This window comes from Crassostrea angulata, chromosome 8 (genome assembly GCF_025612915.1).
Source record: "Crassostrea angulata isolate pt1a10 chromosome 8, ASM2561291v2, whole genome shotgun sequence".
Lineage (NCBI taxonomy): Eukaryota > Metazoa > Mollusca > Bivalvia > Ostreida > Ostreidae > Magallana > Magallana angulata.
In genome coordinates this window covers 30237706-30381884 of record NC_069118.1, presented here as the reverse complement: position 1 = coordinate 30381884, position 144179 = coordinate 30237706, and the positions used below count along the sequence as shown (strand labels likewise).

The window sequence follows — 144179 nt, the reverse complement described above, 5'->3', positions numbered from 1 at the left end:
CATGTAAGCTGCCGCGTAATATTTCTGTTGCGTGTATATTTCTTGTTTTCCGTTTAATCTGTATCTACGATAGCGTGTGAACTACTTATGAATGTTAGAACTGTGGAAATTACTGTCATCAAATTTTTACCGAATAAATTTACGTGTTACTGATTTCGTTATTTCTACATTTATAAAGATGTTATCAATCCTGCTGAAATAAAACAGTCAAGCATAATAGTAAACGACACGAAAAAAAGTTCTCAACACTAAAATACATGGGTAAAATGCATCAGTCATTGTTTTAGGACTTCCCCTAATTGTTGTTAACCGAATCCGAGATCCACACCTAAAATTTCTATTTTCGATTTATTTAAGACGAAAAATCAAGCTCGGGTCTTTTCACCCCCCCCCTCCAGACACAAACACGCATCAATATTTCAAATGACCTCGCACTGTTACCAAACCTGAATAGTCAGACATCTTACACGTTGTTTTTCATCTCATACAAAAACTCAACTCCTCTCCCGGGCGGAAACTCCCAAAATTCAAAGACAAATTCGGGAATTATTTCGCGTCAGCAATGTTTTGAGACACCTGCAAAGGATGTGTGTTCTAATCTCGCCAGAGCCAAGATTTGTTCTTTCTCTCTATTTCTTTCTCTCCTTTTTGTCTAATTTTCTTACTAAAATGGGAATTATTTCGCGTCAGCAATGTTTTGAGACACCTGCAAAGGCTGTGTGTTCTAATCTCGCCAGAGCCAAGATTTGTTCTTTCTCTCTATTTCTTTCTCTCCTTTTTGTCTAATTTTCCGAAAAATCAAACTTCCTAAGAAAGGTTGTCATCCAGAGATAATCTGATTATAGGCCTACCTAATATATATATATTTATTTATTCCGTTCCCATTCCGGCGATTACGGCATGCCTTTACCCGCAGCTAGTCTTTTCTATCGGAAACGTCACTGTTTCCATATATGGTCATATCAAAATTCGACAAACTTGTAGACTTTACATTTGTCGATTTGTAACATGTCAGCCGTGCTATTTCAGGAAACGGAGATACAAATGCAGAGACTACAGACAGAGAGTGTGTATTATAGTGGCAGGTTACATGTTAACAACAAAAGGCATTTTACAGCTGCAATGGGGCATCTGTAAGAAAAATTAGGTTGAAGGCCTGCGGGGTCAACTCTAAAGTGTTTATGCCTTAGTTTTATAGGTTATACGATCAAAATAACACACATTCATACTCAGGCTCACACACCAACACGATTGCATATTCTGATTTACAAGTTTACAAGTCTAGATTTTTGAAAACTTGTGCATGAAAAAAGACAAAGATGTTATATAGATAAATATATAGTTGTAAGCCTGCTGTTATGTTTATGAAATTCAAAGTATCCCAAACATAATGCCGACCAACTTACATGTAGCAGGGACAAAACGTCTGAGGTGTTCTCTAAGTTAAGAACAATAGAATCGGAAACGGGAATCTAACAATGAATGGGACAATGAACGAATCAGTGAACGAGACAGAAAACGAAGGATGGGGCCACCAACCATTATATCAACCCAGGATGGATATCTTCCTTGAACATTATAGAAATCAAAAATTGCGTTTTCACAAATAATTATGAATAACACAGGCACTTTTCGAATTTAGAATAAACGATTACAACCAATCATATTTGTCTTTACATTTTGCTTAGGCTATAGACGAGTATGTGTTTGACATGTGATCATGCTAAGTATTATCCTATCACAAATCATTTCAATTGTCCTTTTATACATTCATAATTATGACAGCTAAGAGGAGGAGACCTGTTTGTTTTGTTTACAGCAGTAGGTTTAATGTTTTAAACGATCAGAGAGCATGTAAGGAACATGGCTCAATCAAAATATAACTTAATCTAAGATAGACTTGTAATTGAATTTTTGTAAATGACAAGATGTAATATGTTACTGTCTTGTAAAAGTAAAGCAAAGTTAAAGATAAGTACAGTAATAGAGATATAACCGATGTAAATATTTCCTTTGTAATAATACACCTCACTTGTCATGTTCAGCGAAACCCGATCCAATGTTGTCCGTTACTCGGGAACTTCAGAAACAAACCATTTAATTTGATGACGATGGTAAACTTCTGTACACAGGGAATGGTTAAATCAAATAAATTGCTGGAAAAAAAACCCAGGAGACATATGTATAGCTTACTCATCTACTACATTGTAATGATGTTGTGATCATTAATTATTCATCGCTACAGTGGCAGTGTTTTGTTATCTAATATTGTGCCGGATAGTTATTCATATGCCAAGGTTGCATTTTTCCACCCACATAAGCTGCATGTATCGAAAAATTTAAATCTGCCATCATTGGACCATTGCTTAAAGAGTTTATAACCAATTTTGTTATTAGTGTATGTACATTTAAAAATTAATTTCAAAAGGAAAAAAAAATCCCAAAGTAAAATAATTTTCCATGGGATATTCGGCATTTTCTACTGGAATAAAATAATTTCCTAAAAGAATTTAAATTCCGATAGGATTCAAACAAAACCCCTATTTTAAAATCTGATAGGAAGTCTTTATTAGTTTACCTTTCTAAAAACAATTCCTATAGGATAAAAACTTCTCTTGCAGGAAATATAATATCTATTGGATTTTAAAAAACCCTCTCGGATTTTCAATATTTCCTGTAGGAAAATCAATTCTCCGATGGGATTTATTATTTTTCTATGGGACATTAATGTTTAAAGAAAATAAGTAAATGTCTCATCTGACATATAAGTCATACTAAAAACAAAAGTGGTTATATACTCTCTTGACAATGGTCTACTATATGGTATCTACAATGTATGAATTTTTACAAAACTGTTTCTTATGTGGGTGTAAAAATGCCACCTTGGCACAGGCATAATTATATGGCACAGTTTTATTTGTAAAATGTTTGTATATTTCACAGTATTAGAATCGAAATAAGCACTCAATGAATGAATTTATCTGGGAGGAATTACAAATTATTTTGAGGAAGTCTAACTTGTGATACATTCATTGGTAGTTTTTTTTTTTTTTTTTTAAACCATTTGTCACATCACCTTCGAAATAGGTCAAGGTACTTTTTTCCCGATCTTACAGACTGATATTATAATCACTACTTGAAAAAAATGGGCTAGTGATCATATCGGTAGCTAGGAAAAACCATTTATGTTCTCTATTAACTTCCTGATGAAATCAATGTCGCTGTTGATCATACATGTTTACATGACTATGAAAATGAATGAATTTATCTGGGAAGAATTACAAATTATTTTGAGGAAGTCTAACTTGTGATACATTCATTGGTAGTTTCTTTTTTTTTTTTTTTTTTGAATAAACCATTTGTCACATCACCTTCGAAATAGGTCAAGGTACTTTTTTTCCAATCTTACAGACTGATATTATAATCACCTACTTGAAAAAAATGTGCTAGTGATCATATCGGAGCTAGGAAAAACCATTTATGTTCTCTATCAACTTCCTGATGAAATCAATGTCGCTGTTGATCATACATGTTTACATGACTATGAAAATGAATGAATTTATCTGGGAAGAATTACAAATTATTTTGAGGAAGTCTAACTTGTGATACATTCATTGGTAGTTTCTTTTTTTTTTTTTTGAATAAACCATTTGTCACATCACCTTCGAAATAGGTCAAGGTACTTTTTTTCCAATCTTACAGACTGATATTATAATCACCTACTTGAAAAAAATGTGCTAGTGATCATATCGGAGCTAGGAAAAACCATTTATGTTCTCTATCAACTTCCTGATGAAATCAATGTCGCTGTTGATCATACATGTTTACATGACTATGAAAATGAATGAATTTATCTGGGAAGAATTACAAATTATTTTGAGGAAGTCTAACTTGTGATACATTCATTGGTAGTTTTTTTTTTTTAAACCATTTGTCACATCACCTTCGAAATAGGTCAAGGTACTTTTTTCCCGATCTTACAGACTGATATTATAATCACCTACTTGAAAAAAATGTGCTAGTGATCATATCGGAGCTAGGAAAAACCATTTATGTTCTCTATTAACTTCCTGATGAAATCAATGTCGCTGTTGATCATACATGTTTACATGACTATGAATTTTGAAAAAAAAAACATTCTTTATATTTAACTACTACAGGAAAAACAATAACAATCTAAAGGATTGAGATCTTTTAACTTTGTGTATCGCTACGAAGTTAAGACATGAGAAAAATTCTAATACTCGCATTTACTTTGATTTAATTTTACATAGTGTGTTTCCATTAATTATTTTATCGCCTTTCATGGTTTTTTCAAGTATCGATGACCTATGCAAATGCATATTACCATGTTAACTCCACACTGGCTTAGCAAAAGTCCAATGGCAATTTGATTAGTAGATTCAAATATAAGTCAACCAGTTATCTATGCTCAGTCAAATATCAAAAATTATATATTCTTTTTTATGTTTCATGACAACGCAAGGACACGACCACCTTTCGTATGCCACTTTATCAAAAAAATACATCATATAATGCATACGCTTGTCGGTTGTCGGCAAGGATTCTTGAAAAAAATTGTCATTTAAAATAACAAACAATTTTATAATTTTGGGAGCATATTTTTAAACTAAAAAAGCATATTACACGTATGTTTAGTTATTGTTGCGACAATCGCAACCATTTAAATGTTATATTAGTTCTGATTTTATTTTTATGTGAAACAAATAATGATTTGTAATCTTTAACAGGAATAAGAAAATATGTTCCAAAATTACCATAAAAAAGAGATTCAAATGTACATTGAAATTTTTTTAAAATAATTGCAGGATCTTAATTAATTCCTCTCAAAAAGAATCCTTTTTTCATTAAAAAACCATAAGTTTATCAAATCAAACAAAAATATTAACTAGAAAAACTATTATGTGCGCTCTGACCAAAAAAGGTTTACTAAGTAAAATGTCTTAGTTTATAGGTAAATTGACTATTAGAGAAAGTTTTCATTTAACCATTAATAAATGCGCAATATCAACAAGGAGAGCTCGTCCCGTTGTCGTAAAACTAGGTCAATTCATCATGATTTTTCTACTCTTAAAGGTTAGAGTGACATGTAGAGAGATATACACACTTGAAAACATTTTGTACTGCACAAGTGAAGGCTGATTCCTAATAACATATATATATATATATATATATATATATATATATATATATATATATATATATATATATATATATATATATATATATATATATATATATATATATATATATATAAGTCAATAAGACTTATTTGTGGGAGCTCACTAGGCATTGCCATTCTGATTCAGAATTCTGATTAATTCCCCTAAAAAAGAATCCTTTTTGCATAAAAACATAATATGTAATTGATTATCAGAGAAAGTTTTAGCCATTAAGAAATGCGCAATATCGACAAGGAAGGTCGTCCCGTTGTCGTAAAACTAGGTTAATTCATCATGATTTTTCTACATTTTTCTACTCTTAAAGGTTAGAGTGGCATGTAGAGAGTTATACATACTTGAAACCATTTTGTACTGCAAGAGTGAAGGCTGAGTCCTTAACAATTATATATATATATATATATATATATATATATATATATATATATATATATATATATATATATATATATATATATATATATATATATATATATATATATATATATATATATATATATATATATATATATATATATAAGCACAGTATGTAAGTCAATTAGATTTATTTATGGGAGCTCACTAGGCACTTGCCATTCTGATTCAGAGGATACGTTGTTACTGCCTTGTGACATTATTAAGGTAGTTTGCACTATCAAGGTAGTTTTTTTTATAAACTTGTTAATCATTGCAATTTTATATGTTGTTTTTTTCCCGTTTCAGTTCACAATGAGAAATTTTGAAATTTTGTTCGTTCTTTGTTTCGTCTGCAGCACTGTTTCATCAGGTAGGTATACCTGCAACTTTACTGTATTTTTTCATTTGGTGTACATGTCTTAAGAAAATTGACTTTAACTATCGAATGTAAAAAAGCCTCTTCTCAAATATAAACACTTTCAGTGAATTGGCCGGATGATCGATTCACGTTAGTCAAGCCATGGTATGGTTGTCCTCCGGGCTGGGCTCAAGGGTGGACTTACCAAGACAACGAGGATATATCCAATAAAAACTATATAACTTATTATCATCACTTTTACGGTAGGATATTGAATGCTTTTATTTTCAAAAGTATCAAGCTCTCGTCTCAAGCAACGAGAGGTATTAATTCCGCTTGAATGCACCTTATAATAGCCCAAAGAGATAGTTGTTCTGTTTTATCATATCTTAACATTGCTTAAAATTCAATTACGGCGACGACCAGAGGTAACGGCGGACATTGAGATATGCGATGGGCACTGTGACCATAGACTCTCTATAATAGCTGAACATTACAAAGTTCTATCTTTTATACTTATTTAGAAAATATGTAAACAAGCAAAAACATGAATCTTAAATATCTAGGAACCAGGGGAGAACTGAGCAAGAAATTTCTTACAAACTTGTTTAAAGTAAGATCTAAGAGTTTCATTGAAATCAACTGAAATGTTTTTGAAAACAAAATTTACAGAAAAATACTAATAATAGGGGAACAGAAATAGAACAAGAACTAGACACGGTCTCGTTGCGAGCAACGAGGAGGTCTTCCGTCCGATTTTTAGAAGAGGAAATGACCTTGCCTTTTATCTTCATCAACGAAACATATCAGGAAATGCAGATGTGATCTAAAAGTGCGATGGATGAAGGATTATACACCCCGTTGGATCCCTTATTTAAAGAACCAGCCCCATATATTTCATATTAAATAAGACGTCTTTTGACCTAATAACAGATCTAATGACCTGTAATAAAAAGAAACCGAAGAAAAACTAGAGCAAAGCTCGTTGCAAAGGAACGAGTGGGTCTTCCGTTAATACCGGAATTAAGCTGGAAACTCCTGTAAAAAGCAGAGCTCTTAAACCAATAACAAGAGTAACTAAAATAAAAAGATGAAAAAAAATCGAATTATTCCTGGTACGACTTAACAAAATCCGAATGATTTTAAGTACGAATTAACAAAAACCTTTTTGATTTTAAGAACGACTTAACAAAAAAAAATCCGAATGTGTTTAAGTACGACTTAACAATTATTTTTGGTACGAGTTAACTTTACTATTAACGTTATGCTATTTTTTAAACCAAGGACGCGGAATCAAAATTTCCGGAAAAATCGATTTTTAAATTCCAATATCTCTGTAATGCATCGTCCGATTTTAAAACGGCTTTCAGTGTTAGATTCAGTTTAATAAGCTCTACAAAACACATATTCGTTTTTGATTTGATCAAAAAATTCATTTTTTCGAAAAATTTGTTTCACTTCCGGTTTCGAGCGGAAGTGACAGATTTTCATTTCGAGCCTTATTACAGAGGTAAATCGATTAAACCATAACCATTGAAAATTTCAAGCCTCTATCTCAAAACGTTTTTTAGAAACGCCGCGGACAAAATGACTTTTTGAAAATTTTAAAAATGACGTTACGTCAAAACGGAATTGACGTTGTCAAGAAAACTTTAACATTTTTGAGGGATAATAGTTTCACATTATCTCTGAAAGTTTCATTAAAATCGGTTGGAAACTTTTTGAGTTATAAAGCCGAGAAGGAGTCAGAAAAAAAAGAAAAAGTATAATAACTAGAGCAAAGCTCGTTGCAAAGCAACGAGTGGGTCTTCCGTTAATGTCGGAAGTAAAGCTGGAAGTTCCTGTAAGAAGCAAAGCTCTTGAACCAATAACAAGAGTAACTAAAATAAAAAAATGAAAAAAATCGAATTATTCCTGGTACGACTTAACAAAATCCGAATTATTTTAAGTACGACTTGACAAAATCCTTCCTGATTTCAAGAACGACTTAACAAAAAGAATCCGAATGTGTTCAAGTACGACTTAACAATTATTTTTGGTACGAGTTAACTTTACTTTGAACATTACGCTATTTTTTAAACCAAGGACGCGGAAACAAAATTTCCGGAAAAATCAATTTCTAAACCCCAATATCTCTTTAATGCATCGTCCGATTTTAAAACGGATTTCAGTGTTAGATTCAGCTTGATAAGTTCTATAAAACACATATTCATTTTTAATTCGATCAGAAAATTCATTTTTTCGAAAAATTTGTTTCACTTCTGGTTTCGACCGAAAGGGACAGATTTTCATTTCCGGCCTTATTACAGAGGTAAATCGACCAAATCATAACCATTGAAAATTTCAAGCCTCTATCTTAAAACGTTTTTGAAAAACGCCGCGGACAAAATGACTTTTTGAAAATTTTAAAAATGACGTAACGTCAAAACGGAAGTGACGTTATAAACAAAACTTTGACATCTTTGAGCGATAATAGATTCACATAATCTCTGAAAGTTTCATTAAAATCAGTTGGAAACTTTTTGAGTTATAAAGCCGAGAAGGAGTCAGAAAAAAAAAAAAGTATAATAATAACTAGAGCAAAGCTCGTTGCAAAGCAACGAGTGGGTCTTCCGTTAATGTCGGAAGTAAAGCTGAAAGTTCCTGTAAGAAGCAGAGCTCTTTAACCGATACCAAGAGTAACTAAAATAAAAAGATAAAATAAATCGAATTATTCCTTGTACAACTTAACAAAATACGAATGATTTTAAGTACGACTTAACAAAAACCTTTCCGATTTCAAGAACAATTTAACAAAAAAAATCCGAATGTGTTACAGTACGACTTAACAATTATTTATGGTACGAGTTAATTTTACTTTGAACATTACGCTATTTTTTAAACCAAGGACGCGGAATCAAAATTTCCGGAAAAATCAATTTTTAAACCCCGATATCTCTGAAATGCATCATCCGATTTTAAAACGGTTTTCAGTGTTAGATTCAACTTGATAAGGTCTACAAAACACATATTCATTTTTGATTTGATCAGAAAATTCATTTTTTCGAAAAATTTGATTTACTTTCGGTTTCGACCGGAAGTGACGGATTTTGATTTCCAGCCTTATTACAAAGGCAAAACGATCAATATGTAAGCACGAAAAATTTCAACTTTCTATCTTGAAGCGTTTTTGAAAAAAGCCGCGGACAAAATGACTTTTTGAAAATTTTAAAAATGACGTAACGTAAAAACGGAAGTGACGTTACCTAAAAAACTTTAACATCTTTGAGGCATTATAATTGCACATAATCTCTGAAAGTTTCATAAAAATCGGTTAAAAACTTTTTGAGTTATGAAGCCGAAAAGAAGTCAGAAAAAAAAAGAAAAAGTATAATAATAACTAGAGCAAAGCTCGTTGCAAAGCAACGAGTGGGTCTTCCGTTAATGTCAGAAGTAAAGCTGGAAGTTCCTGTAAGAAGCAGAGCTCTTAAACCAATAATAAGAGTAATAAAAAGAAAAAGATGAAAAAATCGAATTATTCCTGGTACGACTTAACAAAATCCGAATGATTTTAAGTACGAATTAACAAAAACCTTTTTGATTTTAAGAACGACTTAACAAAAAAAATCCGAATGTGTTTAAGTACGACTTAACAATTATTTTTGGTACGAGTTAACTTTACAATTAACATTATGCTTTTTTTTAAACCAAGGACGCGGAATCAAAATTTCCGGAAAAATCAATTTTTAAACCCCGATATCTCTGTAATGCATTGTCCGATTTTAAAACGGCTTTCAGTGTTAGATTCAGCTTAATAAGCTCTACAAAACACATATTCATTTTTGATTTTATCAGAAAATTCATTTTTTCGAAAAATTTGTTTCACTTCCGGTTTCGACCGGAAGTGACAGATTTTCATTTCGAGCCTTATTACAGAGGTAAATCGACCAAATCATAACCATTGAAAATTTCAAGCCTCTATCTTAAAGCGTTTTTGAGAAAAGTCCGGGACAAAATGACTTTTTGAAATTTTTAAAAATGACGTCACGTCGAAACGAAGGTGACGTTCTCTTTAAAACTTTTACATTTTTGAGGGACGCCAACTTGCAAAAATCTCTTAAAATTTCATCAAAATCGGTAGAAAACCTTTTGAGTTATGAAGCAAAAAAGGAGTCAGAAGAAAAGAAAAAGAATAATAACTAGAGCAAAGCTCGTTGCAAAGCAACAAGTGGGTCTTCCGTTAACGTCGGAAGTAAAGCTGGAAGTTCCTGTAAGAAGCAGACCTCTTAAATTGATAACAAGAGTAACTTGAATAAAAAGATGAAAAAAAAATCGAATTATTCCTGGTACGACTTAACAAAATACGAATGATTTTAAGTACGACTTAACAAAAACCTTTCCGATTTCAAGAAGGACTTAACAAAAAAAATCAGAATGTGTTCAAGTACGACTTAACAATTATTTTTGGTACGAGTTAATCTTACTTTGAACATTACGCTATTTTTTAAACCAAGGACGCGGAATCAAAATTTCCGGAAAAATCAATTTTTAAACCCTAATAACTCTGTAATGCATCGTCCGATTTTCAAACGGATTTTAGTTTTGAACTCAGCATGACAATTACTGTAAGATACGTACGTAAAATTTTTAAAATTGAAAAACATGAAAATTTAAAAAAATTGGTTTTGCTTCCGGTTTCGACCGGAAGTGTTCGAATTGAATTTCCAGCCTTATGTCATAAGTAAAACGGTAGTTCTACCTTCTCTGTAAATTTCATAGCTTTATCTTAATTCAAAAAAAAGAAAAGCTCCGGACAAAATCACTTTTTAAAACGTGAAAAACGTCAATATCTGACGAATTTGATGACGTTATCATACAATTTTTTCATATCATAGAGATCTTTTATATACACATTTAACCTGTAAATTTCAAAACAATCGATGCAAGCGTTTTTGAAATATTTGAGTTGGAAAAAAAATAAAAAGAATAATAATAATAAGAACTAGAGCAAAGCTCGTTGCAAAGCAACGAGTGGGTCTTCCGTTAATGTCAGAAGTAAAGCTGGAAGTTCCTGTAAAAGCAGAGCTCTTAAACCAATAACAAGAGAACTTAAAATAAAAATGTGAAAAAAATCGAATATTCCTGGTACGACTTAACAAAATACGATTGATTTTAAGTACGACTTAACAAAAACCTTTCTGATTTTCAGAACGACTGAACAAAAAAAATCCGAATGTGTTCAGGTACGACTTAGCAATTATTTTTGGTGCGAGTTAATTTTACTTTGAACATTACGCTATTTTTTAAACCAAGGACGCGGAATCAAAATTTCCGGAAAAATCAATTTTAAAACCCCGATATCTCTGTAATGCATCGTCTGATTTTCAAACGGATTTCAGTTTCGTATTCAGCATGACCAACTCTACAAACCTCATAATTAATTAAAATTGAAACGAAAAATTCGAAAATTCGAAAATTTTAAAACACTTCCGGTTTGGACCAGAAGTGACGGAAACTTAATTCCAGCCTTATGTCCAAATAAAAACGATTAATGCTTCAACACAGAAAATCCCAAGTCTCTATCTTGAAGCGTTTTTGAAAAACGCCCTGGACAAAATCACTTTTTTGAAATTTAAAAATTGACGTAACGTAAAAACAAAAGTGACGTCGCAGTTAAAAATTTAACATCTTTGAGGCACAATAATGCCTAATAATCCCTGAAAGTTTCATGTATATCTGTTGAAAACTTTTTGAGATATTAAGCTTTAAAAAAGTCAGAAAAATAAAGAAAAAGAAAAAAAATAATAATAAAAAGAAACAATAGAATAACAAGAGGGTCTTCCGTTGGAAACGGAAGACCCTAATAAGAAAAAAAAGAAACCGTAGAAAAACAAAAGGGTCTTCCGTTGGAAACGGAAGACCCTAATAATAATAATAATACTAGAGCAAAGCTCGTTGCAAAGCAACGAGTGGGTCTTCCGTTAATGTCGAAAGTAAAGCTGGAAGTTCTTGTAAGAAGCAGAGCTCTCAAACCAATAACAAGAGTAACTAAAAAAAAAAGATAAAAATAATCGAAGTATTCCTGGTACGACGTAACAAAATATGAATGATTTTAAGTACGACTTAACAAAAACCTTTCCGATTTCAAGAGCGACTTAACCAAAAAAAATCCGAATGTGTTCAAGTACGACTTAACAATTATTTTTGGTACGAGTTAATTTTACTTTGAACATTACGCTATTTTTTAAACCAAGGACGCGGAATGAAAATTTCCGGAAAAATCAATATTTAAACCCCAATAACTTTGTAATGCATCGTCCGATTTTCAAACGGATTTCAGTTTTGAACTCAGCATTGGAATTACTGTAAGATGCGTACGTAAAAATTTTAAAATTGAGAAACATGAAAATTCAAAAAAATTGGTTTTGCTTCCGGTTTCGACCGGAAGTGTCCGAATTGAGTTTCCAGCCTTATGTCATAAGTAAAACGGTAGTTCTACCTCCTCTGTAAATCTCATAGCTTTATCTTAAATCGAAAATGAGAAAAGCTCCGGACCAATTCACTTTTTAAAACGTGAAAAACGTCAATATCTGACGAATTTGATGACGTCATCAAATACTTTTTTCATACTATAGAGATCTTTTAGATATACATTAAATCTGTTAATTTCAAAACAATCGATGCAAGCGTTTTTGAAATATTTGAGTTGGAAAAAAAATAAAAAGAACTAGAGCAAAGCTCGTTGCAAAGCAACGAGTGGGTCTTCCGTTAATGTCGGAAGTAAAGCTGGAAGTTCCTGTAAGAAGCAGAGCTCTGAAACCAATAACAATAGTAACTAAAATAAAAATATGAAAAAAATCGAATATTCCTGGTACGACTTAACAAAATACGAATGATTTTAAGTACGACTTAACAAAACCTTTCCGATTTTAAGAACGACTGAACAAAAAAAATCCGAATGTGTTCAGGTACGACTTAGCAATTATTTTTGGTATGAGTTAATTGTACTTTGAACATTACGCTATTTTTTAAACCAAGGCCGCGGAATCAAAATTTCCGGAAAAATCATTTTTTTAACCCCGATATCTCTGTAATGCATCGTCCGATTTGAAAACGGCTTTCAGTGTTAGATTCAGCTTAATAAGCTCTATAAAACACATATTCTTTTTCGATTTGATCAGAAAATTCATTTTTTCGAAAAATTTGTTTCACTTCCGGTTTCGACCGGAAGTAACAAAATACATTTTTTTGGTCAAATGCCATAAGTAAATCCGCAAATTTACAATCACAGAAAATTTCAAGTCTTTATAAACAACCGTTTACTAGAAAAGTCCTGGACAAAATCACTTTTTGAAAATTTGTAAAATGACGTAACTAGAAAACGGAAGTGATTTAATGACTGAAACTGTTAAAGCTTCAAGGGACAAGAATTTAACATAATCTCTGAAAATTTCTTGCAAATCGGTTGAATAGTTTTTGAGATATAAAGCAAAAAAGAAGTCAGAAGGAAAAACAAGAAGAATAATAATAATAAAAAAAAAACAATAGAATAACAAGAGGGTCTTCCGTTGAAAACGGAAGACCCTAATAATAATAATAAGAATAAGAAAAAAAAGAAACCGTAGAAAAACAAAAGGGTCTTCCGTTGGAAAACGGAAGACCCTAATAATAATAAAAAGAAACAATAGAATAACAAGAGGGTCTTCCGTTGGAAACGGAAGACCCTAAAAAGAAACCGAAGAATAACAAGAGGGTCTTCCGTTGAAAACGGAAGACCCTTATAAAAAGAAACCGAAGAATAACAAGAGGGTCTTCCGTTAAAAACGGAAGACCCTAATAATAATAAAAAGAAACCGAAGAATAACAAGAGGGTCTTCCGTTGAAAACGAAAGACCCTAAAAAGATGGTCTGCCTTTGTAAACGAAAGACCCTAATAACAATAAGAATAGAAGGGTCGACGGAAGACCCTTATAATAAAAGACTGTTTTGTCTAAATCTTAATTGAAGAGTGTTTTTCAACTTGAACTACAGTCCAACAACCCTTTTATGTTGAATATTTTAGTTAGAAAATTAGACAAAAAGGAGAGAAAGAAATAGAGAGAAAGAACAAATCTTGGCTCCGGCGAGATAAGAACACACAGCCTTTGCAGGTGTCTCAAAACATGGTTGACGCGAAATAATTCCCGAATTTGTCTTTGAATTTGGGGAGTTTCCGCCTGGGAGAGGAGCTGAGTTTTTGTATGAGATGAAAAACAACGTGTAAGATATCTGACTATTCAGGTTTGGTTACAGTGCGAGGTCATTTGAAATATTGATGCGTGTTTGTGTCTGGAGAGGGTTGAAAAGACCCGAGCTTGATTTTCGTCTTAAATAAATCGAAAATAGAATTTTGAGGTGTGGATCTCGAATTCGGTTAACAACAATTAGGTGAAGTCCTAAATCAATGACTGATGCATTTTACCAATGTATTTCAGTCTTGAGAATGTTTTTTCGTGTCGTTTACTATTATGTTTGACTGTTTTATTTCAGCAGGATTGATAAAATCTTTATAAATGTAGAAATAACGAAATCAGTAACACGTAAATTTATTCGGTAAAAATTTGATGACAGTAATTTCCACAGTTCTAACATTCATATGTAGTTCACATGCTATCGTAGATACAGACTAAACGGAAATATAAACTTTGGAGGTTTTTCTTAATCCCAGACAGGCAACAGATTTGTATCAGTATATAGACATGCACAAAAAAGGAAAAAGTACACCATCTTTAATAAAAATGACTTTTTAGCGTTGACTTCCAATCAGTAAAAAGACAATCATTAAACAATGAATTTCAAATTATTTGAATCCATAGACATTATCCCGTAACTTGAAATAAATACATGTATAATTTTTGGACGCCAATGTACATTTAGCCTCTATCTAATTTACTGCATGTTACCTGTACTTAGTTCTTATGTACTTTAGAGAGAGAGAGAGAGAGAGAGAGAGAGAGAGAGAGAGAGAGAGAGAGAGAGAGAGAGAGAGAGAGAGAGAGAGAGAGAGAGAGAGAAATTTTCTAGTTTTTTGTAGTGTTTAGGGAATCAGTATATCAGCAACGTATGTCAATAAACGCATGCATACATGCAAGCGTGTATCTATATATGTGAACAAATACTAATCAGTTCTCCTTTTAAAGCGATGTAAAATAACGATGGTGCATTGCTAAATGTTGTGTGCATACAGTCATTGAGATGGCGGCATTTCTTTGACGCCGGCAAAGCGACCCAGTGAACTCTAATGCGGTCGTACTGCAGGGGCGCTTCGGCGGCATGTCTTTGATGGCGGCGATGCGAACTGCTGACAAAAACGAGCTCTATATTTGTACTTAAAAGCTGTTATTATTTTTATTTATGATAAAAATAAAACGGAAAAAAATAAAAACCATCATTTTAAAGGTATAATCGTTAAGCAAAACAAAATTAGGGAAGAAAAAATAATCGGCACTCGGGGATGGAACCCGGGTCGCCTGGGCACAAGTCCAACACTCTAACGACTGAGCTACGCGGACTCTCGCTTCAGTATTTTTGATCTCAAAATCTCGGAAATGCCTGGATCGAATTTAACACGAATTTCATATTCTGAAGTGATTTAAGCGTCTCTATCGAATAAAAACATAAATAAAATTCAAATCTAAAAATTTGAAAAATTAAGGTTTTTCATTTCCTTCCGGTGACGACCGGAAGTGACGGCGGACGTTCGGATATGCGAAGGGCACTGCGGCCGTTCATTTTCTACCTTCTCTGAAAATTTGAAGGTTCTATCGTAAATACTTTTTGAGAAAAATCGTGAACAAGCAAAAACGTAAAATCTTCAATTTCTCGGTACCGGAAGTGACGACCAAACAAAGCCCGTCTACGTTTCTTACAAATTTTGTCTTGAATAAGATCTGAAAATTTCATGAAAATTGGCTGAAGCATTTTTGAGAAAACGTGACAGAAAAAAACCCCAATAAAAATAATAGTGAAAAAGAAACAAAGCAATAACAAGAAGGTCTTCCGTTGGAAACGGAAGACCTTAATAATAAGGTCCAACGTTGAAACGGAACACCTTAATAATTGGTCTGGTGATTGATACATTTAAAATAATTAAAATCTTACAATACGTTAGGTACATAAACATTAAAGATATTGTTTTACGTATAATAGTGAAATGCATTTAAATTATTTTTGAATTGCACCTGTTTCCATTTTTTAAATTAATTCTTATATAATTGTAGGGGAAAAATTTGGACGAGATTTCAAGTTTTACTACTGCTCAAAAAACTATCGTTCTAACACCGGAAAACGGTGGCCACCTGGAAACTACTGTATTTTGAGAGATTTAAGTTGTCCATCGGGTAAGTCAACTAATTAAAGGTTTTATATGAATTTTTAAAGCATGGTGTTTTAATGAATAATAGTCATATCTAAAAGGCTTATTTGAAACAAACGCGATGTTTTAATTTATTGCCAACCTGTATAAAAACGGGAATAATAATAATAAATGTAGGTAATTTCAAAACAAAATAGGGTTTTCCTCTGGCAGTGTATTCTGGGATGACGAAGATACATTCAATGACAATTCACATGGGGGCTATCTACCGGATGGTTACTTTGGTAGTGATACAAGGATAGATTACTGTTGCAGGTACGATTAAATTTATATCTAATTGTTGTTAGACTAAGCTGAACACTATTAGTTATCTACACAGTCCGCCACATATAGTACATATATGTACCTCCTTCATCATCGTAAACCCAAAACCCATTTATACGCCACAAAACTCTTAAAGTTAACATGAATTCATCAAAGTATTTGGTCATTATCCTATACTATTTTCTTATCCTATACTATTTTCTATCGCTCCTTAACTATGCTTTCCTTAAATGGTGTATGTATACCGGTCGGGAAAGTTATGACTAAGTCACATTTAAGCCGATGGTCGGGCGAAAAAATTTCTCACGTAAAGGCGACTGAAGAAACATGATCGCACGACACTGGTATCGAACGATCATTCTCAGTCACATCAATATCTTCAAAGGTTTGAATTTAAATTAGTCAGTAAATCGTCGCACATTGATTTAACGTTACACCACAGCTTAGTTTTTACGGTCAGCCGAATACATTAAGAAATTCGCATTTGCTGAATATTTACCTAAAACCAAATAACCATAGCTTCAAATCATTGAGAGAAAAAAGTATTCAGCATAGCATCGTCCGCCTGGCCTCTGCTTATCGATGATAGACTGCGGATGTTTAACGTCATCTGTATACGGGAGGTCGTCCATCAGCCGTTTTGTCAAAATCGGCATATAGACCAGTCCACCTTTCATCGTTCAAGGAATGCCAGCCGACAATTAAGAAAACTCACCATGCCTAAATGTCGACCGACCAAAGACAGATATAACAAACTGTTTGTCAATTATCAACGACTGTTTCAACTTAAGAGATCGACCACTGACGCAGAAAAAAATATTTTGGTTCGACGAGTACGAAGTTGGAAGGCCCACGAAAAAAGTGGTCGATTATGGCCAAGACAACGGCTGATGAACTGCCGACTGTGACCCGAATTATCCCATTTATCCTCAAAAACCGTCAGCCGTTTCGTTGTTTTTGGTGGGGTTTTTTTTTGCAATTATAAATTTGACTTGAGTTTAATGGTATGTTCCCTTCTGATCATTGCATTCCGATGACAACATGTTCCAAAAGAGAAAAGAGGAAATAAAAGGCTCTGCAATCACCATATCTGTATAATGTGTATCCTCCAAAATTAGTGCTGCCTTATGCTTAGATCATATTTAAGCCGATGGTCAGGCGAACAAATTTTCCTCGTATCGTCGGATGAAGAAACATGATCGCCCGACTCTGGTGTCAGACGGCTTGGAACTTTTACATAAATTTCTAGAAATTAAAATAAAGTGGGTTTTGTAGTTTGTTTTTTAAGGAAAAGCGTAATCAATTTGGGATCAGTTTAAGCTCTCCTAAATTTTGGAATTGCCATAACTTTGTCTCAACTTCAAAATCATCACATACGTTGTCCTAAGACCATCCTAAAGTTGTAAATTTATTTTCTTATAGGATCTTGGAATTGCTGTTATGCTTTTACTTAAGCTTGTAAACTTAGACATTTTTTCTACATTTCCAGCGTTTTAAACAATCTTCAATTTCATAATCCTGCGGGAGAGCGGAGGTTCATTTATATTCTAATACAAGAACAACTTTATCAACTCTAATGTTTAATACGTTTATTTTAACGTATTTGGAAAGGAACCCCGAAACCATTTACGTTCTCTTTTGCTATAAGCGTGTCTGGAAGCTGACGATCGCGAATTAAACGAATTTAAGAAATAAAAATATATAAGCGAGATTAAACAGGATGCTATGGGGAAAATTCAGCCTGCGCATGAGCTAGCCTGGTTCCTGTGCGTAATGGGTAGCGCAGGGAACCAGGCTAGCATTCGATTATCTCAATCGGGATCTGGATTCCATGCAATATGCACACATAAGTTCAAAGGCGCTGTAATTGTAAAGTTGTCAGTAAACAGAACAGAAACAAAGAATTCCTTTTAAAGAAATGATCGGCATGTGATATGAACTGTCAGAATTATGAAATAAGTAATGTTATGCCGAAACTACAACAGGCATCAAGTAGCATAATTTTCAATGTTTTGCTGTGTTACGAATACATGTACACATGTAGCTTATTTTTACTTTTATAGTAGGCGAGGCTAGAGCACTTCCCGATAAAAAAAAATACTAGTAAGCATTTAAGTATGATTGAATGATTATGTGACGGTATATAATAGACGATTGAACGATTATGTCATTATATTAAAGTAACAATCTCAAGGAAAATGCATCAAAATATGAAATTAATTTGCACAAAGCTGTCACTGCATAGTTAACAAAGTAGTGCGAAGCATAATGTGTGCGCAAATAGTAGAATTTGCCGAATGCCTGATACTATAAATGCAATCTCCATTAATATAATGACAATTATTTTAGAAGTATGAACCCTTTAAATTCTGGGAAAAAAGTCAGGGCTATACATATACGAAATGAACGTACAAATTTAGTGGTTAAAAGTAGGCGTGTAGAGTCGGTGGAAATTTTGATAATTTTGTTCACGTTTTCGTTCAAAACACATGCATATGGTCCACATATTGCAGTCTTGGATCACATGAGCAACAATTGCAATTAACATAAATAAATCTGAATATTTTGGCATCATATACAAAATATCTGGAGAGTGAAGTATAATTAAACATGTAGTATAGAAATTCATTTTTTTGCCTGGATATTCTTAAGTTCATCTTTAAGCCCCTTTAGTAACAAAGTGGTTTTATATTCATTACACATATTGAGCCTTGATGTTCTCCATAGGGTTATAAACAACTGTTTATACAGGTGAATATCGATAACTCAAACTTCAGGGGACATAATTAAACTTCGAGAGATCAAGAGTTCGAGAAAACGAAAGTTTTTTTTTTAATCCGGAAACTTTTGTTTCGGTCAATTTGATTTCAAAATTAAAGTAACCGAAAGTTTATATTTATAGCGTGGAAGGACAGACTAAGTCTAAAATGGTATCATTCGTATTTTCTGCTACTTTACTTCAATTTCAACAATACAGAAGTAAATTTTGTGTTTATTTAGTTTTCTTAAAAATTTTTAAAAACTTTTAAGTGTTACAAGTGTTTTATGTTTTATTAATCACAGAAAATTCTAAATAAAGGGTGGTCTAATTTACCGTAGATTTCACAAGAAGTTGAAATTTATAGATCAGTTTCAAATGATCCATCAACCTTTTGACGAAAGCAAGGGGTATTGTCACATTCCTAGTCAACAAATTGACACTAGCACGCTAGCCCCAGGCGATCACTCGATCATCCACGTGGAGCTAATTATACGCTTGATCGGTATCGTGTGTACACGGCGCCACTTTGAGTTATCAAGAGAAAAAACAATTAAAATATATATATAACGGGATTATAGGTTTAACTTAAAGAGATCAAGAACTACGAGAGATCGGGGTTTAAGAGATTAGGACAAAATTTGCTTTGTTATATAAAAAAAAAATCGGGAACGTGATTTCACTTCAAGAGATCAAGAACTTTGAGGGATCGAAGTTTGAGTGTCATCGAGCCATCGAGTGTCACCTATATATGGGATATAAACCTATATTAAATTTTGAACCCTGGTAAGGCCTAAAATTTTGTCGAAGGGCCAAAGTCTAAACAGGTTTTAAAAAATAAAAAAATGTCAAAATGCCTGCTTATCATATAAGTAAAACCAAATATCATAATACAAAACCGATCAGACCATACCTAATACGAGAGTAAACCTAGGTTTACTTTCGGGGTTTACTCTGGGTTTACTTTTTGAAATTTTGTGACCTGGGACCCTTTTTACAAAGCATCCGTAAAACTTTGGGATTACTCGCGGTTTGCCTTTGGTATCCTCTTTAAGCATTGAAATGTGAAACTGGGTTTAGTTCGGGTCTACTAGAATGGACCCAAAATAAACCAAAAGTAAACCCGTAGGTGACAAAGTCGGTAAACCCCGTGTAAAAATACCCCTAAAAGCAGACGCTACATGGGTATTTGGAATAAACGAGGGGTAGGAATTACAGGCAGTAAAATGGTAAGATAAAAGAGCGATCTGCTTCACACTTCAGTGCTACCAGTTGACTCCAAAAGCAACTCTCGAGAAAACCCAAAGTAAACCCCAATTGGACACAAAGTCAGCTACCATTGCTGCACCACAATACCCCTGACAAAAGAAATTGCAAGAGCTTATTAAACTTTATAGTGGTAAATGATAATAAATTTAAGTTAATTTATAACATTAAAACAATGTCAAAGTAAATACCGAAAAATTTACGCTGAGATAATTTTTCTCTTGCTAGAAACGACGGCTATTATTTCAATGCAATAGAACTTCCGACCTCTCACCCGTTTTACCTACTGAGATACACTTCCTACTGTCAGCGGGTCAAGGGAATGCATGTGAGGGAAGAAATTGTTCGATTTGATGACGAAGACCTAGCCAATAGAAATTCCATCTCAGGATCCACTCCGAAGGGAGCAGGCGGACACGATCACTTCCTGATGTATTGTTACTATTGGAGTTAAAGTTTAAAAACTCACAAGTAATATATTATTGTTAAGATCCTAGCTTATTTACTAAATTTCCCTCTTCCTTTGCTTCGGTAAAAGTGATTACTATATATATATATATATATATATATATATATATATATATATATATATATATATATATATATATATATATATTTATATATATATATATATATATAATGTCAATTAAGGACACATTTTATCCGACACGTAATTACCAATTGCAAGTATATCATAAATATACCTGTTTTATTTTAATTTATTTCTTATGATTGTTTGAAATTTAGAAAAAATTTATATTCAGTATATTCATATTCTCATTTCACGTTTAAGTTTCTTCAAAGAATGCGTGAAACTATGTCATAACTTTTTGACAAACTTGTTAATGTTAATAGGTTATTTTGTATTATTATAAATGATGCTCATTTATACAATTGTAATAGAATTCTTGTATTTTTTATGGTACAGATTTTATTATGGACTGCTTCAATGGAATATTCATTCATATAATAAATCATGTAATAGTATGACTGTACTCTGATAGTATCTACATATACTTCTATTTGTCTCTCTATCACTGTTCTCACAGTAGCATACTTTTTACAGGTTGAGACCAATCGCATAAATGGGATATAAAAGCCCAAATGGGATATAAATTTAAAGTGCAAAAAATAAAAATGTTTGATTTGGTAATTCTTATATGAATCCGTATTAATCTATATCAAATGCAACAACTGTTGCTTAACAAATTTTCCTGTAAGTCAAGAGGTTGTAAGATTGATCCCCAAAAAGCTTTGGATCAATCTCCATAATAGTACAGTGACAGGAAAAGTTGTTACATTTCATCTATTCTAATGCGGATTAACCATATTTTTAGCATAATATTTTTTTTGGCACTTCAAATTCATATCTCATTTCGGGCATTGTTTCCAAAACGGGCTATTTTATCCCATTTTGGTAATTGGTCCCAACCTGTTCTGTGAAACCAAACATTATCATTTTAATCATGTTTCTTTCTCATGACCCAACTTATTGTATTTTCATTTTTTATGATTTTCAAATAAATCTTATCATTATATCGACAATACTCCTTACCTTTTCTGTGCTTAATATCATATTTCCAACATGGAAAAGTGCCTGTAGCAAAAAAGTATAAATATCAGTTACTCTGACGCACTTTTAAAATTAAGACAAAGCCGATATTCTTAAATCTTTTAGAAATCACGCAGGCAGAAACGAAACCCTATTAATCTTTTTAGCAGAGTATTTCTTTGAAACCTATGCATAAATTTTATTTTCCTACTTACCAAAATATGTTGCTTTCTTGCATGCATTTTGGGCGAAAGATCCCACCATATATTTTGGAACTAACTCATAACTTTTGAAACGTATAGCAGTTTGTGGCATAATCTAAAATAATTGCTCGTCTAAAATCAACTTTCATTATTGAAGCTAACATGGATTTATTATACATGTAATAGTTTTGATCGCTCCTCAACTACTTGGGTATATATATATATATATATATATATATATATATATATATATATATATATATATATATATATATATATATATATATATATATATATATATATATAATATATATATATATATATATATATATATATATATATATATATATCACTCAAAATGGCTAACGACACGAACAATATCTATTGTTCGCGTCGTTAGCCATTTTTAGTGCTTTATATACAGTTTACTTGTTTAGTATCTATATATTAGATCCCACACTATAAAATGCCTAGTGTTGTTGATTCTATTCAGTGCTCTCTCTCTCTCTCTAAATATATTATATATATATATATATATATATATATATATATGAGAGAGAGAGAGAGAGAAAGAGAACGTTAGTCAGTTGCTATCCGATCAAGGTATCAAGGTTACACGAACTTTTAAAAGCATGAACTACGCTTTGTAGAAATTTGTTTCTAAAGAAAAAAAAATAAATGTGGATACAATAAAAAATATAAAAAGCTGTTTTCTTTGAAGAATACTTAATGTATCTACGTTGTCGTTGTACAGATAGTGCTGCCCTACGTTGCCTGCACATCGAATACATGTGTCAACTCGTTTATACAGAATGCACAACTTTAACATCATTTTGTTAACCCCGAATTCACTACACCTAACATGCATGTAAAAAATGAGCGATTGTGAATCCACAAAGCTAACAACGGTTTGTTGTTAATAGAAACCCATTTTCTGGAGTCCACGCTGTCACATTACTATCTACTTCAGTAGTGAGTTTACATGAGGTGATATAACACATGGAAACTTGAAAAAATGAGTGTCTGTTTAGTTTCTTTTCTCATTGTGTGGACACTGAGGTTCACATAGAAAATAAATATTTAACGAGCATAACCCGAATGTAATGAGGAAAATTTAGCTTGCACATGACCAGCCTAGTTATTGCGCAGGGTTGTGGATAGGCAAGGGAACCAGGCAAGCACATGACAAGTTTATATGAATTGGAATCGGGATTTCATGTTATATGCACATGTTAAAGTTCAAAGGCGCTTATTATAAAATATTGGTACAGTAATAAATTACTTTTTAACTATAATGCAATATTCCCTAATAATATGCACATATATTACATGTATTGAAGGAGTAAGACCTCTTCTGAAGTAGAAGGGCTTAAGCAATAAAATAGGATCCGACGTAGAAATATAGAGGTATATGTACATCATAATAAAAAATACTTTTACCGATTTAGAATTTTCCAATCTTACAATATTTGACCAAAAAATGAGAACAATTTTTAAAAGGTGAAAATCATAAAAGCATTAGCGGTAATCGAACTTATAACTTAGATATGAGTTTGAGAATTAACGCTCAAACCAATTGCAATACGCTGTAAGGTAATTATGCTGGTAAAGAAATCAAAGAAACTTACTTTATTTTATTGTTTATTTGAATAGGAAGTAAGTCACAATATTTATATATTCATTACTTCCTTAATTGCTTTCATTGCTTATTATAATATGCATTTTTGCGATTGGAAAGTTTTCCGACACTCGGTCCGATTCTCCAGCCGTACTTATCGTTTTTCATACTTTCTTTATTAAAATCTGATAATCAGATTTTTCAAACCTTGAGTTAAAGTATTTTTTTTATAGCTGAATAAGTGTTCAGAAAGAATTACACAAAATGTTCTTTGAGGTAGTACTAAACCCCTGTTTAATTCTTTAAGATATTTTTTTACAAAAACAAAAAATAATGGCTAAATATTATGTAAAAAATAATTTTAATAAATTATATTTATATCGGAAAAGGTTTACAATCATACCAATAAATTACTACAGACAGAAAAAAAGATTGAGTTACAGCGTATTTTGATACTTTAGAAACTTACATTTGAACGGTATTCGTTCAACTTTAGCGCAATTTAGCCTTGTGTCATTCAAAATCGTGTAACTCGTGTTCCGTTCGTAGCAATGTCCTGAAACTTGGACGCAGCAATCAGCAGTGTTCAGATTTTAGGATGTTGGCAAAGAGGTTTCATTGATGTGGGAGGAAGCCAGAATGCCAGGAGAAAACCCACGTACCCATGTGTCTGTGTGGGCGACTACTTAAACTTGTAGTCGAGTGACAAAGATAGAATAAAGTGACTTTTTCGAGTAAATGATCCAGTGTTAAGGAGCAACCCCCCCCCCATAGTAGCCCCCCCCCCCCCGAAAACCTGCTATATAGAAACCTTTCCCCCTTTTTCTGATAAAAAAGCGATTTCAATTTTATCAGTAATTTGTGTTACAATTCGATACCTCAACTATTTTTTTTTTCAGTTTCAGTATTTCATTAATGTTCCCGTTACTCTGCAAAATAAAGTCAGTTGGTCGGTTTTTTCCCTGGAAGGAGCTTTATACATAGAAAAATTATATATGGCAGAATCTACATTATGCACATACCCAATAATCAACTCGAGACTCTAATACCAGCCCAAAGGCCATGTATTGTTGATCATATCTTTGATAGATAAGTCGTTTATATTTTCATATGAAAAACTTTATCCTGCTTTATTCTAGTATTAAAGGACTAAGTGCGGTTTTATGCAATTTTTGCCCCCCAAAATCAAAGTTTCAGAGAGAGCTTTAAAATAAGGTGAAAGATAGTTAAAATCATATTGGAAATAAAGGTGTAAAAGGTTATCACCACAGTGACGTCATAATGTAGAAATGACGTCATGAATATTGCATTATTTTGATAGATTGATGTTTTGTAGCAAAATATGGGTGTTTTCCGATGGTTTTTCGACTGGGAAACATCGAGCGCAGGCTTGCTCAAGTAGCATTTTTTAGTATGATATGTATAACTATCTGAAGAAAAACATATGTTAAAATCGCACTTGAGCAGACCTGCGCTCTATACTTCACAATGCAAAATATAGAGCAAAAATGAGAATATCTTAATTTGTTTGCAAATTTTCGGGAATTAGGTCATTTAAGTGACGTCATAGATAAACAGCGAGTGAGCAATGATGACTAAAATCAAGATAAAAGTTATAGGCATCCTCTTTACAATGATTTGTGAAGATTTCATTTTTAAACGATACTATTTAAAAATTGGTTGAAATCGGGGGCAGATATTTGACCATACCGCACATAGTCCTATGCATTCAATGACGTCTTCTGTAAAAAAAAAAATGTCAATGTCATAACGTCAAAGCTCAATCAAGAAAAGAAAAAAAAGGATTCCGAACTCTTATTAAGGCGCACAGATGTTCCAAAAGGATGCAACAAAGGGTGAAATAAAATGTAATTATGGCGCGTTGTTCACATCAGGGGTGAAAAATGTATTTTATACTTTAATGCATTTACAATGTATAACTCTTTAGTATGAGTAGTCAATATCATCTCTAGATCTGATATTGCAAATTATTGTCACGAATGGTCCGCAATAAACATGAGCGGAATGTAAAACGGGGGAAAATCTACTGTGTAATAGTATTTCCGTGGGGTAATCTGGCTATAAAAGAGGGAAAACCTCACTATAAAGCCAATTTTTCAAGTAGGAAAATGGTATATAGCCATTTTCCGGGGAAAAAACTGCCATTTTTCCGGAAGCAAAGATGGCTAAGGGGGAAAGGTATATATATATATATAACACCGCAATACCTCACGGCTGAAAGTTCTTTTTCTTAAAGATGTCACCCTCTTCAAACATTTAGTTTTGAAGAAAGGAAAATTAAAGTTTTTTGCGTTTGTTATTTTCTTTTTGAGTCAACCGTTCTTGTTCTTCATTGTAAAAAATTGAAATCAGATATTTCCTTGATATAACAGTAATTGTTGTCTAAAAGACCGACGCAAGTATATATTATAGGATACTCGAAGAAAATGATTTTAGAAACAATTTCTTCAAGCATTTATGGACCTTTCTGGAATTGAAAACCGACAAATTCAAGAAATGACAGCCCCACGAATAAGCAAAACACCAAAATCCTCAAAAAATGGCCCTCAAGAATTTAAATGATTTAACAGTATATCTGATGAATAAAACAAACATCGATCACCTCAAAGTCTGGTTATCAAATTAAACTGTTGAACACGAGAGAAAGTATTTATAGTGTATACGTTAGTGTTATATGCCTTGTTAGCTAATTAAGACCATGTCTTGTATTAGACAGATACTGAGGCAACTGCACTAATGAATCATATACAAAGTAAAATAATGACAAAACTGAATAAAGAAAAATAATTTTAGTTTTGTAAATCGACGACAGATTTTTCTTCACTTGCACACTTTCTTCGCCTTTGTCCGCTTTATGTATTTCTCACAAATCAGTAACAAATAAAGTGAAGAAATGACCACGTTTCGTATTTTAGATTGTGTGTCGAGACTTTTTTTAAAAACATGTAAATTATATTTATTTGTATCTATAATTGTTTATCGATATAAATTTCTAAAATTACCATTTAATAACTATATAATTCCCGAAATCGGTGTGTTTTTTGTATTTTGTACTACCTATAAAGAAGAAATGCAAACAATACTGAACTTTTAGTCTGCTGACTATATTTATGAATACAAAATGGTAAAACTATGATATTACATTATAAAAGAGTTCCTGAACATTCAGAAAATTTGAATCCCTTTGTGTAGTGAGCTGTTGCTACGGATACTGAAAGCTAATTGTTTCAAAGTATGATTAACAAATATGAGGAAGGAAATCTCAAATGCACAAGGTTTTCTTCATTTATCGCGTTTGTTCCAGTAAAGATAAAATAGATAAGATAAGACATATTGAATATTCCGATGAGCTAATGTTTTAAAAAAGCATACTTAATTATAATGCATTGTTTTCAATTTGATAATAGTGAAAAAGGCATTGAAAATAGCTTTTACATTTCAATGTTGCGAAACATTATTTTTAAGCATACTCCAAAATAATAAATTGAAGCCTCTAAATAATATATTATATATTAAACTTGTCTACTTTCATTACTTATTATTGCTTAAGATATTCTTTGCTCTGTGTCCAGTCATATTCTTTTAGCGACTTTAGACAAACATGAAAAAATATATACCATGTCATCTCCTCTACCAGTTATAAACTTTTCTTATATACCTGGATCACTTTTGAAAAATATCAATTATTTTAAAGTGACAATACTTACTATATATGCATGTAGAGTTATTTAACTTAATTGGTCTTCTTCTTGTTAATATTAATTGTAATTGCATACATTTCTGAGTTGTGTGTAATTGTTTCAAAATATACATATTGAATACATTTCTACCTTTTATTAAAGTAAAATTATCTGAAGAAAAACGCTTATTCATACAAACAAGCATACAGACATTATATGTAAATATTTTTGTTTCATATCAATATATACAATTAACAAATTTTATAAAATGTGTAAAACTGTTAGGTAAATTGCGATTTTTGTCAAATTAATTCAATTTATAAATTGTTGATCATGTTACAATCATTGGTCTTTGACTATAATCATTTTAAACTTTTATCATGGAAATTTTACGACCGGATAACAAATACAAGTTCATATTATATCTTCCTAAAAAAGTATAAATTAACCGTAAGGTAGGGTGGTACATTTAAATCAAAATGTTCATGGTATTGTCACTCCACTATTTCACATGCTGCTTATGTCAATCACGGGGACCGAACTCTGGTCGCAGCGTGAGAAGCAAGTGCATTGTCCACCTGGACAAGTGCAATAGAATAAGGCTGGAATACTAAGAGCTTCTAAAAACAACACTTATTTAGAATTTTAAAAAAAAATGTTTTGAATGCTGTAGTATCACAGAAGACATCTTACAACAGATACATGTAATAACAACCATTGTATCTACATCCTGGATCAGAATGGATATTTTCTCCGACGTCATATACATATTCATTAATATAAGATTAATTAAAGAAATAGAATGAACTTTGTTCTATTCTATCAAAGTACATATACTCTGTTGCAATGGTTCTATCAGAGGGTTCAATTGAAAACTTATAACAGTAAGTAGGTATCAATGACAATGAAATATATTCTCATCACTGAAGTTAAAGTGTAGAGAAAAAACTTATGTGCAGTATCTACAAACTACAATATAAATGATGAAAATTCAATAGAATTGAAAAAAATACATGTCGGTCAAATATTATCGTTTACACATTTAACAAGAGGCCCATGGGCCACATCGCTCACCTGAGGAACAATAGGTATGATAAAATCAGCTTAATGGAGTCATAATACAAACTATCTGGACAATGTACAATAATACATGTAAATCCTGTATAAATAAAATCCATTTTCCCCTGGACATTCTTATGTTTATAATCATTAGTCCTTTTTCTAACAAGATGATTTTATAGTCTTATCATATGTTGAGTATTGCAGTTCTCTAAATGATCCTTAACAATAGTTTATATATTAGATATAAACGTACATCAAACTATGAACCTTCTCGGGAGGCCAAAGAATTGTCCTGGGGCCAAAGTCTTAAAGCTGCTTGGTCCGATTTTATATCAAATTTTATGCACGCTTTTAAACGATGGCTATGCTTAGTATATGTATAATAGTAGACATTGCAGTAGTTTTACCCGTCAATTATGCCAAATTTCAATGAAGAAAAATACGTACAAAATTTGCTAACAAAACAAACGACATTAAAAGGTACCGCGTTATTTCGCCTCATGTTAAATTTCACCCCTGAGGACGAGACGGGTATGGTTGTATTAAAATTTTTACATCGCTTTAAATAAAGGTCGAATTGATCAGTCAAATTACAAATAAACATGTGTACGTTTTCTTCGCGAATATTTCCAAAGCCAGCTTTCTTTACAATGGATGCATAGCATGCGGGTTGAATAACCCCAATCATTCGGGGGACGAAACCAAGCGGTTTCCTTTTCTAAACATTCCCGTGATGCATTTTGGTTTGTTTTTTCGTTTGCCCAAAGAGAAATTATTTTTAATTACTTTGAATATTTCTAACTTTGAAAGGAGACTGATTCTGCTGGTGTAAATAGGAGAAAGTCCATATCTTTCTAAGATAAATGATTTGTATGAAAAAAATTTTGATACTGTAATTACAAAAAATCGGACCAAGCAGCTTTAACAATTATAAAGAAACATCTGGCTGATTAGTTTCTGAGAAGATTTTTAAAGATTTACCCTATATATTCCTTTGTTAAATTTTGACCCCCCCATTGTGGCCCCACCCTACCCCTGGGGATCATGATTTTCACAACCATGAATCTACACTACCTGAGGATGCTTTCACACACGTTTCAGCTTTCCTGGCTGATTAGTTTCTGAGAAGAAGATTATTAAAGATTTACTCTGTTTATTCCTATCTAAAACATCGACCTCCCATTGTGGCCCAAACCTACCCCCAGGGTTATGATTTTCACAAATTTGAATCTACACTACCTGAGGATGCTTCCACACAAGTTTCAGCTTTCCTGGCTAATTAGTTTCTGAGAAGAAGATTTTTAAAGATTTACTCTATTTAATCATATGTTAAACTTCGACCCCCCCATTGTGGCCCCATTCTACCCCAGGGGTTATTATTTTCACAACTTTGAATCAACACTACCTGAGGATGCTTCCAAAGAAGTTTCAGCATTGCCGGCTGATTAGTTTCTGAGAAGAAGATTTTTAAAGATTTACTCTATATATTCCTATGTTTAACTTCGATCCCCCATTGTGGCCCCACCCTTCCCCCGGGGGTCATGATTTTCACAACTATGAATTTACACTACCTGAGGATGCATCCACAAAAGTGTCAGCTTTCCTGGCTGATTAGTTTCTAAGAAGAAGATTTTTAAAGATTTACTCTATATATTCCTATTTTAAACTTCGATCCCCCATTGTGGCCCCACCCTACCCCCGGGGGCCATGATTTTCACAACTATGAATCTACACTACCTGAGGATGCTTTCACACAAGTTTCAGCTTTCCTGGCTGATTTGTTTCTGAGAAGAAGATTTTTAAAGATTTACTCTATATATTCCTATGTTAAACTTCGATCCCCCATTGTGGCCTCACCGTACCCCGGGGGTCATGATTTTCACAACTTTGAATCTACACTACCTGAGGATCCTTCCACACAAGTGTCAGCTTTCATGGCCGATTCTGAGAAGAAGATTTTTAAAGATATTATATATATTCCTATGTAAAACTTCGATCCTTCATTGTGGCCTAACCCTACCTCCGGGGATCATGATTTTCACAAATTTGTATCTACATTACCTGATGATGCTTTCACACAAGTTTCAGCTTTCCTGGCTGATTAGTTTCTGAGGAGAAGATTTTTTAAAGATTTACTCTATATATTCATTTGTTAAACTTCGACCCCCCATTGTGGCCCCACCCTCAGGTGAGCTAAAAAGGTTAAGTTTACAATACAATAAGTTGTTAAAGTTGGTTTCTGGAAGAACAGACTTTGAAAATTTTCTTAATAAATATTGACAAATATTTTACTTTTTTAAGCTTTAGTTTTTAAGATCTGTGTACAAACATAGAATTGTGAGCAAATCGCTGTATCTTGCTTATAATTCGAAGCTTAACACTCAAATGTGGTTAGTAAATAGAAATTGTAAACAATTAAACACAAGAAACATGCACTACATGTATAACAAATAAAGAACACAATTTATTTTTTTCGAAATGAATCATATATATATACATGTATATACCTACATATTTCCGTCAGCGATATCAAACTCTATTTAAACTGAATAAACTCGAAAAAATGCCGAGCATCTCAACAAAACCTATTGCATTAATCTACATGTACCATTACGCAAAAGATAATGCCGAATTACCGATAGAATGAATTGTATTTCAGTACCCGTCCCCTACATCCGATTTTGCTTAATTTGCGCAGGTAAACAGTTAACTGTTTGATTTACCGAAGTCTCTGTTTGATTTGATACGTAAAAATCACGAAATACAGACGATAGTTTCCAGGTTACAAAGCATAATGAGAACGAAACGAAAATCAGAACAAGCTAACACCAACGTCATGTGTGAAAACTGTCAACGCATTGAAATATTTAGCCTCAATTTACTTCACAAAATCGGCACCAATATATTTTGTATGTTTCAAAATTTCCCTTCATACGCAAACTGTTGCACAACAAGCAAATTCATCATAGTCAGATCGACCCTTTTTCGTATAATGTCATGGCTGCTTTAAACAAAGAACCTCGTTTTAGAAGTATGGAATCATTTTACCGGATGCCGAACCCGAAGCTATTAAACTGATTGAAACACGCATTTCCTTTATTATTATTTTCGTAATAACTCAGATTTGAAACAGAATTTCCACTTAATTTTTGCAATTTATATTTTCCTTCCCATAAGGATAATTTATGCTAAACTATGTTGAATTTGCCTCGGTAGTTCTTGAGAAGAAGATTTTTAAAAATGCACCCCCCTTTTTCTACAGTTTCAAGGTTTTCTCCGCTTTGAAAACAGATCAAACTTTTATTTCTGCAATTTATATTCGCCCTCCAATAAGGATGATTTGTGCCAAATTTGGTTGAAATTGGATAAGCGGTTTTAGAGAAAAAGTTCAAAATGTAAAAAGTTTACAGACGGACAGACGGACGGACGGACAGACGGACGGACAGACGGACGACGGACAAAATGTGATCAGAATAGCTCACTTGAGCTTTCAGCTCAGGTGAGCTAATAAAAACTCTTCATTCTACTTGTCTAAATCTTACATTTATAAATTATTACTTCAGAGTTAATTTTTTTTTCTATGAACTTTAAGCTAAATTTTCAATGTTTGATAAAAAGAATATGCAATAATATAACAAAGTTCTAATAAAAAAAAACGTGAACACTCAATAATATCATAACATTCCTTAAAAATTAAAGTAATTAAGATCAAACTTTTATATAATTTTATTCATCGCCAATAATAACAGTACAGAAGTACCATTGGAGTTTTTCCAGAGCGTGAGTTTTTATTTCTACTGTCTTCGTCATCAAAACGGGCAAATTCCTCCCTGACGTACATACCTTTGACCCGCTGGCAGTGGGAGGTAAATCTCAATAGGTAAAACGGGTGAGATGTCGGAAGTTTTATTCTTTTTCCAAATTGACCATCATCTCTAAATGAACAAACAAATATGGTTCCTTATATGAACCTATATAATAGCGAAAACGTTCAATTCGATCTGTTTAAACTTTTTCATGACGTCACAATGATCATAGCACGTACTTATCGCTTGTCGGTTGGATGATTGTAAACATAGAATCTCAGTAATTTTAACAATTCTGAACGGTTTACCTTTTCCAAATGTAAATATAAGTAATAAACAGCAATGTTAACAAGTTCATCGTGATCAAATCTTCTTAGAAGCCCTTCGGTCTTCGGTCATTTGATCCCGGTGTAATTTTTAACTTGCTGTTTATTTCTTAAGAAAACTTAGATCAATACACATTTCAGAAAGGATATGAGTATGAATAATCCTTAAGATATCATTAAGATAAACTGATATAAATAGATTTTGTTCATTTCAATTCTAAAAAGATTTACATTACCGATTTAAAACTTTTATTTTTTCTCTAGTAATTGATAAAGGTGCAAATGGCTAGCATAAGTTTGGATGTAAGGCAAAATACAAATGTTAATATATTTCAAAAAGTTCTTTATAGGTTTTGAGAGATACATGTACAGGCAGAATGAGAAAAAAATCTATCAAACATGGTCTTAAAAGCATATTGACTGACTTATGTTTAGCATTTTAAAATGTAATTATTTGTATTGAATAAATCTGAAGGTTGTTTGATAAGGTATTTTTTTCTATCAATATGTACGAGTTTCCATTGGAAGGCAGTGAACTCCTTTTCAAATAGGTAGCAGGTGTCTTCCATTCACACATAAGATATTGATCCATATTCAGGTAATTTTTCGGTTTATATTTAAGTATAGTTTGAATATTTTTGTTTATTGATGTATTTTTAAGATTGAAACCTTTTTTGTACTATATGATTCGATGGTTTTTAAAAAATGTAATATGTGATAAATACATGTACATTTTACAGTTTTGACTACTATATGCGTTGAAACCAATTTTCATGTACAGTGTACATGACTTTAGTTTGTTTTATCGGTCAAGGGATTTCGGATCGAGAGGGCGAATTCATTTACATTGAAATTAATGTTACCTGCGTGTCTTTATATATTTACTTTATCAAAAAAACGCAACTGTTTTATAAAATATTATGAGTGTTCAATAATTTGCAATTTTAATTCAAACCAACCTACATAAGGCTTTTACCGTTTGCGGAAAACTCTCTCTCTCTCTCTCTCTCTCTCTCTCTCTCTCTCTCTCTCTCTCTCTCTCAATGTGTTACTGTACCTGCAACATTAATTCATACGTGTGTCCCAAAAATACACACCACTCGGTAATATCCCACCGTACGAATTGCTATTTTTGGAATCTTCGTCATCCCAGAACACACTGCCGTACTGAAATCCTGTGTGTATGTATATATATATATATATATATATATATATATATATATATATATATATATATATATATATATATATATATATATATATATATATATATATATATATTTATGTTAACTGTTTAGAAATCTCAAAGGGATGGCTTATGATATTAAAAAAATTGAATCCATAATTTATTCAATATATTTTGATCATTTCGAAAACTACATATGAGTGATGTTAACTTTATTGATCTTTGGTGCAATCGAGCTGTTGCCATTTAAAAATGGCATATCTAAAGGTCATATATGAAGACATCATATACGATTTTGATCGATTTTCACCTCCATCAGATATTCTTTAACCTTCCTTAATCTAAATCCCGTCGTCATTTTTTTTACTATAGCAGTTATGGTTTTATCTTATCAATGGGGTCTTGACCGTTATACTTTTAAATTTTCTGCAAAGCTGAATACCAATATCTTTGTAGAGACTGTTAATTAAAATTCTATATGGCAGTGGCCATTTTAGACAGCATTGGTCCCTTTTAGAAGAATAGCTCTGTATAAAAAAGATTTTCTTTTCTTAATGACACCGAAGTAAATACAAACTGGTACACGTACAAGTAAAATACAGAAAATTCTTATGTACGTGTAAGATACTGTGATAATAGAGCATTATTCTTATTTCAAAAATATAATATAGGTTAACTGCTGCCTAATCCTATTTGATAAATGAATATTCATGTTGCTTAAAAACAAGTAAGGTGTCTAGGTGGTCAATAAATTAGCCATCAGATCTACTTTATTCGTTTTTCTTAATTTGTTTATAAAATGTGACCTGTTAACATGACCTATTCCATGTAATTTGTAAAGCAAAATTCCATGAATTTAATTAAGCGTTTCATTTTGAGTATACTCCTATATTGTTTTATGAAAGCAGCTGAGACGTTTGCTATATCTTAAGAAATTAAGTTATTGGCAAAGCAAACCATAACAATGACCGTTTCATTTTACACTCAACTGAAAGGAATTTCAAATGTAGGTTTGAAGTGATGTGGACAAAAAATTGTGAGGTCGGATTTTTTTTCTTCAAATTTTATACACTTATAGGTTTTATTCAAAAGCATAAATATTCAATTTTCAGAATAAATCTGTCATAGGAAAACTTTAGATTATCTGTTTTGTACTGCGTAGACTACATGCTCTAATCAATACATTGAAATCTATGTACTCAATTTTTGCTCACCTGATGGACAAGATCCTCCATGTCTTAATACACAATAATTTCCTTTCGGCCATTTCTTTACACTACTAACAGCATGAGCACTCCGTGTGCAGTAATAAAACTTAAAATGTCTTCCAGAACTGCCTGTCGAATTTTTTAATAAATTCATTGTATGTAAGTATTGCAATATTTATGTCAAATAAATTTGCATGTTTGTTCATCTGATGAAATATATTGCAGCACGTCCAATAAGGATTATTTTTATTTTATGATTAATATTTTATAACAATTCAATAAATATTTTTTAAAAATAAACAATTTCAAAATCTTACCATTAAAATGATGGTCGTAGGCAATCCAATTTTTATTATCTTTATCCTCACTGTCTTGGCGACCCCAGCCCTCCATCCATCCTGGAGGACATCCGGTCTTTGGCTTCACCAAAGTATACGTTCCCATCGGCCAATCCACTAAAAGTTTTAAAAAATGTCCCTTCTTTACTTCCTTCCTTGCATGTTATTTTGAACGGCTCAATGATACAAGAGATCATTACGTAATTGTAAGTACCTGCAATATTGAGACTAATGGAAAACAGTATGAAACAATTCCTAAGTTTTTCCATTTTGAATCCACAACACATTAGAAATTCAAAGTAAAATGTACCTGCAATAACATTATTGTTGTTTTTGAATTAGGAATTTTAAAAATTTCAGTGATTTCTTTATTGAAATAGAATAAACAAGTGCATATACTTCCTTGCGTTTAAAATGGAAAAGTGTGTGAGTGTCTACTATTCGACAATTTATATGCATGCACTGATACCAATTTGATTGAAAATTATTACTTCGTGAAACCTGTTACATACCTCCAAACTTACTGCGTAGATACATGATTTATTGATATGTCGAGCAACCAGGCTGAAGCTAGTAGCCACTAACAGCAGCCACTAAGCCCGTAGAAGCTAGCAGCCAATAAGGAAATTCATCAAAGTACTGAGAGTACTCGAACAGAAAATTATATTTTACTTAATTATCGACAAATTTTAACTAATATCAAAATGATTAATGCTCAATAATTTGTACGAGCATTGACGACTTCCGAAGCAGTAAAGTTCGCCTGTATAAGAGTTATAAATGCGTCTTTGTTGGAAAGAAATGAATTATGTCTATACGGGTCATAGTTTAAGTTATGAAAATAATGTTATCCTAAGTGCAGTCTTATTGGTACAAATAGAAAAAAAACTATATGCATCGTATAAAGTGATGTGCAAACGTATTATGATATAACAGACATGATAAATTAAAGTAAATTAAAAGGTATAAAACGATACAAATACAATAGAAACCCCAAGCCTATCCAGTGTGGCAGGATAATTTGTTTACATCGAAGCTGAAAATGTGCGTGTTTAAGAATTTATCCTCTGGCCTTTTCACTCCCCCAGAAACAACATCAATCGAAAATTAAAAAGACATCGTATTATTACGAATATGAGACAATAGAAAATCCAGCATTTGGAATTTATTCTCATAAAAAAATGTCATATGTCAAAGTCAAAAACTGCGAAAATCATCAGGTGAAATTGGGATTATTTTGTCTCAGCCATGTTTTGACGTGAACCTTCGAAGAATACAACAATGACAATGAAAAGAGACGGTTTAGCTCCCCTGAACTTTGTCATATTTTAGCATTTCACAATGATATAGGAGTGAAAGGTGGACCATTATCTCTTTTATCTTTGAAGTGTGCATCAAACGGATAGCAGGGCAGTGTCGCGGACCAATGGGACAATTATTTCCCGTCTCAAATTTGGGCTGTAGGGGTACCACCAAGTGGCTCCCAGGGGTTCTGGCTCATTTCAGGGGTTTATATCTCACTTGAGATTGACCACAAGAACTTGAAAACACTAGGATTGGGTAGAGGACCTCATGAGGTATTCATAATAAGCGTAAGAGGGCACCTATGATCCCTACAAGGGCGTAGTTGGCTCACACGAACTTTGTCATATGTTAGCATTTGACAATGATATAGGGGTGAAAGGCGCGGGGTATTATCTCTTTTATCTTTGAAGTGTGCATCAAACGGATACCAGGGCAATGTAGGGGACCAATGGGGCTATTATTTCCCGGTCTCAAATTTGGGCTGTAGGGGTACCACCAAGTGCCCCCCAGGGTTTCTGGCTCATTTCAGGGGTTTATATCTCACTTGATACTGTTATAACAGTACTTAATTTTTAAATGCATTAGCAGTAATCCTCTTGTATTTAAAGAAATGAACTCTAAGTCTCCAGTCCTACATTGATTATTTGTCAATAAAATAAGTTTGAAAAAGTTTGAAAGAAATACTACAAAAAATAAATACATTCATGTAAATAAAAAAATGAATTAAATCATGCATTTAAACGGATGATTCATAAAATGTTTTTTATTGAATCTTTTTTATAAAAAGACTTTAAAATACATAAGTAAAATATATATACATGTATGATAAATGATCAATGAGGGATATATATCCCTCAAAGCAGTACCAGCCTTTAATGGCATTTATACTTTGATCGTTCTAAAACAGACTACTGATCACCTGTAATAAATTTCTTTTGTTCACTCCCTCCCCTTACCTGTACACCATTACCACTCAGTCAAAACCAGTCGGTTTATTCCCACTTAGCCAACATTCTGAAATTCTCAATTCCCACTTGGCCAACATTTTGATTTTCACACCTGAATGATCAGGAGGCTATAGTCTGTTTTCACATGTTAATGTATTTGTTATCAATTACCTGAGAATAGTTTGTTGAAAACAAATTAAAAAAATAGCATTTAATTGTGCCTATAACATGATAATCAGAATAAATAAATAAAAATAACCACATTTTTTTGGAAATATAGATCAGCAATTTTCTGCAAGATCATTGCACTAAACATGTTGAAACCAATATGGGCTCTTGCATGATTAAAAGGTTTTAATATGTAAATAATTTCAAACTGTTTAAATTAGATGTATAAAATATATATACATAGATAAGATTGATCAGCCGTTTTTAAAGAATATACTAGAAATTTGTAATACTATGTTGTAATATAAATTATATTTAATAAGACCCTTGACATTACAATTTAATGCAAATAACACAATTTTGTACCTCATGTTCATGTGTATTTTAATGGTTTGAGAGAATAAACAAATTGAGAAGCATTATTATGGCCATTAATTAACAGAATCGAAAGCCTGAAAATTATAAGTTTTTAATTGCTTTACGGACTGCTAGTTGAAAGACATAAATAATCAAAATGCCCAATCTTCAGGTGCAGATCAACTTTATAGATAATCATTATTAAATCAGCATAATTATCATAATTGTCATTATCATAATGACAACGGAGGATTTAACTTCATTACTAATGATGTATTGATCATCATTCAATGAATCTTATTAAGTATGAAGTATACACCATTAAAAATATAAGCACTTTACTCTAGCATTTTTATGTTTTGTTAATTTCACACTCTGTAGATTGGAATTAATCAAAATAATCATAGAAATCAAAGATATTTGGGAAAAAAAAGAATCTGAATATGATGTATAGTTAAAATTTCCAACGTGATTCTTAAAATTACAATATTTTTATTGTGTAAATTTATGATGAAAATAGACAAACTATGATATTTGTACCCGAATTAAGGGCATGAATTATAGGGGAATATGTAACAGTTCGTTTAAAAAAAAAATTTGCATCTGAATAAATCAAATAAAATAAAGTATTATGTATTTGTCTATAGGCTAACAAATATATATTAATTCTCCTACTCTCATCTGAAAACAGACTATGGCTTACCTGTAATTAAATTCTTTTGTTCTCCACCTGCATCCCATTCCCACTTAGCCAACACAAATCTACCTGTATTTTACCTGGATTTTTTTCAAAATGTTGGCTAAATGGGAAGACACCAACCAGTCACCTGTGTAATTTTCAGAATTTAAGCTAAAAGGGACAACACCTTTTATACATACTTTCAATACATATACACACATATGATTTGAAAATGTATAGAGAGTTGTTGATATAAATTGATAGAAGTTATTTCATTCTAAACTACAACTGCTTCGCAAATTCATTATTTTGTTGGATTTGTTTTTCTTTTCTCTCATTTTGATGCATACCTTTTCCAGTGTAATATATTTGACTAAAATAAACAGAGAACGCCTATGGGCATATCAGAATGAAATCAGAGTTGTTATATGAATCGGTAAATGCAATGTTCTCACGACAAAGCATTGATTTTAAGCATATCCTTTACTTCATTGGCTGTGAATCATAAGACTTGTTTTATACATATTATAAACGGACAAAGAATCGATATCAATAATTTCCGTCATAAATGAGTCAGAAAATATTATATCTATCGTCGTCATTCAAAATATTATCATCAGGTCTAATCGACCCTTGTCTATATTTTGTAATAAATTTGATTTTAAAAAAATTATTCTATCAGTCTAAACATTTGCAATTTTAATCTAACATCGTCGAAAACATTCTTTAGTTAATCTTTTCATTATCGCAGAATAATGATAAACATGTATTTTAGCTCAAAGCTAACAACAAATAGCCTTTATGCGAAACCACGCAATACGATTAAGAGATTCCTTTGAATAAATCTCATTCAGATTTTAACATGATAATTATACAGTCTTATATATAAACCACTGTGATACAATTAGGTTTAAACGATGTTTGTATTTTTTTTTATTTTTTTTTTTGGGGGGGGGGGTTGTGAAGGTTAATTTTTAAAGAATTACAAGCACAATATAGTTACTAGGTTCTAAATGAAAATACGAAAACTCTAAAAATATGTAAAGTAGAAAATATCAAATGAACTTTGATTTATAAGAGTGATTTTTCCGGGAAATCAATCTTTCCTATAGGTCAATTCTTTTGTTAGATACAAGTGATCCTTTCATAAGTATGGTATAGTATTATGGTCATGATCTTGTTACTGTAATATGTTTTCATTTTCATTTATTACAGATTTGAACGGACAATTTCTTCCTGCGATTATCTTTTCTTGAATATTTGTTGGAATAAAATGGTTTCGAATTATACACGTCACGTCAGGTCATATATTTTATTTGGTTTTATATTACACCTAAATTATTGAATTCTAACGATACCACGTGTGTTTGTTAATTTTCGTATGCATCATACATGAATTAATATCATATTTTCTTTATATATCTTATATGAATATATATGCCAATCTTTTAATTTTATATGAATTTAATACACTAACCAAAATGACAACATATGTTAGAGTAGATATAAATATGACCATCATTGGACAGTAATTCCCGTACGCGCGAATTTTTTTCCCTTAAATTACGATTCTTTTCATTTGTATAAAATATAGAAAAATGCAACGCAAAGTATGGTTATTTGATAACTAATACAAAAGAGACGATTTCAATATCAAAAGTAAATAAACGTTGATTATTTTCAAATGGTTTATAATTAATCATTTTACTTCTTTAAAACAAAAAAAGTATCAAAAAATTATGAACGAAATTAACAAGAATACTTTGGGTACAATTTTAGAAGCAATGCAGTATAAGAATTTTCTCTTAGCCATAAAGGTGCTAAGCCGATGAAGTTATTGACTGCCCATGGATGGGACTCTAGTCCATCGCAGGTTGACGTCCAGCGTAAATGCAAGTCGGTACCCAATTTTAGCTTGGTGTCCTCCGCCAATACATGTATTGTAGATACTGAGTAAATCTCTCTTATATAAGGACACAACACAATATCAGGTTTTAAGCCAGCGAGCCTTTAGTTACTTATCTAAACGTCGCATGTTCAAACCTTGATGTGGTCACTGTGTATAATAAACTTCAAGAATATTTTTTTGTAAAAACTATAACAGGTAAATAAATATGATTATAAAGATATTCAAGGACATTTCAACAACTCAAGCACAATTGGTGCAATTTTGATTGTCATGAAACAATCAGTAATCTAAAAAAAACTGAACAAAAGATATCGTTTACATCCACTTGAAGACCATGTGCCTAATCCATCTCCTTGAAGTACCAGCTTACCGGCATCTGCAAACATCTGACAGTCGTAATTGTCTCTTCCATTTGATAAAGGGGGCTAGCTACATGTACATACACTTTTGTAGATGAACAGTCTCAAAAATTATTAGTTTAAGCATAAGTTACATTAGCCATAGTTTTTAGACTGCGTGCTGCAAAATTAGGTGTCTAAGAAAACTACATGCAGAATGTGAGTCGATAGAAGTCGATCTATTCGGATAGACGGTTTTGATATACTAGTACAATCTTCTCTGAAAAGGAGTTGAGTATCTCAGAGAAGAGCACACTCTGTACATATAATAATTTATTTGCTGTTCTTAATTAAAAACCAAGAGATTTTTGTTTACGATACATGTTTATTTTCCTCAATTAATCTCTAGACTAGTGTCTGATTTACACTATAGAGGGAAATATTCTCCATCTCCGTTTAGTTTTTGACACTCTAACCCTCGCTGTAAGTGGTTAAATTTAAGACTGGGCAAATTCGAGTGTCTTTAATGATTTCTCGTTTAAAACAACTGTGACGTGTCTGAGCGATTTCAAGACTGGGCGAAACCATTTGCAAGTGTTTAAAAGCGAAATCACACGAGGCGAAAAAAACCCTAAACACTGTAACTGTGTGATATAATTATGCAACTAGCAAACTATGCGTCAGATATCGACGTAAACTTGTAAACAAACTAGAATTTCATTACTCTAATGAATAAGGAGCACTGCCAACTGGACTGGCTATTGCAACCCAGCAGTCATCATGTCGCCTGTAAAACTCCTCTCAGATGACGTTTACTGGACAAGGGCCAACCAACGTTTACAGATTAGCTGAAACATACTGGTAGTTATCAAATGAAAAAAAAAATTATATGTAAATTTTATTGACCTGTATATATATGTTATGTATACAACTAAACATGTGCCAAATACCAATTGTATAATTGTTTGTACATGTACTATGTAAATATGCTCAAATCAAATTAACAAATGTCTGTCGATAGGGCACGTTAGCTGACGCTTTTTGTATTAATATATTTATACTGTGGAGTTTAATAACAAGTTGATATTAGACGTATTCGGTAAATGTAAATGCTTAACAGAGTTATGTAGCGTATAATCTTTTCAACATATTTTTAATCATATTTATTATGATTAAATGACTTTGAAATTCCATTATTTCTACGATACCCTTCAAAACTGAAAAAAAATCTTATAAATATCGCATTTTGTGACGGTAGATTAATTTAAGACTCTTGATATGTGCATGTTTTATACACATACCTTAAACTCCTTTTATCTATATTTTGTTAAGGTTTTTTGTTTTGGAACTATAGGTATACTCTCCCCCCCCCCCATGGATTAGGATTTTCATCATTTGGGGAAAAAAATTGTTATGGAAGAAAAGATTTTTTGTTTTGGAAGTATAGCCCCCCCCCCCCCCCCCCCCCCGGATTAGGATTTTCATGATTTTGGGAATTAGATATTTTTCTCTCAATATTTATGAGGATAAGTCTAACCCCCAACCCCCCAACCCCCACTTTCAATTTGCTTCCGACGCCAGTGTAAGGTACCTCACTACACCCACACTTATACTGTCACAAGATGGCGATTTAAATGTTTTGTTAAACTGTTCATATCGTTCGATTCGGTTGTATATCGTCGTAACTCAGTGGGTAAAGTTTTGGGCTTTTGAACTGCAGATCAGGAGTTCGAATCCGCCTGGAGCTTTTGTTCATGTTTACTGAATTGAATTTTCAAAAAATATAATTTTTCATCCAAAATTGCACATTTTTTTGTGGCCTATGTAACTTAAATACTTCTTATCAATTATGATATCTATTATAATCAATTAAGTAATTTTCTGCTGATTTGAGAAAATATTTCAAGGTGTAGTGAGCCACCTTAATATTTAGGTAGAGGTGTTGGCGCAGTTGATAGCGTCGACTGATCTGGACACGATAGCCCCGGGTTCGAGTCTGGTTTTTTCTTATTGTGTTTAACTTATCATTGTAACCTTGGGCAGATTACTTTATTCTTCTTGTGCACTCTCTCAACCCAGGGGTTAAAATGTGTACCTGGCACATGAGACGAACTGGCTATATATGTGAATGAAAAAAGCATCAGTGCCGTAATTTGGCAGCTCTGTTTATATGCTCTCCAGGAAGCTGATGATTTGCGAGCATGACTATAAACCCCTAGCTTTTACCATTTATTTTTTCATATCAGTTTTAGTTCTTTGAAAAAAAGAATTTTTATAAAATGCTCTATAAATAGCAAAGGACTTTATATGATAAGGGCCTAAAATGGCCCCCTAAAATGAACATCATCATTTTAATATCATTCTTTGTTTTCTTAGTACAGATATGTATGTGATGTGTTTACATAATATTCATTTTGGTTCAAGTGCTCACAATTTAGAAATATGACATTGTAAAGACAACCTTTTCCCGCCATTTTTGCATTTTTAGCGTAAAAAAGCTTGTTTTCAAGCAGTTTTTCCTACCGAAAACAGAGCGCATTCTTGAACAAATAAAATATTTTAATCAGAGATGTATCTAGCCAAGACTAATAAGTGACAAAAAATTTTCCTTGTTCAAGCATGCGCTCTATATTTCCCATTCGTAAATAGATAAGAAAAATGTCAATTTTTGGCTGATTTTGATTGAATTATAGAATGGTGTCACTTCTGATGCCATGTACTGCCAGTGAGTGCAAATAAATCAAATAAATAGATGAAAAATATATATTATATCAACTCTTCTAAAAAATTAGTTAACATTTTATTGTACCCGAAACACTTAAAAATGGCGAATTATGGGGGCCAAATTTAACTCTTATCATATATAGTTCTTTAGAAGAATTTTTTTATTCAATTTTTTTGCAAAAATAACAATAAAGAATGTAACAATTAATTGTAAATGGCAATATTTCATTTCAATATTATCAAAACTTGATAAATTATAGCCTTAATGTCTCATTTTTCCTTAAAAATTGAGACATACATTTGGTCTACATGCTTTACGATATAAGTATCAATCAACAGTTGTTTTTCATCAGCCTCGTCCAATAATTTTCAGAATTTCCTTTTGAATTATTTCCATTTGGATTAATACTCGTTCCAGCTAATTTATTGCACAACTGGCACATTGCATCGGAAAAGACTTCCGCATTACCAGCATCGTAATACTTGTCTTTTTCTTTGAGGTAGTGTGTGTATTTTTCTTCGCTCGCGCCAATTTCCTTTAATTTTTTGGCGAGTTCCGACGCGGAGGAAAAGTCTAGAGCATTGATAAACGTTCCTTTCGGAAGATACTCGGCCGCATTCGCCGGTCCGTTCACCACAGGTATAATCTCAAGGTCATACAAATATATATTGAACAGTTTTTCTGTCGTGTAGTCAGGGCAAATTGTGTTTTCAAATGAGAAGTAGAACTTGTAATCACGTGACACTGTTTTTAAACAATCACTCAACATGGTACTTGCTGTCCCGCATGGTCGGGCGCCGCATCTGCCGAAAAGGTCAACGTGCATGTGTTTCCCGATTTCCTGCGCAAGCGCTTTGCGCTTAGAAGGAACCGGGCAATGCCCTGACATCCAGACGCCGCCATGTTTCTTTTTTCGGAACACTTCGGTATAATTTCGCTTAATCTCCTTTTCGCGACGCACAATTTTTCCGTATGGTCTTACAATGTCAGAATGCTTCCGAAAAGACATGGTGAAATTGAATTGATCGTCCCAATGTTTAGACGGTTTACGAATAAAGTGCACTGTTTCCATGCCGTGGAATATCCAGAGCTGATTTTTTGCTCTCTGTGGTAGTTTTCCTGGTAGATTAACATCATTGAATATAACAGCATGACTTTTCTGCATGTCACTTACATTTTCCGAAATAATACAGTTCGGCACAGAAGGGCACTTCTTCTTTCTGAAATGTTGAATAAAAGGTTTCAAAAACGATTGACCGGTATAAATAAGTACTGTGAACGTCTCACTGGACACCATAGGTTTCTTGCTCGTATATGTACTCATGTTCGAAATTCCTAACAAAGTGTTGTCCTCCTTTTCAAAAGATGTGAGTACTTTAATCCAGAATAAAGAACCAATGAACGACGTCACCATTACAATTGTGAAAGTCGTTATGTGTTGTTTAATGCTCATTTTGCCTGCAAGAGAAAATAGTTATTTTTACATAGTGAAAGTCTATTACAAATAATAGAAATATAAGATGTACATAAAATTATTTGATTTAAGGAATACAGAATTATTTTTTGAGTATTACGAGTTGGTAATTTGGTCAGAGCGTGGTTAAATCCAATAAAACCCAAAGGACTTTATGAAAGATCAAATCACGCCCCGACCAAAATTATCACCTCATACAATATGTAATTTTCAAAGAATTATTCCTTATTGCCTCTTAATATTGATATAATTTTCAGCAACTGTACGTTTAATAGGAGAGTATAGACATATTCATGCGATTTTAATTTTTGTTAATCATGCAAACCCACCTTGTGCTCAAGAATACGTCATTTGAATTTATTTGATTGTACATTACAAAATCGATTCGTAGTGGTTTCCCAAAGACACTGAACAATGTGAAATAGTTATTGCAAAATGAGAACTTAAAACTTTCTTCTACACATTGTCTCAATTGTATAGAGAACATTACTTTGCTCAAATTAAAAATATATATATTTAATACGCATAACCAAAGTCACACCACTTTCTCTGTTCAATTGATTTATCTTTTTATATTGCACTAAAAACTCCTTTGATTAAGGGACACTTAAGTGCCTAATTGAGAGTCCTTAGAAATTATGACAGTGATATTGAGCTATACACACGTGTGTGTAAATGGTGCAAAACAATTTTATCCCCTTATATAATGTGGAGCAAATCTAAATATGGAAATGAATGGTGTTAAAAAACATACGTCAAGTAATTAACTGAATGGGGAGGTTTGTGGTTCTGGTGTCTTTTTACATGTACATGTTTTGATATACATATTGTTTGATACATTTATCGTAAAATATCATTGAGTTTCATTTTCAGAAATCCTGTGTTTATTTATAAAATAATTTAACAATTGATCGAATGCGCTATGAATTTTATCTTCCCGTTTGGGAGAGAGTTTTATTTTAGTTTTTGGTTTTTGGTTTTTTTTTTTTGGTTACATTCAAAAATTTCAAGCGGTTCGCATGCACCTTATAATGAAATTATGAAATTTATCCGAAAAGAGTTAGAGAATATTCAATACCAGAAAGAGTTTGTATCTGTTATTGCATTTTGAGCATATACTATCGATCAAAATGTTATTCCATCCATGCAGCCCCACCCTTACCCCCCTCCCCTCCCACACACATATTCATGCGCGGATCCAGACATTTTTCATTGGAGGAGAAGGTCCAAGATATAATTATGTTTGTCGGGGGTGGGAATGGTTCGACGCATATTTTAGGTTAATTTACTTTGTCTGCTTGCCTTACCACCACCATCGATATAAAACATAACTCCTCTATAGAGAATAGAAATGGCCATTTATTGAATGATGCAATAAATGACAATGAACAAAAGGCACAATAAAAAACATGTACAAAGTAAAATAAGTTACATGTATGTACATAAATATCAAAAGAAAGGAAAAAGATCATAAAAAGTCAACTTTGTGCCTGAGAGCAACAATAAGTTGTATCGAAAGACTAGAATACAATTTCGGCATAATCGACCTAAAAATATCTAGCCAAAATTAAATGAGTCTCAAGAGTAATGCATATCTGGAGAAAAAGGGTTACTATATGAAATAAATGTTATTCAATTGTTAAGTAAGTCCCGACCTCGACCCCCCACCCCAACTTAGATCCACTCGTGCTAATAAAGAATGACACCTATCCAGACTTTTAAGTTCATTTTGCAGAAAGTAATGAAAGACAGTGGAGAACAACATTATAGCGTCGAGTCGATTACAATGTAGGTGGGACGCTGACAACCTAATTATATAGGGATGTCATCACTACATTATATATCATTGCTGGCCCTTTTCTTGTGTGATGTCCTCCTGATCTATTGACATCTGACTACTGTACATGGATATACAAGTCATGTAACAGTAAACACAAAATGCATGCAAATTCCAACCCCCAGTTACATATATTACAAGATAATTGTTCTATTTATAACTATAATACGTGTAGAGGGAACGAGTCTTCAACTTTGGAATATATATGTTTTACATTATAATTCGCAAGTGGAGTTCTTCTACTTACGTGTACTTCTGGATAGTTCCATGGATAAAAAATCCAGACTTGTAAACGTGTAAATTCGTGTATGCAATCATGTTGGTGTGTTAGCCTGAGTCTGAATGAGTGTAATTTTAATCGTATAACTATGGTGGCATAGTTCTGCCATCCACATAATTTTGGGTCAGCATGGCATATCACGTAAAGTCAAGATAACTTTCTCGTCAAGTCGAGACAACTTTCTAGTTTCTCGATCAAGACTGACTCCTTGTTGGGATAGCTATCTCGATAATTTATCTAAAATTCGTGTCATTTGCAAAAACTGCCGTTCACAAAACAAAATAAGTTATAAAAATATATTTGATAATAGAAGTTTGGAACTCATTACCCAGGATTCCTTTGATCTGCATCGAAGATAATTAATGAAAATTATAAGGCCGTCCTCAAAAAATATAAATATGTTGATTTTTATTTTGCCTTTTAAAAAACACTGTTTTTAGCGTCATTATATCATATCTAAAAATTTGCACTGTCTTAAATACATTAAACTCTATGCGATTAAAAGTGTTATGCTAAGAATTAAAATAAATCCTTTTTTACTTTTGGTTCTATTTTGGAGAATTCTATTTGATCTTACAGACCCTGAAACGTACTACTACACCACACGCTCGCTGCACGCTCGTTACACGCTCGCTAAACGGTTCACACGAAACGCTGAACGGTTTACACGAAACGCTGCACGCTTTGCCCGAAACGCTAAACGATTTACACGAAACGCTGAACGGTTTACACGAAACGATTCTCGCACGAAACGATTTGCTCGCTTTTTACACGCTTTGGACACGCTTTTATCCTGATCGATTCGGGTCCTCTCGGATTTTTACCCTGACTCTGTTAGTAAGAATTAATTTTAAGAAAACACGAAATAATAGAAATACTGATATTAGAAACATATATGTACATAAGTATTGAATTGATTGATTAAATTAATTTAGTACTTATATTTAAAGCAAAAAATTATTTATTCACAGAATAAGCCAAAAATATTACTTCTATAAATATATTTATTGCTCAAAAGAAATATCCATGATTCGTATTGGTACCGTAAATAATAAATATTTCAGAGAAAAAAGTTACCGTAACACAATATTCAATACCAAAAAAAAAAATCCGTATGATTACAAACTGATATCGCTTTTTTCAGTATTCAACGGGATTTGTTTTTTCTTCTCACATTAATATTTTTATTTGTTTCAGAGAATACGATGTAAAAATACTAACTGTAAATAAACCTGTGATTATTTACATTGATAATTTGGTTTTTCAGTATTCGGCGGGATTTGTTTTTTCTTTTCACATTAATATTTTTATTGGTTTCAGAGAATACGATGTAAAAATACTTACTGTAAATAAACCTGTAATTATTTACATTGATAATTTTGAAAGTTATGTAAAATCTAATTAGTCACATAAGTTAGAAAAATGCTATAAAACAACCGACTAATTTTTTTTATGTCGAAACATTCGCGTAAATAAATGTTCCGTAAATAATATCACAGGGAAAAATCAATAGATTAAACAATAAAGAAAGTTGTCATTTCTATTTCGGATTTCGAAAAGAACAAAAAATAAAAAATAATTTAGATTTTTGTCTTAATATTCGTATACATAACCGGCACCCCGCATAACGGCGTAGAATATATCTATCATAATCTATTTGAATTAAGTACCATGCATACAGATTCCCATAATAATTAATTGCATGTGTACATTTTAGGAAAATTTCAGTGTGTTAATTACTTGTTGTTTTCCGTTATCAGTGTTTAAATAATTAAAATAATAACTTGTAGAACTATTTTTAATCGGGATTCAAAAGAATTTACTTCCCGCATTTCATGGAAATGAACGGTATATTTTCTTTCTATGTTTTCATTCAATTTTGTTCAAATTAATGTTACATGTAAATAATCGATCGTTGAAATTGTGTGCATCAACAAATACTGATTCCGACTATCTTGAAGTCATTAAATTTCTATTGGCTATTGACAAAAAAGAGACGCGTGACCATCCAATGAAAACGAATACACAAAGTTTGATTGACAGGTTCAGCCAGGTGCAGGTCTTACCCGATGTCCGAGGTTATGTGTACTGGTTGTACACAGCCGAATAGTAACTAGTCTTCTTTAAATACGCGTACTTATCTTTTGTTTGTTAGAAATTATTTCAATTTTGTAAAAAGATAAGTATATAATTTCTTATAGATTTTTTTCACGAGAATATCTCAAAGGAGTTTTGCCAATCAGTTTAAAGTAATGTTTAACACGAGCGCTATTTTAAAACAATTAAATTTTCAGAGAGTTCCGAATGAAATCTGATGAACGTTTCACACGGTTCTCGCACGCTTTGCCCGAAACGATTTACACGCTTTGCCCGAAACGCTGCACGCTTTGCCCGAAACGCTAAACGGTTTACACGAAACGCTTCACGATTCACACGAAACGCTAAACGGTTTACACGAAACGCTAAACGGTTTACACGAAACGTTTCTCGCACGAAAGTCGCACGTTTTTTTGGTGTAGTAGTACGTTTCAGGGTCTGTAATACCAGTAATCTTTGTTTGTTTTCATTCCTAATTAAAACATAATAAATTGTTGTTTTTTTTATATTGCTTATTATTTTAATCTTTAATCGTACGATTTAATTTAATTTACATGTAGTTCAATATCAACCTTGCGTCATCCGTTTTTATCCAAAGGGTCTAAAGCTCTTTAAGTCAGCATACAATGTATTTATATATTCATGTTAAACACAGATTTAGATATGAATTTGCTCCTGAGGATTAAATATCAAGCGATAATTAATAATACACTAATTGACGGGACATTACGTATATTTCATTTTGATAACGTGCCTTTCTATAAACGTAAGGGGATCGGGTATTGAGTTTCAAAATACGATTATACGATTGTTAAACATGTACTATCTCATTTTGTGGGTGGCAGCATTTGCAAATGCAACAAATTTTAGTCAAGATACAAGATAAATTATCACATCATATCAAGATAGTTATCGCAACAAAATGTAAAAGCTTATGTTGACTGGACAAAAATAGAAGTCGGAGTTTGTTGAGAATCAAGAAAGTTATCTTGACTCGACGAGATAGTTATCTCGACTTGACGTGATATGCTATGTTGATTAAAATTATGTGGATGGCATAAATATGCCACCATATATAACCTATAAAACTCAGGCATAAACACTTTAGAGTTTATCCAGGAGGCCTTCAATCTTTTTCCTACAGATGCAGCTGTAAAGTGTTGTTTGTTATTTACATGTAACCTGCCACTATAATACACACTTCCTATATATCTGTAATCTCTGCATTTAAATTATATCAATCGTTTGACTGTTGTATTTAAGTTTGGCAAACCTTCACAGTTAAAGCAATCTTGACTGATTTTGGAAAACGAAAAGTTGTCAACGATCGCTGCCACCAAATGTAACGTGGTTGAGCCAGGCGATCTTCAAATAACACTCAAGACAGTTTCAATTAATGAATTTATTTACAAGAAAATAAATCAATAGAAAATATTTACAAATTCTCATTCACTTTCACCCCCACTCACACACTTACTCTTGTTCAAAAAACTTAATGGTGAAATCTAACCCCAAAAATTACATTCCCTATTTTACAATAACTAGCTATAAATAATAGACAGCTAAATGATCTTACTTATAATGTTCAGCTTTCAAACACAATTATACTGTAATGCTTATATTTTCTATGTTGCCAACCGTTCACAAGAACACTTCTTATCCACTAGTCCTATCGCTATAGGGTTTCACTTATCTCAAACATCGACATCTAGATACGGCCGTTCTGATGGTTCAATAAAGAAAATCACAAGTCCACCCTCCTCACTATTTCTGGGGCTGTAGTCCTCGAACTGGTTGTGGTGTGGCGTGGTAGTGAAACAGTCCTATTGGATCCAAACGTGTGCTACATCATGATCATTGATCACTTTCACAACGCTACAAAGTAATCACTAATAAATCAACTGTATCAATACAATATTTTTATATATATCTATTTACACATGTGTATATACGATACGTATAAATTTATATAGGCAACAACCATAGGATTACTATAGTATATAATATCTTATAGCTGTCTATAATAATTAAAATACATTAACATGGTAACATGTAAACAAAGTGTAAACCAATATGGTTTCCACTTCCGGAAACTCACTTCCGCCCAACACATTTAATTCCTTTTACCAAAAAATATCTTCACAGTAGAAAAATACGTTTCAAAGGAGACGAAAAATACAAATACAAAAGGCGTTTAAAGTTCTCGATAGAAATGAGAATGGGGTATTTAAGCTTTCTCTCCACCGTCACACCTGAGTGAACAACACAGGTAAGTTTTGTGAATGCTAGTCAAGCTATTTTTAGAAATAAGTTGATCGACAAAGTTTTACTTTATATGCAAAAATAACAAGAATACATATCGAATGCACTTTACATTACTCACCATGGTCTGTTGTCCGTGCCAGTGTTATGAAGTCAAGCAGCTATATGCATAGACATGCTAGCAGATACATCGTGCGCCCCTCTTGCAACACTACTGCACACCTGAAAAATTGGCTCGATTCTACTACGTCACACACGATCACGTGTTTTATAGAATTTTGGGTAATACCCAGCCGGGTTTAAAATACAGGGCCGTTAAGCTAACCTGAGATATGTGATTGTTACAATCTTATACCGTGTAATAAAAAATGTATTTATAACCCTTTATTATGAGTAATTATTGCCACGAATGGTCCGTAATAAACATGACCGGAATGTAAAAGGGGGGAAATCTACTGTGTAGTACTATTTTCATGGGGCTAATCTGGCTATAAAAGAGGGGAAACCCCACTATATAGCCAATGTTTCATGTGGGAAACTGCTATAAAGCCATAAACTGTTATTTTTCCGGAAGCAAAGATGGTTAGGGGGAAAAGACAATATATAAAAACGACATACCTCACGGCTGAAAGTTATATTTTTATTAAAGATGTCACCCTCTTCAAACATTTAGTTTTTAAATAAAGAAAATTTAAGTTTTTTGAGTTTGTTATTTTTTTTTGTGTGTCAGTCGTTCTTGTTCTTCATTGTTAAAAATTTGAAATCAGATATTTCCTTGACATAACAGTAATTGTTCTCTAAAAGACCGATGCAAGTATATATTTTAGGATAATGTGGAGTCATTAGAACTCGTGGTTGCTCAATTTTATTGGTATTTTTGGGAACCCTTCCCAACGAATTTAAATCTTCGAAGAAAACGATTTTAGAAAGAGTTTCCCCGAGCATTTCTGGGACTTTCTGGAACTGCCCAGATAGCAAGCTTACGTTGGCCCAACGTTGGCTTATGGTTGTAAGGTTGGCTACATATCGCTGTTGGTAGAACGACGTTGGACCAACATTGTATTTATCACTGTTGGTGCATTGGCATTGTTCCAATATTCGACCAACGTAGTTCATCCAACGTTGGTACATAAACATTGTACCAACGTTGGTCCAATATCAAATTGATCTCGGTGGGCGCGAGTACTTTGCACCGATGTCTGACCGACGGACTAAACTGTGTGTTTTGAATTTTTATATAAGTGATTATTTTACAGATGAACAAAGTATATAATTTTAAAATTGGTCTGTCTTTAGAAAACTTTTGACTAAAAGTCTTTTATAATTAAAAAATTGTTAAGATTAATTTAGATTAATATCATATTGAATATATTATAAATATTTAATGGTTACTATAAATATAAATGTATTCAAATTAATTTCAGATTTAAAATTTTAATTTTTAATTTTTTTTAAATTGTACATTACTATATTATGTGTGTCCATCATGAAGCATTTTACATGTCTACACTTTGAATGAAATGCAGTATCTATGCATTGTAGCTTTTCTGCACTAGTGAATGAAACATTACCACCAAAAGATCTAGAACTGTGATATCATTTTTGACAAATCCATCGGAGTAACTCGATCTGATGTTATCATCATGGCTGCCTGCAGGAATAATGTAAGTATGCAGATGTTCTTTAACAGATTTTTATTATATATGGGGGATTATTATACAATAATGTTCTCAAAACTTTTAAAATGAAAAATTTAAAGCAAATTAATGGCATTTTTCTTGTATAGACATCCTCCTGCCGATGTTCAAACTTGGTGATATAGCTGTCTTCTATATTATTTGTGAAGATGAATAGAACCATGCAGTTTATCGGCTCAAGTTAAGGAACATCTATAAGGTAAATGAATTTAATATTACGATAATATTCAATATTTATGGTAGGAATTAAAGACACAAATTTTTATCAGTGATGTGAGATGATCAGAATATGTCAGGGGAAAATGATATAATTATCCTCAATGCAGCTTTAATAAATACTTCTGTCGTATGTTTGTTTGATAAATCATCGGCATGATATACTGATAATTTTAGACCAGAAGCGGATCTGTAGAAGGTCGGATAGATCTAGACCCCCTACCCCCCCCCCTTCCTCTGCGCCCTGGCCTACTCCCCGGAAAATTCAAATTGGCTTATTCACAGTAAAAAAGCAGTAATATTACAAAAAAATTCTGATACACACATTAAAACTGTGCACAGTAAAATAGGCCCCCTTCCCACTAACAAATTTATTTTGGATTGAAAACTAAATTTGATAAAACGCAATTATGTATTACGTCATTTTTTTAAATCGTTATATATTGAGGATTTTTTCTGCATTATTATTTTATAATGTAAATGCAATTCTATATATACCAATTTATTTTTTTCCATTTTATATGATTATTTTTTTTTTATTTACAGCAGCAGTTTGCGAAAACGGGCTTTTGAAGTTATCAACGAGGTCAGAACTAGAGAATTAAACTGGAACTGAACTATATATAGTGACCAAATGTATACGTAGTTATTGTGATTCGTTATTCATCTGATTGGGAAAGGGATAAAAATAGGAGTAAAGAAAACAAATGAAGAAGATTGAAGGCATTTGGAAGTTTATAAATCGACTATAAAAAAAAACTTTTGAAAATTTTAATATTGATTATATTTCTGTGAGAAAACAATAAAGATTAGACTTACTGTTAATCTTTGTGAGATATTTTCTAAGGACAAAGTTTAGGGAATATTGGTTGGATTAAATCGTTGCCCCAACATTTGGCCAACATTAAAACTGTCAATCTACTGACAATGGGCCAACGTCACGCAAGCGTGTTGGTGCAATGTTGCGCCGATGAGCAAAATTACATTGGACCGATGTTATTTTCCGACATCGGGCCCACATAAATGATAACATCGGGCCAACGCTGGGCCAATATAAGCTTGCTATCTGGGTGAAGCCCGACGAATCCAAGAAATGATAGCCGCACGAATAAGCAAAACACCAAAATCCTCAAAAATTGGCCCTCAAGAATTTAATTGATTCAACAGTATATCTGATGAATAAAACAAACATCGATCACCTCAAAGTCTGGTTATCATATTAAACTGTTGAACACAAGGGAGTGTTTATAGTGTATGCGTTAGTGTTATATGCCTTGTTAGCTAATTAAAACCATGTCTTGTATTAGAAAGAAAATGAGGCAACTGCACTCATGATTCATATACTTAGTCAAACAATGACAAAACTGTATAAAAATAGTTTAAGTTTTGTAAATCGACGACGTATTTTTCTTTACTTGCACACTTTCTTCAAACAGTTTTGTCCGCTTTATGTATTTCTCACAAATCAGTAACAAATAAAGTGAAGAAATGACCACGTTTCGTATTTTAGATTGTGTGTCAAGACTTTTTTTAAAAACATGTTAATTATATTTACTTGTATTTATAATTGTTAACAATATAAATTTCTAAAATTTCCATTAAATAACTAAATGATTTCCGAAATCGGTGTGTGTTTGTATTTTGTACTACATATAAAGAAGAAATGCAAATAATTCTGAACTTTTAGTCTGCTGACTTTATTTATGAATACAAATGGTAAAACTATGATATTACATTATAAACATTCAGAAAATTTGAATCCTTTTGTGTAGTGAGCTGTTGCTACGGAAACTGAAAGCTAATTGTTTTAAAGTATGATTAACAAATATGAGGAAATCTCAAATGCACAAGGTTTTCTTAATTTATTGCGTTTGTTCCAGTAAAGATAAAATAGATTTCTTTTAGAATTAAACTATGTGCGAGATGCGATTAAATTGCAGTTGGAGACACATTGCAAAAGACATATTGAATATTCCGATGAGCATACTTAATTATAATGCATTGTTTTTAATTTGATAATGGCAAAAATGCATTGAAAATAGCTTTTACATTTTAATGTTGCAAAACATTGTTTTTAAGCATACTCCAAAATAATCAATTGAAGCCTCTCAATAATATATTACATATAAAACTTGTCTACTTTCATTACTTATTATTGCTTAAGATATTCTTTGCCCTGTGTTCAGTCATATTCTTTTAGCTACTTTAGACAAACATTAAAAAATATATACCATGTCATCTCTACTACCAGTTATAATCTATTCTTATATACCTGGATCACTTTTGAAAAATATCAATTATTTTTAGTGACAATTAATACTTACTATGTATGCATGTAGAGTTATTTAACTTAATTGGTCTTCTTCTTGTTAATATTAATTGTAATTGCATACATTTCTGAGTTGTGTGTAATTGTTTCAAAATATACATATTGAATACATTTCTACCTTTTAAAGTAAAATTTTCTGAAGAAAAACGCTTATTCATAAAAACAAGCATACAGACATTATATGTAAATATTTTTGTTTCATATCAATGTATACAATTTACAAATTTTATAAAATGTTTAAAACTGTTAGGTAAATTGCTAATTTTTCAAATTAATTCACTTTATAAATTGTTGATCATGTTACAATCATTGGTCTTTGACTATAATCATTTTAAACTTTTATCATGGAATGTTTACAACCGGATAACAAATATAAGTTGATATTATGTCTTCCTAAAAAAGTATAAACTAACCGTAAGTTGGGGTGGTACATTAAAATCAAAATGTTCATGGTATTGTCACTCCACTATTTCACATGTTGCTAATGTCGATCACGGGGACCGAACTCTGGTCGCAAGGTGAGAAGCAAGTGCATTGTCCACCTGGACTAGTGCAATAGAATAAGGCTGGAAAACTAAGAGCTTCTAAAAACAACACTTATTTAGAATTTAAAAATGTTTTGAATGCTGTAGTATCACAGAAGACATCTTACAACAGATACATGTAAAAGCAACCATTGTATCTACATCCTGGATCAGAATGGATATTTTCTCCGTCGTCATATACATATTCATTAATATAAGATTAACTGAAGAATTAGAATGAACTTTGTTCTATTCTATCAAAGTGCATATACTCTGTTGCAATGGTTCCATCAGAGGGTTCAATTGAAAACTTATAACAGTAAGTAGGTATCAATAACAATGAAATTCATTCTCATCACTGAAGTTAAAGTGAAGAGAAAAAACGTATATGCAGTATCTACAAAATACAATATAAGTGATGAAAATTTAATAGAATTGAAAAAATACATGTCGGTCAAATATTGTCGTTTACACCTTTAATAAAAACTCTTCATCTACTTGTCTAAATGTTACATTTATGAATTATTACTTCAGATTTAAATTCTTTTTCTATGAACTTTAAGCTAAATTTTCAATGTTTGATAAAAAGAATATGCAATAATATAACAAAGTTATAATAAAAAGACGTGAACACTCAATGATATCATAACATTCCTTAAAAATAAAAGTAATTAAGATCAAACTTTTATATAATTTTATTCATCGCCAATAATAACAGTACAGAAGTTGGTGGTCGCGTCCACCAGCTGCCATTGGAGTTTTTCCAGAGCGTGAGTTTTTATTTCTACTGTCTTCGTCATCAAATCGGGCAAATTCCTCCCTGACGTACATCCCTTTGACCCGCTGGCAGTGGGAGGTAAATCTCAATAGGTAAAACGGGTGAGATGTCGGAAGTTTTATTCTTTTTCCAAATTGACCATCATCTCTAAATGAACAAACAAATATGGTTCCTTATATGAACCTATAGAATAGCGAAAAACGTTCAATTATGTTTAAACTTTTTTCATGACGTCACAAAGATCATAGCACGTACTTATCGCTTGTTGGTTGGATGATTGTAAACATAAAATCTCAGCAATTTTACCAATTCTAAGCGGTTTGCTTTTTCCAAATGTAAATATAAGTAATAAACAGCAATGTTAACAAGTTCATTGTGATCAAATCTTCTTAGAAGCCCTTCGGTCTTCGGTCATTTGATCCCGGTGGAATTTTTAACTTGCTGTTTATTTCTTAAGAAAACTTAAATCAATACACATTTCAGAAAGGATATGAGTATGAATAATCCTTAAGATATTATTAAGATAAACTGATATAAATATATGTTGTTTATTTCAATTCTAAAAAGATTTACACTACCGATTTAAAACTTTTATTTTTTCTCTATTAATTGATAAAGGTGCAAATGGCTAACATAAGTTCGGATGTAAGGCAAAATACAAATGTAACTAGATCTCGTTACGAGTGACGAGTAGGTCTTCCGCTCGATTTTGTTTTTATATAATACGATGAAATATCGATATTCTCTGCCAAATCTGCGATCTTGGTGAATCTTGGTTTTTTGTCTCGAGACCGGAAACGGAAGAACAAGAGAGGTTTATGAAAATAAAAGCTGTTTTTTTTAATACATTTGTCTAGTGTACACCACTGTTAATCATGGAAGATGAAACACCAAAGATAATCAGTTAAACTTGTGAAAAAAATGAATTGTTTGAATTCTACTGGTGAGTACCGGAACTGACGGTTGACAAAAAAACCCCGTTAAACATATCTTCAATCGATTGTTTATCATTTATAAAAGTTCGTGTCTCAATCACTTACAGTGATTAAAATCTCGGTGGTATCAATTTTGTAAAAAGGTTAGGTACCTAAGATATTTGATATAACTGACTGGAAATAGAATTTCTTTGCTTATTTAACATGTATAAGATCGTGTTATGATATACCAGTATTCTTCAGTCCATTTAAAAAAAAAAAAGAGAAAAAATATTCTAAGTACTTCTAATGACGACCTGAAGTGACAACAATTCAAACAAAAAAGTAAACACGGATACATACTTAGGGCTATCATCCCACAAAGTTTGGTTGTTCAAGTCATCACCGTTTTTGAGATCTTGTGGAGTCATTGTTTTTTTTTGTTTTTTTTGAGAGGGGGGGGGTGTCTCTTGACTTAGAGATACATGTACAGGCAGAATGAGAAAAAATCTATCAAACATGGTCTTAAAAGCATATTGATTGATTTATGTTAAGCATTTTAAAATGTCATTATTTGTATTGAATAAATCTTTAGGTTTTTGTGATAAGGTATTTTTTTTTCTATCGATATGTACGAGTTTCCATTGGAAGGCAGTGAACTCCTTTTCAAATAGGTAGCAGGTGTCTTCCATTGATATTATTTCACAAATAAGATATTGATCCATATTCAGATAATTTTTCGTTTTATATTTAAGTATACTTTGAATATTTTTGTTCATTGATGTATTTTTAAGATTGAAACCTTTGTCTTGTACTATATGCTTCGATGTTTTTTTACAAGTAATATGTGTTAAATACATGTACATTTTACAGTTTTGACTACTATATGCGTTGAAACCAATTTTCATGTACAGTGTACATGACTTTAGTTTGTTTTATCAATGTATTTTGGATTGAAAGGGCGAATTCATTTACATTGAAATTGATGTTACCTGCGTGTCTTTATATATCAACTATATTAGAAAAACGCAGCTTGTTTTATAAAATATTATTAGTGTTCAAAAATTTGCAATTTTAATTCAAACCAACCTACATAAGGCTTGTACCGTCTGCGGAAAACTCTCTCTCTCTCTCTCTCTCTCTCTCTCTCTCTCTCTCTCTCTCTCTCTCTCAATGTGTTACTGTACCTGCAACAATAATTTATACGTGTGTCCCAAAAATAAACACCACTCGGTAATATCCCACCGTACGAATTGCTATTTTTGGAATCTTCGTCATCCCAGAACACACTGCCGAACTGAAATCCTGTGTGTGTGTGCATATATATATATATATATATATATATATATATATATATATATATATATATATATATATATATATATATATATATATATATATATATATATATATAAAGCACTAAAAATGGCTAACGACACGAACAATAGAAATTGTCAAATTTTCGGGACAACCCGTCCCTTCTTCAGGACCAAAAAATAAATTACATGAGTAAAAAACAAAGAAAACAAAATCTAAAGCTACTACTAAACTATAGCGATCGGCGACAGTATCAACACCTTTAAGAATGTGATCAAATGATGTGTGTAATGTAGCTGTTCTTTTTCATAGTTTCTTAAGTAGTTTAGTAGTAGCTTTAGATTTTGTTTTCTTTGTTTTTTACTCATGTAATTTATTTTTTGGTCCTGAAGAAGGAACGGGTTGTCCCGAAAATTTGACAATTTCTATTGTTCGTGTCGTTAGCCATTTTTAGTGCTTTATATATTCAGTTTACTGGCTTAGTATCTATACATTAGATCCGACACCTTAAAGATGCTTAGTGTTGTTGATTCTATTCAGTGCTTTATATATATATATATATATATATATATATATATATATATATATATATATATATATATATATATATATATATATATATATATATATATATATATATATATTACTCAAGGCCGAAAATATGTTTTGATAATTTCGAAAACTACATATGAGTGATGTTAACTTTATTGATCTTTGGTGCAATCGAGCTGTTGCAATTTAAAAATGGCATATCTAAAGGTCAAATATGAAGATATCATGTACAATTTTGATGGATTTTCACCTCCGTCAGATATTCTTAAACCTTCCTCAATCTAAATCCCGTCGTCATTTGTTTTTTTACTGTAGCAGTTATGGTTTTATCTTATCAATGGGGTCGTGACCGTTATACTTTTAAATTTTCTGCAAAGCTGAATACCAATATCTTTATAGAGACTGTCAATATGGCAATGGCCATTTTTAGACAGATTGGTCCTTTTTAAAAGAATAGCTCTGTATAAAAGAGAGATTTTCGTTTCTTAATGACACCGAAGTAAATACAAACTGGTAAACGTACAAGTAAAATACAGAAAATTCTTATGTACGTGTAAGATACTGTGATAATAGAGCATGATTTTTATTTCAAATAATAACATGTAATATAATATATGTTAACTGCTGCCTAATCCCATTTGATGAATGAATATTCATGTTGCTTAAAAACATCTAAGGTGTCTAGGTGGTCAATGAATTAGCCATCAGATCTACTTTATTCGTTTTTCTTAATTTGTTTATAAAATGTGACCTGTTAACATGACCTATTCCATGTATTTTGTAAAGCAAAATTCCATGAATTTAATTAAGCGTTTCATTTTGAGTATGCCCCTATATTGTTTTATGAAAGCAGCTGAGACGTTTGCTATATCTTAAGAAATTAAGTTATTGGCAAAGCAAACCATAACAATGACCGTTTCATTTTACACTCAACTGAAAGGAATTTCAAATGTAGGTTTGAAGTGATGTGGACAAAAAATTGTGAGGTCGGATTTTTTTTCTTCAAATTTTATACACTTATAGGTTTTATTCAAAAGCATAAATATTCAATTTTCAGAATAAATCTGTCATAGGAAAACTTTAGATTATCTGTTTTGTACTGCGTAGACTACATGCTCTAATCAATACATTGAAATCTATGTACTCAATTTTTGCTCACCTGATGGACAAGATCCTCCATGTCTTAATACACAATAATTTCCTTTCGGCCATTTCTTTACACTACTAACAGCATGAGCACTCCGTGTGCAGTAATAAAACTTAAAATGTCTTCCAGAACTGCCTGTCGAATTTTTTAATAAATTCATTGTATGTAAGTATTGCAATATTTATGTCAAATAAATTTGCATGTTTGTTCATCTGATGAAATATATTGCAGCACGTCCAATAAGGATTATTTTTATTTTATGATTAATATTTTATAACAATTCAATAAATATTTTTTAAAAATAAACAATTTCAAAATCTTACCATTAAAATGATGGTCGTAGGCAATCCAATTTTTATTATCTTTATCCTCACTGTCTTGGCGACCCCAGCCCTCCATCCATCCTGGAGGACATCCGGTCTTTGGCTTCACCAAAGTATACGTTCCCATCGGCCAATCCACTAAAAGTTTTAAAAAATGTCCCTTCTTTACTTCCTTCCTTGCATGTTATTTTGAACGGCTCAATGATACAAGAGATCATTACGTAATTGTAAGTACCTGCAATATTGAGACTAATGGAAAACAGTATGAAACAATTCCTAAGTTTTTCCATTTTGAATCCACAACACATTAGAAATTCAAAGTAAAATGTACCTGCAATAACATTATTGTTGTTTTTGAATTAGGAATTTTAAAAATTTCAGTGATTTCTTTATTGAAATAGAATAAACAAGTGCATATACTTCCTTGCGTTTAAAATGGAAAAGTGTGTGAGTGTCTACTATTCGACAATTTATATGCATGCACTGATACCAATTTGATTGAAAATTATTACTTCGTGAAACCTGTTACATACCTCCAAACTTACTGCGTAGATACATGATTTATTGATATGTCGAGCAACCAGGCTGAAGCTAGTAGCCACTAACAGCAGCCACTAAGCCCGTAGAAGCTAGCAGCCAATAAGGAAATTCATCAAAGTACTGAGAGTACTCGAACAGAAAATTATATTTTACTTAATTATCGACAAATTTTAACTAATATCAAAATGATTAATGCTCAATAATTTGTACGAGCATTGACGACTTCCGAAGCAGTAAAGTTCGCCTGTATAAGAGTTATAAATGCGTCTTTGTTGGAAAGAAATGAATTATGTCTATACGGGTCATAGTTTAAGTTATGAAAATAATGTTATCCTAAGTGCAGTCTTATTGGTACAAATAGAAAAAAAACTATATGCATCGTATAAAGTGATGTGCAAACGTATTATGATATAACAGACATGATAAATTAAAGTAAATTAAAAGGTATAAAACGATACAAATACAATAGAAACCCCAAGCCTATCCAGTGTGGCAGGATAATTTGTTTACATCGAAGCTGAAAATGTGCGTGTTTAAGAATTTATCCTCTGGCCTTTTCACTCCCCCAGAAACAACATCAATCGAAAATTAAAAAGACATCGTATTATTACGAATATGAGACAATAGAAAATCCAGCATTTGGAATTTATTCTCATAAAAAAATGTCATATGTCAAAGTCAAAAACTGCGAAAATCATCAGGTGAAATTGGGATTATTTTGTCTCAGCCATGTTTTGACGTGAACCTTCGAAGAATACAACAATGACAATGAAAAGAGACGGTTTAGCTCCCCTGAACTTTGTCATATTTTAGCATTTCACAATGATATAGGAGTGAAAGGTGGACCATTATCTCTTTTATCTTTGAAGTGTGCATCAAACGGATAGCAGGGCAGTGTCGCGGACCAATGGGACAATTATTTCCCGTCTCAAATTTGGGCTGTAGGGGTACCACCAAGTGGCTCCCAGGGGTTCTGGCTCATTTCAGGGGTTTATATCTCACTTGAGATTGACCACAAGAACTTGAAAACACTAGGATTGGGTAGAGGACCTCATGAGGTATTCATAATAAGCGTAAGAGGGCACCTATGATCCCTACAAGGGCGTAGTTGGCTCACCCGAACTTTGTCATATGTTAGCATTTGACAATGATATAGGGGTGAAAGGCGCGGGGTATTATCTCTTTTATCTTTGAAGTGTGCATCAAACGGATACCAGGGCAATGTAGGGGACCAATGGGGCTATTATTTCCCGGTCTCAAATTTGGGCTGTAGGGGTACCACCAAGTGCCCCCCAGGGTTTCTGGCTCATTTCAGGGGTTTATATCTCACTTGATACTGTTATAACAGTACTTAATTTTTAAATGCATTAGCAGTAATCCTCTTGTATTTAAAGAAATGAACCCTAAGTCTCCAGTCCTACATTGATTATTTGTCAATAAAATAAGTTTGAAAAAGTTTGAAAGAAATACTACAAAAAATAAATACATTCATGTAAATAAAAAAATGAATTAAATCATGCATTTAAACGGATGATTCATAAAATGTTTTTTATTGAATCTTTTTTATAAAAAGACTTTAAAATACATAAGTAAAATATATATACATGTATGATAAATGATCAATGAGGGATATATATCCCTCAAAGCAGTACCAGCCTTTAATGGCATTTATACTTTGATCGTTCTAAAACAGACTACTGATCACCTGTAATAAATTTCTTTTGTTCACTCCCTCCCCTTACCTGTACACCATTACCACTCAGTCAAAACCAGTCGGTTTATTCCCACTTAGCCAACATTCTGAAATTCTCAATTCCCACTTGGCCAACATTTTGATTTTCACACCTGAATGATCAGGAGGCTATAGTCTGTTTTCACATGTTAATGTATTTGTTATCAATTACCTGAGAATAGTTTGTTGAAAACAAATTAAAAAAATAGCATTTAATTGTGCCTATAACATGATAATCAGAATAAATAAATAAAAATAACCACATTTTTTTGGAAATATAGATCAGCAATTTTCTGCAAGATCATTGCACTAAACATGTTGAAACCAATATGGGCTCTTGCATGATTAAAAGGTTTTAATATGTAAATAATTTCAAACTGTTTAAATTAGATGTATAAAATATATATACATAGATAAGATTGATCAGCCGTTTTTAAAGAATATACTAGAAATTTGTAATACTATGTTGTAATATAAATTATATTTAATAAGACCCTTGACATTACAATTTAATGCAAATAACACAATTTTGTACCTCATGTTCATGTGTATTTTAATGGTTTGAGAGAATAAACAAATTGAGAAGCATTATTATGGCCATTAATTAACAGAATCGAAAGCCTGAAAATTATAAGTTTTTAATTGCTTTACGGACTGCTAGTTGAAAGACATAAATAATCAAAATGCCCAATCTTCAGGTGCAGATCAACTTTATAGATAATCATTATTAAATCAGCATAATTATCATAATTGTCATTATCATAATGACAACGGAGGATTTAACTTCATTACTAATGATGTATTGATCATCATTCAATGAATCTTATTAAGTATGAAGTATACACCATTAAAAATATTAGCACTTTACTCTAGCATTTTTATGTTTTGTTAATTTCACACTCTGTAGATTGGAATTAATCAAAATAATCATAGAAATCAAAGATATTTGGGAAAAAAAAGAATCTAAATATGATGTATAGTTAAAATTTCCAACGTGATTCTTAAAATTACAATATTTTTATTGTGTAAATTTATGATGAAAATAGACAAACTATGATATTTGTACCCGAATTAAGGGCATGAATTATAGGGGAATATGTAACAGTTCGTTTAAAAAAAAAATTTGCATCTGAATAAATCAAATAAAATAAAGTATTATGTATTTGTCTATAGGCTAACAAATATATATTAATTCTCCTACTCTCATCTGAAAACAGACTATGGCTTACCTGTAATTAAATTCTTTTGTTCTCCACCTGCATCCCATTCCCACTTAGCCAACACAAATCTACCTGTATTTTACCTGGATTTTTTTCAAAATGTTGGCTAAATGGGAAGACACCAACCAGTCACCTGTGTAATTTTCAGAATTTAAGCTAAAAGGGACAATACCTTTTATACATACTTTCAATACATATACACACATATGATTTGAAAATGTATAGAGAGTTGTTGATATAAATTGATAGAAGTTATTTCATTCTAAACTACAACTGCTTCGCAAATTCATTATTTTGTTGGATTTGTTTTTCTTTTCTCTCATTTTGATGCATACCTTTTCCAGTGTAATATATTTGACTAAAATAAACAGAGAACGCCTATGGGCATATCAGAATGAAATCAGAGTTGTTATATGAATCGGTAAATGCAATGTTCTCACGACAAAGCATTGATTTTAAGCATATCCTTTACTTCATTGGCTGTGAATCATAAGACTTGTTTTATACATATTATAAACGGACAAAGAATCGATATCAATAATTTCCGTCATAAATGAGTCAGAAAATATTATATCTATCGTCGTCATTCAAAATATTATCATCAGGTCTAATCGACCCTTGTCTATATTTTGTAATAAATTTGATTTTAAAAAAATTATTCTATCAGTCTAAACATTTGCAATTTTAATCTAACATCGTCGAAAACATTCTTTAGTTAATCTTTTCATTATCGCAGAATAATGATAAACATGTATTTTAGCTCAAAGCTAACAACAAATAGCCTTTATGCGAAACCACGCAATACGATTAAGAGATTCCTTTGAATAAATCTCATTCAGATTTTAACATGATAATTATACAGTCTTATATATAAACCACTGTGATACAATTAGGTTTAAACGATGTTTGTATTTTTTTTTTATTTTTTTTTTTTTTTGGGGGGGGGGGGGGTTGTGAAGGTTAATTTTTAAAGAATTACAAGCACAATATAGTTACTAGGTTCTAAATGAAAATACGAAAACTCTAAAAATATGTAAAGTAGAAAATATCAAATGAACTTTGATTTATAAGAGTGATTTTTCCGGGAAATCAATCTTTCCTATAGGTCAATTCTTTTGTTAGATACAAGTGATCCTTTCATAAGTATGGTATAGTATTATGGTCATGATCTTGTTACTGTAATATGTTTTCATTTTCATTTATTACAGATTTGAACGGACAATTTCTTCCTGCGATTATCTTTTCTTGAATATTTGTTGGAATAAAATGGTTTCGAATTATACACGTCACGTCAGGTCATATATTTTATTTGGTTTTATATTACACCTAAATTATTGAATTCTAACGATACCACGTGTGTTTGTTAATTTTCGTATGCATCATACATGAATTAATATCATATTTTCTTTATATATCTTATATGAATATATATGCCAATCTTTTAATTTTATATGAATTTAATACACTAACCAAAATGACAACATATGTTAGAGTAGATATAAATATGACCATCATTGGACAGTAATTCCCGTACGCGCGAATTTTTTTCCCTTAAATTACGATTCTTTTCATTTGTATAAAATATAGAAAAATGCAACGCAAAGTATGGTTATTTGATAACTAATACAAAAGAGACGATTTCAATATCAAAAGTAAATAAACGTTGATTATTTTCAAATGGTTTATAATTAATCATTTTACTTCTTTAAAACAAAAAAAGTATCAAAAAATTATGAACGAAATTAACAAGAATACTTTGGGTACAATTTTAGAAGCAATGCAGTATAAGAATTTTCTCTTAGCCATAAAGGTGCTAAGCCGATGAAGTTATTGACTGCCCATGGATGGGACTCTAGTCCATCGCAGGTTGACGTCCAGGGTAAATGCAAGTCGGTACCCAATTTTAGCTTGGTGTCCTCCGCCAATACATGTATTGTAGATACTGAGTAAATCTCTCTTATATAAGGACACAACACAATATCAGGTTTTAAGCCAGCGAGCCTTTAGTTACTTATCTAAACGTCGCATGTTCAAACCTTGATGTGGTCACTGTGTATAATAAACTTCAAGAATATTTTTTTGTAAAAACTATAACAGGTAAATAAATATGATTATAAAGATATTCAAGGACATTTCAACAACTCAAGCACAATTGGTGCAATTTTGATTGTCATGAAACAATCAGTAATCTAAAAAAAACTGAACAAAAGATATCGTTTACATCCACTTGAAGACCATGTGCCTAATCCATCTCCTTGAAGTACCAGCTTACCGGCATCTGCAAACATCTGACAGTCGTAATTGTCTCTTCCATTTAATAAAGGGGGCTAGCTACATGTACATACACTTTTGTAGATGAACAGTCTCAAAAATTATTAGTTTAAGCATAAGTTACATTAGCCATAGTTTTTAGACTGCGTGCTGCAAAATTAGGTGTCTAAGAAAACTACATGCAGAATGTGAGTCGATAGAAGTCGATCTATTCGGATAGACGGTTTTGATATACTAGTACAATCTTCTCTGAAAAGGAGTTGAGTATCTCAGAGAAGAGCACACTCTGTACATATAATAATTTATTTGCTGTTCTTAATTAAAAACCAAGAGATTTTTGTTTACGATACATGTTTATTTTCCTCAATTAATCTCTAGACTAGTGTCTGATTTACACTATAGAGGGAAATATTCTCCATCTCCGTTTAGTTTTTGACACTCTAACCCTCGCTGTAAGTGGTTAAATTTAAGACTGGGCAAATTCGAGTGTCTTTAATGATTTCTCGTTTAAAACAACTATGACGTGTCTGAGCGATTTCAAGACTGGGCGAAACCATTTGCAAGTGTTTAAAAGCAAAATCACACGAGGCGAAAAAAACCCTAAACACCGTAACTGTGTGATATAATTATGCAACTAGAAAACTATGCGTCAGATATCGATGTAAACTTGTAAACAAACTAGAATTTCATTACTCTAATGAATAAGGAGCACTGCCAACTGGACTGGCTATTGCAACCCAGCAGTCATCATGTCGCCTGTAACACTCCTCTCAGATGACGTTTACTGGACAAGGACCAACCAACGTTTACAGATTAGCTGAAACATACTGGTAGTTATCAAATGAAAAAAAAATTATATGTAAATTTTATTGACCTGTATATATATGTTATGTATACAACTAAACATGTGCCAAATACCAATTGTATAATTGTTTGTACATGTACTATGTAAATATGCTCAAATCAAATTAACAAATGTCTGTCGATAGGGCACGTTAGCTGACGCTTTTTGTATTAATATATTTATACTGTGGAGTTTAATAACAAGTTGATATTAGACGTATTCGGTAAATGTAAATGCTTAACAGAGTTATGTAGCGTGCTGCATAATCTTTTCAACATATTTTTAATCATATTTATTATGATTAAATGACTTTGAAATTCCATTATTTCTACGATACCGTTCAAAACTGAAAAACAATCTTATAAAGATCGCATTTTGTGACGGTAGATTAATTTAAGACTCTTGTTATGGCCGGAAAGATTTTTTGTTTTGGAAGTATAGGCTATATACAGTAAAACTCGGTTATAGCGAAGTTCCAGGGACCAATGGAATTACTTCGTTATATCCGTAATTCGTTATATCCGTATAACGAATTCGTAATAATATTTATAGCGAATTCACTATATACATGTTGTCTTTCACTTTCACCACACTATATCATTTGCTAATTGATGCATAAATTATAACTACATTACTTAGATACCTTGAATAATCGGACTGTGAATCTAAAAAAAATATGAAAATAAGTTCTTTCAAACTATTTTTCTAAATGGTAGTGCACAATTTTATAAACTGTAAAGAAATTCGTTATAAAGGTGTTACATTTCGTTATTATTCACGTCTACGGGACTCAAAATCAGTTCGCTATATCCGTAAATTCGTTATATCCGAATTCGTTATAACCGTACAATTTTGCAAAGATTTGTAAAGCATTTTACCGGGGACTCAAAAAAAAAACTTCGCTATATCCGAGAATTCGCTATATCCGTGTTCGTACTAAACGAGTTTTACTGTATAGAATCATATATATACATGTATATACAATACAGCTCACGAGTATCCCGACACCCACCGTGTAAAAAACACGGTGGAAAACGGTCTGTGTCGCACCGTGTACACGGTGTGACACCGTGTATGTGTATTGGAAAATTCAAGAAAAAGCACCGTGTCGCACCGTGGCCGCCTGTGTAACTCCGTGGCCACTGTGTTACTCCGTGTATATCGTTACCTGAGACTTTGATAGAAATAGCGTATGTTTAGAAATAAATAAATTATGGCTAAACAAGGTTTGAAACCTATAGATCCTTTTCATATTTAAAAAAAAAATATCGACTTACGTTGCATGGACCTAGAAAATTGTCGGGGCTATCAACGTGAAGTTAAGTTTTTGTGATCTGAAAACTCGACGTAAATGGGTGCCTTTTAAGTCATTTTTTCTTAAATAAATTGGAATAAATTCACCAAATATATTTAATAATCAGTTGATATATAATCAAAATTCAAATCATTTTAATCGTGTTTTTTTTTCTAAACACACGTGATGTTGTGACTGACGATCCGATTAAAATGTCGGGAGCTTAAACGTCTTATTTTCTGTTATCTGAAAACTTTCTGATTTATTAATTAATTTACAGTCTTAATATAAACCAATTAAAAATGAAAAATGAAAACATTTCAGATCATGTTTTTTTTTAAAAACACGTTGATGTGCTGTAGTAAATAACAACCCCATATTACCGGTGACTCGAATAATTTGGACTTCAGCTATTTATGTAGCAATAAATAAACAAAAAATCTCTTTTATATTATACTTTATAGTTAAATACCTGTACAAACTCTTGTTAAATTATATTCAAGCATTGTACAGGTACTAAAAATATATCCGCATTTCATAAAATAACTTTCAACTTTATTTCCGTATAGCGGGTAATGGCCTCGTGATTTCACATGAAAAATCACTCGTGCGATACACCTGTACGGAAGCTGATCAGATACACAACATTGTCTTTCATCTTGGGTTCTATACACAACAGGTGTTATTGTCTGTCTTGTTAGGTGTCATTGTAATTTACAACTAACTGTGTGTATATTTGGACGTCTGAACAGGTGTACTCGAGATGCCGTTATTCACACCTTTCCACGGTATGCACGGACACCTGTTTGGTAACTCATCACAACCCGTCGTGTGTATAGTCTGAATATATCTTTCTTCTACTTTGTTAGTTCCATGATTTTTTCTAATCTCTAACAAACAAAAAAATTGTCGATAGATACGTACACAAACAACTACACGTAAGAATATCGGCGCGTGGATCCGGAGAACAATTCAGCAACTCTATAAATGCGGGAATTTCACAAAGTATTAACTTGCGATAAGAAATTATTTACCGGGTACACATACATGTATGTACGAAAAAACTTGATTGATTAAAAAGATGAATGAGATAATACCGGTAACTTTTTGCAAGCATTTTAAACAGTTAACACAACTTTATTTACTTTAGAACCAATCTAATATGTGTGATGTGAAATAGCGTCGAAATTTTAACGAAAAATCTTATTACATCGCGTACTTTACAAACTTTTAGTCATTGTGTAAAAATTGTTATTAAAATTATGGATCTAAAATAAATGAATTAAATTTATACAAATAGAACTCTTATAATTCAAAAATGATTGCACAAAAGTACACACTGAGAGAGAGAGAGAGAGAGAGAGAGAGAGAGAGAGAGAGAGAGAGAGAGAGAGAGAGAGAGAGAGAGAGAGAGAGAGATTCTACAACGCTATATTCCAACTCCATACATGCAATATAAGAAGGAAGAAACTAAACAATTCAAACACTAAATACTTCATTGCTAAACATTTTTCTATTTTGCGGACTTAAAAAAACAATAGAACGACATTTTTTCCTTATCATGGAAGGAGCACGTGGTCTATCTCGCGGGCTGATTTGATTGACAGGAATAGCACGTGGACTCTGCCTGCATAGATTCTATCGCAATTTTAGGGAAAAGGGTTCAATATAATGGAAACTATAAATCTAACTTATGAAACTGAATTATAAGTAAAATGTACTTAAAATTAAACTCATACCGGTATTCCTCTCTCTCTCTCTCTCTCTCTCTCTCTCTCTCTCTCTCTCTCTCTCTCTCTTGTATGACGATCATTAAACAATCAAACAGTAATTATTGCAATACTGAGTAGTTTCTTGGAACACAAATAATTTCTAAACCCAAGTTGCTTATAGAGATGAAATAAAAAAAATTATCAAGTACCGATCCACGAACTCTAAGCGCTATGAATATGTACTGTGCGGTACTACATGGACAAGTACATCACACATGTCTAAAAGAAAGACAATTTGAAAATATATGATATATAAAGCCGTATAATTATATATTTAGAGAAAGTACAGTTGTTTTCAACAACCCGTTATATTTGTTATCGTTTAATAGAGTATAAGTGAGAGAAGATCACAGTTCTGATTCTATGCACTATTGAAACTGCCAAACTACAGTAACTACGATTACTACTACGTTTAAAAACGGACTGAAACAAAAACTTATGGAACCGTGTATTTTAATTTTAAAAAGGAAAAGAAAGTGTTAGTGTTTTAATTGATCAAACCTTTATGTGGGCGATATCGATTTTTTTTGTTCTTTATATCAACAAAAATCAACCGTAACAATTGCATACGTCTGAAAATTGCGTGCCTAAAAATTTTATTTATTTATTTCTTCTTTTTTTTTTGTCTTTTTCTTTAATTCTCTTACGTGCATCAATAGATATTTTATTCTTTATAAGTTTTATTCCTAAATCCTCCTTTTTTCACAGGTAAATACCGCGTGTTACACCGTGTAACTGTCCGTGTTGCATCGCGTTGCACCGTGTCGCACCGTGTTTTTTCTCGTTTCGTGGCCGTAACAGAGAACAATAGATCAAAGGTACCGACACTTCCACGCTCAGCGTGGACTTTCAAACACGGTGGTCGGTGTTTTTGTCGGGATACTCGTGAGCTGTACTGTACCTACATATTTCCGTCAGCGATATCAAACTCTATTAAAACTGAATGAACTCGAGAAAATGCCGAGCATCAAGATGGCGATTTAAATGTTTTGTTAAACTGTTCATATCGTTCGATTCGGTTGTATATCGTCGTAACTCAGTTGGTAAAGTTTTGGGCTTTTGAACTGCAGATCAGGAGTTCGAATCCGCCTGGAGCTTTTGTTCATGCTTACTGAATTGAATTTTCAAAAAATATAATTTTTCATCCAAAATTGCACATTTTTTTGTGGCCTATGTAACTTAAATACTTCTTATCAATTATGATATCTATTATAATCAAGTAATTTTCTGCTGATTTGAGAAAATATTTCAAGGTGTAGTGAGCCACTTAATATTTAGGTAGAGGTGTTGGCGCAGTTGATAGTGTCGACTGATCTGGACGCGATAGCCCCGGGTTCGAGTCTGGTTTTTTCGTATTGTGTTTAACTTATCATTGTAACCTTGGGCAGATTACTTTATTCTTCTTGTGCACTCTCTCAACCCAGGGGTTAAAATGTGTACCTGGCACATGAGACGATCTGGCTATATATGTGAATGAAAAAAGCATCAGTGCCGTAATTTGGCAGCTCTGTTTATATGCTCTCCAGGAAGCTGATGATGCTATGGACTTTACAAGTCTCGCCAGGTAGCGTGCGAAAAAAAATAATTTGCGAGCATGACTATAAACCCCTAGCTTTTACCATTTATTTTTTCATATCAGTTTTAGTTCTTTGAAAAAAGATTTTTTATAAAATGCTCTATAAATAGCAAATTTAGAAGAATTTTTTATTCAATTTTTTTGCAAAAAATAACAATAAAGAATGTAACAATTAATTGTAAATGGCGATATTTCATTTCAATATTATCAAAAATTGATAAATTATAGCCTTAATGTCTCATTTTTCCTTAAAAATTGAGACATACATTTGGTCTACATGCTTTACGATATAAGTATCAATCAACAGTTGTTTTTCATCAGCCTCGTCCAATAATTTTCAGAATTTCCTTTTGAATTATTTCCATTTGGATTCATACTCGTCCCAGCTAATTTATTGCACAACTGGCACATTGCATCGGAAAAGACTTCCGCATTACCAGCATCGTAATACTTGTCTTTTTCTTTGAGGTAGTGTGTGTATTTTTCTTCGCTCGCGCCAATTTCCTTTAATTTTTTGGCGAGTTCCGACGCGGAGGAAAAGTCTAGAGCATTGATAAACGTTCCTTTCGGAAGATACTCGGCCGCATTCGCCGGTCCGTTCACCACAGGTATAATCTCAAGGTCATACAAATATATATTGAACAGTTTTTCTGTCGTGTAGTCAGGGCAAATTGTGTTTTCAAATGAGAAGTAGAACTTGTAATCACGAGACACAGTTTTTAAACAATCACTCAACATGGTACTTGCTGTCCCGCATGGTCGGGCGCCGCATCTGCCGAAAAGGTCAACGTGCATGTGTTTCCCGATTTCCTGCGCAAGCGCTTTGCGCTTAGAAGGAACCGGGCAATGCCCTGACATCCAGACGCCGCCATGTTTCTTTTTTCGGAACACTTCGGTATAATTTCGCTTAATCTCCTTTTCGCGACGCACAATTTTTCCGTATGGTCTTACAATGTCAGAATGCTTCCGAAAAGACATGGTGAAATTGAATTGATCGTCCCAATGTTTAGACGGTTTACGAATAAAGTGCACTGTTTCCATGCCGTGGAATATCCAGAGCTGATTTTTTGCTCTCTGTGGTAGTTTTCCTGGTAGATTAACATCATTGAATATAACAGCATGACTTTTCTGCATGTCACTTACATTTTCCGAAATAATACAGTTCGGCACAGAAGGGCACTTCTTCTTTCTGAAATGTTGAATAAAAGGTTTCAAAAACGATTGACCGGTATAAATAAGTACTGTGAACGTCTCACTGGACACCATAGGTTTCTTGCTCGTATATGTGCTCGTGTTTGAAATTCCTAACAATGTGTTGTCCTCCTTTTCAAAAGATGTGAGTACTTTAATCCAGAATAGGGAACCAATGAATGACGTCACCATTACAATTGTGAAAGTCGTTATGTGTTGTTTAATGCTCATTTTGCCTGCAAAAGAAAATAATTATTTTTACATTGTGAAAGTCTATTACAAATAATAGAAATATAAGATGTACATAAAATTATTTGATTTTAGGAATACGGAATTATTCTTTGAGTATTACGAGTTGGTAATTTGGTCAGAGCGTGGTTAAATCCAATAAAGCCCAAATGACTTTATGAAAGATCAAATCATGTCCCGACCAAAATTATCACCTCATACAATATGTAATATTCAAAGAATTATTCCTTATTGCCTATTAATATTTATATAATTTTCAGAAATTGTACGTTAAATAGGAGAGTATAGACATATTCATGCGATTTTAATTTCTTTTAATCATGCGTACCCCGCTTGCGCCCCAAAAATACGTCATTTGAATTTATTGGACTGTACATTACAAAACCGATTCGTAGTGGTATCCCAAAGACACTGAACAATGTGAAATAGTTATTGCAAAATGAGAATTTTAAACTTTCTTCTACACATTGTCTCAATTGTATAGTGAACATTACTTTGCTCAAATTAAAAAAAAATATATATTTAATACGCATAAACAAAGTCGAATCATTTTCTCCGTTCAATTGTTTTATCTTTTTATTTTGTACTAAAAAATCCTTTGATTAAGGGACACTTAAGTGCCTAATTGAGAGTCCTTAGAAATTATGACAGTGATATTGAGCTATACACACGTGTGTGTAAATGGTGCAAAACAATTTTATCCCCTTATATAATGTGGAGCAAATCTAAATATGGAAATGAATGGTGTTAAAAAACATACGTCAAGTAATTAACTGAATGGGGAGGTTTGTGGTTCTGGTGTCTTTTTACATGTACATGTTTTGATATACATATTGTTTGATACATTTATCGTAAAATATCATTGAGTTTCATTTTCAGAAAGCCTGTGTTTATTTATAAAATAATTTAACAATTGATCGAATGCGCTATGAATTTTATCTTCCCGTTTGGGAGAGAGTTTTATTTTAGTTTTTGGTTTTTGGTGTTTTTTTTTTTGGTTACATTCAAAAATTTCAAGCGGTTCGCATGCACCTTATAATGAAATTATGAAATTTATCCGAAAAGAGTTAGAGAATATTCAATACCAGAAAGAGTTTGTATCTGTTATTGCATTTTGAGCATATACTATCGATCAAAATGTTATTCCATCCATGCAGCCCCACCCTTACCCCCCTCCCCTCCCACACACATATTCATGCGCGGATCCAGACATTTTTCATTGGAGGAGAAGGTCAATGATATAATTATGTTTGTCGGGGGTGGGAATGGTTCAACGCACATTTTAGGTTAATTTACTTTATGTCTGCTTGCCTTACCACCACCATCGATATAAAACATAACTCCTCTATAGAGAATAGAAATGGCCATTTATTGAATGATGCAATAAATGACAATGAACAAAAGGCACAATAAAAAAACATGTACAAAGTAAAATAAGTTACATGTATGTACATAAATATCAAAAGAAAGGAAAAAGATCATAAAAAGTCAAGTGTGTGCCTGAGAGCAACAATAAGTTGTATCGAAAGACTAGAATACAATTTCGGCATAATCGACCTAAAAATATCTAGCCAAAATTAAATGAGTCTCAAGAGTAATGCATATCTGGAGAAAAAGGGTTACTATATGAAATAAATGTTATTCAATTGTTAAGTAAGTCCCGACCTCGACCCCCCACCCCAACTTAGATCCACTCGTGCTAATAAAGAATGACACCTATCCAGACTTTTGAGTTCATTTTGCAGAAAGTAATGAAAGACAGTGGAGAACAACATTATAGCGTCGAGTCGATTACAATGTAGGTGGGACGCTGACAACCTAATTATATAGGGCTGTCATCACTACATTATATATCATTGCTGGCCCTTTTCTTGTGTGATGTCCTCCTGTTCTATTGACATCTGACTACTGTACATGGATATACAAGTCATGTAACAGTAAACACAAAATGCATGCAAATTCCAACCCCCAGTTACATATATTACAAGATAATTGTTCTATTTATAACTATAATACGTGTAGAGGGAACGAGTCTTCAACTTTGGAATATATATGTTTTACATTATAATTCGCAAGTGGAGTTCTTCTACTTACGTGTACTTCTGGATAGTTCCATGGATAAAAAATCCAGACTTGTAAACGTGTAAATTCGTGTATGCAATCATGTTGGTGTGTGAGCCTGAGTCTGAATGAGTGTAATTTTAATCGTATAACTATGGTGGCATAGTTCTGCCATCCACATAATTTTGGGTCAGCATGGCATATCACGTAAAGTCAAGATAACTTTCTCGTCTAGTCGAGACAACTTTCTAGTTTCTCGATCAAGACTGACTCCTTGTTGGGATAGCTATCTCGATAATTTATCTAAAATTCGTGTCATTTGCAAAGACTGCCGTTCACAAAACAAAATAAGTTATAAACATATATTTGATAATAGAAGTTTGGAACTCATTACCCAGGATTCCTTTGATCTGCATCGAAGATAATTAATGAAAATTATAAGGCCGTCCTCAAAAAATATAAATATGTTGATTTTTATTTTGCCTTTTAAAAAACACTGTTTTTAGCGTCATTATATCATATCTATAAATTTGTACTGTCTTAAATACATTGAACTCTATGCGATTAAAAGTGTTATGCTAAGAATTAAAATAAATCCTTTTTTACTTTTGGTTCTATTTTGGAGAATTCTATTTGATCTTAATACCAGTAATCTTTGTTTGTTTTCATTCCTAATTAAAACATAATGAATTGTTGTTTTTTTTTATATTGCTTATTATTTTAATCTTTAATCGTACGATTTAATTTAATTTACATGTAGTTCAATATCAACCTTGCGTCATCCGTTTTTATCCAAAGGGTCTAAAGCTCTTTAAGTCAGCATACAATGTATTTATATATTCATGTTAAACACAGATTTAGATATGAATTTGCTCCTGAGGATTAAATATCAAGCGATAATTAATAATACACTAATTGACGGGACATTACGTATATTTCATTTTGATAACGTGCCTTTCTATAAACGTAAGGTATGGTGGCATATTTCTGCCATCCACATAATTTTAGTCAACATAGCATATCTTGTCATGTCGAGATAACTATCACGTTAAGTCAAGTTAGCTTTCTTGTTTCTCAACTACTGTAGATTCCTTATTTTAAGCGAGTACTTAATTCCGCGATTCAATGGTTTTCCATCAAATCACGAGAACATAAAATCGCGAATGTCGAAATTTTAGCATAGTTTCATGTTGTTTACATATGTTTGAAAATTAAAAGCGAAATTTTAAAATTCGCGAGACGGGCTTCTCGCGATTTTACGTGGATATTAATTCCTCGCGTTTAATTAGGAATTTACAGTAATTTCGACTTTTTTTTTGGTCTAGTTTACATAACTATTATATTTTGTTGCGATAACTATTTCGACAAGATGAGATAATTTATCTTGTATCTTGACTAAAATTTGTTGGATTTGCAAATGCTGCCATCCACAAAACGTGATAATACATGTATAATAACAATTTCCAAACTCATTATTCAATTCCCTAACGTTTATAGAAAGGCCCTTGTGAAACAATGTATATATTACGGTGCGCTCTCTCCCGTACAGGACTATAACCGGGCCAACCGTGAGCTGATTCTCTTGTTGTTGGATCCAGCCTCATAAAACCTCCAACAAGCCAACGCGCGCGTTTTAGTTTTCAGACTTTAATATAGATTTTACATGAAATATACTTTTACGTGAGTTTGGTATGCATCAGCACCGAAGGTCTGATTCCAACTGACCATATTTTACAATTCAGAATAATATATAATGAACAATGGAACAACACAATGAAGGATTAACATAATAAGTACAGATGTAAGTAAATCAATTATCAAACAGCTTTTGAGTAACTCGGGACATTTTAGCAGCATGTACATAAAAGGATTAATAAGATGAAAGAAGCTTAAGTGTCAATAAACATAAACAGAAGTCAATTAAAAGATTAGCTGTCCATCACTGATTGTGCCTCAGGTGGGATTAATGCTGCGCGGAATTTATAACGTTTATAAAACAGTTGTCGAAATAGATGAAAAGTTTTTGTAGCAATTTACACAAAGTCCGAAAAATTTAATTTACACATTAATTAAAAATAGTCCGAAAGATTGAATGTCACACCGTGACATATATATGAACATATAAATGAAATATACCAAATTGCCCATCAAGTAGTGTCTGGTTAATTATTTTTTAATATTTGATCTTCAGTTGCAATTTCATATCTGAATCTGCAATTAACATGAATTATAAATATGCTGACTTGTAGAGCTTTAGACATCTTGAATAAAAGACTGATGAAGCAAGGTTGATATTGAACTACATGTCAATTAAATTACATGTAAATCATACGATTAAAGATTGAAATAATACTTTTAAAAACAATATCCAGAAAACTTTTTTATGTTTTGATTATTATAAAAACAAACAATTTTTTACGATAAAGTAGAATTCACCAAAATAGAACAAAAGGTAAAAAGATGATTATTTAAATTCTTAAACAATACTTTTAATTCCATGTAGTTTAAAGTATTTAAGACAGTGCAACTTTATAAATATGATGAAATGACGAAAAATACAGTTTATTAATTGGGAAAATAAAAATAAATATCAGCATATTTAGATATTTTGAGGACGGCCTTATAATTTTCAATAAATGATCCTCGATGTAGATCAAAGGAGTCCTTGGTGATAAGTTCCAAATTACTATTATCAAATATCTTATCCTAACCTGTCTTGTGAATGGCAGTAATTGCAAATGCCCCGAATACTAGTCAGGATACAGATAAATTATCCAGATACCTATCCCGACAAAAAGTCGGTTTCGATTGAGAAACTAGAAAGTTATCTCGACTTGACGAGATAGTTACCTTGACTTTACGTGATATGCTATGTTGACTAAAAATTATATGGATGGCAGAAATATGCCACCATAGTAAGGGGATCGGGTATTGAGTTTCAAAATACGATTATACGATTGTTAAACATGTACTATCTCATTTTGTGGGTGCCAGCATTTGCAAATGCAACAAATTTTAGTCAAGATACAAGATAAATTATCACATCATATCAAGATAGTTATCGCAACAAAATGTAAAAGCTTATGTTGACTGGACAAAAATAGAAGTCGGAGTTTGTTGAGAATCAAGAAAGTTATCTTGACTTGACGAGATAGTTATCTCGACTTGACTTGATATGCTATGTTGATTAAAATTATGTGGATGGCATAAATATGCCACCATATATAACCTATAAAACTCAGGCATAAACACTTTAGAGTTTATCCAGGAGGCCTTCAATCTTTTTCCTACTGATGCAGCTGTAAAGTGTTGTTTGTTATTTACATGTAACCTGCCACTATAATACACACTTCCTATATATCTGTAATCTCTGCATTTAAATTATATCAATCGTTTGACTGTTGTATTTAAGTTTGGCAAACCTTCACAATTAAAGCAATCTTGACTGATTTTGGAAAACGAAAAGTTGTCAACGATCGCTGCCACCAAATGTAACGTGGTTGAGCCAGGCGATCTTCAAATAACACTCAAGACAGTTTCAATTAATGAATTTATTTACAAGAAAATAAATCAATAGAAAATATTTACAAATTCTCATTCACTTTCACCCCCACTCACACACTTACTCTTGTTCAAAATACTTAATGGTGAAATCTAACCCCAAAAATTACATTCCCTATTTTACAATAACTAGCTATAAATAATAGACAGCTAAATGATCTTACTAATAATGTTCAGCTTTCAAACACAATCATACTGTAATGCTTATATTTTCTATGTTGCCAACCGTTCACAAGAACACTTCTTATCCACTAGTCCTATCGCTATAGGGTTTCACTTATCTCAAACATCGACATCTAGATACGGCCGTTCTGATGGTTCAATAAAGACAATCACAAGTCCACCCTCCTCACTATTTCTGGGGCTGTAGTCCTCGAACTGGTTGTGGTGTGGCGTGGTAGTGAAACAGTCCTATTGGATCCAAACGTGTGCTACATCATGATCATTGATCACTTTCACAACGCTACAAAGTAATCACTAATAAATCAACTGTATCAATACAATATTTATATCTATTTATACATGTGTATATGCGATACGTATAAATCCATATAGGCAACAACCATAGGATTACTATAGTATATAATATCTTATAGCTGTCTATAATAATTAAAATACATTAGCATGGTAACATGTAAACAAAGTGTAAACCAATATGGTTTCCACTTCCGGAAACTCACTTCCGCCCAACACATTTAATTCCTTTTACCAAAAAATATCTTCACAGTAGAAAAATACGTCTAAAAGGAGACGAAAAATACAAATACAAAAGGCGTTTAAAGTTATCGATAGAAATAAGAATGGGGTATTTAAACTTTCTCTCCACCGTCACACCTGAGTGAACAACACAGGTAAGTTTTGTGAATGCTAGTCAAGCTATTTTTAGAAATAAGTTGATCGACAAAATTTTACTTTATATGCAAAAATAACAAGAATACATATCGAATGCACTTTACATTACTCACCATAGTCTGTTGTCCGTGCCTGTGTTATGAAGTCAAGCAGCTATATGCATAGACATGCTAGCAGATACATCGTGCGCCCCTCTTGCAACACTACTGCACACCTGAAAAATTGGCTCGATTCTACTACTTCACACACGATCACGTGTTTTATAAAATTGTGGGTAATACCCAGCCGGGTTTAAAATACAGGGCCGTTAAACAACCTGAGATATGTGATTGTTACAATCTTATACCGTGTAATTAAAAATGTATTTATAACCCTTTATTATGAGTAATTATTGCCACGAATGGTCCGTAATAAACATGACCGGAATGTAAAAGGGGGGACATCTACTGTGTAGTACTTTTTTCGTGGGGCTAATCTGGCTATAAAAGATGGGAAACCCCACTTTATAGCTAATGTTTCATGTGGGAAACTGCTATAAAGCCATAAACTGTTATTTCTCCGGAAGCAAAGATGGCTAGGGGGGAAAGGCAATATATAACAGCGACATACCTCACGCTGAAAGTTATATTTTTATTAAAGATGTCACCCTCTTCAAACATTTAGTCTTTAAATAAAGAAAATTTAAGTTTTTTGAGTTTGTTAATTTTTTTTTGTGTGTCAGTCGTTCTTGTTCTTCATTGTTAAAAAATTGAAATCAGATATTTCCTTGACATAACAGTAATTGTTCTCTAAAAGACCGATGCAAGTATATATTTTAGGATAATGTGGAATCATTAGAACTCGTGGTTGCTCAATTTTATTGGTATTTTTGGGAACCCTTCCCAACCTTCGAAGAAAACGATTTTAGAGAGAGTTTCCCCGAGCATTTCTGGAACTTTCTGGAACTGCCCAGATAGCAAGCTTACGTTGGCCCAACGTTGGCTTATGGTTGTAAGGTTGGCTACATATCGCTGTTGATAGAACGACGTTGGACCAACATTGTATTTATCACTGTTGATGCATTGGCATTGTTCCAATATTCGACCAACGTACTTCATCCAACGTTGGTACATAAACATTGTACCAACGTTGGTCCAATATCAAATTGATCTCGGTGGGCGCGAATACTTTGCACCGATGTCTGACCGACGGACTAAACTGTGTGTTTTGAATTTTTATATAAGTGATTATTTTACAGATGAACAAAGTATATAATTTTAAAATTGGTCTGTCTTTAGAAAACTTTTGACTAAAAGTCTTTTATAATTAAAAAATGTTAAGATTAATTTAGATTAATATTATATTGAATATATGGTTATAATGGTTACTATACATATAAATGTATTCAAATTAATTTCAGATTTTAAATTTTAATTGTTTATTTTTTTTTTAAATGTACATTACTATATTATGTGTGTCCATCATGAAGCATTTTACATGTCTACACTTTGAATGAAATGCAGTATCTATGCATTGTAGCTTTTCTGCACTAGTGAATGAAACATTACCACCAAAAGATCTAGAACTGTGATATCATTTTTGACATATCCATCGGAGTAACTCGATCTGATGTTGTCATCATGGCTGCCTGCAGGAATAATGTAAGTATGCAGATGTTCTTTTACAGATTTGTATTATATATGGGGGATTATTATACAATAATGTTCTCAAAACTTTTAAATGAAAAATTTAAAGCAAATTAAAGGCATTTTTCTTGTACAGGCATCCTCCTGTCGATGTTCAAACTTGGTGATATAGCTGTCTTCTATATTATTTGTGAAGATGAATAGAACCATGCAGTTTATCGGCTCAAGTTAAGGAACATCTATAAGGTAACTGAATTTAATATTACGATAATATTCAATATTTATGGTAGGAATTAAAGACACAATTTTTATCAGTGATGTGAGATGATCAGAATATGCCAGGGAAAATGATATAATTATCCTCAATGCAACTTTAATAAGAAAGTCGTATGTTTGTTTGATAAATCATCGGCATGATATGCTGATAATTTTAGAGCTTCTAAAAACAACACTTATTTAGAATTTTAAAACATGTTTTGAATGCTGTAGTATCACAGAAGACATCTTACAACAGATACATGTAATAACAACCATTGTATCTACATCCTGGATCAGAATGGATATTTTCTCCGTCGTCATATACATATTCATTAATATAAGATTAATTAAAGAATTAGAATGAACTTTGTTCTATTCTATCAAAGTACATATACTCTGTTGCAATGGTTCTATCAGAGGGTTCAATTGAAAACTTATAACAGTAAGTAGGTATCAATGACAATGAAATATATTCTCATCACTGAAGTTAAAGTGTAGAGAAAAAACTTATGTGCAGTATCTACAAACTACAATATAAATGATGAAAATTTAATAGAATTGAAAAAATACATGTCGGTCTAATATTATCGTTTACACATTTAATAAAAACTCTTCATTCTACTTGTCTAAATCTTACATTTATAAATTATTACTTCAGAGTTAAGTTCTTTTTCTATGAACTTTAAGCTAAATTTTCAATGTTTGATAAACAGAATATGCAATAATATAACAAAGTTCTAATAAAAAGACGTGAACACTCAATGATATCATAACATTCCTTAAAAATAAAAGTAATTAAGATCAAACTTTTATATAATTTTATTCATCGCCAATAATAACAGTACAGAAGTTGGTGGTCGCGTCCACCAGCTGCCATTGGAGTTTTTCCAGAGCGTGAGTTTTTATTTCCACTGTCTTCGTCATCAAAACGGGCAAATTCCTCCCTGACGTACATCCCTTTGACCCGCTGGCAGTGGGAGGTAAATCTCAATAGGTAAAACGGGTGAGATGTCGGAAGATTTATTCTTTTTCCAAATTGACCATCATCTCTAAATGAACAAACAAATATGGTTCCTTATATGAACCTATAGAATAGCGAAAACGTTCAATTCTGTTTAAACTTTTTTCATGACGTCACAAAGATCATAGCACGTACTTATCGCTTGTTGGTTGGATGATTGAAAACATAGAATCTCAGTAATTTTAACAATTCTGAACGGTTTGCCTTTTCCAAATGTAAATATAAGTAATAAACAGCAATGTTAACAAGTTCATCGTGATCAAATCTTCTTAGAACCCCTTCGGTCTTCGGTCATTTGATCCCAGTGGAATTTTTAACTTGCTGTTTATTTCTTAAGAAAACTTAGATCAATACACATTTCAGAAAGGATATGAGTATGAATAATCCTTAAGATATTATTAAGATAAACTGATATAAATATATGTTGTTTATTTTAATTCTAAAAAGATTTACACTACCGATTTAAAACTTTTATTTTTTCTCTATTAATTGATAAAGGTGCAAATGGCTAACATAAGTTCGGATGTAAGGCAAAATACAAATGTAACTAGATCTCGTTACGAGTGACGAGTAGGTCTTCCGCTCGATTTTGTTTTTATATAATACGATGAAATATCGATATTCTCTGCCAAATCTGCGATCTTGGTGAATCTTGGTTTTTTGTCTCGAGACCGGAAACGGAAGAACAAGAGAGGTTTATGAAAATAAAAACTGTTTTTTTTTTTATACATTTGTCTAGTGTACACCACTGTTAATCATGGAAGATGAAACACCAAAGATAATCAGTTAAACTTGTGAAAAAAATGAATTGTTTGAATTCTACTGGTGAGTACCGGAACTGACGGTTGACAAAAAAAACCCGTTAAACATATCTTCAATCGATTGTTTATCATTTATAAAAGTTCGTGTCTCAATCACTTACAGTGATTGAAATCTCGGTGGTATCAATTTTGTAAAAAGGTTAGGTACCTAAGATATTTGATATAACTGACCGGAAATAGAATTTCTTTGCTTATTTAACATGTATAAGATCGTGTTATAATATACCAGTATTCTTCAGTCCATTTAAAAAAAAAATAGAGAAAAAAAATTCTAAGTACTTCTAATGACGACCTGAAGTGACAACAATTCAAACAATAAACGTAAACACGGATACATACTTAGGGCTATCATCCCACAAAGTTTGGTTGTTCAAGTCATCACCGTTTTTGAGATCTTGTGGAGTCATTGTTTTTTTGTTTTTTTGAGAGGGGGGATGTCTCTTGACTTAGAGATACATGTACAGGCAGAATGAGAAAAAATCTATCAAACATGGTCTTAAAAGCATATTGATTGATTTATGTTAAGCATTTTAAAATGTCATTATTTGTATTGAATAAATCTTTAGGTTTTTGTGATAAGGTATTTTTTTTCTATCGATATGTACGAGTTTCCATTGGAAGACAGTGAACTCCTTTTCAAATAGGTAGCAGGTGTCTTCCATTGATATTATTTCACACATAAGATATTGATCCATATTCAGATAATTTTTCGTTTTATATTTAAGTATACTTTGAATATTTTTGTTCATTGATGTATTTTTAAGATTAAAACCTTTGTCTTGTACTATATGCTTCGATGTTTTTTTTACAAGTAATATGTGTTAAATACATGTACATTTTACAGTTTTGACTACTATATGCGTTGAAACCAATTTTCATGTACAGTGTACATGACTTTAGTTTGTTTTATCAGTCAATGTATTTTGGATTGAAAGGGTGAATTCATTTACATTGAAATTGATGTTACCTGCATGTCTTTATATATTTACTATATTAGAAAAACGCAGCTTGTTTTATAAAATATTATTAGTGTTCATAAATTTGCAATTTTAATTCAAACCAACCTACATAAGGCTTGTACCGTCTGCGGAAAACTCTCTCTCTCTCTCTCTCTCTCTCTCTCTCTCTATGTGTTACTGTACCTGCAACAATAATTTATACGTGTGTTCCAAAAATAAACACCACTCGGTAATATCCCACCGTACGAATTGCTATTTTTGGAATCTTCGTCATCCCAGAACACGCTGCCGTACTGAAATCCTGTGTGTGTGTGTGTGTGTGTGTGTGTGTGTGTGTGTGTGTGTGTGTGTGTATATATATATATATATATATATATATATATATATATATATATATATTACTCAAGGCCAAAAATATGTTTAGATAATTTCGAAAACTACATATGAGTGATGTTAACCTTATTGATCTTTGGTGCAATCGAGCTGTTGCAATTTAAAAATGGCATATCTAAAGGTCAAATATGAAGATATCATGTACAATTTTGATGGATTTTCACCTCCGTCAGATATTCTTAAACCTTCCTTAATCTAAATCCCGTCGTCATTTTTTTTTACTGTAGCAGTTATGGTTTTATCTTATCAATGGGGTCGTGACCGTTATACTTTTAAATTTTCTGCAAAGCTGAATACCAATATCTTTATAGAGACTGTCAATATGGCAATTGCCATTTTTAGACAGATTGGTCCCTTTTAAAAGAATAGCTCTGTATAAAAGAGAGATTTTCGTTTCTTAATGACACCGAAGTAAATACAAACTGGTACACGTACAAGTAAAATACAGAAAATTCTTATGTACGTGTAAGATACTGTGATAATAGAGCATGATTTTTATTTCAAATACGGTAATAACATGTAATATAATATATGTTAACTGCTGCCTAATCCCATTTGATGAATGAATATTCATGTTGCTTAAAAACAAGTAAGGCGTCTAGGTCAATGAATTAGCCATCAGATCTACTTTATTCGTTTTTCTTAATTTGTTTATAAAATGTGACCTGTTAACATGACCTATTCCATGTATTTTGTAAAGCAAAATTCCATGAATTTAATTAAGCGTTTCATTTTGAGTATACCCCTATATTGTTTTATGAAAGCAGCTGAGACGTTTGCTATATCTTAAGAAATTAAGTTATTGGCAAAGCAAACCGTAACAATGACCATTTCATTTTACACTCAACTGAAAGGAATTTCAAATGTAGGTTTGAGGTGATGTGGACAAAAAATTGTGAGGTCAGATTTTTTTTTTCAAATTTTATACATTTATAGCTTTCATTCAAAGGCATAAATATTCAATTTTCAGAATGAATCTGTCATAGGAAAATTTTAGATTATCTGCTGTGTACTGCGTAGACTACATGCTCTAATCAATACTTTGAATCTATGTACTTAATTTTTGCTCACCTGATGGACAAGATCCTCCATGTCTTAATACACAATAATTTCCTTTCGGCCATTTCTTTACACTACTGACAGCATGAGCACTCCTTGTGCAGTAATAAAACTTAAAATCTCTTCCAAAACTGCCTGTCAAATTTGTTTTAAATAAATATGTAAGTATTGCAATATTAATGTCAATTAAATTTGCAAGTTTGTTCATCTGATGAAATATATTTCAGCACGTCCAATAAGGATAATTTTGACTTTATGATTAACGTTTTATAATAATTCAATAAATATTTTTTAAAAGTATACAATTTCAAAATCTTACCATAAAAATGATGGTCGTAGGCAATCCAATTTTTATTATTTTTATCCTCGCTGTCTTGGCGACGCCAGCCCTCCATCCATCCTGGAGGACATCCGGTCTTTGGCTTCACCAAAGTATACGTTCCCATCGGCCAATCCACTAAAAGATTTAAAAAAATGTCTCTTCTTTACTTCTTTCTTTGCATGTTATTTTGAAAGGCTTAATGATACAAGAGATCATTACGTAATTGTAAGTACCTACAATAGTGAGACTAAGGGAAAACAGTATGAAACAATTCCTAAGTTTTTCCATTTTGAATCCACAACACATTAAAAATTCAAAGTAAAATGTACCTGCAATAACATAAATGTGGTTTTTGAATTAGGAATTAAAAAAATTTCAGTGATTTCTTTATTGAAATAGAATAAACAAGTGCATATACTTCCTAGCGTTTAAAATGGAAAAGTGTGTGAGTGTCTACTATTCGACAATTTATATGCACGCACTGATACCAATTTGATTGAAAATTAATACTTCGTGAAACCTGTTACAATTCTCCAAACTTACTGCGTAGATACAGAATTTATTGAGATGTCGAGCGTAACTTTCAATAAAAGAATACTCTTAAAAACGATGATGATGATGATGATGATGATGAAGATGATAATGATGATGAAACAAAAACTTGCAAGAGAGAGCAAGTGCATACTCAATCTTGAGTTGTGCAAAAGCAATATTTCGATTTTAGTAAACACTCATCGTCGGAAACCCACAGTCGGTCTTGCTTCTCTTACTGTGGGTTTCCGACGATGGTAAACACTCTGGGGTAAAGAGAATTTAACCTTAGAGAAAAAATCTCCTTTTTCTATTCAAAAATAAAGGAAAATAGATGATTTCTGTAGATTAACATAGCTTTAATGTGTTATAAATGCATTAGCAGTTATCATCTTGTATTTAAGGAAATGAACCCTAAGTTTCCAGTCCATTGATTATTTGTCAATAAAATAAGTTTGAAAAAAGTTTGAAAGAAATACTACAAAAAAGGTTCATTCATGTAAATAAAAAAATGAATTAAATAATGCTTTTAAACGGATGATTCATAAAATGTTTTTTATCGAATTTTTTTTATAAAAAGACTTTAAAATACATAAGTAAAATATAAATATGATAAATGATCAATGAGGGATACATATCCCTCAAAGCAGTACCAGCCTTAATGGCATTTATATTTTGATCGTTCTAAAACAGACTATTGATCACCTGTAATAAATTTCTTTTGTTCACTCCCTCCCCCTTACCTGTTCACCGTTACCACTCAGTCAAAACCAGTCACCTGTGTAATTTTCAGAATTTAAGCTAAAAGGGAAGACACCTATACATACTTTCAATACATATACATACATATGATGTGAAAATGTATAGAGAGTTGTTGATATAAATTGATAGAAGTTATTTCATTCTAAACTACAACTGCTTCGCAAATTTATTATTTTGTTGAATTTGTTTTTCTTTTTTCTCATTTTTATGCATACCTTTTCCAGTGTAAAATATTTGACTAATATAAACAGCGAACGCCAATGGGCATATCAGAATGAAATCAGAGTTGTCATATGAATCGGTAAATGCAATGTTCTCACGACAAAGCATTGATTTTAAGCATATCGTTTACTTCATTGGCTGTGAATCATCCATATTATAAACGGACAAAGAATCGATATCAATATTTTTCGTCATAAATGAGTCAGAAAATATTATATCTATCGTCGTCATTCAAAATATTATCATCAGGTCTAATCGACCCTCGTCTATATTTTGTAGTAAATTTGATTTAAAAATAAATTATTCTGTCAATCTAAAAATGAGCAGTTTTAATCTAACATCGTCAAAAACATTCTTTAGTTAATCCTTTCATTATCGCAGAATAATGATAAACATGTATTTTAGCTCAAAGCTTACAACAAATAGCCTTTATGCGAAGCCACGCAATACAATTAAAAGATTATTTTGAATAAATCTCATTCAGATTTTAACATGATAAATATACAGTCTTATATATAAACCACTTTGATACAAGTAGGTTTAAACGATGTTTGTAGTTTTCTTTGTTTTTTTTTTTTTTGTTTTTTTTTTTTTAGTTGTTGTTTTTTGGGGTTTTTTTTTTATTGTTAAGGTTAATTTTTAAAGAATTACAAGCACAAGATAGTTACTAGGTTCTAAATGAAATTACAAAAACTCTAAAAATATGTAAAGTAGAAAATATCAAATGAACTTTGATATATGAGTGATTTTTTTTTCCCGGGAAATCGTTTTTTCCTATAGGTCAGTTCTTTTGTTAGATACAAGTGGTCCTTTCATAAGTATGGTATAGTATTATGGTCATGTTCTTGTTACTGTAATATGTTTTCATTTATTACAAATTTGAACGGACAATTTCTTCCTACAATTATCTGTTCTTGAATATTTGTTGGAATAAAATGGTTTCGAATTATACACGTCAGGTCATATATTTTATTTGGTTTCATAGGCGTCGGAACCGGGGGGGCTGGGGGGGGGGCTAAGCCCCCCCCCCCCACTTTTTATCCAAAGTTATACCTAACCATTACAAACATAGCATGATAGAGGGTTCAGCCCCCCCCCCCCCCACTTTCAATTTGCTTCCGACGCCTATGGGTTTTATATTACACCTAAATTATTGAATTCTTACGATACCATGTGTGTTTGTTAATTTTCGTATGCATCATACATGAATTAATATGATATTTTCTTTATATATCTTATATGAATATATATGCCAATATTTTAATTTTATATGAATTTAATACACTAACCAAAATGACAACATATGTTAGAGTAGATATAGCTATGACCATCATTAGACAGTAATTCCCGTACGCGCGAACTTTAAAACAAAAAAAGTATCAAAAGATTATAAAAGAAATTAACAAGAATACTTTGGGTACAATTTTAGAAGCAATGCAGTATAAGAATTTTCTCCGAGCCATGAAGGTGCTAAGCCGATGAAAGTTATTGACTGCCCATGGATGGGACTCTAGTCGAAAACCATGTGCCTAATCCATCTCACTCTCAAAAATTATTAGTTTAAGCATAAGTTACATTGGCCATAGTTTTAAGACTGCATGCTGCAAAATTAGGTGTATAAGAAAACTACATGCAGAATGTGAGTCGATAGAAGTCGATCTATTCGGATAGACGGTTTTAATATACTAGTACAAACTTCTCTGAAAAGGATTTGAGTATCTCAGAGAAGAGCACACTCTGTACATATAATAATTTATTTGCTGTACTTAATTAAAAACCAAGAGATTTTTGTTTACGATACAAGTATATTTTCCTCAATTAATCTGTAGACTAGTGTCTGATTTACACTAAGTAGAGGGAAATATTCTCCATCTCCGTTTAGTTTTTGACACTCTAACCCTCGCTGTAAGTGGTTAAATTTAAGACTGGGCAAATTCGAGTGTCTTTAATGATTTCTCGTTTAAAACAACTGTGACGTGTCTGAGCGATTTCAAGACTGGGCGAAACCGTTTGCAAGTGTTTAAAATCGAAATCACACGAGGCGAAAAAAAACCCTAAACACCGTAACTGTGTGATATAATTACGCAACTAGAAAACTATGCGTCAGATATCGACGTAAACTTGTAAACAAACTAGAATTTCATTACTCTAATGAATAAGGAGCACTGCCAACTGGACTGGCTATTGCAACCCAGCAGTCATCATGTCGCCTGTAAAACTCCTCTCAGATGACGTTTACTGGACAAGGACCAACTAACGTTTACAGATTAGCTGAAACATACTGGTAGTTATCAAATGAAAAAAAAATTATATGTAAATTTTATTGACCTGTATATATATGTTATGTATACAACTAAACATGTGCCAATACCAATTGTATAATTGTTTGTACATGTACTATGTAAATATGCTCAAATCAAATTAACAAATGTCTGTCGATAGGGCACGTTAGCTGACGCTTTTTGTATTTATATATCTATACTGTGGAGTTTAATAACAAGTTGATATTAGACGTATTCGGTAAATGTAAATGCTTAACAGAGTTATGTAGCGTGCTGCATAATCTTTTCAACATATTTTTAATCATATTTATTATGATTAAATGACTTTGAAATTCCATTATTTCTACGATACCGTTCAAAACTGAAAAAAATCGCATTTTGTGACGGTAGATTAATTTAAGACTCTTGATATGTACATGTATTATACACATACCTTAAACTCCTTTTATCTATATTTTGTTAAGGTTTTTAATTATAGATAGACTGAACTATAAGTTTTATATAAGTGCATAAATTAATAGGATTTTTACGAACTTTTTTGGCTAAGTTAGACCTAACCATTAGGCCATAGCAGAATAGAGAGTTAAGCCCCCCCCCCCCCTTTTTTCGCAGGAAATATAATAATAGTCAAAGGCATAATAGCCCCCCCTCCCCCTTCCCCCTACGGATTAGGAATTTGGTTATTTTTGAGAAAAAAAAATCTGTTTTTTTGTTTTGGAACTATAGGTATACTCTTCGGTTGTATATCGTCGTAACTCAGTGGGTAAAGTTTTGGGCTTTATCTGAACTGCAGATCAGGAGTTCGAATCCGCCTGGAGCTTTTGTTCATGTTTACTAAATTGAATTTTCAAAAAATATAATTTTTCATCCAAAATTGCACATTTTTTTGTGGCCTATGTAACTTAAATACTTCTTATCAATTATGATATCTATTATAATCAAGTAATTTTCTGCTGATTTGAGAAAATATTTCAAGGTGTAGTGAGCCACCTTAATATTTAGGTAGAGGTGTTGGCGCAGTTGATAGCGTCGACTGATCTGGACACGATAGCCCCGGGTTCGAGTCTGGTTTTTTCTTATTGTGTTTAACTTATCATTGTAACCTTGGGCAGATTACTTTATTCTTGTGCACTCTCTCAACCCAGGGGTTAAAATGTGTACCTGGCACATGAGACGAACTGGCTATATATGTGAATGAAAAAAGCATCAGTGCCGTAATTTGGCAGCTCTGTTTATATGCTCTCCAGGAAGCTGATGATTTGCGAGCATGACTTTAAACCCCTAGCTTTTACCATTTATTTTTTCATATCAGTTTTAGTTCTTTGGAAACAGATTTTTTATAAAATGCTCTATAAATAGCAAAGGACTTTATATGATAAGGGCCTAAAATGGCCCCCTAAAATGAACATCATCATTTTAATATCATTCTTTGTTTTCTTAGTACAGATATGTATGTGATGTGTTTACATAATATTCATTTTGGTTCAAGTGCTCACAATTTAGAAATATGACATTGTAAAGACAACCTTTTTCCGCCATTTTTGCATTTTTAGCTTAAAACAGCTTTTTTTCAAGCAGTTTTTCCTTCCGAAAACAAAGAGCACATTCTTGAACAAATAAAATATTTTAATCAGAGATGTATCTAGCCAAGACTAATAAGTGACAAAAAAATTTCCTTGTTCAAGCATGCGCTCTATATTTCCCATTCGTAAATAGATAAGAAAAATGTCAATTTTTGGCTGATTTTGATTGAATTATAGAATGGCGTCACTTCCGACGCCATGTACTGCCAGTGAGTGCAAATAAATCAAATTAATAGATGAAAAATATATATTATATCAACTCTTCTAAAAAAGGACTAAGTGCGGTTTTATGCAATTTTTGCCCCCCAAAATCAAAGTTTTAGAGAGAGCTTTAAAATAAGATGAAAGATATTCAAAATCATATTGGAAATAAAGGTGTAAAAGGTAATCACCACAGTGACGTCATAACGTAGAAATGACGTCATGAATATTGCATTATTTTGATAAATTGATGTTTTGTAGCAAAATATGGGTGTTTTCCGATGGTTTTTCGACTGGGAAACATCGAGCGCAGGCTTGCTCAAGTACCATTTTTTAGTATAATATGTATAACTATCTGAAGAAAAACATATGTTAAAATTGCACTTGAGCAGACCTGCGCTCTATACTTCCGAATGCAAAATATAGAGCAAAAATGAGAATATCTTCATTTGTTTGCAACTTTGCGAGAATTGGGTCATTTAGGTGACGTCATAGACAAAAAGCGAGTGAGCAATGATGACTAAAATCAAGATTAAAGTTATAGGCATCCTCTTTACAATGATTTGTGAAGATTTCATTTTTATACGATACTATTTAAAAATTGGTTGAAATCGGGGGCAGGTATTTGACCATACCGCACATAGTCCTTAGTTAACATTTTATTGTACCCGAAACACTTAAAAAATGGCAAATTATGGGGGCCAAATTTAACTCTTATCATTTATAGTTCTTTAGAAGAATTTTTTTTTATTCAATTTTTTTGCAAAAATAACAATAAAGAATGTAACAAATAATTGTAAATGGCGATATTTCATTTCAATATTATCAAAAATTGATAAATTATAGCCTTAATGTCTCATTTTTCCTTAAAAATTGAGACATACATTTGGTCTACATGCTTTACGATATAAGTATCAATCAACAGTTGTTTTTCATCAGCCTCGTCCAATAATTTTGAGAATTTCCTTTTGAATTATTTCCATTTGGATTCATACTCGTTCCAGCTAATTTATTGCACAATTGGCACATTGCATCGGAAAAGACTTCCGCATTACCAGCATCGTAATACTTGTCTTTTTCTTTGAGGTAGTGTGTGTATTTTTCTTCGCTCGCGCCAATTTCCTTTAATTTTTTGGCGAGTTCCGACGCGGAGGAAAAGTCTAGAGCATTGATAAACGTTCCCTTCGGAAGATACTCGGCCGCATTCGCCGGTCCGTTCACCACAGGTATAATCTCAAGGTCATACAAATATATATTGAACAGTTTTTCTGTCGTGTAGTCAGGGCAAATTGTGTTTTCAAATGAGAAGTAGAACTTGTAATCACGAGACACAGTTTTTAAACAATCACTCAACATGGTACTTGCTGTCCCGCATGGTCGGGCGCCGCATCTGCCGAAAAGGTCAACGTGCATGTGTTTCCCGATTTCCTGCGCAAGCGCTTTGCGCTTAGAAGGAACCGGGCAATGCCCTGACATCCAGACGCCGCCATGTTTCTTTTTTCGGAACACTTCGGTATAATTTCGCTTAATCTCCTTTTCGCGTCGCACAATTTTTCCGTATGGTCTTACAATGTCAGAATGCTTCCGAAAAGACATGGTGAAATTAAATTGATCGTCCCAATGTTTAGACGGTTTACGAATAAAGTGCACTGTTTCCATGCCGTGGAATATCCAGAGCTGATTTTTTGCTCTCTGCGGTATTTTTCCTGGTAGATTAACATCATTGAATATAACAGCATGACTTTTCTGCATGTCACTTACATTTTCCGAAATAATACAGTTTGGCACAGAACGGCACTTTTTCTTTCTGAAATGTTGAATAAAAGGCTTCAAAAACGATTGACCGGTATAAATAAGTACTGTGAACGTCTCATTGAACACCATAGGTTTCTTGCTCGTATATGTGCTCGTGTTCGAAATTCCAAACAATGTGTTGTCCTCCTTTTCAAAAGATGTGAGTACTTTAATCCAGAATAGGGAACCAATGAATGACGTCACCATTACAATTGTGAAAGTCGTTATGTGTTGTTTAATGCTCATTTTGCCTACAAAAGAAAATAGTTAATTTTACATTGTGAAAGTCTATTACAAATAATAGAAATATAAGATGTACATAAAATTAGTTGATTTTAGGAATAGGGAATTATTCTTTGAGTATTACGAGTTGGTAATTAGGTCAGGGCGTGGTTAAATCCAATAAATCCCAAATGACTTTATGAAAGATCAAATCATGCCCCGACCAAAATTATCACCCCATACAATATGTAATATTCAAAGAATTATTCCTTATTGCCTATTAATATTTATATTATATTTTTCAGCAATTGTACGTTTAATAGGAGAATATAGACATATTCATGCGATTTTAATTTCTTTTAATCATGCAAACCCCGCTTACGTCCCAAAAATACGTCATTTGAATTTATTGGACTGTACATTACAAAACCGATTCGTAGTGGTATCCCAAAGACATTGAACAATGTGAAATAGTTATTGCAAAATGAGAATTTAAAACTTTCCTCTACACATTGTCTCAATTGTATAGAGAACATAACTTTGCTCAAATTAAAAAAAATATATTTAATACGCACGTACAAAGTCACACCACTTTCTCCGTTCAATTGTTTTATCTTTTTATTTTGTACTAAACACTCCTTTGATTTAGGGACACTTAAGTGCCTAATTGAGGATTTTTCCCCACTTGTTCTGAATCCTTAGAGGTTATGACAGTGATATTGAGCTTTCACACTTTAAATGGTGCAAAACAATTTAATCCCCTTCTATATATCCAAAAGAGAATTCCACTTACGCAAACATGCTTAACGTATATCAAATCTAAATATGGAAATGAATGGTTATAAAAATCATACGTCAAGTAATTAACTGAATGGGGAGGTTTGTGGTTTTGCTGTCCTTTTACATGACTGTACATGTTTTAATATACATATTGTTTGATAAATATTTCGTAAAAAAAATTATTGAGTTTCAGAGAGCTTGGGTTTATTCATTAAATAATTTAACAATTGACCGAATACGCTATGAATTTTAACTTCCTGTTTGGGAGAGAGGTTTTGGTTTTGTTTTTGGTGGGGGTTTTGCTGTTGTTTTTTTTTGTGTTTTGTTTTTTGTTTTTTGTTATATTCAAAAGTTTCCAGCGGTTCGCATGCACCTTATAATGAAATTATGAAATTACCGAAAAGAGTTACAGTATATTCAATAACAGATAGAGTTTGTATCTGTTATTGCATTTCGACCATATACTATCCGACCAAAATGTTACTCCATCCATGCAGCCCCACCCCCATCCCCCACCCCCCCCCCCCCCCACACACATATCCATGCGTGGATCCAGACATTTTTCTTTAGAGGAAGAGGTCCAAGATATGATTAATATGTTTGTCGGGAGTGGGGATGGTTCAACGCCTATTTTTAGGTTAATTCACTATGTGAAATAAATGATATTCAATTTTTAAGTAAGTCCCGACCTCGACCCTCACCCCAAACTAGATCCACTCGTGCTAATAAAGAATGACACCAATCGAGACTTTTGAGTTCATTTTGCAGAAAGTAATGAAAGACTGTGGAGAACAACATTATAGCGTCGAGTCGATTAAGTGGGACGCTGACAACCTAATCATATAGGGATGTCATCACTACATTATATATCATTGCTGGTCCTTTTCTTGTATGATGTCCTCCTGTTCTGTTGACATCTGACAACAGGACATGGATACACGACGAGCCATACTTAAAGTAACGCAACACAAACTCACTAAAACGTGAATTCACAAAAAAATGTTCTTTACACGTAGAAAACCCTGTAAAAAATGAACGGAACGTGCTAAAAATACCGGGTTGGTAATTTTATAGGAAGCCCTAATTTTTAATAACTTGCTCATCATTAGTTGACACGCATGGACTTCAACAACAAACAATACAAATGTAGGCGGACAAATTAATTGTTAAGAAAACACAATCACATTGCGTACACATTTATAATTTTATTGGCAATTAAAATCATTTCATGATAATTTTTAATTAAACGACCTACTTAAAATATGATAATGAATTCGAAAATATTTTATTTGCAATTGCTGCACAATTTTTTATTTAATAGCTATGAAATAAAAAAAAATAGTAAAAAAGACTCCAAGTATTTCGATTATAATCTCTGTCAAAATCTGGTTAAATATCGTCATTAAATATAAAGAAACATGCAATTTATTTGTCATTCGGGGAGATAACTCCCGCTTGTATACGATACTTTTTCATCGATAATTTTACCGTGGCGGGAACAGGTAGATGATGAGTTTACCGTGATGGGAATGCGGTATACCTGTCTCACCTGGCCGATCACCTCGATGTGTTTATACCGTGACGGGGCGCGGGAAACACGGGATCCGCGTTGCCTGTACTGTACAAGTCATGTAACAGTATACACAAAATTCATGCAAATTCCAACCCCCAGTTACATATATCACAAGATAATTGTTCTATTTATAACTATAATACGTGTAGAGGGAACGAGTCTTCAACTTTGGAATATACATGTTTTACATTATAATTCGCAAGTGGGGTTCTCCTACTTACGCGTACTACTGGATAGATCCATGGATAAAAAATCCAGACCTGTAAACGTGTAAATTCGTGTATGCAATCATGTTGGTGTGTGAGCCTGCATGAGTATGAATGAGTGTAATTTTGATCGTATAACTATGGTGGCATAGTTCTGCAATCCACATAATTTTGGGTCAACATAGCATATCACGTAAAGTCAAGATAACTTTCTCGTCAAGTCGAGACAACTTTCTAGTTTCTCGATCAAGAATGACTCCTTGTTGAGATAGCTATCTCGATAATTTATCTAAAATTCGTGTCATTTGCAAAGACTGCCGTTCACAAAACAGAATAAGTTATAAACATATATTTGATAATAGAAGTTTGGAACTTATTACCCAGGATTCCTTTGATCTGCATAGAAGATAATTAATGAAAATTATAAGGCCGTCTTCAAAAAATATAAATATGTTGATTTTTATTTTGCCTTTTGAAACACACTGTTTTTAGCGTCATTATATCATATCTATAAATTTTTATTGTCTTAAATACATTAAACTCTATGCGATTGAAAGTGTTATGCTAAGAATTAAAATAAATCCTTTTTTACTTTTGGTTCTATTTTGGAGAATTCTATTTGATCTTAATACCAGTAATCTTTGTTTGTTTTCATTCCTAATTAAAACATAATAAATTGTTGTTTTTTTATATTGCTTATTATTTTAATCTTTAATCGTACGATTTAATTGATTTTACATGTAGTTCAATATCAACCTTGCGTCATCCGTTTTTTATCCAAGGTGTCTTAAGCTCTATGAGTCAGCATACAATGTATTTATATATTCATGTTAATCACAGATTTAGATATGAATTTGCACTTGAGGATTAAATATCAAGCGATAATTAATAAGACACTAATTGACGAGCCATTAGGGATATTTCATTTTGATTACGTGCCTTTTTAAAAACGTAAGGGGATCGGGTATTGAGTTTCAAAATACGATTATACGATTGTTATACATGTACTATCTCGTTTTGTGGGTGGCAGCATTTAATTACAAATGCAACAGATTTTAGTCAAGATACAAGATAAATAATCGCATCTTATCAAGATAGTTATCGCAACAAAATGTAATAGCTTATGTTGACTGGACAAAATAGAAGTTGGAGTTTGTTGAGAAACAAGAAAGTTGACTTGACGAGATAGTTATCTCGACTTGACGTGATATGCTTTGTTGATTAAAATTATGTGGATGGCATAAATATTCCACCATATATAACCTTTAAAACTCAGGCATTAACACTTTAGAGTAACCCCTCAGGCCTTCAATCTTTTTCCTACAGATGTAGCTGTAAATTGTTTGTTAAAGTTTTGTTTGTTATACACACTTCCTATATATCTGTAGTCTCTGCATTTTGATCTCCGTTTTCTGAAATAGCACAGCTGACATGTTACATATCGTCAAATGTAAAGTCTACAAATCGCCGGAATGGGGACGGAATAAATTAAAAAAATATATTAAGTAGGCCTATAATAGTATCTCTGGATGACATCCTTTGTTAGGAAGTACGATTTTTTGGAAAAATACATTATGAGCTTGATGTATATTGAGATAATGTATAAAAGATGTGAGTGAAGAATTCGATCGGCTTCAGATATCTTCTTAGAACTGGAAAAAATAAAACCTATAATGACTTTGTTTGAATATACATGTAAATATTTATAAGAGTACATGCAACGGTGTGTTCCCGTTTTGCACACATTTGATAATTGGGTATAGAACAATAGGTGTGATTTGTGTTGTGATAGCAATTATAGTCTGCTTTCAGTCAAAAATTTTACCTGGATTTTTACCTGTGTTTTATGAGCGCCTGTCTTAATTTAAATTTCCGCTCACTGATAAGAAAAATAATGCGTAAATGATTTGACTTTTACATTTTTGTCCATTTGCCTTTGATATAAAACTAAATGAATTGCGGAAAAATTGCTAAGCCAATTGGAAGCTGCTTCAATAATTATATGATGATGGGAAAAACTAATATGTACAATCATATGGGGTATTCCGTGTCTCTTTTTACAACTAAGTTGCAAATAATCTAAAACGCATGTTTATAATTGGCTGTTTGGTATCAATAAAAAGGAAACAGATTTTTATCACAAAATATTTCTCTCTTTGAAGTAGCGACCTTGATTCTTATGATCGACATCGCCTTTTTTATTGCGAGTCACTTTCTGGTTTTTCAAATAAGTAGCTAGCTAAATACATGAAGCACAAAAATTTCGACAAGAATAATAATGTTAAAATTGATCCGATACTCAAACTGAGAAAATGCATTAATTTATTTAGTTCTACATTTGATAGGTTTGTGAAAATATCTTTACAGTCTTTGAAGCATATAAATATGTCGATTTATCATCGTATCGTTATACAGTTTGTCTATTTTCTTCGATTATTCAAGCCACAGCATAAATGAAAAAAATTTAGCAGCATTTTCCCTAGTCACATAACCTCCATTTATATCAGCAAAAGTAATAATTAAATATTAACATATGATATTTTCTCAAACTTGTAGCATGTACAAGTACTTCCTAAGGCAGTAAGTTAAACAAAAGCACTTCATATACAACATTATACAAAAATCTGTTTTGTTTAAAGAAAGTAATGAAATTGTTCATGGCCAAATCGATGTTTGAAATTAAATTCAAGAAAAAGGATATCAATTATTATGTAAATGTGCTTTTATGCAAGTTATATATTAACATAAAATAAATGTAAATATCAATGGCGAGTAGGTATATTTTATTTATGTTATTGTCGGTTACCCTCACAGGAACTGTGATAAAGACTATAGCAATTAAGAAATTACATCACCTGGTCAAATTCCCGTTTCGCACACATTTTTTTCGATACCTAATTTTCAAATGTGTGCAAAACGGGAACAAACCCATGCAACAAATTGTTAAAGTATAGAGCTCGATTGAATACAGAAAATATCACCAAAGGCATTCTTATTACTACCACAAAGTTAAGACAAGACCCCTTAAAAACCTATCATGCAGGTAAAAATTGGCAATTATTTTTTTTATTTCAAACAGTTACATGTACCGGTATTACGGGATATGAGTATGACGTCCTGAATGTCGATTCAATACAGACTCACTTAGTGGAGTTGGTTGATAAAACAATTACGGAGAACTATTATATAATAATACAGCTTTACAGCCACTTATGAACAAGTACTGTTTACCATAAAGCAGCTACGTATACTTAATTTTGTAAAATGATCGTCAATACAGTATATTTTAAATTATTTTTGATTAATTTAAATACTTTTCCAGTTCATAAACGATTAAATTCATCTGACCCACCCCGTTCCTTAGTTTCAGAAATCCAATTTCCGAAGAATAAACATAATTACAAAGACATAAACATACTAGTATACCCTTACTATATTTTCAAAACCTTTCAATTTTTAACAAAACTTTGTGCTTTAATTAATTATTATAGATTTTCTATTATAAGAATTTTAGACTGTTTTATTACCTATCTTGCACGTGCACAACATAATCGTTTTGATATTTTTAAAAAGTATATATACATGAATAGTTACATGCATTTTTCCGCGGAAAATTTCCAAATTTTTGCAAGTCGTTTAATTCTAACAAATTGAGAAAAATAAAAGGAGAAAAGCTGTCAGAGTGACAGCAAACCGGGTTTTCTTTTTTTTTTAACAGTATCAATAATCCGTTTGTCAATCCTGCCTATCCAGAGAAATGGGGTACTTTATAATCATGCATGCAATATTTTTGCCAAAAATGACGAAGTTCAACAGCTGGTATCTATTTTCATAAATCATCAGAAATCAAAATTATAACAATTTGCATACCTCTGATATATGTATAATTGATCTGCAAAAGAACAACTACCCATCTTGAAAACCGTACGAGGAGATATCCGTACAATAGAGGTACCTATTTGCAATATTTTGCCAAAAATGACTAAGTTCAACAGCTGATTTTTTTTTCTCCATAAAATATCAGAAATCAAAATCCTAGCAATTTGCATACCTCTGGTATATGTATAAATGATATGCAAAAGAACAACTGCCTGTCTTAAAAACTGTACAAGTATGAGGAGTTATCGGTACAATAAGGGTATCCTTTTGGCAGCCACCCGCCTGCCCGCCATTTTCACTATTTCAATAACCGGATTTTTCCTTCGGAAAACCTGGGTAAAAATTCTCTCAAAATTCTTATAATTCAGAAGCAATGGAGCTGAATGGGACCTCACGGCGGTCTCCGAACCCTATGCCGCTCAAAATATATTCACCCACTAAGGGAATTTCTATAGAAGAATGTGCATTAACTTATATTTCAGTTTAAATTACATATCAAATTATTTTAGAGAAGTAAGATATTAGGAATTTCTTTGTAACCTTTATCGTACTACGTATAATACCACGGAAATCATATTAAAGAAATTAGCGCATTCGTCCCACCGGCAACAATTTTCATATACATGAACCTCTTCCTGTTTGGTCCCGCTTCAATCATATCTCCATAATTTTTTATAAAAATAATACCGATATTTTCGATAGAAAAAGTGTCGTTCATTTGAAGCTTATTGCAACAGTTTAGCTGAATATTTAATGGTGGGGTTTTTCGACCATTCCGGCGATTACGGCATGCCTTTTCCCGTTACAAGGCATTTGCCTTATAAGGTCATGTCAGAATTCGACAAACTTGTATAAGTATAATGTCAGATGTGCTATTGCCGATTCTGAAGATACAAATGCAGAAATGTGCAAAGTTGAAGGTTTAATTAACTAATGAAAACAATAAAGCTGCAAAATGTGCATCATACGAAGGAACTGAGGAATCTTGGACAAGAAAAAAAAAAGTTTACAATTTAACATAACTGAATTTTTTAACACGATTACCCTCCATATGGACCGTCCATGGAGCTTGATCGACATGAATCCATGGACGATGGATTAAAGAATCTATTTTCTCAATTATGCGAATGGGCCTTGCGCACGATTTTTTATAACTGTTTATTGTGACAGTGAATATGAAAAATGAATTTGACGTCAAGTGAAACTATTTACTTTTATACAATTACTAATTACAGGTAATTAATGAATACGATGTGGGATAGCAAAATTAGTTCCTATACGTGTAAGTTATTAATTTGACAATGCATAATATGGCTTATTACGATAAGATATGCGATGCATGACTCACCGTATTAAGCTCGTGTAGTTCAAGGCTGAAGATAAATTCCCACCCGCCCCCCAATCAGATACACCTTCCTATAAAGACCAGGAAAGTGATTTATTTATGCAATGTCATTTGTATTATTGATAGGTTCTAGACTTTGAACGCGCAGATGTGTACAACTTCGATGTCCTATAATTACATGTTTTACAAATACGTGTACATCACTATCTCCAAGCCAATAACAAGCAAATTGCATTGTTTTTGTTTTCTGTTTCTTTTTTCTTTTCATTTTTTGTATTTTCGTTTTGGTTTTTTTTTTGTGCGGGGGGAGGGGGGTCATTATTTGTGTCTCAAGGAAGTTTCCTTTGGGTTTGTTTTCATTAAGGTGGAATAACACACCTGGAAAAAGTCAGTTGAATTAACTGTAAATTATTTCATTATGAAAGATATAAGGATAAATAAACTATACATATGTCAAATAAGCGAAAAATTGGCAAATCTAAAAAAAAATCAATTCAGTAAAAAAAACCAATAGCCCCTGCGGGATTCGAACTCGGTATATACGGATCACAAGCCCGACATTTTATCCACCCGGCTATGATGTAAGTTATATATTGCCGTCGATAAAATCTTTTTAATGAAACAAAATGTCGTTTCGATCAGCGGTCAGCCATTTTGTGACGATGTGTTATTCAACCTTAAATAAATACATGTATCACGGGCATAATTTAACAATTTTGGCAGGAATAAAGGCACATTATATTTTGTCAAATTTAATACTATGGGACAAACTACTTAGGTGCATATCATGATTCTTTCCAAGTGGTACATATGCATGTAGCTACATGTATATGAACACGTATTATAATAATTGTATACCTAAATTACCCCCACCAACCAACCCCAAACCCCTTGCACCATTAGATCAGATTCTACGGGCCAAAGAAAAAGGAAACAGTGACTTCGCCCCACTTCGTTGTAAAAATCTCATTGTACGTCATATATTTTTCCGTCTGTTTTGTGGAGTGTATATTTATGAACATATTTGTAATGTTCTTTTATATATATAGTCTTTACTTAAACTATGACACGAACTTTGTTAACAATATCAATGCAGAGCTTGGTTCCCCTGCTGTTAACTCAACAGTCAAATTTCGGTCAAGCATATAAAAAAAAAAACACCCACAGGCATGTAAATCAATTTAGACATTCGAATTTTAAAAAAAAAAAGCTATTTTTTAGCTGAAATCGTGACCATGTCTCTTAAGGAAGCTAGATGTACTACCTTAATTTTTTCGGATTAGTAAGAGTTATTTAGCTAAATTAGCTAAATTATTAAATTATCAAATTAAACATCAGAACTACCTTAATTTTTTCGGATTAGTATGAGTTATTTAGCTATGAACATTACTTTAGGAAAGAAATTTCTATATATTTTGACCAAGTTTAAATTTGGATATTTTCCTTTATTTTCATATAGAGCTCTTCTTCAAAAGGAGATTAATAGAGTCTTAAGTTGGCCATGACCATCGAGCCTTCATAAATGATTCTTACTTTTACGAGTTATATGGGTGCAAATGATATCTGAAATAATATTCAAATAAATCTCTAAGAAGTGTGATCTTTGCGTGTCACGATATTGCTCAAAAATCTTAACACCAATTTTTGCTCAAAAATCTTAACACCAATTAAAAGTCACCAATTAAACTCTTAATGATAATCAAAACATGTCTGAACCTACTCTCAAAGTCATCGATCATCAATCCAGTTTCAGTCCCATTAAGTTCTGCGTACAAAAGAAAACACAAAACTCTTTCTTTTAAAACCCGTTCAAAAAAGCAAACAATTGTATAGAAAATCCATTCCAGTGCATGATAAACCTTTATATCTCAATACAGCTAGTGCTCTCCTTGTAAAGGAGATTGTTACAGTCTGAAAATGGACACGACATTCCAGTCCTCTTTAATGACGGCTTAATACAGTGGTCAGCAAATGTATAGCTTAAAGTTAATAAAGAACTGAACTGAAATGATTTCAAATTGTCTTTTGAAAACAGACTCTAGTCTATTGTGTTTCTAAAAATAATTGTTTTCAAAAGACAAGTCGAAGCATATTTTCCATGTAATTTCATGTTTTAAGTTTACTTACAACACAATTTGTTACAATTACAGTAATTAGCAGGACTTAATTAGCATAAGACCCGACCATAGCAATGACAATGAACTTTATTCTCATAACTGAATTTACAGTGTAGAGAAAATACATATGTACTGTATGTACAAACTACAATATATATATAATACATGAAAATCAATGGTACAGGCATGATGAAGGGATAACAGATATAATTTAACCAAGAGAGCTAACTCTCTCAAATATATTATCTAATAGTTTACAATTTTTGGTAAGTTGGTTTATGTTTGTGACATTAAACAGTTTTTCAAATATTACAACATTTGGATTTGTTATGAAATAGTTTGATAAACATCTAACCCTTGAATTGGATATATATACATCAGTACATTTGAAAAAGGTAGTAGACCAAACAGTGCTAATTAAATTAAACTGACGTGTAATTAAAAGAGGAACAAACAGCTTCGTATATTTTTTGAATAAATGAAGATCTCTCAGCAATTCATTTCAATACGTGTTGACAATCTTAGTTCCAAAATTTTAATAGCTCTGTAATCCAGTGACCGTTCCTGACCCTTTGAACAGTAGATTGAGCGGCTTACATCTAGGTTCGCCTAGTAAATTCTTTTAAAATACTTATAAGTTGAAAATGCCGTCCTATTTATTTTTTGTACATGAATATACTGTATTAGCTTCTGTACAGTACTGCGAATAATATTGTAGATACCAAAGTATTAAAAAATAATCAATACAATTCCTTTATACCTGTACATATATACTCAGTCCGATCAATATCGAATCTCACAGTTACTATTACAATACAAATGCTGTATTTGTATGAGGTTTATTCGTTTCGATTGATACCTTTCTAGTCATATATAACCCTACAGTGTTATAAGGTCACATTCTACCTTTTTAACTACAAATCATGTACTCTATTAAATGTATCCCAAGATGTTCGGTGTGTTTCTACAGGCATTGAAAAACAACTGCTATGAAAAACGGTTCGTAATTCAAACACAAGAAAAAAAAAGAATTCAATTTCGAAAAAAAAACCCAGAAAGCATTATACAAACCGAAATCATCCGAAATAGATAATATTAAGTACTTACCAAAAATACACTATGAAAAGCGCACGAAAGAAAAGCGACTGTTCCAAATTTCAGCGTGATTTTAAGCGTGTAGATTCCAATGATATTTTCACCAATACTACAGTACCTGTATGTTTCAAAGTTGTTTAGAAAAGATTATGCACGGGCTACTGAACAGGATTAAACTCGTCTACGATCCAGCCATTCTAAGCCACATTAATAACAATCCAGGGTGGACACTAAGCTTTCATCACTAAATAATTAAATGCTTGCTTCCAATTTAGCCCATCGATCCGTATCCATTTTTAAATGGTCAAGCAATTTTTCTACCCCGCCATATACACAATAAGAAGGTGTCAAGAATGCCTACCGGGGAAGACGCTGTCTAGATATATTTACACGAACGTGTAACAATAAACCGACTATCTACATATCTACATTTCAACTTTATATACATTCTTTTTTTGATTTGATGATTTCAGCTGCAATATCAACATGAACAGCTGTAATATTTATCCTACTGGGTGTAAAGTTTTCCGTGCTGAGCATTACTTCCTATCCTTCCTTATTATAATTATTTCAAATCCGTCATGATTTACATTGTAGAACAGCATGAAATTCCTGAGCAATGTTCGATGCTATCAACGCACTTTGAATTTTTTTTTTTCAAAGTGCCTTGACTTGTTCCTGAATTTAACGCACTTAACAAAATTCCATGTTCGTAACTTTTCAAAGAGCGTTGTAACAATGCGCTAAATAATGTAGAAAAAACAAGAAGGAAGCGTCAACATGGTCAAGGATTCATGCAGGGCACCAAACGAAAATTTTCAGATTAACTTTAGTCATATAAATATATAGTAGACTTCCCAAAAAAAACATGGCTCCGACATTTCGCCTCGACGATTAATATTTCACTATTAAACATGTATCTTAATAACAACCAAGCAACCCCAAACTTTTTCTCATATATTATTTTTTAAAATTGAATTTAAATTACAAGAAGAACATGACAGTGCTATGCAGTCAACTGAAATGGGAATGCTACTGAAAGCAGATCCATACCTAATGGGAATGCAGAGCCAAAAATTAGGAACGGCGGTAAAATAAATGTTGTTATATGCTATATATACTATAAAAAGTTTAAGTATTTGAATACATGTGACTTCACGATACGCTTATAGATATTTCAATAACAAACAACTTTTAATGAAAAACAATTTGAAAAAAGTTAAATAAAACTAAATAAATACATGTACCGTTTTCTAAAATCTATAAGCGAATTTTAATTACCTGTGGCAGTAATATGGCGCTCCCCTTTTTGTTGTTGCATTTTCCCTGGAAATTTTTGGCGTTTCCTCGAATTCTTCTAGAACACAACAAATTCTGATTCAGGTATGGGGCAGGTGAGACTAAAAGTCTTGGCCGAATCGGACCGCTCGCAACATGTTCATAATACCCATGCATGTTATCGAAGCTACTTCCTCGTGTAATACAAGTGTACATGTATCTTGAGTTTATACTAGATCACCGATACTGCTTGCCTAAGGCTATACTTTATCCATTTTATAAAACAGTGTAACATTGAGGAATGAATCATTTCTTTTATCCTTCACTATGAGTTTGTGCATTTTCTAAAAAGAAAATGTAAAATTTTTCATTGAAGGCAATGGAAGTAGTTGTGTATCTCTCTCTCTCTCTCTCTCTCTCTCTCTCTCTCTCTCTCTCTCTCTCTCTCTCTCTCTCTCCTCTCTCTCTCTCTCTCTCTTTGATACATGGATACATTTAATTTAGATGATTTTGTTTTTCATTCCATACTAGGTGACTTCCGCTTAAATTGTGCTTATCATGTAGACAAAGTATGTGTTAATCATTATACATAAACTGAAAACTGAAAATTAATCTTCTGTGTAAATTACTTGATAAGTACATGAACACATGTAAATTTTGAAGATACATATGTAAATATATAAAATACAGGTAATTGCCATGGGTTAATTGAAACTCGTTTCGACCGATAAGCCGGTTAATCGTAATAACTAAATTCATGTACACAAATATGTGAGGTATTACCAAGACTGTACAAAACTTAATGCACTGGCGTCGGAAGCAAATTGAAAGTGGGGGGGGGGGGGGGGGAGGGGCGGAGGCTATACTGATCCTCAGAAATATTCAGAGAAAAAAAACATAATTCCATAAATCATGAAAATTCCTAATCCGTGGGGGGGGGGGGGGGGGGGGGGGGGGATAAACCTATACTTTCAAAACAAAAAATCTTTCCGGCCATAACATTTTTTCCGAAATCATGAAAATCCTAATCCGTGGGGGAGGGGGGGGGGGAGTATACCTATAGATCCAATAAAAAAAAATTCTTTTTTTTTCACCTACAACGAAATTCCTAATCCGGGGGGGGGGGGGGGGCTAGTATGACTTTTACTCCAACTTCGCAATCTTTCAAAGGTACATTAAGGAACAATTACGTTTCCAGCGAAAAAGTGGGGGGGGGGGGGGGGGCTGAACTCTATTCTGCCCCCCCCCCCCCGCCCCCCTAGCCCCTCCGGTTCCGACGCCTATGTAATGAAAAATGGTTTTTAAGTCAGAACATTACATAAAATGTGATTTGATTATTCTTCATTTAAAAAAAATAAAAAATTTATGTGTATGAGATATCAGGTATAAACACTTCTAATCTATTAGAAAAATTCGTAAAAAATGTTGTCGTTTGCTATAGAATCTATAAATAGACTCGGTTTTCCCCTACCTTCTCTATGAGAAAATGCTACTTAGCTAAGAATTGTACTAAGAATTTATATGAAAGGGATTTAAGTAATTTTCCTTAGCTAAAAATGTATTTTCTACTTAAGTAGTAATTTTGCTTCATATATAAAACTTAAGTATTTTAACATTTGTTTGAATCCCGGTCCAGATCTGCTGTTTCAAGTATTTTATCGATGTTGTAATGTGCCTAATATCCAAACATGCATTTGCTTTCTAGCATACATACACTATCAGATTAAAAAAAAAAAAGTGTAAAATACTCTTTGTTATCGTTCTTATTATTTCGTATTCATTAGTAATTAATAAAAGCAAATCCGATCATCCTGGGCAGTGACATGTTGTTTTGTATTATAATCAACACATATAGCCGGTGATCTTTCCACGGAATTAGCATTGGGGCCATGATAGTTGTCACCAGTTCGTTTACAACTTAGTTAGATATACATGTAATTACATGGAGCATTCCATTATGAATTATATTCGAATCTTAAACCGATCGCTAATTAACTTCTTAAAAACATAAATAAGGCTCTGAAAAAAAGAGAGCAATAAGGTTTTTTTTTTAATATATAATAATAATAATATAATATGATATATATATATATATATCATTGGCAAAAAAATTAGAATACTATAAAATAAAAAACACAATGATTGTAAAATTTAAACTAAGGTGGTTTGACACCCTAATATGGTATTGATGGATCTATAATGTACATGTATCAATTTGAAACATGATTTCACAGATAAGAGAACGATTTTGGCGCTTAATCATTTTTTATGATTTATTTGTTACATTCTTTTCCAGAAAATTAGGAAAAACTTGTTTTGACCCATGGATTCAATTCTGTTTATTATGTTGTCTAAAAGTTTCCTGATGGGCCTGTTTCATACATATAGTTAACCAAATCTCTGTCCCATACAAAATAATTTATATAACGAATGTTAGATAAATATAACACCTAACTGCTGTTAGGGGACACCTGGATGTGGAACTCTCCAAATCAGTGAGGAAGCAACGTAAAGAGTATGAGAGTTTATTCCGTTTAAAATAGGAGGGGGTGGTTCAAGTAGAAAACATTGGGGAGGGTGGACCGGGTTCACGTACTTGTTTGTTGGGAGGAAGATATGAAATTGGGAGGGGGGGGGGGCAAATAAAAAGTTGCAGTGTTTAGACACTGAACCGGGGGGGGGGGGGGGGGGTTAGGTACAAAATAAGGGGTAAAATTCAGGTAGAAAATAGTAGAATTTAAGGAAACAGAAATATTATAGGATTCAGTCAAGACCCCCCCCCCCCCCCCCGTTTCAAGATTTAAATTTCTTTTAATTACATTATAAAATTACCAAAATTATGCCAAGGACTCCCCTTGGCAAACTCAAATAACCGTCGGACCCCCCCCCCCCCCCCTCCATTGGAAAAAAATGAATCCGCGCATGCCTTAACTCTATAATGCATGCGGGCCAAGAGTACTATAATATAATTGTATGGATCAGTGTATCATACACATGTACGATTATCTTTTATCTTTTTCTTAGAAATATATTTTTTTTTCAAACTACTGGTCATAATTATAACAATAATCGTAATACAACATACATGTAATTGTTGTCATATTTGTTCAATTAATCGTGCCCAAATCTTTGTTTAAGGCGCAGAGTTAATGCTTGCCTAGTTATCAAAATGAATAATCTCTTTCTCAAGATAACTAAAAGTATTCAATAAGCTGGTAAAATTGCCTGTACTGATTCAAAAATAAGATGTGCATTTGTATGTAGTTATATATCAAATCGGCTTGGATTTCAGTACACTCAGTTCTTTGATTATCGTGGGTAGTGCCTTGACGGATCATCTTAACTCGTAACCAATTACATGTACATACATGTACCATTAAGCGTTGAGCGTATTCGTTAACTGCTATACGTAGGCAGATACATACCTATAAATAATAACGGAATGTCCCTTTTCTAAACCAACTACACCATTAGGGTTGTTCCAAAAAGGATCCTTATTTTGCAGACGAATCTACAGACCGCAAAGAACTGCACTACAGGCTTAAGCTTAATATACGTTTCTCGCACGTTATAGTCTTAAATAACTCTTCGTACAGTAGTTCTTGTTTTATACGATACGGTTTTTCACGTTACGGATCGCTTCAAATACGATACAAAATTATAAATATAATACATGTACTGTATCCCGTTTCCTAGGTTGGAAACGGAAGACCTTAAACTATTAAAAACCCCCAAAGATGTGTTCGGCAGTTATTGACGTTAGTTGGCGAACAACAGGAAGTTGAATACAGTTGTATTGTGCATTGAGTGTATCATCGGGCTAAACCGGTAGTTTGTTCACGTAACATGTGGTCTACTGAATAAAGATGTTAATTATTGTCTGATAAGCACAACCATATTTTAAAATTAGATATTGATTTTTTTTTTTTGGCTTCTTGGGCATTTTACATCGGGTAAGTTCTATTTGTCAAATTTGGATTATTTATTTAATTTTTTGTTTAAACTGTTATTACATGTATTTATCATTAACTTTGGGGGGGGGGGGGGAATTCATAAAGAAACTTTTTTTTGATAAGTAAATTATTATCTGGTATTTACAGAAGCTTATTTGTGCCATATTGACACATTTTTCATTTTTTTTCCCACACATTAAATAAACACAATGACCGGTATATAATTTGAATATGTAAAAGTCACACTTATTCTGTATCATTCAACTAAAACATCTGGTTTGTAAATTTCAGAGCGTATTATTTTAGGACAATTTCTTTTGTTAATTATTTATTGCGTTTTGAAATCTATGGACCGGAATTTTTCAAAGTGGGAAATTACAGTCTCAAACTTGGACTTAAATACGGTGAAAGAATCAAACGTAAGGCCTTAAATTTGTTTGCAACAAAATATGGGTAAGATAAATGGTACCCTATACTTATGCATTGTTTGTAAAATGTAGCTTGGAGTGTAACAGGGCTCAAGTATATATATTTATATAAAGAAACAAACATGCATGCATTTACGGAATTACAGTTTTAATAAAATCCTGTTGTAATGTCCTAGTGTATTTTGTTTGTTTGTCTTTTTATCCACAACAAACAGGTATGCGGGGTTTTTTTAAGATATGTATAAATTCGTATAATATACATGAACATCTTCGCTAGCCATCAGTTTCTAGTTTATGGGGCGCGGATTGAGCCAAAAAATCTAGTCCACTGTAGCTTTACTTTGTCAGACCTTCTAGGATGAGTAACGTGTGTGTGCATTTATGGTTACTGGACAAAGACACAGAAAAACTGAATTTGAGTACTTACTTAAAGAGGACAGCTTGAAATTATATATCGTGGATTTTTTACATGCGAAATTACATGCTTATTTTACTATTTCATTTTTTAGTTTCTTAGCTTGTTTGTATTTTTTCCTCTATAATTATAGAAAAAGACGTCTTTTCCCTATAGGAACATTGGTTTTTGACAAATCACAACATGGAAGGTTCTGTAATATTCCACATTCTCTGCTTGCTTCTGTGGTTCTGTTTTCCAGATGTAACCGAGGGACAAAACGGTAAGTGCACGTGTGTAGTCTCGCATTTATGAACCCCTTAGTGAAACTTTCCTCTGGCTCAGGGCCCAGGCCTAGAGCCAGAGCCAGAAGATTTCAAACACTTTTTATAAAGCCTATTGTGGTTATCGCCTTACAGAACAATAACTGTAATACGCATCATGATTTTCTTAATGTAAATAGATATTTCATTGTTATAAGACAAAAGACAAGTACACTGTTTAACACTTTTGTATAATACTTCTTTATTTATGTACATTTGAAAATTTCGATATTTGAATATTAATTTGATGGCGGATTCGATGACCCGTAACAATTTAACCTGTATTACTATAGACCAAACATACTTTGCAAAAAGTGGATTTGTTTTCCTTTTTTTTTGGGAGGGGGGGGGGGGGGTGCTCGGGGGGGGGGGCGGCTCAACCAAAAGGTCAAATAGGGAATAACCCAACACACTCCTTCTTTGTGCTACCAAGTATATTTTGGCGTCCTAAAATAAAACCACTTTGAATTAAATTTATTCGTTCAATGTGACGTTTACTAATTTACAAATTTTAATTGTCAATGAGTCCATGACTAATTAGTCATGGACTCATTGACAATTAAAAATTGTTAATTAGTAAAAGACAAATGCATGGGTTGCCTCATGACTAATGATTGGGACGCTGTTGGGGGGGGGTGTTGCTTATTTTTATCCATATGTTTCATAATACAATATTTTTGCTGAATATCAATAATTAAGTAATAAGGAATCATTCTTTGAATATTATGAGATGATAATTTTGATCGGGGTGCGTGATCAAATCTTTCATAATGCCCTTCGGGCTTTATTGATTTTGATCCAACTCCGACCAAAATTATCACATCCATGACCTCATCATATTCAAAGAATGATTCTTTATTTCTTAAATATAAGCATGGAACCAAAACGAATGATTTCGATAATTCCGGTTTCGATTAAACCGAACCGCCGCGATATCAGTTAAAAAATGCACCGAACAGAAGTAAATAATTATAATACACAATGTGTGCATGTATTCTGTCTCATGTTTTATCGTTGCAGTCCTTAAGTGGTTCGATTCTCATTTCCTCATTAGTCACGAGCGGATATTTTTCATCGTAATTTACTTTTTTAATTTTATGCGTGCATAAGTCAAACATACTACCAAGTGTGCCTCGGCTTCAGGTACTCGTGGACAAGACTTTTCAACCCCCCCCCCCCCATTTTCAAATTTTTTTATTCAATTTTTTTTAATTTTTTTTATATTTATTATCGTTAACAACCCCTTATATATGTCTCAAGTCGAAAAATAACAGAAATATCACGAGTCGGTAGCATTTTATATTCACACTCGTTTCCCCTATATATACATATGTAATATATAAAGAGAGTACATTTCTACGTCACTTTCCCTCGTCTCTCAACAAGGATTTTAACTGATATTTCCCAAAATTCTGAAATTAATTATTCTTGTATTAGTTATTGTCATATTATTATACGCTCTCATAGTCAATTAAATGTTTGATTCATTAGCGACATTTATAGTCGTTCAAATCACATTTCCGACACGAAACCGCTCTGTTTTAAACTGCATTCATTATATAGTGAATTCTAATTTATGATATTAAAAATGATAAATTACAATACACATGATATAAATAGTTCATAAAGAAATTCAATATAATACTAGTAATCGTTATATTGTTTTGATTTTTATGTATCATACCAAAAGTATTATTTTCCGGGTTTGCACACCTTGTATAGGCTTATGGTCAGATCCCTTTGGTTCAAAATGTTATGTATAATAGCATATATTAATTATAATATAAAATATAATTTTTCATCAAAATCATTAAATTTATTATATTTTATTTGTAAATCTGAGTATTCAAATTTTAGAGTCTTACACTTCCACTTTTTTCTCACAAAAAGGCAACAAGTGTAGGAGATGTAACTGTATTTTGTAATCAATTTGGAATTGCAAATGATTTATTAAATGTGTACACAACCTCTTTGGAGACTGCAGATCGATTTTTACCCTCTGTCTTTATATGTAGCCTACAAATGTGAGTCACTTTCTTCAAATGAAAAGGACTGTAGCACCTGTCACTACCTGAATCAGTCCATGGGATACGAGTGTCAGTGGTGCCAAAATACAGGCTGTGTGGACGTAGATAATAACCAGTGCAGACAGGCAGAAACCTGTGGCAAACCTGTGGTTACCAAAGTGAGTATTTTACCTACTGGACCAACAATTGGAGGTTAATTGATTTGGATCTGTCCATCTGTCTGTCTGTCTGTCGGTCTTATTGGCTGTTGTAACTTTAATTTTTGATAATAATTTACAGATTTTTGACAGAGTTTAATGTACATGTAGGTATATACTGAATTTCGTTATTAGAAGACACCGGTGTGTTTTGGTTGTATGATCCATCCAATGATATCTCGATCGGCTAGCTTTGTTATAAACGTGATTGTAGAAATATAATGCTTACTAGTACATGTATATGACCTACAGGGAATTATTTCATTGTTCTGATCCCATATTCAGCTTGAATCCCCTAAAGATATATGATAATAGCAATAGTACATGTATGTATCTAGAACTACATGTACTTTTTTTTTTATTAATTAACTGTTTCATGTATATTCAAATGTCATTTGCTTAGAACAATTACCATTATTTATTTGTATTTTTAATGTATTTAATTTATTTTGAAGTGAAATATCATTGATATTTTACAGATTTCTCCCACAGATGGTCCTCCAGAAGGAGGGACAGAGGTCACTATAGAGGGATTCAACTTTGGAGTTCAGTCAATTGTGACGGTCACCGTCGCTGGGGTGCCATGTAACAATGTGACATTCATGGACCGAAAGTAAAACATTCCGAAACTTATTAAAAAGTTGATAGATATACTGATTTTGTTAACGATTTAGCAAATAAATGCTTTCTGGTTTTTTCTACAAACAATATTGTATTTAAAGGGACCTGGACACAATTTCAGATAAACATTTTATTTTTGATTTCTATGTATAAAAAAGTTTAATTTTGTATTTTGAATGATTCACCAAAATTTGGATGTTAGAAGTCATGTTACAAGCGAGATACAGTGGGAAAGAAGTTGTTGTTACGTAAACCAAGCTCGAGTCTTGTGTTTGTTTACAAATACTGTAAAGTTAAGAAGTTGCCATTTCCTTATCAAAATAACTTGTGGAAACAAGATAAGATTGATTCACTGGGTTCATAAATAGTTTCATCACAACAAACAGCAACATTAGATTGAAATCTATACCAGTACAACACATATGTAAATATTAACAGGACTCGAGCTTTGTTTACAAAACAAAGAATTCTAACTCCTGTAACTCGCTTGTAACTCGATATTTGACTTTCAAATTTTGTCAAACCATTGAAAACATCTATATTAACTATTCTAGACAAAAATATTGAAAAAATAAATTTTGAAATTTTTTAGCTCAAATCGTGTCCAAGTCCCTTTAACAACGCAAAGTCTGTTAATTTATCATCGTATCCAGCGACAAATACTGTGATAAACATTTGATTGATAAATACATCTTTTTCACCAGACAAGGTGTGGAATTAATGTAAGAATGGAAAATGTAACATTAAAAGCAGTGAATAACAAATGAAAGAAAAAACATTACCCAGTAAACAAAATTGAACATTTTGGATCATCTTGTAATCAACAGATTACATATTTCTCTGACAGAATCAGTTGCACCACATCAAACAAGTCGTTTGATTCCACAAAGAAGCCTGAGGAAAGTGGTCAGGTGGTTGTGACAGTGGATGGCAAGAACTCGTCAGACGACATTCAGTTTACATACAAGGTAATACATGTACATGTCCTTAAAATACCTAGTGGATGGAGACATATTAAGTTAAGAAGATAATTATTATAGTTTGTATAATATACATGTATATAAGCAATGACTACTTGTAATTCTAGGAAAACTATACTTACGAGGGTTGTCCCAAAATAGCGTAGACAATTGGTGTTATTCAGTTAATCGAAGACAAAGGAAGATGAAATTTGTGCCATGTCAAAAGCAAAAAGTTAAAATCAACATAATGAAATGAAAATTGCGAGGAAAAGTACTTTTTGAATGAAAAAATTCAAATAAAACATACATAGATATTTGATAATAATTTTATTATTTACTCAGAAAATGTTTTGGCTGTAACAAAACTTTTAAATATTATATAGCGCGTTTTGTGACAAGTTGAAAAGTTAACTCGTAATAAAATGACGATGTCAGCGTTTGAGGCGGCGCAGCAGTAACTGATACAATTGCTGCGCCGCCTCAAACGCTGACCAAACGCGGCGCAGCAGTAATTATTTGATTATTATCAAATATCTATGTAAAAACCATGAGATAAATCCTAGGCGGCTTTGGAAGTAAATGAAATTAACAAAATCGATTAGAAATGCGTTTTGTGAATAAGCAGTTAAACAACATTCATTTGAAAATATTTGAACAAGTATGATGACAATAAGTGAAAAAAAGAAACCCCGAACGATATCAATGGACGTCAAAATGCAGAACGACACATTTAGGTAAGACGGACGTTAGACAACAAGTAATACAGGACAAGTTTGGAGCCGACAGATCGTTTGTACTCGCACATTGCGCCGCCTGACAAAACTTGTTGTTAATAATTATTTATTTTCTCGAGAAATAAATAAAGTACAGATTTGAATTTTCCAGTATTGTTTGCCAAAGGGTCATTGAAGAAAACATAGAAGTCTAATGAAATTGCAGTAAACAGATTATAAATTATGTGTCCTGTCTACATTATTTTAGGACAACCCTCGTAAACATTTACTTCAGTGAAGCTTTGCAAAAGTTTTAGCCTTGTATTTCGGCAAAAAAGTCCTTGAGAAAGTAAAACGTTTACTTACAAGATTATATCTTGATCACACCAGATAAAGATTTATAGATTTGAAAAATAAATGTAGAAAATCAGTTACTTCGTACATTATTCAGAGCCACACACAGTTATGCAGAGGTGTTTAGCAAGTTTTTATACTACCAAATTAAAACCATGATAGTTGGATGTAATAGTAAACATTTCAGAAACAGAAAGTTCACAATTGTTTTCCAGGTAAGGTGACTTTAAAATATGTTCTATATTTTTGAGTGGTGGCTTTAAATTTTGTATTATTTAAGGAATTAATTCAATGTTTATTTGTTTTATGCGATATAAAATGGTTTGGGGCAGTTTACGCTTTATAAACCACGAAGCGATTTATAAAAAAGCGTAAACTGTTTCAAACCATGTTATATAGTATAAAACTAATAAATATTGAATTCATTGCTTATAATTTTTTTTTTTTTACTCTTCATTGTAGATAAACACAGTCATTTGACCTTTAAAATAGTGTAAAATTTTACAAAATTCAAACGTAACGTCAGGCGTATTGATACGTTTTGGAAGTTAGTCTTACTATGACGTAGGCTGTATTCGTTATAATTTTTAAGCCAATCAGAAAGCGCGTTACAACCAGAATTAAATGATAACTGAGTATGTGTGATTCGATTTGTGCTCTGGTTGGTTATATAGATGCCAAAGATAACAAGTATCTACCCAAACCAAGGTATCTTGTCTGGAGGAAGGACGATACATCTAATTGGAACCAATCTTAATATTGGAAACATGGAGTATAAAGTGGAGTTAACAAATGTAGAATCTTCAAAATCACAAGTACCCGTAGGATGTACTATGTAAGTATGCATTAAATAACTAGACTTGCTTTGATTTCATTGTTATCAGCATAGAAATCCCAGTTCATAGACGTAGAAAGCAAAGGGGGAGGGGGGTATTAAGGATATCAAAATAGGTTGTTAAAACAAGCTATATAGGGTTTGATAGTAAGCGGATTTACTTAATTTATTTATTTACAAATAAGGTACATTGGGAATTTTATTTTGGTTCCAAGTCTCGTCAAATCTGAATTAATAAGACATTACAATTAGTAGCTTTTTATCAATGATTCACTACTGTTTTGCAAATTTAAATAGGAACACGGGTTAAATATTTAATATGAAATAATTTGCGTAAGGGTCTTCGATATTCTGTGACTAACTTTTTACGAAAGTAAATCACAACATGGCGATTTCAACCTATTGTGAACCTAATCGTATCGCCAAAGGTTGGTGTCTCTAAATGTAGCGTAATGGGTATAACATCGGTCTACTAAACCGCAGTCCCAATCCAGTGTTAGACTTTTGTTTATACGCATAGTGATTAAAAGTTGATTTTTATCCAAAACATTGATTTTTTTCTGACATTTTCAAATCGAGCGTATGTTAGAATACCATTTATCACATGTGGTGGATATCACTCTTGTAAAAAAAATGATACTACGCTCTGTGGTCTTACGCCAAGTGACGTCATAATTTAACATTACGTAGCTTCAGGCGGATGATTGACGTAGAATGAACAAGTAACAAAATCATTAAGCTGAAAAGTGTAGAGCATTTAAAACTGTCTCATTGGGGTTTTTCATAAAAATATGATTGAAAATGAAATACTTGATTGCTAATCTCCAAGGAGCTTTTTTCAATGCGTAAAGTTGTGCGACTCACCATTATTATGTTTACAGAAAAGATTGAGGTTTAACAAAAGACGTGGTAAAACATGTGATAAAATATTTTCTCATGATTTGCGATGGTATATGAATTTTATATCCAACTCTTTGTGTGTTTTCTATATACAACTCGTTGGATAAAAATCATGTTCCATGGCAAATCATGAGAGATCCTATTTTTATTTCAGATAAATTGAACCCGAATAGAAGATTAGGGTTGCATGCAAAACTTTTTTCAAAGGTGTGGATGACCCTTAAAAATTATACAGATGCTGACAGCTCAAAAGCATTATTTCAATAAAATTTTGTAAAGTATCTTCGCTTTTTTTTAATACTAGGTCATTAAACTATAATAAAATTGAGATTTTCTTTATAGATTCGAAGTAATATTTCATTGATCATATCATACATTGTATAACAAAATAGTATTGTCTCAAGGGTTCTTGATTTATTTACTAGACGTTTTTGAATTCAGTAGGAAGTACACAGAACGAAGAGGTGCATTAAAGTGGTATAGGACACTTGTCGACATTAATGTGGATAAAAGAGCACAATAATCAGAATACTTTCACCGTTTTAGAGTTTTCAAGTTTCACAGTATATAATGGAAAGCCGTAGGGTACACCCACGTAATTATTATATTTTCCTATACAATTGAAAAAAATAATAATTTCACCAAACTTCACTTAAATTGCACTATTATTATCTTTTCACGATAATTATATAATTTTAATTTTGAAAAAAAACCCTAATTATTGCTTTTAACTTTTATCATCAAATCATTAGTGTGTTCTGGTATATGACAAAATATTAAGTTTTTAAGAATTTCGGAAAGGTAAAAATTATAATATCCCCAGCGGGAAATGGACTCATTACTTAAGGATTCGAAGTAATGCTCTAATCTATTGCTTCAGGTTCTTTGATAATAATTTCGAGAAAGAAAAGAATCATAAAATTACACTTGATTTTTTTTTTTGTTTATTTCGATCGGACATACGTCACAATATGGAGGTATCCCATACCATCTTAAGTTGGATACTTTGTTTTGTGTAATTTTATATAACTTTTAGGACATCCTTTTTGTATTCAGTAGATAATTAACCATGGAATTTTAAAGTCTATATGACTAGGATAGCTAAAAGAGATTGAAATTTAATCATGTAGACATATTTCTTTGATAAATGTTTTGATACAGTCACACTAATTCTGAGAAATAAAATAATCGCAAGATTTTGCTTTAAGAAACTAATATTTTTAATGTTGTGGGGAAAAAAGTAAATAAATGTAAAAAAATGTCATCATGCATTTTGATAATCTTCTGTTACTTTTCACCGTTGATATAATTCGCAGAATTAGAAACTTGTCACTTGAGTGGAATATAACTTGTAAATCCAAAGGCGCATACGACACAGGGATGTATAAACTGAAAGTGACGTTTGACACCAATACAGACGTAGATAATAGCCTCAAGTTTGAATATCTACCAGACCCAATAATTAAGTCAACTGAGCCTACAAACCTGACATCCATCAACAGGTATGTTACTTGAAAAAAAAAAGGAAAAACGCTATGCGTAATTCAGTGCGTAAACTATAGATTGCTGGGGATTTGCATGAATGTTTATGCATCGAAAGTATGGATGGTAATCGTTTTCAAAAATCCAAATCTGTAAATTTGTAAATCCGAATATGCAATTGTGTTGGTGTGTTATCCTGAGTATGAATGAGTGTAATTTTGATCGTATAACCTATAAAACTCGGGCATAAACACTTTCGAGTTGACACCGCAGGCCATCAATCTAATTTTTCCTACAGATGGACAACAGCAGCTGTAAAATGCTGTTTGTTATTTACATGTAACCTGCTACAATGATACACAGTTTCTATCTGCAGTATCTGCATTAAATTTTATATTTCCGTTTTCAAAAATAGCACGGCTTACAGTTACAAATCGAGAAATGGAGAGTCTGTACAAGTTTGCCGAATTTTGACATGACCATATATAGAAACAGTGACGTCACCGATAGAAAAAGCTTGCTGCAGATAAAGGCATGCCAGAATGGGACTGAATAAATTAAAAATATTAGGTAGGCCTGTAATCATATTATCTCTGGATAAGAACATTTCTTAGGAAGTATTATTTTTCGAAAAAAAAGTTATGAGCTTTGTGTACATTTTATGAAGAGAATCTATAAAAGATGCGAGTAAAGATTACGATCGGCTTCAGATATCTTCTTAGAACTGGAAAAATTTACATATTATGACTTTGTTTGAATGTACTTGCATATAGAAATACACGCATTTTTATTAAGATCATGCAAAAAATTGTTAAAGTATAGAGCTGATGTGAATAAAGACAATATCTCCAAAAGCATCCTTATCGCTACCATAAAGTTGGGACAAGAGCCTCCCCCCATCAACCGACCATAGATTACACGGGGTCGGCCACCTGGTCAATTAAATAATTGAGTTGCAAAGTTACCAATAAGAAAAACGATATTTAAAGACTTTGGTTATGAGATTTCAATTGATATGAGAATAAGAAGCGACACCCCTCCCCCTCTAGAAAAAAATAAATAAAGATTCCAATGATAAGGTTAACAGTCGTGAAATTAAATTGTGAAAAAATAATTTAAAAAAATGTTTTACTTTGCAACGTCGGCAAAATTTAGGGGAAAAGGCCTATCATGCAGGTGAAATTTGGTAAATTTTTTTTCAAGCAATTTTACGGAATATGAGTATGACGTCCTGAATTCGAATGTCGGTTTAATACAGACTCACTTAGTAAAGTTGGTTGATAAAAAGTTTTCGGAGAGCTATTATAATACAGCTTTACAGCCACTTGTGAACTTGTACTGTTCACCATAAAGCAGATACCTAAATTTGTTTAATTATCGTCAATACAGTATATATATTAAAATATTTCATGATTAAAACTCTACCAGTTTATATACGATCAAATTCGTCTGGCCCACCCCGTTCCTTAATTTCAGAAATCCAATTTCCGAAGAAAAAAACATAATTACAAAAACATAAACATGCTAGTTTACCCTCACTATTTCTTCAAAACCTTTCAATTTTAAACAAAACTTTGCGCTTTACTTATTTATTATCAACTTTTTTATTTATGTTGCACTTGCACAACATAATGATTTTGATATTTTAAAACAAAAATTAGTTACATGTAAAGTTACATACATTCTTCCGCGAAAAATTACCAAATCTTTGCAAGTCGTTTAATTCAAACTAATTCAGAAAAAAAAACAAGAGAAAATATGTCAATGTGACAGCAAACCGGGTTTTTTTGTGTGAACAGCATATCCAAAATCCATTTGTCAGTCCTGAATTGATAAATATTACCTATCCAGAGAATAGGTGATCTCTATATGCAATATTTTGCCAAAAATGACAAAGTTCAATAGCTGGTATTTTTTTCATAAGTTATCAGAAACCAAAATCGTAGCAATTTGCATACCTCTGATATATGTGTAATTGATAAACAAAAGAACAACTTCCAATCTTAAAAACTGAAGGAGAGGTTATCCTTTCAACAGAGGTACCCTATATGCAATATTTTACCAAAAAATGGCCAAGTTCAACAGCTGAAGTTTCTTTTTCATCAAAATATCAAAATTAAAATTCTAACAATTTAATTACCTCTGATAAACAGGTCGAGACCACTATTTTTGTGACGTCGGCATAAATTTGCATACTAATTAGCCTTCTGTTTACTTTTATCGACAAACCAATCAGGTGAATGAGTTGTAATGCATTGTGGGCTACTACAAGTTTCAGTGTATACAAAGCGTATTGAAAATATATACCATTTGGAATTGTTCTTTGGAAACTCATTTTGAATGATTTTTCAGAATTTATGAAATTAATATGGACAATTATGTCTGAACTTCAATTTCTATGCTCACATTTAAAAAATATTGCATATGAGGACTTATATCAACCTATTTAAATACCCCATTGTCAATGTCCAAAAGAGTGGTACGTCCTATAGAATTAGAAGCAGCGAGTACCGTTTTTTCACGTGATATCCCATATTTAAGGCAACATTATTAGAATGCGTGTTGATATTTTCTTCAGGGACATTCATCAGAATGCTTAACGGACAAAATACTATATGCTGCACAGATTGCGCTTCTACGTTTGTATATTTGTGCATTTCTACTACCGTGCCTATTCACGTATGTTAAAAATGTACAGTAATACCTGTATTTATTTCTAGTGCACAATGATAAAGTCACCAATACACAACTGTGCAGTTTTTTCTTATCAGAACCTGTTTGTATTTGTATGCGTATTTTTGTCAGTCGTTTGATACTGATCATTTTTAAGCAACAATTGATCAACTAAAACAACAGTATTTTTCAATGTGAGCATGGAACAAAGTTAATGGTACGTAATCTTTCCTTTTTTACCTTCTAAAGTAAAAATCAAGATGTTCAAACATTCCGGCAAGCAATTAAATATTGTGAATAAATCAGACAAAAACCACATGCGTCTGTTGAATCGTAAACACGTTGTAGATCGCCATGCATTGCAACTCATTCACTGGATTTGAGAATCTGTTTGACGAAAATACTGTTACGTGTTAAATAATGCTACCCATATAAGGTAGTATACCCGACCTGATAAATGTAGAATTGATCTTCAAAAGAAAAACTAAGTATCTTGAAAACTGTACGACGATCTTTACAACAAGGTTCCCTATTGGAAGTCGCCTGCCCACCCAGCATTTCAATATTTCAATAACCAGAAAACCCGATGACAAATTCTCTCTCAAAATTCTTAGAACTTAGAAGCGATGGAGCTACATGGGATCTCACGGTGGTATCAGACCCCCACGCCGCTCAAAATATACCCCCCCCCCTTAGAAAATTTCTTGATACGTCTCATTTCTAGTAAAGAGTACGCATTAACTTATATTCCAGTTTAAATTGCATGTCAAATTAGTTTAGGGAAATAAGATATAAGGCATTTTTATTTAAACCTTATCGTATAATACCACGAGTATTATATTACAGAAATTATCGCATTCGTCACATCGGCGACGATTTTTATATACAACCATACCTCAATCATTTTTATAAAAATAATACCAGTATTTCTGATAGAAAAAATGTCGTTCATTAAATGCTTATTGCAACAGTTTAGCTGAATAGCATGACTTTTTTGTTTATTTTTTTTGTCTATTCCGTTGATTACGGTAATTTCCCGCAGCAAGGCAATTGCCATATCAGGTCATGTTAAAATTCGACAAACTTTTGTCAATTTGTATCATGTCAGATGTGCTGTTGTCGAGCATGCAGATACGAATGCAGAAACTATGGATTGAAAGTGTGCAAAGTTGAAGGTTTAATTAACTAATGAAAACAATAAAGCTGCAAAATGTGCATCATACGAAAGAACTGAGTCAAATCTTACATATGTGTTTATGTCCGAGTTTTATGGGTTACACGATCAGAATTACACATGCACTTTTATCCTCAGACTCACAGACCAACATGATTGCATGTTTGGATTTACAAGTTCACATGTCTTGATTTTTGGATACGATTACCCTCCATAATAAAGAACTTGCTGTGAATTCAGATCATTTTAATATTATATCTGCAATGATTGATTTATTACTCAAACTCTAATTTTCTAATTAATCTTGCATACAAATTCAAGAATAAGCTATAATGCCTGTTTTAAAAAGGGTGATATTTCTGTCCCTTGTATCAATTAATCACGTAGAGTAAAAACAATTCATAAATTTGCAAAAATCGTCTCACAACCCTCTGTATATGTGCTTCTGACAAACTAAGTTGAAATTCATGATTGGCAATGGTTAATCTTCAAAATCTATGAAATGGTATATAATTTGTTGTTTAGGTTTAAAAGCGGGGCTTATTGCTCAAAAGTGATCATTAATTGATTTTAATAATTACCCATAATCAGTAAAACACGCTTATAACGAAGTCCCAGGGACGGCCAATTCAACTTCGTTATAAGCGTAATTCGTTATATCCGTCAAGTTTACAACATGAAATAGAGACTTGGGGAATGAAATTCACTTCGCTGTAAGCGTCAATTCATTATAAGCGTGTTCGCTATAACCGTGTTTTACTGTATACAGTTACTGTATTAGATAATCAAGTTCAAGGTTCTGGTGCAATCAAAATTTGCCTCTGTCAAGATAGCAGCTAATTACTTGACAACTGACATTTATATTTGCGCTGACTACTTAAAATACTTCAGAATAGCATTGTGGACATTATAATGGAAAAACGAAGAATTTCAAAATATTTAGCTGATTATCGTCACTTTGTCCCTTTAAGCCAATTATACTTATGTTTAGATTGCCGCTTAATATCATGACAGCAGACGATTTTATTTTCGCTGACTACGCAGAATACATGGTCCCCCCAAAACAAACAAAAAATGGTCAGCCTCTTTGTGACCTAGTTCTTTTAAAGTTCATGAAGGATTAACTTTATTTGTCTTTATTCAAAAGTGATCGTAGTATACATATAACTAAAATCTAATTCGCCCCCCCCCCCCCGCAAAAAAAAAATAAAATCTAATAATTAATGTGGGTTTTTTTCTATAGTGTGTCACCCTCGTAAACATGCCTTAATTTACGGGTTACCCTGCTTATTTTTCTCAATAAAAATAGAAATAAAATGATTCTTTATCAATTAAGACATAAATCAAATAATGCTGTCATTTTAGTGTTTTCTGGTTAACGATTTATTAAAGCCCCATGTTTTAAGGAACAAACAGAAAAGATATAATGATATAATACATGTTAATGATCAAATTGATTTTATAAAAATAATCTATTTAACAAGTAATAAAAAATTGGTATAACCTATCAGTTTTTTTTAAAAGAAAACATTGGGCACACGCTTGTTCCGACACCATTTTTCACTACGATATGCAAAATATATGAAAAAATGGTTCCGGAGCAACATGGTGCTCACTACTTTCTACTATAAAATTTGAAGAAAATGTGAGGATTTTTTTCTCACTTTTTTTTTTTTTGGTTTTTGAGAAAAGCAGGAAATGACCCATTTCAGTGACATCATTATAATAAGAATGAGAATTGGAAGTGGATTGCTCTGAAATTTTTATTTCATTTATTTAAATTTTCTGCATATGATCAGGAAAGATGTAAGACCTTATCAAATATAGTCTTTCTGAAAAGTGTGCCCATAATAATTTTTTTTCAGTTATGTAGAGAAACAAAATTTGAATTTATGAGTAAATTGTAAATCAATTGTTTTTGTCGTAGTGGAGGAACAAATTTTAATGTGATTGGTGAAGGATTTTTTGCCATTGATAGTCTAACAGTGGGAGTTGAAGACAGTGAGGTAAGATTGATGTGGAATTTTTGTGTTTTAGGGAGCCAGTTTTCATAAGTAAATTGTCCGGTCTGTTACTGTGAAGAACTTTTGCTCTAAGGTGACTTCATTGCTGAAAATTGATTTGACTAAATCAATATTAACTTTTTTTGTATTTTACAGGAAAGAGACTCAATATGCCGAATTCTCACACAAACTAAACTTGAATGCAAATATCCAAGAAACAGAGAAAGCGAAAAGCGACGAAAAAAGAGAGCTACTAGGTCCAATATCGTCATCTACCTTGATGGGTTTTCCCATAAATTCGCTTCTGGTGTATTGTATGTGGATGACCCTCTGTTTTCTGCTTTCTATAACAACGTCACGTACAGTTTTGATCCAAGTGTAGAAGATTCCATTAAATTAGCTGTAAGTCCGTTGATGTAACAGCTGCTATAAACTCTAAGGCTTTGTTTATATCTGTTAGGCACAATTTTTTTCTGAATTATTCCAAATTTACGGATTTATAATAAAGCTATTATGAAATTGGTCATTTTATTTTCTATAAGTTACTCAAAGTTTTCAAAAATAAGAGGGCTATTAATTAAATAGTGAGACTATTGCTATAAATGAAAATTTGTGAACTTTTCTTTATTATTTTATTTAGGTTCCTTCAAAATAATCACCCTTAACTTTAACCTACTTATTAAGTCTTTATATCAGCTTTGAAATGCGCCTCTCCGACACAGGTACATATATACCCCCCTCAGACACTGAAAAACCAATGAACCTAGTGCGGATAGGAGTGAAAACAGTTTCCAGTTAGCAATTTATTTTTCAAATTGGGAAATTAAAAAAAGATACATGGAAATGAATCTTATTAATATGTAGGGGAATGCATTGATGTATTTCATTCTCAAGCAAAAATCTTGTTTGAACCTTGCCGTGTGCGTGGAATGAATAGCATGTGAAAGCTTGACCCCCCCCCCCCCCAACCCCACCCCTCAAATCTGACATTAGTTTTCTGATCTTGTTATCATTTTGTACATCAGAAATATTTTATGGATACAAACACCTTTTTAAACACTTCAGCCTTTTTAGGGGGGGGGGGGTGGTATTTTTTTTTTCTGAGCAACTACACCATTACAATTAAAGAAAATTGTGTAGAGAACCTTCTTTCTATTCCTTCTATTTCCGCGTTTAGCTATTGTATTAGGTTCGCTGTGTTTTGTGTTTCCTTTTCCTTTAATATTCACCTAATGATTTTCCTTTACACGTTAATGATACATGTACAATGCTAAACAGTTTAACTGCATAATTCTTTTTTTAATTTTGTATTCACTATGTCCGATTGATATCTTAATTTCTTTCTTAACCTATTCTTTAGAATTGAAATACAAAACAAACTGCATGGATGGAAAATGTAAACTGACTTTTTTTTAACCAATGAGTTGGTATTTAGGACATCTCTAAATTTTGTTCTTTAGATCAAATATAACAACCTTTTTTATAAAGGTCCAAAATGATAATTTCAGGGAAAGACTGTTTTAAAAAATAATTGGTCACCCCCCCCCCCCCCCCATTATTTAATTTCCACCTTTAATGCATACATCATTTATTTATGCATATTTATTAGCATATTTTAAACCAAAGTTGTCAGATCCAAGGTATCTGCCCGATAGTTTACTCGACCTACACTTTCCGCCATGATGTAAATTAGCCAAACAGCGTTCCAATCGAGACATCGCTCGGCCTTCTCCGTCAAGTCGAGTTTTTATTTCTCGACTTCACGGAAAAGGCCGAGCGATGTTCCGATTGACAGCGTTCCTGAGCACCCCGTTGTGGAAAAAAAATCGTTTGGTCAAAACTAAAATTGCATCAAATTGTTTCATTTTATTCATCAACTTTTTTGTATTAACCAAAGATGTCCCGTCCAAGGTATGACTATCTGTCTGCGATGCATGATTAACCCGTCCAACACTTTTCGCCATGACGTTAATTAGTCAAACCCCGTTCATGGTAACCCCCTTCTGGAAAATTGTATTCTATTCTCTCGCAAGAGGTCGCGCTTTGTCAGCTTTCATTTATCAAAACTAAAATCGTACATTCAAGAAACGATTTGCCTTATTTCATTTCTTCAACATTTGTCAAATCTGAACTTCTATATATAATCCAAGTAGGCTCCTTATAACTAAACTCAGTGTCTACGTAATGATTCAATATTATATCATTTCAAGTATATATTTTGATGCTAACTCCCACTGACTTGGATCCGCCAAATTGCGTCCACCACCTTAATCTCATTTTTGCTATTTCGAGCTTGTTTATCTAAAATGAAAGTAGATTTTTAATTTAATGTACTGTAATTCAACTATAGCTAACGGACTTCATAGAACACTTGTTAAAATTCTTAAGGTGTAAGAAGTTACGCTGGTGCAGGCATTTTTAGTTTATTGGCAAAAAGTCTTAATATATAAGTATAGATAAGATAACGATATTCATTGTTCGACATGATGTTCGAAATTTCATTCGGGGCTTCCGTTAAGTCGTCATACCCTCAGTGTTCTAAGGCTGGGTCCGGTACAGGTGCTTCCTTTGGATATCGCTATATTAAAAGTTGTTTGTGTCAATTCAAAAGTATGGGTGATAATTAACGTTTCAATAAATGGTCAATTCAAGCAGGTGTAAACTTTAAAACGGAGTACATGTACATGTAGTGCCACTATCTAATGAATAGCCCTCGTATTTCAATGGAAATGAATTTTAATTAAAGTACTTATGAAATAAAAAAGAAAATACATTTTTGTTGTTATGTTTTAGCTTGCCTTTGAAATAGTGGATTTTCTGTAATTTTGATTAAATGTCTCAAAGAATGTTAAATATGGTCATTAAGTGGGCCACTGATTTGTGCTGCCTTTTATAGGGGGAACATTTGGCAACTGTGACAAGAAGGAGTGACTATCTAGTACTTGTTGGCTCTGCAGAAGGTAGCATTTTAAGCTTGACCGAGACAGAACTGGTCTTTCGACCCCTTCCAAAGGAACCTTCACCAAGGGTAAATGAGGAAAAGTTATTCATCAGGGTTAGCAATTATTTCTTTTTTTTAAACTTTACTCATTCAAAACCTATTTTTGAATAGAATTGTGAAAGAAATTATGATGGAATTCCATTGTGTTTGTTCTATACTATTCGTTGACTAAATTATATTGCATTTGCAAAAATAGATCACAGATAGCTAGCAAAAAAAAAAAAAACAGGATTTGATTTAAATGCACTTTAGCAATCTTTGACTTCTTCTTTACCCTCAGCATCGGTGTTGACCTCTCAAGATAATGTTTTGAATCCAAGATTTGCAAAAGCAAAGCCCTGGCTGTTAGAATGCAAGGGTCGACTTCACTATCTGTAGTAAAAGTGTGAAACTGAATGAAAAGAACAATGGACGTCGATATGGTAGCTTACTCTTCACAAAATATCATCAAAAGAAGCAACACTTTATCAAATCTATTAGGATTTTTGCTAAAAACAAATTTAGCAAAGAATCATAAATTGTTTTCTACTTCATTTTTCATATTTTAATGACAAACTACACACTTTGGTCAAATACAGTATGCGCATGAAATTTAATACTAGTCCAGTATACATGTACTACTTTACAAAGAATAAATATTCGTCTGTATATCAAAGATATCAAAGAAATATATAGGGGATGGAATGAATAGAAGTTATTGCAAGTTAATATGGTGACTGACATTTTAACTACTATTTCATCTGATTTGATTTAATTAAGATTTTATTTCCTATTCTCTTGCCAAAGTACAGGGTTTTTTTTATTCAGTAAATTAAGATAATTGAAATGCGTGCTAACATGAATGATATATATATTAATAAATTTTATTCACACAAACATTTTACAATTAACCATTGAGAGAGAGAGAGAGAGAGAGAGAGAGAGAGAGAGAGTAATTATTCATTAGAAGATGCGGTCTAGATGAGCTCTGAAATCTACATACTAATATATTTTGTTTTGTAAAAGGTGGAATACATTTTAGCAAAAAATTAAATATTATTCATTGAAACATTCGTGTATACTTTTCCTTTGTTATTTCAGGTAAAAGTTGGTAACTTGAGGCAAACTGTGGGAATAATAGAGTACCCGAGACGACTTGATAGCACAATTGTCATCATTTTTGTAATCTCCGTTTTGATCATTGTCGCTCTCGTTGTGCTTGTTACTGTGTTGATACACAGAAGAAATCAAGCAAGAAAGACAAGGATGATTGTAAACATCACGAAGGAGATGCATGATCTAAATTAGGATACCTCGAAGATGATTAATAGGGTCACGAGGATAATCCAGTAGGGTCAGTTAGTGACATCAGTGTGTGATTAGATTGTTTCATATTTAAAGCGTTTGATTCTAATAAAAGAAATCTTAATACAAAATTATTACTGGACAACATTGAATTCCACGGCGTAGAAATCCCTATCCTCTATGATATCACTCTTAAATCATTTTTAATTAATATAAATAGTTTTTTAATAGCATTTTAATGTAATTTTTTTTTTAAATTGGCGTTTCAGAAATGAGAATTTATTGCGTTGAAATATATATGAAATTGTAAAACAATTAATATGTTAATTTGATACTTTCAAGAGGAATTTAAACATGATAATGGTATGTAGTGATTATTACCGTGTCATTAGATAATGTAATCATGTAATTATTCGATAATTATCAAATATTGATTAGTTATGATGATATTTCTCATAGGACATCATTAGTGCCGCGACCAGGATACAAATTGTACATTTTTGAACGGTTTAGATCTAACATGTTGTAAAAATGTTAACAACCTCTATATTCTATGTATATCCTTATTTTTCTATTAAATTATATTTTTTGAACGATGGCGGAGAAACAATTCTATGGCATGTAAAACATTGCAAAATTTTATCATATTCATTTGAATTGTGTAACTTTCTATTCGTGTTTTATAATTTTCATTTGTATTTTAAAATTTTTTATTTGCATTGTATAATTTTATAATTTTTTATTTGTATTGTATAAGTTTTAATTGTATTATATAAAAGCGTCTTCTGTATTATATTTATTTTCATATGTATTGTATTAATATTCTTTTTATTGTTTAATTTCCTTTTGTATTGTTAAATAATTCATTCGTAAAGAATACTAGTATATCTTTTCCTATTGAATTGTATAAATTTTATATTAATTGTTTAATTTCCTTTTGTATTGTTCAGGTGTAATATCCATCTGCTATTAATTTCGCCATATATTCAAAAAAAAATTCACATTGATTTTCATCAAAGTTAAATTAAATATCAATCGATTCATATGATACAAAAATGAAGTGATGAGGCGCTAAATTTTTCAAAAATTGATAATGTGTCTAATCATGATATGGAGAAAACTAGACATAATGATTAGAAAAAACAAAAATTTTACCATCGCAGTATAAAATTAAAAATCCAAAATGTATATGAAAATAATATATAGTTATATACATTTTCATATCATATTACAAAACATATTGAAGCGCTGCATATTAGTGTTCAGAATAGCACTTTGTTGTATAGGTTTGCAACAAAAATTGCTTCAATCAGCAAGAGTTATCTTTCTTTATCAATGACTCTTGAAGGTTTTACATACATGTTTTGTATACACTGCATGATAAATTGCCACAGTTTCTGAATTTTCAGAAAAAAGTTTTCTGTTTTCAAATTTTGATAAGATAATAGTAAATGGATCCATATATTAAGAAATCCTAAAAATGTAAACCAGAGTATAAATTTTGTTTTAATTTTAACACAACAAGGGGATGAGGCGAATAATCTTCCAGTGATTGGTATAATATCAATATAGGGATTTATTGTCTTGAATCAAATGAGATATTAGGTTGTTTTTTTTTTTTTTTTGTCTTCCCACATCTGCTCCCTCAGAATAGAAAAGCTTTATTAAATTTTAAACATTTGAAATGTTATAAGTTTTAAACGATTATGACTAAGTATAGAATTTGTAATTGTCTTGGTCACATTTTTCGCAATTATAATTCATTCAGCTCTGTGATCGAGCTATAGATAGAAAAATAAAAACATTCTATCCAAATATTCTCTGGCTTAAAACATCAACTATCAACTGTACATGTACTCAACAAATACATACAATTTTGTTATATTTTTTTAAAAAGAATGATCCATCGGGATTGGGAGGGGGAGGAATAGTCATGTAGATACATGTATTGCCTCATAAATATTTTATCATTATGATACATTTCTTGTAATATTTTGGAAAAGTTTCCTTTACTTTTTTGCCCCCTGCTTCAAAAAGGCCCTGGGGTTCAATTCGTTTCGGTCAATTTTTTTTTCTATATTTGAACTTAAATAAGTGTATTAGGACCCAGCACCTCCTCTCTTGTTGTTACATGCCTTCATAGTTGTTAGTTAAAAGAAATAAAAAGATATTATTTTCTACAGAAGTCATCTCTCTTATCAAAGGAACATTCAACCTTAAATGACATGATAGGTGTAGGTTAGAGTATATAACTTTCAAATGTTTATTAAATATCAAGGTAATATGGGACACTTTCATATTGTGACTACCCGTACCTGCATTTTGAAATAAACAATAAAACCAACTTAATATTTTTTTCTTTTCAAAAATTGTTACTTATCAGAGTAGTTAGCAAATTATCAATCAGTGAAAGTATTTTGATTATGCAGACAAAATTTTATTTACATAATAGACATACCTCCTTAAATGTTTATGTGTTGTACATAAATCATGGTTTTAGTAAATTTTGATGAAAATGCAATTTGTTATTTAATTAATTACATCTGCAAAGTAATTGTAACTTAACTAATTACATTTGAAAGCTCTTGTAATGGTAATGGTAATTTAATTGAAGAATTTAAGCAAGAAATTGTAATTAATTTCTTTCTATTGTAATTGGCCCCATCCCTGTCATTAAGGCAGAAAACTTAAGGTGGTTAATGACACACATACATTCGTTGATATGATCTTATGGATCTACATCAAAAGTTTCTATATGGATTAAAGGTTCAAACTCCAAAATATAACACAGGATGAATCTCTGCCATTCAGTCAATTGAAAGGTGACGGAAAGGTAACTGAAAAGTGACTGAATGGCATATTTGTGCCATTCAGTCACCTTTCCAGACCCTTCAGTTATTATTGTGGTCCTGATTTCTAGAAAAGGTTAAGAAATACGTTTTAACGGCAAATATTTATTATTTGGTCCAGCATGGTTTTTAATCATTATTAAAGTGTGCTGAGTCTGAAAAAATAAGCTGGCCTTCATAAAAATGGCGTTAAGTAGGTCAAAATGGTGATTCAAAATGGCGGAGACCCAATCTTAAAACTTTTCTCTTAAAGTCTCTTCAATGGGGAAAAAATAATTACATACACTTATGAATTGGTCTAGCATACTATTTTACCATATCCAAGGTGTGCCGAGTCTTAGAAAATATGTTGACATTTTACAAATGAGGTTGGTTAGATCAAAATGGCGATTTAAAATGGTGGATAATTTTTTTTGGTAAATTCTTCTTATAATTTTAAAATAGACAAAAAGTGCACGACAAACAATGAATATTCGGTCCAGGAAAGATTTTTAATCATAACTTAGGTGTGGTTATTCGGGAATAATATGCTGTTTTCAAGAAAATGCCTTAAATTATCTAAAAAATGGCGATGCATAACGGTGGACATCCAGTTTTTATAAAAAAAAATTCTTTAGTTTTTTGAATGGAGAAAAAGCGAGAAACAAACAATTCTGTTCATCAAATTTAAATCTAGGATTTATCCTGGTCTCCACTAAAACGGTGCTTTATATGTCAAAATGGCGGGCAACCAGATTTCATATTTTCCCTCAAAGTTTCTTAAATGGGGAAAAAGCATGAAACTAACAAATATGATTTGGTCAAGCAAAGTTTATCAAGATAATTAAGGCATGCTTAGTCTGAAGAAATACATGTATGCTGATTATGACGAAAATTGCGTTAAATAAGTCATTTATATGGCGTTAAAAGATTGCCGACAGCCCGATTTCATCACTTTCTTTTTAACTTTTTTCACAAGGAAAAAATATTTAAAAAACAAGCATAGTCCGGTCCAACAAAGTTTTTATTTATAATGAGGGTATACTGAGTTTGAAAATATATGCTTATACTTTTCGAAAATGGCATTAATTTAGGTCAAAATGGCGTTTCAAAATGGCTAACAGCCAGATTTCATAATTCTCTTTTAAAGCCGTTTAGAGGGGTCAAATGTGTAGGTATTACATTATACACATATGCCCATGACAAATTAGACTTGAACGCTTTGACGAATGAAAAAAACAATTTTTTACTAAAAAATGTTAATTTTCTTAGTTTTGTCTTATTAAGGCGTATTTTTTATTTGACCATTCTTTGTTTATCCTTTTTTTCAATATCCGACTTGTTCCTAAACCTTTCGGGGGGGGGGGGGGGTTAAATGAGCTCGAGAGCAGCATATCGTTCAGCTTTATATATAGTAATAAGTATGAGCAATATTTTGGGTCAACCCTAAGAATTTTACGCTTATTAACATTATTAAGGACAATTCTTTGTTTAAGGAATCAAGCTGCCTATTTCTTCGTTAAGGATAAAACAACCTCTTGCAAAATTGTCCACATGTGTTTGGCCTAAATGTGCTGAGGAAAGTATAGAAGTGCATAACAAGAAATGTGCGTCATCATTCAGTGGAAAAGTTGAGGCTTTTTTATGATAGACCATACCAGTGTCAATTTGCAACTAAGCTTGCTGATAGATGTTCGAACCTCTTTAAAGACGATAAACATCCTGTTGTAGAGAAAATGTTTCCCTAATCTAGTCTCTTCGAACTTCGAACTAGCATTTGGTTCATTTCATTTGCTGATATGGAGTGACAAAACTTCTTATTTCTACAGCATATCGAGAAAATCGACATATTAAGTGTGCAGAAACAAGTAAGAGAAGAGGAAATAACTGACCAAGAAATCAAAGAACTTATGGATATGCCTATCGTTGCTAATGAAACAAAAGCACACCAAGGTAATGATAGGAGACAGTCATATATAAGCATGCCTGTTTTGCCATGCCCAGCCGAGATGAGATAAAAAATCAAAATACTGAAAGTACTATCAGACGGAGGCATAATTTTGGAGGAAATAAAACTAATGACAATATATGATTTTTTATTTAAGGAATAACAGCGCGCTTACCGCTTATCATGTTAGAATATTCGCGAAGCGGTTTAGTATTATTGCGCAAGGATATTTTTTTAGGTTTGACATCAGAGTTAGGTAATTAATATTAAAATAAGTACTGTTGTTCTCTTATTTTAACCTTATAAGTTTGTTATATTACTACTTAAAGGTGTTTATCTTTTACAAAAAAGAATGGAGGAAATTATTTTGCATCACAAAAAAGCATGGAAAACTGTACATGTTATTACACAAAACAGCATGGAAAACTGTACATGTTATTAAATGCATACAACTCAAATTACTCTTGTGTAATTAGATTAAGTATCATTATATTTCCTGTGTATAGTGACTTGCAAATCCACACCTGTTCAAGACAAAACATTGCCTCTAAATTGCTAACTACTTCGTCTAACCGTACAACCACCCCTAACCCCCCCCCCTTTCTATCTTACAGAAGAGGTATCTTGATTACTGAGTGTCGTCGATACAGATATTCTCTTATTATGATAGTTAAGAGAGAGAGAGAGAGAGAGAGAGAGAGAGAGAGAGAGAGAGAGAGAGAGAGAGAATTCTGTTGAGAAAAAAGAAGTATACAAATTAAACTTTAAAAACACGGTATAGTTTAGGCGTAATTTTACGTACATTCATTTGAAATATACTAATGTTATATATTCATAAATTTAGTATCCACAAAAGAATACAGTACATTGAGATTGAATCCAGCATGCAGTTTCAGTGTGAGTCAACGTGTTACCCTTGTTAATTATAATCAAATCATCGCGCGAAGTGCACCACGTGTTCCTTCCGAAATAAAGGGAAGAGTTTCGTTCTAATAGTTTTCATTTCAAGTAAGGAGAAAAGAAGTATGTCTAACAATAAACACAATCACTGTTTGTGATGTTTGATTTCAAGTAAAGAGAAAAGAAACATGCCTAACAATGTAGTATTCTTCACTGTGTGTGATGTTTGATTTCAAGAAAACAGAAAAGAAGTATGCCTAACAATGAAGTATTCTACACACGGTTTGTGATGTTTGATTTAAAGATTGATATACCGTGTTTTTAAATTTTAATTCGTATCTTCTTTTTTCTCAACAGAAACATCTCTCTCTCTCTCTCTCTCTCTCTCTCTCTCTCTCTCTCTCTCTCTCTCTCTCTCTCTCTCTCTCTCTCTGGATAAGACTATGGACACAATTAACACATGAACTTAATTTTGCAATTTATTTTGAATTTGCAGAGAACTCAAGTTCAGTTACATGGTACCAGATTTAATGATATATATTATGGCTATTGTTTTTATCATATAAAAGATTTCATGTCAATGCTATCTATCTTTTTTTCTCGCGCAACAGTCTTATCAGCTTGGTAAAACACACTTCCAAAATCACTTGGGGGGGGGGGGGGGGTTGCAGTGGAAAAGAAAGATACGTCTCCGCGGCAGATTAATTGATATCACGCGAACGAAGACGCACACCATGTTTATTCATTGAATCTCATAATTATTCATTATTTCGTCCACCGCTAGATGGTGCTTAGGGAATCCTCATTATTTGACGTCACGGGCAAGACAATCAAAATATACGGAGGCTGTTATACAGCCTCCGTCTGATTAAATTCAGGTTGCACACCACTTTTAATTTTTACTATATATTCTTACAAAAATTACGCAATTTTAGACACGGGTAGCGAGTTTAAAACAAACTTTAAAACAATCGTTCCTAACCAATTTAGCGGCAAACAAGTATTCCTTTTAAAGGAATGATCGGCATTCAATATCATGGTCAGCTCTGTTTATATACATGTAATATACGCTACATGCAGTAAACTTTCAGGTTGCACACCACTATTAATTTTTGGAAGTTGATATTAATCAACTCTCCTATGCAGTTACTCAGACAAACCGAAAGTGAAACAATGTTTGGACCTCAGCACAAATCATTGCTGCTGACAAGACTTAGTTCTTGAAAATAATTGTTGAATTCTATGTAATGTATGCTAAAGCATTGTTTTTCAAGGAAACTTATTATTTATAAATATCTTGAAAATAGTCAGATTTTAAATGGTACGAACAATTTAAATATTTTTTTATAGTCGTATGTATTCCTACGCCAGAGTTCAATATAGTCTCGTTCAACTCGACGCTCGGCTGTCAAGCGTCTGGTTGAACGAGATTAGAGTTCAATATTGCTTGGATCCATATAATTTTCGAGAAATATTTCTATCACTGATACATAGTTTGATTGAATTAATTTTATCTTTAAATACTATTTAACATTATTCATATGGGGGTTTCTCGACATTATTGTCGAAAAAGTCCAAAAATTCATATTAAAAAAATGTGCGTAATTCAAATTAGAAATTACATGTACTTGTCATACAAAATAACATATCATTGATTTTAAAATAAATAAACATCGACAAAATCAACTCCCGTCAGTTCATCAGTACTTTGATTACTATATACTCTTACCAAAATTACGCAACTTTAGTAGCGAGTTTAAATCAAACTTCTGGGGAAATTCCTCTTTACAACTTTTAAAACAATTGTTCCTAATCAATTTAGTAGCAAAATACACACAGTCATCCACAAAGGCATGTTTACATCAAAGTGCTTGTAAATCATGTCCTAGCCCTTCACCCCCCTGCCGAAACAACTGGCATCAAAATTTCAAGTGACCTCGTATTTTAACAAAGGTGGGAAAATCAGGCATTGTACACGTTGTTTTTCATCTCATAAAAAGTACAGTCCCTGTCGCTGGCAGAAAACTCCTAAAAACTCGGAAAAATAGTGTTGTGAGACCTGCAATATAGCACCGTTTTATTGATTTCCGAAATGGCAAGGCATAATTGTGTTTTACTTTTAGTAGGCGAATTATACTTCCGACTAATATTCTTACGCAAATGTGAAAAAAACGTGATTTGAATCACTATGTATGTAACTCTATAAATGTTTTATTTTCAGGGTAAACGGACAAGATTACCGTTTTAGTAATCTACGTCTAATTAAAGATTTGAATAAGGTTGTCATTGCATAGTAAATAAATTAGTGCAAGGCGTAATGCGTGCGCAAATAGTTTAATTTGCCGGATGCCTCATATGGACGCAACTGTGATCGGCCGAAGCCGATCACAAAAACACACAGCCATCCACAAAACACGAGAGTATGTTTACATCAAAGTTACACATGTGCTTAAAAATCACGTCCGAGCCTTTTCACCCCCTGCCGAAACAACTAGCATCAAAAATACAAGTGACCTCGTATTTTTACAAAAGTGGGAAAATCAGGCATTTTACACGTTGTTTTTTATCTCATAAAAAAGTTCAGTCCCTGTCGCTGGCGGAAAACCCCTAAAAACGAAGGGGAATTCGGGAATTATTTTGCAACGGCCATGTTTTGACGTGAACCTTCCAATCGCAATTTATCGGGCCTTTCCGGCAAGCTCGGAAAAACGTACACCTCGAATGTATTAACATCACCGGATGTTAGAATTTGACATTTGAAAAAGGCTCAAACTAATCTGACACCGCGGTGCAGATAACAGGAGTATATATAGAGAGATGACACTCGATCATGATAAATACGCCTCCGAAAGGAAGTATTTCCGGGAAAAGGGTTTTTGTTTGAGGGACGAACATCAAAAACGGGGTATAGAATCTTTTTAGGAACATTTTTAGGTTAAATAAGAGACATTTGAAAAAGGCTCAAACTAATCTAATATAGAGATACGACACTCAATTTATCATACTAAATATGCCCCTGAAAGAGACGTTTTCCACAAAGAGAGAGAGAGAGAGAGAGAGAGAGAGAGAGAGAGAGAGAGAGAGAGAGAGAGAGAGCGAGAAAGAGAGAGAGAGAGAGAGAGAGAGAGAGAGAATTTTGAAAACTGAGTAAACGGGGTTTTTTTCTTTACAAAACACGTTCAGATTGTGTTCGGTTTATTTCGTTTGGATTTGTGAAGGAAAAAAATAATTGTTGAAATAAAAAGTAAATTAAACGTTTTAACTACATAATAATAAATTTTAATTTAAACAATATCTTATTATGCCTCACATAAACGGATGGGACAGCAGGCATTAATGAATATGCCAGTGTCCATAGCATATATGCAAATTTCAAAATATTTAATGGTTATCATTTATATTTAGTTTGTTTGACATTTCAGGGAATCAAATATTAACAGAAAATGTGGATAGTGAAAAGTCGTTTATTCCGTGATAACACGAATACTAAAACAAGCATAATTGTACGAAATAAGCTTCTGTTTAAGTAAAAAGCAGTTTGTTCCGTTATTTCACAACCTAATAATAATACACGTAATAAGCAGAGCTCTGTGTTATGTAAATGGCCTTTCATTCCATCACATCACAACATACACGGAATAAGCTGCTATTCTACTTAAATGACCGGTTTTTTTTCTTTTTCCTGTAATAACACAATCAAAGTATTGAAATACTGTCGGGAGTTGATTTTATTGATTATTATCAAAATCAACGATATGTTTATTTTGCCTGGCAAGTAGTTTCTAATCTTTATTAGAATTACGCACATAATTAATATATGAATTCTTGAACTTTTCCGACAATTATTTCGAGAAAACCCAGCCCATATGAATCATGTTGTGTAACATTTAGAGATAAAATTAATTCCATCAAACTGTGTATCAGTAATCGAAATGTTTCTAAAAATTTTACACGTCTGGATCCAAGCAATATTGAACTCTAGTCTCGTTCAACCAGACGCTTGGCTGTCTCCGTTAATCTCCGACTACCAAGAGAGACTCTTTGCTTGTCGGAGATTTACGGATACAGCCGAGCGTCTGGTATGAACGAGACTTTATTGATCTCTGGCGTAGGAATACATACAACTACAAAAAAAAAAAACAATAAAATTGTCGTACTATATAAAATCTGACTATTTTCAAGGTATGTTTAAATATGTTCTTTTGAAATAACAATGGTACAGCATGCAGTAGACCGAATTTATCTATCATTTTCAAGATCTACGTCTTCTCAGCGGTGATGATTTGTGCTTAGGTCCAAACACTGTTTCACTCTCGGTTTGCCAGAGTAACTGCATAGGAGAGTTGGTTAAAATCAACTACCAAAAATCAGCACAAACGGAATAATCTACATCCTGGTCATCTTGATTGATTGTTTGTACTTAATCGTTTTGTTTGTTGTCCCTAGCCGGAAAAGGAAGTACATCACTTGATACTACTTCTTAAAGAGATGTTCCGACTGGTATGTCACTGGAAAGTTCATCCGAACTAGGGGAGATCAAGGAGACTTTCCTGCTTTGGGCACCAGGCAGAAAAAATCTCCCTCCGGGATATTTCTTTTGTTTGGGGAACGTATGTAAACAAATGACTATACGGTGACCTTGATAAGTACTGTTAAATGAACATGTAAGTTGTATATGCAAGCTGCGCAATTATAAATCTGTCAATAACTATGTTGGAAAGTCCCTGGGAAATTATATTCTGGAAATTAATTTCGCAGCAGCATGATCTCACACGTCCAGGTGTGGGACAGTAATGTTATATTTGTCATATTTACAGACTCTATGGAGTTCTGATATTGCAACCTTGTCACAAAGTAAATGTTTTCTGATAACCTTTTAACCTATACTCCTGTTTTGTACGGATGCGGGAGATTGTAAGCCCGCATCCCCCGACGCTGTGATAGACAGTTTGACAGTTTTGATACTGTATTTAGAGTTGAAATATTGTTTAAATATTGATCACTTAATCTACACTCATGACCAGCGCAGGTGGTCATGAGTAACCGAAACTGTCTGTTCAGCCGAAAGGGTATATATATGCATGTCGATTGTTAGTAAATCAGAACAGAACGGAATTAGACGAGACTTATACATGTACCACTATACGATCCAATAAACTTGTGAAGCTTTTTAGCGGACTTTTCACTTTGTCAATAACAAGTACAGACGGGGAGACTGTTTGGCGGTAAAACGTCTTACATTACACTAAACGTCAAATAACGTCATAAATTATCTGCATCACGGTGCAGATAACGGTATTATGCCGAAAACATTTCTCTATTGAAGCAAAAATCAACATCAAATTTACCCCTGTTTCTTCTAGAAGTGTCTTGATGATCTTACGCAGAGCTGCTTGAAATCACTGTTTGCCTCATGATCCTCTCTCTAAACCGCGCCCAATCTCCGATCGTTTGAAGACCAAGGGTTTTCAATTAAACTGTCTGTCAGAGCTTTGCATGTTTCTAAATTATCATTTTTTTTGTTTGCTAAACTGTTCGTACAAAGAAACCATACCAATGTCAGAAAGTATTTCTTGAACAACGTTAGCGTTCTTCCTCTTGCTTTCACCCACCATTTTTACTTTTTACAGAGAACGCGGGTCACCGGAAGTACGTAATAAATAAAACTGTTATTTAAAGTTCCTCTTGAAGTTAAAATTAGAGTTTAATTTTAAACTACTTTTTATTTATTATTCTTTATAAATAATATGTAGATTTCCTAACTCGTATTTCTTTTATATTGAACACTTTTAGCATACAAGTACGTAAAAGCCCGAGGACATCCGTGTTCAAATAACGTAATAAAGTTTTGACATAATGTAAAGGGGCACATCCACATAATGAAAAGTGTGTATTGACAGAATATGATACATCTTGATCATATAATGAATTAGTGATAGAACGTAAAGTACAATCCGTCCCATGTAATATCAGTGTAGACATAATTTCATAATATTTTGAACTCAGAAATGTTGACTGATTGTAAGGATAAAATTCCATCATGATGTAAAAAGTTGACATCGTATATAGATATGTTGACTTCACCTAATGGGTTTCTGACATTACATTAAAATGATTTGAACAAACGTAAAGATTTATAAACACCACATAATGGTATATTAGACATCATGTAATAACAAATTGACATATTATAGCTGTAGTTTAATGCAGTAAGGCAAAGATAACATTTCATATAATGAAAAAAATGACATAACGTAAGATAATATTTGCCTCATGTATTATAGTGTAGACATAATGTCATCACATTTTGACATCAAATGAGAATAAATTTACATTACGTAAATAAATGTTGACACATTGTAAGGATAATTTCCCATCACGGCGTCAAAAGTTGACATCGTGTAAAGATATGTTGGCAACACCTAATTGGGTCTTTGATATCACATAAAAATGATTGACCAAACGTAAAGATGTATAAACACCACGCGACTGTATATTAGACATCATGTAATAACAAACTGACATATCATAGCTGTAGTTTAATGCAATAGGGCTAAGATAGCATTTCATATAATGAAAAAAATTACATAACGAAAGGTAATATCTGCCCCATGTCATATAGTGTAGACATAATGTCATCATATTTTGACCTCAAATAAGAATTTAAAAAAAAGAAAGAAAAAAAAAAGAATAAATTTACACCTTGTTATTAAATGTTGACACATTGTAGGGATAATTTCCCATCACGGCGTCAAAAGTTGACATCGTGTAAAAAATATGTTGGCATCACCTAATGGGTCTTTGACATCATATTATAATGATTTGACCAAACGTAAAGATGTATTACCACGATGTAATGGTGTTTGACATCATGTAATAACAAATTGACATTATATAACAATAGTATAATGCTATAAGGCAGCAATGGCCTTCCATATTTTAGTACAAAAACATAATTATGGTTATCTATTTCTCTTAGAAAATATGACATTACATGTACATTTAGTTGCATAGATGTTGACTGTGACATGAAACATTAAACTTTTCAATGTTTATGTATTCTGATTTCAAACAGATAAAAAGAAATAATAATCACTGCCAGGGATTAATTATAAATTAGAAGGAATGTAACCTACATTCAGTGTCACAATGGTTTATTTTTGCAGTATTTCTTGTCCCACATTTCATTTAATGACTGACGTGTCTAACGAAAGTAGTTGTGTATATTTTACCATTGAGTTATTACATACTATTTTAGACATAGTGATATTGTGTTTAATGGTACTTATAAGTAATTTAAAAAGTGAAAGTTGACTGAAGGTAAACTCTACTTCCAGTGTGACTGTCTTCATAGGCGTGACGAAAATCTACTTCGTTATCCGTGGGAATAAATTAACGTCATTTTGATTTACGATGTTGACAAATTTTCTACCTGTGTTGGTTTTATTGCAATGTTTTGTTTGATATTTTTGTCTATGGGTGATGATAGCTAGTGTGTGCACATGAAATCATTCTGAGCATTTTTTTTTGTAGATCTAGTTCTTTTTTTATAAATAGAGATTTAAACTTTACATTTTAAAGTAGATCACTAGTCGAAAGGTAATTTGTTATGCATAAGAAAGCTTTTTTTTCCAAAATATGACTTGATCTTTTGACTCTTAGTCGAAACAGTGAGAGGCATTCTATAGAACACTGGGGGTTGTTGTAAATCTAAGACATGAAGAGCGCGCAAAAAGTAGAGTATTGTTTTTATTCACTCTAGATTACATAACCATTCTATTTCTATTTCGTTTGTTGTTGATGGTTTATTTCTAGTTCAACTTATACTGATCTTGCACTTATTCAGAGTGTGCAAAAAATCAACATTGAAACATTTT

The 144179-nt window shown here is 32.4% G+C and overlaps 6 protein-coding genes and 1 pseudogene across 10 annotated transcripts; 2 read left to right on the top strand and 5 right to left on the bottom strand.

Annotated features, from left to right (window-relative positions):
* Positions 1-5748: 5748 nt before the first annotated feature.
* LOC128161727 (uncharacterized) lies at positions 5749-21196 on the top strand. The gene is made up of 6 exons (XM_052825102.1): positions 5749-5822; positions 5904-5967; positions 6081-6218; positions 16194-16313; positions 16486-16603; positions 20865-21196. Exons 2-6 carry the CDS (start codon positions 5910-5912, stop codon positions 21088-21090), a joined length of 660 nt encoding a protein of 219 aa, XP_052681062.1. The 5' UTR covers positions 5749-5822; positions 5904-5909; the 3' UTR covers positions 21091-21196.
* Positions 21197-32502: 11306 nt separating this feature from the next.
* LOC128160884 (uncharacterized) lies at positions 32503-35860 on the bottom strand (annotated as a pseudogene).
* An 8228-nt stretch (positions 35861-44088) lies between these two features.
* LOC128157936 (alpha-(1,3)-fucosyltransferase 7-like) lies at positions 44089-110774 on the bottom strand. Of its 4 annotated transcripts, XM_052820610.1 has the most exons (3): positions 110728-110774; positions 107306-107381; positions 93808-95058 (listed from the first exon to the last, which is right to left on the bottom strand). In XM_052820610.1, exons 2-3 carry the CDS (start codon positions 107343-107345, stop codon positions 93932-93934), a joined length of 1167 nt encoding a protein of 388 aa, XP_052676570.1. In that variant the 5' UTR covers positions 107346-107381; positions 110728-110774; the 3' UTR covers positions 93808-93931. The 4 variants fall into 4 exon arrangements, with proteins under 4 accessions (XP_052676571.1, XP_052676570.1, XP_052676573.1 ...); XM_052820611.1 differs by lacking the exons at positions 93808-95058; positions 110728-110774 and adding an exon at positions 44089-45522 and having other exon boundaries at positions 107306-107481; XM_052820613.1 differs by lacking the exons at positions 107306-107381; positions 110728-110774 and adding an exon at positions 106037-106154.
* Positions 56357-62056, bottom strand: LOC128157943 (uncharacterized). Its single transcript, XM_052820621.1, has 4 exons — positions 61812-62056; positions 61501-61623; positions 59660-59777; positions 56357-57705 (listed from the first exon to the last, which is right to left on the bottom strand). Exons 1-4 carry the CDS (start codon positions 61936-61938, stop codon positions 57480-57482), a joined length of 594 nt encoding a protein of 197 aa, XP_052676581.1. The 5' UTR covers positions 61939-62056; the 3' UTR covers positions 56357-57479.
* LOC128157937 (alpha-(1,3)-fucosyltransferase 7-like) lies at positions 73161-76703 on the bottom strand. The gene is made up of 2 exons (XM_052820615.1): positions 76595-76703; positions 73161-74487 (listed from the first exon to the last, which is right to left on the bottom strand). Exons 1-2 carry the CDS (start codon positions 76614-76616, stop codon positions 73361-73363), a joined length of 1149 nt encoding a protein of 382 aa, XP_052676575.1. The 5' UTR covers positions 76617-76703; the 3' UTR covers positions 73161-73360.
* On the bottom strand, positions 83667-87865 carry LOC128157941 (uncharacterized). Of its 2 annotated transcripts, XM_052820618.1 has the most exons (6): positions 87851-87856; positions 87666-87761; positions 87430-87567; positions 87123-87245; positions 85842-85959; positions 83667-83906 (listed from the first exon to the last, which is right to left on the bottom strand). In XM_052820618.1, the coding sequence occupies exons 2-6, from the start codon at positions 87736-87738 to the stop codon at positions 83681-83683; spliced, it is 678 nt and encodes a 225-aa protein (XP_052676578.1). In that variant the 5' UTR covers positions 87739-87761; positions 87851-87856; the 3' UTR covers positions 83667-83680. The 2 variants fall into 2 exon arrangements, with proteins under 2 accessions (XP_052676578.1, XP_052676579.1); XM_052820619.1 differs by lacking the exon at positions 87666-87761 and having other exon boundaries at positions 87762-87865.
* A 359-nt stretch (positions 110775-111133) lies between the features above and the next one.
* Positions 111134-133017, top strand: LOC128157931 (plexin-B2-like). Its single transcript, XM_052820604.1, has 11 exons — positions 111134-111255; positions 112255-112360; positions 114416-114585; positions 115104-115237; positions 116093-116213; positions 117949-118109; positions 120326-120511; positions 126266-126344; positions 126498-126743; positions 129238-129396; positions 130423-133017. Exons 2-11 carry the CDS (start codon positions 112282-112284, stop codon positions 130627-130629), a joined length of 1542 nt encoding a protein of 513 aa, XP_052676564.1. The 5' UTR covers positions 111134-111255; positions 112255-112281; the 3' UTR covers positions 130630-133017.
* Positions 133018-144179: the final 11162 nt, after the last annotated feature.

Bases quoted from the DNA above. Each gene is read 5' to 3' on its own strand.
- LOC128161727 (XM_052825102.1), top strand. From the start codon at position 5,910: ATGAGAAATTTTGAAATTTTGTTCGTTCTTTGTTTCGTCTGCAGCACT. The intron at 16,314-16,485 runs GTAAGTCAACTA...AAAACAAAATAG, and splicing joins AGATTTAAGTTGTCCATCGG to GGTTTTCCTCTGGCAGTGTA. The intron at 16,604-20,864 runs GTACGATTAAAT...TTCTCTTGCTAG, and splicing joins AGGATAGATTACTGTTGCAG to AAACGACGGCTATTATTTCA.
- LOC128157943 (XM_052820621.1), bottom strand. From the start codon at position 61,938: ATGGGAACGTATACTTTGGTGAAGCCAAAGACCGGATGTCCTCCAGGA. The intron at 59,778-61,500 runs GTGAGCAAAAAT...ACACACACACAG, and splicing joins TGGAGGATCTTGTCCATCAG to GATTTCAGTTCGGCAGTGTG. The intron at 57,706-59,659 runs GTACAGTAACAC...TTGTTCATTTAG, and splicing joins CGTATAAATTATTGTTGCAG to AGATGATGGTCAATTTGGAA.
- LOC128157937 (XM_052820615.1), bottom strand. From the start codon at position 76,616: ATGGAACTATCCAGAAGTACAC. The intron at 74,488-76,594 runs GTAAGTAGAAGA...TTTCTTTTGCAG, and splicing joins GGAACTATCCAGAAGTACAC to GCAAAATGAGCATTAAACAA.
- LOC128157941 (XM_052820618.1), bottom strand. From the start codon at position 87,738: ATGTGTTGTGGATTCAAAATGGAAAAACTTAGGAATTGTTTCATACTG. The intron at 85,960-87,122 runs GTGAGCAAAAAT...ACACACACACAG, and splicing joins TGGAGGATCTTGTCCATCAG to GATTTCAGTACGGCAGCGTG. The intron at 83,907-85,841 runs GTACAGTAACAC...TTGTTCATTTAG, and splicing joins CGTATAAATTATTGTTGCAG to AGATGATGGTCAATTTGGAA.
- LOC128157936 (XM_052820610.1), bottom strand. From the start codon at position 107,345: ATGCAACAACAAAAAGGGGAGCGCCATATTACTGCCACAG. The intron at 95,059-107,305 runs GTAATTAAAATT...TTTCTTTTGTAG, and splicing joins GCGCCATATTACTGCCACAG to GCAAAATGAGCATTAAACAA.
- LOC128157931 (XM_052820604.1), top strand. From the start codon at position 112,282: ATGGAAGGTTCTGTAATATTCCACATTCTCTGCTTGCTTCTGTGGTTC. The intron at 118,110-120,325 runs GTAAGTATGCAT...TATAATTCGCAG, and splicing joins GTACCCGTAGGATGTACTAT to AATTAGAAACTTGTCACTTG. The intron at 126,744-129,237 runs GTAAGTCCGTTG...TGCCTTTTATAG, and splicing joins AAGATTCCATTAAATTAGCT to GGGGAACATTTGGCAACTGT.